We start from the raw sequence: 133,947 nt of genomic DNA, 5'->3' as shown, positions 1-133,947 counted from the left end.
TTTCCATTTGGTCAAGCTGTAATCCATATTTCATAGTGTTGCTCAAAGCTGTTAGCTGCCTTGGTACCATATGGGGGAAAGTAGGGCAGAAACGCTGAGGAACAATGGCTCTGAGAGACCTCCACTCTAGTCCCACCTTGAAGCAATTTTGTCTTGTTCCAAGGGGGAGCATGACTAGAGGTCTCTTGGGACATTTGTTTTGGAACATTTCTGCCCCACTTTCCCCTAGGTAAGCCACAGTACCTTGTCTTGGAGTGCACTCTGTCTGCATGCATCACCATGATTTTCATTGCCCATAGACAGGTTCCTTACTCTTGGGCAGACACAAACACAGACACACAGAGAGAGGGAGGGAGGGAGGCAGACAGGCCTCAGTTTACACACATTTGTCTGTACAGTCTAGTTAGCTGTTTAGCTTCCCTTAATTGTATTTCAGAGGCTATATTATTTCTCCCAGTTGCCTTTATATAATAGACCCAAAGCCCCAATTACCAATTTCCTTTCACTCCTAAAGCTTTTTCATACCCTTTCTGAGAAACCACTTAAGGAAAACAATTTGTTTTACTTGCTTGCATATTTTGTTTTACTCGATAAGAGTTTTTATTTTACTCTTTCCTTGAGGAGATGGTTTAAATGTTATGCTTATGGTTTGTGGATTTGGGGGAAAGAGTTAGGATGGCAGTCGGCAGCATTACTCATATGCCCACACAATCAAAAGATTCTTATAACGTTATAATATAGTAGTAGCCTTCTAGAGGAATTGCTTTCCCTTCTTAATAAATTCTGCTGCTTTTGGTGGGCCCAAACAAAAATCAGTATGATTAATTGTCTCTGTGTTGCAAAAGTAGCTTTCCCTGCTTTTAAAGTCGGGGAACCAGAGGAAGTTGAAACCTCACATGGACAAATGTTGCTGTTGACAAAGTGTCACAATTGCCATCCCAGTACAATTGTAGCATGGTGTGTTAATCTAGAGCAGGGCTGAGAAACCCATGGCCCTCCAAATGTAGGACTACAACTCTCATTATCCCTAGCTAGCAGAAGCAGTAGTCAGGGATTGTGGGAGTTGTAGCCTAACAACTACTGGAGACCCAAGTCTGAGAAACATTCTAGGCTACCTAGTAAACAGAACTGAACTCTTTGGGGTGCTGCTGTTGCTGCTACATTGCCACAATACCTCTATGCCTTGTGACCCATCTGTTGCTTACCAAAGATTTGGGCAGATGCAAGGTAAAACTGGGAGAATCTGACCTCCACAGCATTTTGGTGACACTCAGCTGTATATTGCCAAACTCTGGCACCCAGGTCTTTGGCCATAACCTTTTATGTGATTGCATATCAAAGCTTTTATCCCTTGCCCTCCACATTATACAGTTATGGCTAGTGACATTTGGTACCTGCAACCCCAGAGTCATTCGTGACTGGACTGGACTGTCAGGGGTCCTTTACCTTTATCTTTACCTAGCTGAATTTTTATTTTGGGGGGGAGGGGAGGATGAAATCTGTCAATATTTCCAAATCTGAAAAATCCAGATTTTGAACCCAGCATAGGAGCCAACTCCCTTTGCCCCACTAAAATATTTGAGGGGATTGCCCCCTCCAACGTTGATGGACATTGCCATTCAAATGGTGTGCATATGCCATGTCACGTAAAGTGGAACTTACCTGGGCCCACCCAATATTTTATTCAAGTTGGCACCTCTGGAACCAACTTGACCATATGCTCTATGGTTCTTATGCATATTTTATTCAAAGGTAATACACCGCTGACTTAAGCGAGCCATGCTCTTCCTTGCTTCAGCTTTAGATTTATAGGATAGCCTGTTAGTTAGATACTGTCAAAAGTTGGTTGTTCTGTCTATTTCTGATGTTCAGATTGTGAGTGCTATTGCTTATTCAGCCAAAAGCAGTGAACAGAAAGAGGGAGAAAGGAATAGGAGGCTGGGGTGTAGAAGTACAAAAAATATTGCCTGTGGGGCAGGGACTGAAGAGGAGGAACAAAAAATGACACAACTCAGTGCCAATTATGAGGGATGGTGGTAGAAAGGATAACCAGGGAGAAAGAGGGTGAAATGGGAGAGACCAGCAACTTTTGACTCCACATCACAATGGACTGTTTTCTATTCCAGCTTCTCTTTTATAAGAACCTTGTCACAAGCAACAATGCCTGTGTTCACTTTCTCCCTCCTTCGTCCCAATATGTTTTCCTTTTGTGCTGTACTCCTTTTTAGACTGTGAATATGAAAGCAAAGTCCATCTTATGAAACTGCCCTGAGAGCCTCTTTTGACTTAATAGCAGGTTGAAAATGAATTAAAGAAAATAAAGGTAAGTGTGCACAGCATTGTAGCCTTAAAGTGCAAGGTCATGCATGTCTATTCAGAAATCAAATTCAGTTCCATAATTACTCCCAGAAAAGTGTGCACAGGATTGTGGTCTCAATATATAAACATATCAGTGGGGCATTGTAGAGTTCGATAGAGGAATGTGGAAACTAGAGGAAAGGTTCATATTCTGCACTTGCTTCCCAAAGGCCTTAATTAAATCATCAAAGGGATGCATCCAGGCAAAGTTAAGCACTTTAAAGTTCCCTTCACTTCTCCTGGAAATATTTATGCAGCTACTTAACCAATGGAAATCGCTAGGGCCTGCCACCTGATCTGAACCATGCTTATAGTTTGTTCCACTGACATTAATAGTTTCCACCTCCCAAATCAGTATGCTGAGGGCTGCCGCAGGAACTTAACTATGGCTTGATTGCTCCCCAAATAAAGTTGTTGTTAAAAGATCCATCATGAAATGACTTCTGCTCAGGCAAAACACCTGACATCTTAAAAAAAAAAAAAAAGATCATGGGGATGAAATAAACAGCAACTAGGCATTCTTGATTATTGAAGGGGGGGGGGGTATACAGGTTTCTTGGGAATTGGCAAGGGCCAGCCATGAACCACATGAGTTCTAAGAATAGTGTGGCATGTACTGCAGCAATGACCTATAATAAACACCGTATTTCCAAAGGAAACTGCAGTTATTAAATGTTGTGCCAGAAGGGTCAGCTGGTATGCATAAAGATGAACTGGAGGGGGGGGGCGGAGGAATTGCTGTGAACATTCTGCTTCCTTGTTTCTTTGACACACACACAGAGAGAGACACAAACACGCACACATAACCACTTATTCTCAGAAATGTGGACATCTTCACATTAGGTTTTTGTTTTGTTTTTTGGTTGAAAATATCATTTTCCCATGACCTTAAATAGCCTTCACAGGTTTTAAACCAATTTAACTCTAACATATTTTTCCACAGACTTGAAGATCCCCCTTCAGCATCCTGCAGAGAAATAGAAACATATGAGAAAACGGTGATATCCTCTCAGAGATGAAAATTAAATCTAAGATGTCTTGTGGGACAGCTGTGGGAATCTTGTTTTTTTGGGAAGTGGAGTGAGGAAAACCACTCAAACTATAAATCTAGCAAGCAACATCATTTTGTCTAGTTGAGCCATATAAGAATATGAATCCATGCTGCAGTTCAATTGTCTCAATATTTATTCTCTAACAGGTTGTTGAAGCACATGCACCACCTGAAGCCCACCTTTTCTTGGGCTGCCTACAAAATAATCACCTTCATTAATGCCATTACTAATGGCATCCAGATGTGAAGGATTCAGATAACGGGAGAAATTAAATTCACAGGCTCCACCCTCGATATTAAATTTTCTAAATTTTAGCAAAAGCATGTCTCTCCCCACACCCCACTCCCACAGCCTTGTCGGCACAGCACGGGGGGGGGGGGGGCAGCATCACAAGGTGTCAGGATCGGGCTCCCTCTGCTGCCCCTGTAATTTGAGCATTAACTGTGAGTAGATCTGGACAGATGAACTGGGTAAACAAAGTAGTGCAGAAGTGGAGTTGGGCCAGGAACATGGTTATATAGGGCAGAGGCAGCTGCTCTTCCAGGCTACTTTTTGAGGGCCACATGCCAATGCTGGGTGGGGCCAGAGGGAAAAGTGGGCAGGCCAATTGATATAAATTTTCCCTTGTACAACAGGCTACTTTCCACACCTGCCCACCTGCCCCTCTCTAGCCTTCATCCAAGTAAGCAAGAGGCTTTATCAGAGTTGAAGGATGCATTTCAGCCAGCTGAAAACACACAAGGAGGGTGTGAAGCAAGGCTGCTGAGGCAGGGGGCCTGGGGAGAGATCCAAGGGACACACAGAGAAGCCTGAAGTGGGCAATGGTTGATCCCTGGCCCTGAGATTAGCTACCCCTGCTGTAGACAGACATGGAGGAGGGATCCAAGCAGGAAGGGCACACATGCCCTTGAATAGAGGAGAGGAGAGCCAAACCATCACTTCCCCAGAAGCTGCCTAGAACAGTAGCTTGAGGAACCATTCCTAAAGGTTGGGGACTTGCTCCTAACTGGCAGCAGTGACTGACAGCATTGCATGGTAAAAGAGGCCTTGGTACCCACTTCATGTCCCTCTGGTGCAGGATTGACATTGGTACAGAAGCCTATAATTTTAAAGAGATGTTGAAGGAACAAAGAGGAAGGATTCAAACTCTCAGTCTTTGCCACACATCCCCAAATACATTTCACACCAGGATCTTGAGGTTCCCAGCCAGCTGATTTTTCAAGGTTCCAATTAAATGTAACATACAAAGGCCCACATTTGCCTCCTGTCCCGCCATGGAATGTATGTCCTGGGGGCGGAAATAAGACATTGCCGACTCCTTGGGAAAGTACAAATTATATAAGAAGCTTTGTCTGATGGTGGCAAGATGACTGGACTTTTGAAGAACTATGATTCTTCTTTGAAAAGAGAAGAGTCGGAGGAATAGAAAGACACACAGAGCATCTGTTGGAACAGGGGGGCATTGGGGCACGAGCAAAGCCTTCATTCAAACCAAAACAAAAGGGAGGGTAAGAAACATGGAAAAGATAATACTAGGGTGCCTCTCTTTACAATCATTGTACTGTGCCTCAGATAGTTGCTGAAAAAGGCTAGCAAAGGAGTACTATATATTGTAAAATTCAAAAATATGCATTAATTTTGACTGCTACCATACAGTGCTATTCAATAATAATAATAATAATAAATTGATTCCCCACCCCCACAAGGTCATGATTCTTTGCTGTAAGATTATATGCATGATACATTTGGCACCTCAAAGCATTGGTTTCTTTAAAACACAGACACACACACAGACACAGACACACACACACACACACACACACACACAACATAACACACACGGTCTCCTCACAGCTCCTGGCAACTTACACTTGAAGGCAGGCCTTTGACCCTTCCTGAGAATCTGAATGAACAAAACCATTTTATTTGTTAGCCGAACCTCATGAAATTAGTTAAATCAACCCCTCATAAGATCAACCATAGTAAAACAAAAGCAGGGGTAGTGGGCGTAGTCTTGTTAATTCCAATATCCCCTTAAATCAATGGAGATTTAAAATGCTTAACTTTGTTAGGATTGTACCCCAGGATTCCAGCACCATTGCAAGCTGACAACTTACAGTATGTCTTTACGCCCAAATATGTATTAAAGTCCTGCTAGACCTGATACAAATAAAGCTGATCCGTTATACTACGTGGGAAGTTCCTAAGTTCTTTTTTTAATATACTAACTATGTTTCCTTTCCTGCTTTCCCTAGCTGGGGTCAATTTGCAACCCTAGGGCACCGTCCAGTCAAAGTCAAGCACTTTGAAAATAACTTTGATCAGTCGGAGAGTTAAAAGATATGTTAAACAGTGCAATCCAGGCCCATTTACTTGGGAGTACATCACATTAAGTTCCCTGGGGGAAGTTTACTTCCAAGTAACTATACATAAGATTTCAGCTTCAACCTCTTCTATTTAAACAAAGTATTCAGACCCTCTAAGTGCCCCTATTTTCCAAGGATGTTCCTGATCTGGAGAAGCCATTTCAGGTTCTGATTAGATCCCAGAATGTCCCAATTTTCCTTAGGATGTTTCTATTTTCATTGGAGAAATGTTGTAGGATATGGAGTTATCCAGCCCCTGAGCCGTCTGAAAGCAATCCTGAATAAGGAAGTTTTAAAAAAAAAGTTTAATGTTTTATTATGTTTTAATATACAGTATGGTGGAAGCTGCCCATAGTGGCTGGGGCAACCTAGTAAGATGTGTGGGGTATAAATAGTAAAATTATCACTATGGAATGGGACATCCCTATTTTCTTCAGAGAAATTTGGAGGGGTATGAGTATTTCCAGCTACTTAACTTTGATGAGGTTATGTTTCTATATTTTCTGTTATTGCGCTTGCTGCAAGAAGAAAAATAAATAATTGTAAGAGAAAATATGTTAATGAGTTGGTAGAGCATTAGAATCTTAATCTCGGGGTCATGGGTTCGAAAGGTGCCTTTAGAGCTCCCTAAATAGCTTCAGGGTGTGCTACAGAGTGCTGGATGCTAACTAGATAGCCTTGTGACATTTCGACTTAGAGCAATGCCACATCAGGTAGCGGTTCACATCTTCTTCTCGTTCTCACCTGGCTTTGCAAAAAAAAAAAAAAAAAAGGCTGGAAGGAAAAAAACACCCATCCCACTGTCAGCGGATTCTGTATGTCGCACAATAAGAAAGAATGCTTTTTGGAAGCAAAGTTTATCAGTCCTTCTCCATGCTGCAAGTTTTGGGAAGTCAACACCCAAGCCTGACCTGACCCAGTCTGCAATGAAACTGTTTCCTGCCTGGCACATGCAAGAATTGAACCACCACCACCCGAGTGATCCAAATCAAACAGCTCCGAGAGAGGAGAGTCAATAGCATTATTATTATTTGTCAATCACATCATTTCTTTATAGTCTAGAAGCCAAACATTAGTTGACTTTATTACTCATGCTGAATGTAGATGGAAATAAAAACACAACCATAGCTATAAAAACAATCAAATGAAATAATAATACTCAAGATGGGTTTGTTTTGCCAATGACAGGGGTATTTAACACGGGGGGGGGGGGAATCTGAGGACCTCCAGATGTTGCTGGACTGCAACTCCCATCATTCCTGGCCATTGGCCATGCAAGGTAACACTGATGGGAGTTGGACCAGTTGGAAATCCTAGACAGGGACTGCCAGTTAGACAGACAAAACTCAGTTAGATGGACTAATAATTTGACTCAATATATACTAAGGCATCTTCCTATGTTCCTCATATCTGGAGGGTCACAGTTTCTACCTCTGATTCTAACCTGATATGTTGTTTTACAGCATCTCCACAACAGCGTGGGCAAGGAGGGACAAAGAAATACGTGCATCTGTTTAGTGACCAAAACACCTATGGGCAAATGTGCCACAAGTCACAAATGCTAGAAAGTTCCACTCTTATCAGGGCCACCATTTCTCATTTGAGGTGTGCCCCACTCTCTGCTTATACTAACCTCATCAGGTACAGGGCTCTTCTTGGCCCTAAGAATTGAATAATACTAATCAAATAAATAATTGCTAACTTGTGTATCGAGGCCCCATGACCACCCTGTAAATAACCAGACACCACACAGGATATTGGTTTGGGATCAAATAAGGCCACAACTTTATTGGTTACAGATGGGTTTGGCCATAAGCATTGGGGTAAGCAACTGCACATATCATTCCTGCCCATCTGCTGGGAGAGTTTCTAAGGGTGAAGCCAGGGTGGGGTGGGAGATGACACACGTCCTGTGACCTATGTCAAATCTGTGTGTCCCCCAAGCAATTCCCGTTGGAGGAGTGGTATGGCCCTATTCCCTGTCTGGGCATAGGACAGGGATCATTCCTCCTGGATCCTTTTAACAGGATACCCTTACTCATGGAGGGGCAGCCAGAGGCTACAACCTTCCCTTCCAACTAGGCTTACCCAATGCTTATCCACCTTACAAAGTTGTCATGATTGCTATGAGGTAGGCGAAAACCCAAATGGCAGTGCTTATGCTAACCTCATCAGGTGCAGGGCTCTTCTTGGCCCTAAGAATCAAAAAATGCTAATCAAATAAATAAATAATTGCCAACTTGTCATAGCCTTGAAAATCCATTGCCTGAGGTAGCTGCCTCAGCTGCCTAATGGCAGAGTTGGCCTTGATTCTAGTCCTCTGACTTGGTTTTTCTGCTCATCTTGTTGATTGGGGGAGATGACAGCAACATTGGGTGAGGCAGCATAGCTAGGAGTGCAGGGCTGACTATGCCATAACTACTAGGCACACACAGTTTCCTGTTCCTGCCCAGAAGGGCCACAGATCATTGAGGCCTGTGCATAGTAGCTGACATAAAATTTGCTAGAACTATTACAAATATGGATCAAACATACTTAATACTAGTAATTTTGTTTTTCATTGGTCAGCCCAGAAAAGAGGCATCAATAGGCACCAAATATAATGGTGATAATCATTAACCTTGTTAATCACTGTTAATGCTTTTTACTGACATTTTAAAGTGGTTTCCTCACTATTTCTTTTCCAGTCCTGGAATTGCACATCTGCAAAATATCCTGTCATCCCAACACAGACAAAAGGCTGGCAGTTAACTACTGGTCAAAATCTTGCGTTTGGATAGTGACATTTTCTATAAAGATGTTTCACTCTTGATGTCGTTTCCATGGAGAGGGGCCCTTTGTGCTGACCACCCACCCTGTACTTTTCTTCTTCCTTGTGCAGGAAAAAGAAAAAAGAAAAGTCATGCTCTTTCCCCTGTTTTTGCCAGAAGAGTTCCTCTTCTGGAGGAAAGAAAGGAAAGAAAGGAAACTAAGTGTTTTACAGCAGCAGCAGCAACAAAAATTATATTCTCACAAACAAACAAGTCACAGAATTTGGAGATCCAGGACAAGACTTGATGGTTACTGTGCCAGTTCTCATCACCTAGAAAGGGATAGGCTTGTAAAACAGGGCAAAAATTGTTCTTGGCTGTTCAGAGCAGCAAGATGTCAAATTCATTACCCTTATGAGATGCCCAATCTATTCTATCACTTTTTAAAACTTTAATAAGTTTAAATCAGACTGTGTTTACATAAATTAAGGAGTTTACGCATTCTTCTTTTCTGCAGTGTTTCTCCAGATGGTTTTATTTTTTCTTCCTTTCCCAAATTCAATCAAAATTATTTAAAGTTGATAAGCTTGTTTTTGAAACAAAACGAGCCTTTGGCCCATATTCCTGGGAATCATGGAAATCCCTGGACCTACATTCATTTCTGTGGTCCCCTCCAGACAAGAAATTGAGCTGTGAGCCATGTGTTCATTGCAGATATGTTTTAAAATTCAGCAGACAAGAGTTTTCAGAAATCCTCTTTGTAAATAGCCACTCTGTCTGCCGCTGCTGCTCCCGCTGCCTCCCTGCTGCCCCTGCCCAAGCATCCCTTACCTAGGTTGAGTGATGGCAAGTTCTGGCCAGTGGCAGAAGCAGCAGGGCACGTGGCGGGGGGAGCAGGGCAGTGCTTTTGAGGACTTCTGCTGCCTGAGACAGCTGCTTCACCCTGCCTCATGGGTAGGCTGGCCCTGGCAGAAATAATTAACATGTTTCTTGTTAAACATGTGGTCACATCTGTGATGAAAAAGTTGGGTTTTCCTGGACCGGTTGGATCAAAAAGTGTTTCTTTCTTTTCTTTCTTTCTCTGCGAGCAAATGGTTAATGAACGGCAGCCTCTGATTGGTCATGGTTCCAGGAGGGAGAGTTTAAAAGGAGGGAATTTGAGAGACAGTTGTGGGTTGGTTGAGAGGGTTGGTTGAAGTGGGTTGAAATAGAGGTTGGGAGATAGGTGGGGAGACAGGTTAGAAGACAGGTTGAGGTAGAAAGAGTGAGTGTGAGAAAGCCACTTCCGGCCTGCCCAGGAGGTGGGGTTGCGGGCTTCACGCCCACCCCCACGTGAGCGGGGGCTGGTTTCAGCCCCCGCGAGAACAGGGGAATCCCGCCCGGGTTTGCCCTATTTAGGGCCGGCACAGAGGGGGCTTGCCCTCTTTTTGCCGGCTAGCCCTCACGTTTTCCCACCCTCCCTCCCTTTAGGTATGCTTTAGGTAGGTCTTTGACTTTGCTATGGACTTCGGTCTGTCGCCGCAAGGGGCATGGTAGGAATTTTTCCCAATTGGCAATTTGTAGCCTTTTGGTTTTTCGCCTACCTCGTAGCAACTCGTCACAACTTTTCGGCATTGGCGGTAGGCATTGGTAAGAAGGGGTTAAGAGGATGTGTGTGGGGGGAGGAACGCCATCACCTCCCCCCAGTGAGCGAAGGGTGGTCCGTTAAAGGACTCCGGGGGGCGTGGCCCTGTCCGAAGCCTATGGAGGTGTGGGCCAAAGGCACGCCCCAGAGCGGTGACCCGGGGGAGCTCCTAGTCAACGTGCCTTGGCAGGAGACTCCCCCGATAAAGTGTTAACCCTTCCCCGTGTCTCCAGCAAATGGGCTGGAGCCGGATAGTCGATAGGACCAATGCCTAAGCCAATGCCTCTCATTCCTGAATTCAATAAAGTTGTGGCCTAATTCGCCCAATTAACCTTAATTATAGTGTCTCGTGTCTTTATTTATCCTGGTGGGGGGCGGGAACTCACCACGCAAAGAGTTGCTTATGGGAAAATAAACAACTTCCACTCTGAGTGTATTGTGAAGGACAGAGTGTGGTGTCTTGTAGGAGGAATAGACCAGAATTTTACTGGGAGGCAGAGGTTGAGCCAGGAGAAGTAGGAGCTGGAAAGGAACAGCCTACTTGGGACTCAAATCTAGTCTGGAGGGGAGAAATTCTTCTAAGGAAAAGAAGAAACTCCCAAACTCAGTGAAAGGAGGGAGTATGGAGAGCCCTTGGGTCTATTGCTTCAGGTACTTCAGGAGCTGGATTGTTAAAGGGGGTGGATAACTGAAAGAAAATATCACCGTTTAAAGGAACCAAACCTATAACGCAAAACAGTGTAATCGTACTGTATACCTAAAGTTACCTAAGTTTAATCCATTTGTGTTATATACTATCTTGCCTTAAATAAATCTTTATTGTTTATTTAAAGAAAACCTGTCTGAGACTCCAGCTTACTAAATATCCCATCACAAAGGTCCCCCACAGGATACTCTGGGCTAGAATTTCAAGAGGAAAGGAAAAGAAATCTTCGGGTAAAGAGTTGTTCAGGGAGGTGGAGGCAATTTATCTAAGTGAGAGTGGGCTCAACGGCGTGAGAGGAAATAATGCCGCCGTGCCCATCATCACACCATCACATTTAAAGGAAGCACAGTGGTGCCTCTGCTGGAGAAAAAGCACATTCACTGAACTCTGTGCTTTTAGGTAAGCATCTGTATCAACTGAGAATTAATTTCTCCTTTCTGAGCACGGTGTTTGTGGTAGCAGCTCAACACCAAGCTTCCTTGCATGAAACTGATAGCAGGATCCTTTGGTCACTTTGGTGGGTGGCTTTTGCCAGGAAGTGGACAGTGGGCATGAGTCCCTGTTGTTTCCCCTGGAGCTGTCAACAGCTTCCAACACAATCAACCCATATGATATATATATGTCTGAAAGGATCATTTTCCAGTAACACACTAACTGATATACCATGACTTGTTTTCACTTATGATGTGGTGAGACTTTGCTGGAAACAAAAGCCTTTGATATTCATCTTCAGCTGTGGAAAACACCATGCATACAAACTACCGCAGATTTCTTTGTGGTGAAATTACATGCAAGACCACCCTAAGGCTACTTGACCTCATCCACTGGGTAAAATGAATCCTGATCACCATGTTCTGAAAACAAAATCAGAGTAGTTTACATCTGTAAACATTTTTCTCCTTCTCTGCAGTTTTCTTTTGAAGATATCATAAAATATTTACCTCAACGGGATATTTAAATCATTCATAGAGTTTTGGTTTTTTTAAAAAAATCAGTAGTCTATCATTAGCGACATTATGCAAAACAAAAACTGAACAAGATCCCAAGGTCCTGATTATCATATGCATCTCTTATATATTTAAACAAAAATGCACCAAAGCCAGACAAAGTTAAGCTTTTTAAGTGTGCCTTTCTGTTCCAGCACAAACGCTGAGTTCAGGATGTTACAATTATTCAATCTCTGCCTTAATTTAATAAATGGAAACAACTGTCTGGGACACAACAGAATGAGCTCTGGAAAAACTGGGTAGGATAATAAATTGCACGCTTCCAAGAGAGTTCATCTAGTTGATAATCACACAGCCATCTTTAATTATTATTCTTGTCTATCTGTCTTCTCCAATTTTCCATACTAATATTTCAAGGATGATTTTATAAGGGCTGTTTAAAGTTACCAGGGGTGGGGGGACATTGTAGACAGCACACTGGGGCAGGGAGGGTTAACCCTTCCTTCCCAGCTGCAATCTCAGTGAAGAACACCCAGCTATATGGGAGGTGGGCAGTGAGCCAGCAATTGAGGGGGATGGGCAGTGTTATGTACTGAAGTTCTCACCCTGGGCCAGCAGGGGGATACCGTAGATAGTTATGCAAATAAGGGATTGAAAGTGACGTTCAGTGATTGGATAGTTTTAGAAAATGGTTACAGTTGCATTGTACTGGAGCTCTATATAAGCAGTTTTGTCTGATATGTTCACCCACAACTTAACAGGCAGGGAGATTAAAAAGTTAAAGTTGAGGATGTTGCTGGGTTAATGTAAAAATAAAAAGTAAAATAACAGTGCAGACTACTGGGAATGTTTTTTTTTAAAAGTTTATGTTTGTTTCATTGAATTTCTGAAGGAAGTACAGTGGTACCTCGGGTTACAGACGCTTCAGGTTACAGACTCCGCTAACCTGGAAATAGTACCACGGGTTAAGAACTTTGCTTCAGTATGAGAACAGAAATTGTGCAGTGGCAGCGGGAGGCCCCACTAGCTAGAGTGGTACCTCAGGTTAAGAACAGTTTCAGGTTAAGAACGGACCTCCAGAACGAATTAAGTTCTTAACCCAAGGTACCACTGTAGTTACTATGTTCTTGTGGAAGCTTGTTCCAACACTATTTGAGGTGTAGACATGGAAAGCACCCAAGAAACCACACAATGTAAGGAACTCTTCACCCTAAGATGGAGAAAATGTCTTTCAGGTCCCTTTGACATCACTGTTTACAATTCCCCCCACCTAAAAAAAACCACACAGAGAGAAACCAGAATAGCTCTACATGCATCTAAGTCAGCCTTTCTCAACCTTGGGTACCCAGATTTGTTGAACTACAACTCCCATCATCCCTAGCTAGCAAGGCCAGAGCTCAGGGATGATGGGAGTTGTAGTCCAACAACAACTGGGGACCTTGTGTGATTATAAATTTGATAAAATGTTTAAGGTGCCACAAGACTTTGTTTATTTGCTTTTTGTATTCTAAAACAGAGAAAGATTGTGTTTATGTGTGTGCATTTTATGGGACCAGCTGTGATAATGTAAAATGCACTGAAGCTCCACAGAGTGTCCTCATTTTGATAAGGATTAGAGGAAAATATAATAACAGAACACAATTATGTGTGTTCATATATCTGTCTCCTTGTTTGCCTTTTAAGACAGAAATTTCTTTGGTAAGATGTAGTGGGGTAAAACTCAATTTATACCTGTGTTCTCAGAATCTAATGTCTTGCAAAGAAATCACACAAAATGTCAGCTTTCTGCGGACTGGAAAGCGCCTAATGAACAATTGCTTTAACTATTCAGCAATATCCCTCTATGCATGCAAGGAAGAAGTGATATAATAGGATGATCTTTCATTTAAAGAATGGGATTCCACACATGTCATGTGATTTAGAACCAATCAAAAAGTCTGGTGGAGTCTCCTTCTTTGGAGGTCTTTAAGCAGAGGCTTGACAACCATATGTCAGGAGTGCTCTGATGGTGTTTCCTGCTTGGCAGGGGGTTGGACTCGATGGCCCTTGTGGTCTCTTCCAACTCTATGATTCTATGATTCTATGATTCCTCTTGTTACATTTCAATCAAACACACACACAAAAACATTTTACCCAAGAACAGAAGATTGAGAGGGATAGGTCAGTAATATCTGGCCTCTCAGCCAAGGACATGAAATCAAAACAATTGTTACGTATATGGAAAACAAATAGTTCAGTCTGGCATTTATCCACATTGTACTCTAAACAAATGTATTAGGCTCTGTGGAAGTTTAGACTACAGCCAAGATGAAATACGCAATAATAGAAATCAGGCATATTTCTGTATCTATTCATACCACACTGACAATTTATTAATTGGCAATAGTGCTATTGTGTACACACTTGATGCATAGCAAATCTGAATTTCTTGCCATGTAAAACGTGGAACCACCCTAAATCTTCCTACAAACGAAGTCCTAGATTGCAACCAAGAAAGGTGCGATATATTTATTAAACAAATGCCTATCATTTAACCCTTTCGCTTCCAATTTCAAAAATTCCTTATATTCTGCTCTCCTCTAATCAAATAAGTATTTTAGTGCTGTCTTAGATTTTATATAGCAGAATATGTACATTTTAGAACATATTTCTCTTCAGCAGTAAATATGCACAGGCAGTAGAAAGCCATTTGAGAGCAATTTTCTGCAAATACTCCAAAGACCAGCTGAATGAGGATAAAGGATGGTCTGTATGAAATCTGAAGTGTTGACAGTTGATCACTGACAAAAATTAACGAAAAGGTCTAAAAAAGGAATGCTAGAATTTATGCAGTCCAGAACAACAAAATGCAATCAGAGTTTTGCTATTAATTTAGATGTGATGTGGAATGGATTCTCTCTCTGAAACCAATATGCAAGAGTATGAAATCATGACAAATGGTTCTTTAGCTTCAACGGTCAGCTCTGATACCTAAGCCTGGCCTAGCTGTCCATCTGGTGCCCTTGCAGCCTCTGATACTAGGTCTGGATTTCTGCTAGATTCTGGGTTCATAACAAACGTAAGAGGCCACATGATGGGGAATGGGAAATTAGCGAAAACGACCTCCCTCCTGATCACAACCCCCATTCCTTAAGTACGGTAGGTGAGGCCTTTCTATTTGTGGGAGGGCAAGTCTGTATCCAACCTCTTTTGTTCAAAAGAGGACAAATATTTGAAAGTTAAGATTTAGTTTTCAGAAAGTTTCTTCCTTAAATCCTGGCACCAAAATGCAAACTTTCAAACGCAGAAGTTTGCCTCCAAACCCGTAATCCTTAAAAAATAAAAATAAAAAAACTTTGAAATTCTGGAGAGAGACTCTATTACCCAATTTCTGTTTGCAAAGGAGCCATCTTATGAATCAGAGATGGAACAGCACAATTGGTGTTGTGCCTAGCTGTCTGGGACCAGTAAAAAAGCCAAAATTAGCCTTGTTTTGTGTTAATTCATATTTAGAGCATTCATAGTGGATCCAGAATTGGCCTCCACTTACGGAAGCACTGTTAAGACCATGTTCATGGAAGACAATCTTACTCAGCTATGAGTGATCGCCAAAGAAGAAGTATAAAGTAGGACTGAAGCTCTTCCTATGTCATATTCTTGACCTAGCTCGGCACTCTTTGGTTGGTGCTTTGAGCATGGTCTGTGCACAAAGGAACACAAAGGAGCAGGTGCTTGTGCATAGGAGCTTCAAGCAATTGGCACATTTGCAGAGGCTCCAAGTGTCCCTATTTTCCAGGGACAGCCCCAGATTTACAGAAGCCATCCTAGTTTCTGATTTGATCCTGGAATGTCCTACTTTTGCTTAGGATGTCTCTATAGTGGTACCTCGGGTTAAGAATTTAATTTGTTTTGGAGGTCCATTCTTAACCTGAAACTGTTTTTAACCTAAGGTACCACTTTAGCTAATGAGGCCTCCTGCTGCTGCCGCGCAGTCAACGCAAGGTACTGCTTCCAGGTTAGCGGAAGTCTGTAACCTGAAGCGTCTGTAACCCAAGGTACCACTGTATTTTCATCAGAGGGTATGGTAGGACATCCCTATTTTCATAGGAGAGATGTTTGAGAGTATGGAGTTGCTAATGTGTAGGTCCTGTTGAGGTTCCCTTGGAGAGGGAGGATCTGACGCAGTGTTGCTCACAGTGCTCACAGGCACTGCTGGGTCCTTGAGAAATAGCTTGGTGGACCAACATTCCTGGTAGAGGCAACAGGCAGCCTGAATTTGTTGACCTTACAGGGTGGGGCCTTGGTCTTCCGGAACCTACTTGGAATCTGCCAGCTTCTCAGGTGGAATCACAGGGGCAGTTGCCTCTAGACCAGAAGGTCTGCTGTTCTTCCTCACAGGGCAGGTAGAACCGATGTCCCTGTGAGGGGCAGGAGGGGTCCAGCCCATCTGAGGAGAGAGAAGCTGTGAGCAGAGTTGGCAGTTCCTGACTGTTTAGCTGCTGCATCTATTAATAATAAGCAAAGTTTCACACATGGAGATATGATCAGTTTGCTTAAGTTTCCCCACTATTATTTTATTATTTTTATGGTCTGTCTGTAAAAATAGAGAACAAGTTCTGTTGTTTAAGGGAAAAAAGGGCTTTCATCCATTCACCACATTCAACTGCTCTTTGTGAAAGCCAACACAAATATTATTATTCGCAAGGCGCACCTCTTGACTATTTCTATGGTTTTCTTTCCCTTGCTGAGCTTTGTTTCCATACATCTTGTAAGTTTGCAAAATGCGGGAAATGGCTACATACTTATAATGTGATCCCATAGCCACAGGTGCTGAGATCAGCAGATTTTGGATCAATATATCACAGAGGTGTGGGTGTGGAGGGACCAGGAGCTGTCAACTGATCCACTCTCCTACACCGAGGCAGGATTTTCCTAAGCCACAAAAACGCAAAAGTAATAAAGTGCATCCAGTGAAGAACTGGAGAGTATGAGCTGCAATCATAATTTTTCTGAAATCAATAGGGGAAACTACCATCAGTTTCAATGGATTGGAACTGCTTCATAAGATTTATTCATTCCAGTGGCATACACTGCCAACAAGGATTTACTCGGGAACCAAAACTACTTCTTTTGCCTTCAGGATGAAGCACTGTGAGTCAGAAGGCTTTGCTACACGTTGATTTTCCCCCCTATGTTAACATGTGGCATTTAGTTTCCATCTTGAATACAGTACAGAAATGTAGATTATTACTATTACTATCATCATCCCAAGTCTTTGAATCAATTGGCTGCAAATGACCTGTAATATGACTTCCTTTGTCACTTTGGGGCTTGTAGACTGTTACCAGTGTAAAAGCAAAAATATACACACAAAAATATAGCAATGAACTTCAAAGGTTTTAGAGTTTAGTTTTGGTTTGGATAGTCTTCCAAATTTGGAGATGCTCATTTAAAACTTATCCAGACTTTCCAAACTGCTCAGTCCTGCTAAACTGGGCTGAAAACACAGAACTGAGAAGACTTTTCCTCGTGAGGTTTCCAGTGCTTCAGCTAATGTACCCCTGATGGAAATATTTTGAGGTCAGCCTTCCTTGCATATTTCTAGACTTCCACATCTGTTCAGAAAATGGAAAATAAGAAAAGTCAATGCAGAAAATGAACTGCATGAACCTTTCAGTAATTCAGCTAATGCTTGGTTTTTAAAACGTGCAAAGATTGACTGGCTTTTTACCTCTTTTTCAGGCTATTTTGCACAGATTACTTGTAGAGCTTAGAAACAAAAACAATGCAAACATAATTTATTTCAGAATTCTTACAGAATCCAATGAACGTACAGGAACAAGTGTCACACTTAAGTGCTATTTCATATTTTCAGCTGGGGAGAGCAAAAACTTGGAGGACGAGAGGCACGAGCCCCTACTCTGGACTTTGCAGATAGCAACATGTACTGTGCCTGCTCTGTGAGTGCTCAAAACATGTAGAGGCAACGTTTACATGTTCACACTTCACACAATCCACATATTTATTTTTAAAGAAGAATCATGTCCACAGGGCCTCTGCTAAGCAATCTGCTGAGTAACCAGGTGGCGGGCAGAGTTCCCATTGAAGGCTATTATGCATGATTGAGAGAAGGCACTTGTGCAAATTGTATTTGATGCTGTTAGTTGAATGCATATACTGGATTTTTGTTAAACCTGGTATAACCAATCTGGTAAGAATCAAATTAATGTAGGGTGCAAGCGGGTTTCTTAACTGCATGTTAAGAACTGCATGTGCTGTACTAGTTTGTTCCTTAAGTGGTACTTGAGGGCAGTGAGTGATATTTTCTTTACAGCAATATTGTCTATTATCTCTTCCATTATCAAGGAACATTTTTACCCAAATCTATCTACAGCAGAACTCTTGTATTGCAAAGGATTCTGAAGCATATTCTAGAGCACACCCTCACTTCATGCAGGATGAGGTCCAAACCTCCAGTGTTTCACTTTTGGCTCACGTGAAAACAGAGGATGTGAAAAGCAGATGAGAAGACCAAAGGTGGATGAGGAAAGAGCACCAGGTTTTATATGGGCAGCTGTATAGGGAGAATTGTAATTCCACTAGTGCAATTAATCCATTTGGAGTAGAGAGTGGAATGTCCTCCAGTAGAAGCTAGGTAGAGAACAAGCAAGGAGAGTTGATCCAACAGCAGCAGTCCCAGAAAGCACTCTAAGATTGGGTGGCAGTTATATATTTCACAAAGCATCCACATAACCCCATGATGACACAATCACATGAATTTAAGCGTATGTTTGAATATGGGTAAAGACATGTTATTAGACCACATTTGTTTATTTGTGTGTAGAGGGCTCTAAGCAATTAAGAGGAGGCAGGGCTTCAAAGTACCTTCGGTGTATGGTGTGAATAGTATAACTTCGGAGTCACCAACTCACAGATCACAGAACTGTGAACTTCAAAAGTGTACATTGTGACACTTTGAGTTCCTGCCAGATGAACACAATCTCATGTGAATTTGTTGCCCAGGTGTTACTCTGTTGACATAAGCAGACCACTCGTATGAACAGGGAATTGGGGACTGGTCTCAGGTGCTTAGAAAGTTTGGATCTTCATATCACTGCTCTTATTCTTGCAGCAAATCAAGAAATGATCCAGAGGGATGCTGCAAACCCATCCTATGAAGATGGATGGTTGCCAACTCTTGACTCAGTGTTCCAGTTTCCAGGAACAAACACAGCATCATCTAATGCTCCGGGGGGGGGGGGGAGCACAACACACACCTTCACAAATGCATGAGATCTTTAACCACTATGTCCCACATACTGTTATGCCTAGCATTCAATGCTAGAGGAACTTTAGGTTTCTAAATCTACATCTACAGTCAGCTTTCTCTCATGGCAGCTGCAACAGATAACTGAGAGTGTGGCTTGCTTCCTGCCAGACAAGCATGACTAGTGTAGTGGTCCACAGCTTTTTATTTATCTACATAAAATAATATCCTGCTATTCCTTCCTCAGAGCAGCGTGCATTAAAAAGAGTACACAAGAATAGCAGCCAAAATATCTAGCAGGGCAAAGAAGCGCAATAAAAAAAGAAACGTTTTAATTGCATCTGTATTAATTTTGCTTCTGGAGCACTTCTTCAGGAGCATGGGGACAAAGTATTTCTCTTTTTTGAAAACTCTGTGGCAGCTAGTATATTAGTAGTCTTTAGTCTTTTCAGCACCCACCCGAAGCTCAAATGTACATTTGGCGAACCCACTTTTTAATTTTACACCATCAATTTCTTGGTATTGGTAGTGTTGTTGCTGCAACCCACTTTAGGTGAGGCTGTGACCCAACCATGGGTCTCCACTTTAAGACTAGTGCAGCACACACACAATGGTAAGGAGTGATAGGGTACTCATCTAGTGCTTTGAACTAGGATGTCACCTCTGCAATCATCATGCAATAATTAATTATAATGGTACTGGTGCTTGATTAGAGTATATAAACACTTACGTATTATTTTAAGCTGAAGGGAAAACCTCTGAAGCCGGGGTCATGTTTTTGTTTTGTTTTTTAGATGTGCAAAACCAATCCAAAATGGCAGCTAGTGAACTTGCAGCCAATGGTGGTACAGTGGTTTTAGAGTGTTGGACTAGGACCTGGGAGACCAGGGTTCTATTTCCCACTAGGCCATGAAGCTCACTGGATGACCTCAGGCCAGTCACTGCTTCTCAGCCTAACCAACCTCACAGGGTTGTTGTGGGGATTAAATGAGGAATGGAAGTATGTAAGTAAGCCACCTTGAGCTCCATTGAGAAGAAGGTGGCATATAAATGCAACAAACAAACAAAAATGTCATACTACTGAAATGCATGTGGTGTTCGTTGAAATATGCACAGGCATCCTTTTAGGGTTGGAGCTTCTCAAGGCTGCTTCCAGCAAATAATTTACAAAGCAATAATATATCAAAAACCACAAACAGTATAATAATAAAATTTATAAATAACCATAATTAGCAATAACACTAATCACTAGCAATAGCCAGTCCAATATACACTATAGATAGTGTTTGTGTGTAGATAGAGCAAACAGATTTTGGATTTACAGTTAATTTGGAGGCAGGGCAGGGGCAGGTTGGACATACTGTTAGCATGTTATGGATTTTTCTTCTCAAGTTTTTCAGTTTGGAACATTGGTCATGAAATTCTTCAGGCTCATTATCATATCCTATGCATTGCTTCTTGAATAGGGTGTCCCTCAGTGACTCAACCTGAAGTCAACCTTCTGTTCCCAGGAAGTGTGCATGCATGGGGGAGGAAATGTATTTCCCTTTGATCCTAGCAGAATGTTGATAGATCCTGAGTTAGTGCAGCTGGCACATAGCCAGTGATTGTGAAACAAATTAATCATGCTGATTCACAAATGCATGTTCATTGCTTGAGAGTTCATCACTCGGTGACTTGCAGGGGTGTGCACACGTATCTTAAATTATTTATTTTCTTCATCTATCTATATACCATTTAACACTGTAGTTCCTAAGCAGTGTACAGTAAGGTTAGATGCAATATGAAAACTCAGTGATGTTAAATTTCTGATTATCGTGTCACACATGGCAATATTCACATAACACAGCAGTTGCAAGGGGATAAACATGTATGTTTCAGTTAAACTGTCCAATGGAAGTGTATTGCACGTACCACATACGAATGAAATTGCCACTTGTTTTTCTGCCAGTAACGCTGTGCCTCCTTGAATAACTTATGAGAAACAGAAGGAAAGAGGAAAAGCTGAATCTACATGGTCCTTTGAGAGATTTACATGGAAGCCATGCAAACATACCATCAAATGATAACTCATTTCCATGCTCAGGCAAAAAAGCACAGCCCCAGTATTCTGGGGTGCCACCATAGTCCAAAAAGTGATCCTGAGTAAAAATCTCAAGGATGCGTGGGGATCCTCCCCTTGGCTCTCTGTTTTTGTGCTATGGAGCCACGGAAAAGAATGAGGTTAATGCTTTTCATTATGCAACCCATGAGCATAGCTCCGTCATTCGATGACGATTTGGGGGTCTCCCTCAAGGGTGCAGACTTGAATAAAATAGGGAGGGGCTCACACTATTGATCTCTTGACGTGGCACACCCACACTATTTCAATGGCAATACAGTACCTTTTTACTAGCGGGAGGCGGGGCGGATCCCTCAAATATATATATTTTTTTGGGGGGGTTGCAAAGGGATCTCGGCCCCTAGGAGCTGACTCCTAAGGTCTCAGTCGAATCCATTCCAGGTCCGATTTTTACCCAGGCCAAATGCAAAATGTCAACAGGTGCAGCTTTCCTCGGAAGCGTGAAAGACGCCTTCGCGTGATTTTCCTAACGCACATGTTTCAGGGCCCTTTGGAAGTCAGGCCGGGGAACCTGGGGCAGAAACTGCAGAACTCCCCCACCCCCCCAGTTTCCAGCACGTGCTTCTCATTGAAAAGGAGATTCCAACGTGTCGGCTCGTGTGTGAAGCTGCGGGGCGGCGGCGGCGGCGGCGGTGCTTGAGAAACTTTTGGGTCCCTTTCCTCCGCCCGCCGCTCTAGGGTGGGGCTGAGCGTCGTAGGCCGGCCTCCTGAGGCGAGAGGGGGCCAGCCGGAGCCCGCCCGGGAGCCCCACAGGCGAATCTTGAGGCGCGGCAGCCACCTGAGCGGCCGGCCTCTAGGTCTTGGCCCTGCGCGGGAGTCGCCCCACTGGGCGGGAACGTGGCGCAAAGGAGCCCTTTCCGCCTCGTTGTGTGTGGGGCTCCTTCGCCCTCAGAAGAGACGCAGCTGCTGCCGCCGCCGCCGCCGCCGCCGCTCAAAGTTTTCCCTGCGGTGTTTTGTGCCGCTTTTATTTTATTTTTTAGCCTGCCCCTCAGGCGGGGAAGAGGCGCGAGCCGGTATACCGCCAACTTTGCGCGTGGAGGGAAGCCCTGAGGGGGATGGAGCAGCTGCGCTCGTGAACTTGTCCACGGAGAGGTAGAAAAGCCCGAGGAGGAGGAGGAGGAAGAGTGCCAGCCAGCCCTGGGCAGGAGAGGATGGTTGCGCGCACCGAGTAATGTGAACATGTAAGTTTCGCCCTCCTTCTCGGCCCTGGGAAGGGAACGCGCTCTGCGTTTCTTCTTCTTGCCGCAGCCTCGCGAATGGCTCTCTGATGCCTTGCCAGCCCCCGGGAACCAAATAAACCGGTTTCGCGTTCGTCTGCACTTTTCTTCCGCGGCATATTTAGGCCAGACACGACAAGATCATATCTCCTCACGGCCTCCCCCGAGACTGAGGTGGTGACTCTTTTCGGGGCAGAAAGGTAGGCAGGGCCGGAAAGGAGGGACGGAGGGAGCCTTTTTTCCCCTGAAGAGCAGGTAAGAGGCTTCGCGCCAGCCCCAAAGCTCGTGATTTACCAGGATCTCTCTCTCTTCCCCTTTGTTAAAAAAAAGAGGGAAAAATTGATGACATTCCGAATAGCAGCGGTGAAAGAGTTAGTTTTAAAGATACCACAAACTCAAATTTGACGCTTGTTAGTAACTTAATTTACTTCTGCTTTAGGGTTTCCTGCTCTCGTAGATGAGGTAGGAGGGCAGTTGCGCACTTGTGGGTTTTTGTTAGAACTTCATAAAGTTAGGGTGACATACCTCTGTAGAGATTCTGTAGAGTTTTAAACCCCAAACTTTCCCCGAGTCAAAGTGGGAGCGAGATCTTGGTTCATAAAGGAGCTATTTCTAGCTGAAAAGGTGCTCTGCCAAAAAAACAAGGGGGGAGGTTCAGAGAACCGAAGGTATTGAGCTCTTTTGGACTTCCAGCCTTTCTTCCTGTCTGCTAGGCTTTTAGGTTTTTTCTTTTTCTTGGAGAGAGAATGTCATAGCGTTAGATTTGGGAGTTTATGCATTTAAGTCTTCTAGTGGCTGGCTGGACTTGCCCATTTGGCTACTACTAGTTACTGCATTCAAGCACAGTAACCAAAATCCTCTCACCTCCTTTGCTTGGCACTTGGGTAGTCTGCCTATATAATCAGAGGGAATGGGGATTTTTGCAGACTCAATTATTTTGTGAAAGGTGAAGAATAAAAGCTGTCATTTCAACATGCTCCTGAATTAATTCTCCCATTTTGGTTGTAATGCTTGGGAGTCTTGGAAGTGGTAAACAATCAATAATGTTTTGCTACCAACTTAAGCATCTTTTCCTGTGATTAATTAACTACCTGCTATAAGTTAATTATGAGAGAACACTTACATACCACCTTTCATCATACCAGATTTCAGATGCTGAAATTAATACATTTTTAAAAGGTATCAGATTTATATCAGAGCAACAATGCAATGCTTAATACAGCTATAATGACAATTTCATCAACATTTCTTTTGGTTCCAGTACAAAATAAACGAGATCCAGTTCTTTTGAAAATCCCTGTTGTCTTGGTTCTTCCCTCCCATAGTTGTTTGAAACTGGTAATTTTGGTCAATACTATAAATATAATGTCCTGGGTCTTCCTCTGCCAATGATCAATTGTTGGAGCCTTAGTGCTTCTCCAAGTTTTTGCAGTCATAATCCGCACAGCTGTTAACATTTGGATGCCAACACAATCCTATATTTCTGAACCTGCTGTTTCACATGACTTGGGAACATTGAACAGGGTCCATTTGGAGATTACATCCCACTTTCTCTTTAACATTACAGATTCTTTTACAAATAAAGACAATTCTGTGGTGGTTGGTTGGTTTAAAAAATCTCTTAGATCATTTGTTACTATCCTACCAGTTTTGGCAGTGTTCATTTCCCACTGTAGACAGGTGTAATGACGCGAACTAGGGCACCATAATGATACTCATAAGTAATATTACACTACTGCAAAATGAAGTGGAATAGAGGTGGCTGCGATATAACGGAATTAGGGACTCCTAAACAGAACGGATTTACAAGAAAAGGGGGAGGTGGTGAGGCATTGGGAGGGAATCCCACCCTGGGCTCCTTATGCAGGAAGGGTGGGATAGAGATTGAATAATAAATAAAGGTTAAACAAAAAGTTTCTATCATGTATTTTGGTCTTTCCCCCCCTTTCAGGGTTTATTTTGAAATTGTGAGCTTCCATTGGTTTCAGCAATAAAATGAGATAAAAGCTGCAATCCTATGTGCTGGGAAATGTGCCTAATTGAACAGAGAAGTATTATTGTTGCAATGCATTGTAATGGACACTGAGCCCTTGAAAAAAGTTTGGAAGCTTTTTGGAAGTGTTGCAGATATTTGCATTATAATTGATTACATTCTTGAATGTTAATGTTATAAAACTAATAATACATGGGTTGGATTAAATTATTCTTTTTATAGTTTATACAGTCGTACCTTGGGTTACATACGCTTCAGGTTACATACGCTTCAGGTTACAGACTCTGCTAACCCAGAAATAGTACCTCGGGTTAAGAACTTTGCTTCAGGATGAGAACAGAAATCCTGCTCCGGCGGCACAGCGGCAGCAGGAGGCCCCATTAGGTAAAGTGGTGCTTCAGGTTAAGAACAGTTTCACGTTAAGAACAGACCTCCAGAACAAGTTCTTAACCCGAGGTACCACTGTATATGCATTATTGTTTAGCAGTTAAAATCTCTTTTATGATCACATTATAGTCTTAATATTTGGTTTTGTTTGCCTTCACTCCAAACTACCCTTATGGAAAAGCACCTGAGACAGCAGTTTCTTCTAAATCTATTGCACAATATCAGCAAAAGTTAGTCTTCAAGAGGTAACTTATATTTGCATGCTCTCTTCTGTACATGTAACTTCATCTGAGGTCAGAACTTCACAAATGCTAGTTCTGGTAGCTAATCATGCAGGGTCACAGTTAGCTGAATGAAACCAAGGAAACCCTGTGCTCACCCTATTCATTACTCTCACCAAAGTCAGACTTTGTAACATTCAGCTTTAGAGGGCTGTACTGAGTTCTTTGTTCAATACATCATGTACATATCACAACAGTGCAATGCAGTCTTTGGCAATGCTCTTCTCTATGAATGGCTTTTCTTGTTATAATGTGCCTACTCAAGACCAACTACCTAATCCACAATTCATGTACATATGTACTTTTTAAAAAGCAGTTGGATTAAAGATTATTGATTCTTTTCAACTGTCATCATTTTTCAATCTCAAGACTAAAGGTAAAGGTACCCCTGCCCGTACGGGCCAGTCTTGACAGACTCTGGGGTTGTGCGCCCATCTCACTTAAGAGGCCAGGGGCCAGCGCTGTCCGGAGACACTTCCGGGTCACGTGGCCAGCGTGACAAAGCTGCATCTGGCGAGCCAGAGCCACACACGGAAACGCCGTTTACCTTCCCGCTGGTAAGCGGTCCCTATTTATCTACTTGCACCCGGAGGTGCTTTCGAACTGCTAGGTTGGCAGGCGCTGGGACCGAGCAGCAGGAGCGCACCCCGCCGCAGGGATTCGAACCGCCGACCTTTCGATCGGCAAGCCCTAGGCGCTGAGGCTTTAACCCACAGCGCCACCTGCGTCCCTTAAATCTCAAGACTACTTCATTTTAATTGGGCAGTGCATCAGACAACAGGGAGGTCAACATTTTGAGTAAAGACAAAATTATGGCACTTTCCTGAAAACTATGATAGACAATGTAAACCTAAATATGGTCCAGGAAGGAAATAGAATGAGGATATACAGTTATTTGTCTAAATATCTTATATGGAAATGTACTGATTTTTTTAAAAAAATATCATCATCATCATCTCTACAGTAAAAACGAATAAGAATATAATATTTCTCTTGCATTTTCCAATCACTTACATTAAAGTAGAAAGGTCTCTCTGAAGCCCACTGGTTTGCATCCACCATTGCGGAGCTATCAAAACTCTTAATGCTTATTATTCATCATTGCTTTGGGGTCCTGGAGGCCTCCATGCTTGTAATGTCTTGGAAAGAATGTCAGAATACCTTTCATAAAGGATGTGTTTTCAGTTTCAGTGCTTTAAATGTGAGTCACTGAGCTCAGGAAAGTTCTTTAAAAAAGAAAAGAAGAGTTCCCACATATAGCTTCATCTTTCATTTTCTTTTCTTGAAACTTAATAAGCCAAATGCAGCATGCTAGTCATATATTGCAATTCAGTAGGGTCTCACTGAAACGTCTGTTTTTGCTGCCTGTCTAGTATTTCAAAATTGGGGAAAGGTGTGAGGCCAGAATACACGTTTGGTGGACTGTGTTCAGCATGATCTCTTAACTGTATTGGGGCTATACATTGACACAAACATTGTTTTTCCATACCCAAGCAGGCAACAAGAACAGTTATTTGCAATTGAGGTAACTACAAATTGAGTGGCATGCAATTTAACTCAGCACAATTTTATTCTGGATTATTTGATAGATGGGTTGGCTTACAGTTAGTATCTGATTGTGGAAGTTTCCATAGCTTAGGTCAAATTGAATGGTGATTCTGGACGAGGTTGCCTGCCCATTCAGATGTGGTTTGCATCTGAATCTGCGTGAAGTTTTATTTGGCACCTTTGGATAAGTTCTGTGACACATTTGGAACTTGAGTGCCTTAGCTGATCTGTGGAGAGTTGGTAGAAGAATCGTCTGCTTTGGGCAGAATTTAGACTATATGCTGCATAGTCACTTCCGGTCTCTGACTATGCAAACTAAATCGGGAAATCAAATAATGATTCTTTTCTAGATGCCACTGTGTTTGTTGACTTTAGGTGAGTGTTTTAAAAACCGATATGTGTGTACATGTGAGGTAACATTACAAAATAGTGTCCATTGTTGGAAGCCAAAGGAAGAGAATTATGTGCAGCAGTCAGTAGGAAGGAGCAAGGGAGGATATTAGGAATATCAGTAGGCTCTCACCTTCACAAAGTAAATTTGGCAGGTCTGTTTGAGCGATGTAATGTCTCAGGCCTGCTGTAGTCAGTCTGTTCAAATTATAATGATTTTTTTTCAATCCATTTTTACAGCACATGTCATATGTTATTCCAACAGATATTTTTGCTCAGAGTGCATACTGGCCGTCCTCACTCTCTGCCACTTATACTAACATAGAAGATTATTATGTGGGTAGGTGAGAGGAAAGAAAAATAAGTGGGAAAGAAGTATTATTAATATTAGCTTTTGGTATGCCTCAGTATTTGGAGTACACATGTTGAGATTTAAATATCTATATAAAAACAAAATAAAGTAGATGTAACTTGAGTACTGGATTGAGTAGAATAATTAATTTAGGACGACCCAATCTTTCTTACCTTCAGTGGGAGGAATTTGGTGTAGCACAAGCATTTCAGCTTGTCCCCCATCTCCTCCTGTGCCAATAGGGTGGGGACAGTATTAGAAACTCAGATATATAAGCTAGGCACCAAATGGCACCTTAAACCTAGGTTACGGTCACTACAACGGAATGTCTATTTTCCAGGGAGTTGGACTAGATCACCCTTGGGGTCCCTTCCAACACTAGAGTTCTACGATTCTGTGATCTCAGTTACATTGCTTGACTGTAGCTTGCTCTTAAAACAATTCACTTGTCCCAGTATGCAAGAAGGAGAAACCCACAGAGTGGAAATGGAAATGGAATTAACTATGGACTAAGGCAGAGGTTTTTAAACTGTGGCCACCAACCTGACACCCAGAAATCACAATTGGACCTGCGCCAATGTTTGGTAAGTCATGTGTTACAGACATATTAGGATACATAGGAATCTGAATAACTTGTTGTCTCTTTCTCATTCCTCTCCCCCCCCCCAAAAAAGGTGAAAGCATAATCTTTTTTAAGGCAAACTTGACTAAATATGGAAGCTGAGATTTCACTTTGTGATATTCACGGTGCAGTCTGTATTTACCCAGTTCAGCTTAGTTCATAGTTGTATTTGTTGAAACACTGGAGTAGCTACTTGTGTTCATTTGAACAGATAAGGTAGTTTTGTGTCAGAATTATGTTCGAGGCATTAATGCTCCTTAATTCTGTTCCTACAGAAATTATGTGGAGTTTTCCCTATTATCGCAGAGAGGCAACTAAGATAAGAGAATTGAAGGCAAACTTCTAGGTCTAATAAAGAACCCAGCATATTGGTACATTTATTAACTATTTATTACACATTTCTGGCATTCCATTTTCAGGGTTTTTATTAAGGATTTAGTTGCAGTTGCACTGAGTTGCAGGACAATCATTTTGTTGTGTGCGAATCTAGTTTTAGAGTGTCTGGCTTCATCAAAGATCTTTTTATGTCTCAAAGTCCCAAGTGGTGTATGATCATCTTCAAGTGCTTTTAAGTTTATTTTTAAGTTCATAATTCTTTTAAGTTCATAATTTAGAACAACCTTCAATAAAGAAAAACCATGTTTCATAATCATAAGCTTATTTATTTAAAGAAAATAAGAAGCAGTTAGAAAATTTAACAAGAATTAGCTTGCAATCCTGTATATACTTTTCTTAGAGTAAGTCCCATTTAATTCAATAAGGCTTACTTCTCAGTAGACATGAATAGCGTTGCACTTTTAGCCTCCTACAGTTTTCATTTGAAATGCAAGCTGGTTCATTTTTAAAAGATACCTTGTGGATGTGATATAGAGAGAATTATGGAGCGATCCTATACTCTATTTATGCTGGGGGTGGAGGAAGACGTGTTACCGCTGCGCTGGTGAAATGACCCCCATATTCAGTCCGAGCTCAGGCCTGCTTTGGGCACTGAATTGACTTTGGTTACTGTGATGGATTATCTTCTCCACAGGAGAGATGCTGCTCTGTTATTCCTGATGGATCTCAGCAGCTTTTGATACCACAGATCATGGTATTCTCCTGGACCGTTTCTGTGTGTTGTGGGTTGGAGGGGAACTATGTGTCTACATTCTGGCAGCTCAGATGGAGGGTGCCACAAGGCACTATTTTAAATCCAGTGCTATTTAACATCTCTATGATGCCATTGTGAGCAGTTTGCAGTTGTTTTCGGGTACAGTGTCACAAATAACCTGGTGATACTCAGCTATATTTCTTTAAGTCTGAGTCAGGAGAGGCTGTACACAAGCTGAATCAGTGCCTGGTGGGCTGGATGAAGGCCAATAAAATGAAGATGAATCCTGTTAAGATAGATAAACTGTGGGTGAGTCATTCCCTGGTCTGTGAATTGGGCTTTTTGGCTGTTGTAGATGAGGCTGCACTTCCTCTGAAGGATTTTATTGTTTAGGGATGCTCTTAGAACCACCTTTCTCCATGGATGCCCCAGTGGCCTCACTGGCAAAGAGCGTTTGCTATCAGTGGCAGCTTGTGTGTCAGCTGTGCCCTTTCCTGCACAAGGATAGCTTGGCCACTGTGATTCACACACTGGTAATCTCACATTTAGACTGCTGTATTACACTCTTCCCCTTCATGGATCACTGCCTTGCCGTGGCGAAGGGGCTTGAAGAACTCAGAGAAGCTATGAACTATGCCGAGCAGGGCACCCAAGATGAACAGGTCATAGTGGAGAGTTTTGACCAAACGTGATCCACCTGGAGGAGGAACCGGCAAGCCACTCCAGTATCCCTGCCAAGAAAACTCCATGGACAAAGACAACAGGCATATAAAAGTTATGACGCTGGAAGATGAGCCCCTCAGGTCGGAAGGCGTCCAACATGCTACTGGGGAAGAGCGGAGGGCAAGTACAAGTAGATCCAGAGCTGATGAAGCGGCTGGGCCAAAGCCGAAAGGACGCTCAGTTGCGGATATGCCTGGAAGCGAAAGGAAAGTCCAATGCTGTAAAGAAAAATATTGCATAGGAACCTGGAATGTAAGAACCATGAACATGGGTAAGTTGGAGGTGGTCAAAAATGAGATGGCAAGAATAAATATTGACATCCTGGGCATCAGTGAACTAAAATGGACGGGAATGGGTGAATTCAGTTCGGATGACCATCATATCTACTACTGTGGGCAAGAAACCCGTAAAAGAAATGGAGTGGCCCTCATAGTCAACAAAAGAGTGGCAAAAGCTGTACTGGGATGCAATCTCAAAAATGATAGAATGATCTTGATACGAATCCAAGGCAGACCTTTTAACATCACAGTAATCCAAGTTTATGCACCAACTACTGGTGCTGAAGAAACTGAAATTGACTAATTCTATGAAGACTTACAACACCTTATAGAAGTGACACCAAAGAAGGATGTTCTTCTCATTATAGGGGATTGGAATGCTAAAGTAGGGAGTCAAGAGATAAAAGGAACAACTGGCAAGTTTGGCCTTGGAGATCAAAACGAAGCAGGGCAAAGGCTAATAGAGTTCTGTCAAGAGAACAAGCTGGTCATCACAAACACGCTTTTCCAACAACACAAGAGACGACTCTACACATGGACATCACCAGATGGGCAGCATCGAAATCAGATTGATTATATTCTCTGCAGCCAAAGATGGAGAAGCTCTATACAGTCAGCAAAAACAAGACCTGGAGCTGACTGTGGCTCAGATCATCAGCTTCTTATAGCAAAATTCAAGCTTAAACTGAAGAAAGTAGGAAAAACCACTGGGCCGGTAAGATACAATCTAAGTCAAATCCCTTATGAATACACAGTGGAAGTGAGGAACAGGTTTAAGGATTTAGATTTGGTGGACAGAGTGCCTGAAGAACTATGGATGGAGGCTCGTAACATTATACAGGAGGCAGCAACGAAAACCATCCCAATGAAAAGGAAATGCAAGAAAGCAAAGTGGCTGTCCAATGAGGCCTTACAAATAGCGGGGGAGAGAAGGCAAGCAAAATGCAAGGGAGATCGTGAAACATACAGGAAATTGAATGCAGATTTCCAAAGAATAGCAAGGAGAGACAAGAAGACCTTCTTAAACAAGCAATGCAAAGAAATAGAGGAAAGCAATAGAATGGGAAGAACCAGAGATCTGTTCAAGAAAATTGGAGATATGAAAGGAACATTTCGTACAAAGATTTCCATAATAAAGGACAAAAGTGGAAAGGACCTAACAGAAGCAGAAGACATCAAGAAGAGGTGGCAAGAATACACAGAGGAATTATACCAGAAAGAAACGGATGTCTCATATACCCCAGGTAGTGTGGTTGCTGACCTTGAGCCAGACATCCTGGAGAGTGAAGTCAAATGGGCCTTAGAAAGCACTGCAAATAACAAGGCCAGTGGAAGTGATGGTATTCCAGCTGAACTATTTAAAATTTTAAAAGATGATGCTGTTAAGGTGCTACACTCAATATGCCAGCAAGTTTGGAAAACTCAGCAGTGGCCAGAAGATTGGAGAAGATCAGTCTACATCCCAATCCCAAAGAAGGGCAGTGCCAAAGAATGCTCCAACTATCGCACAATTGCACTAATTTCTCACGCTAGCAAGGTTATGCTTAAAATTCTACAAGGAAGGCTCAAGCAGTATGTGGACCGAGAACTCCCAGAAGTGCAAGCTGGATTTAGAAGAGGCAGAGGAACCAGAGACCAAATTGCAAACATGCGCTGGATTATGGAGAAAGCTAGAGAGTTCCAGAAAGACATTTACTTCTGCTTCATTGACTATGCAAAAGCCTTTGACTGTGTCGACCATGGCAAACTATGGCAAGTTCTTAAAGAAATGGGAGTGCCTGATCACCTCATCTATCTCCTGAGAAATCTCTATGTGGGACAAGAAGCTACAGTTAGAACTGGATATGGAACAACTGACTGGTTCAAAATTGGGAAAGGAGTACGACAAGGCTGCATTTTGTCTCCCTGCTTATTTAACTTATATGCAGAATTCATCATGCGAAAGGCTGGGCTGGATGAATCCCTAGCCGGAATTAAGATTGCCGGAAGAAATATCAACAACCTCAGATATGCAGATGACACAACCTTGATGGCAGAAAGTGAGGAGGAATTAAAGAAGCTTTTATTGAGGGTGAAAGAGGAGAGTGCAAAATATGGTCTGAAGCTCAACATCAAAAAAACGAAGATCATGGCTACTGGTCCCATCACCTCCTGGCAAATAGAAGGGGAAGAAATGGAGGCAGTGAGAGATTTTACTTTCTTGGGCTCCATGATCACTGCAGATGGTGACAGCAGCCACGAAATTAAAAGACGCCTGCTTCTTGGGAGAAGGGCAATGACAGGCCTAGACAGCATCTTGAGAAGTAGAGACATCACCTTGCCAACAAAGGTCTGTATAGTTAAAGCTATGGTTTTCCCAGTAGTGATGTATGGAAGTGAGAGCTGGGCCATAAAGAAGGCTGATCGCCGAAGAATTGATGCTTTTGAATTATGGTGCTGGAGGAGACTCTTGAGAGTCCCATGGACTGCAAGAAGATCAAATCTCTCCATTCTGAAGGAAATCAGCCCTGAGTGCTCACTGGAAGGACAGATTGTGAAGCTGAGGCTCCAGTACTTTGGCCACCTCATGAGAAGAGAAGACTCCCTGGAGAAGACCCTGATGTTGGGAAAGATGGAGGGCACAAGGAGAAGGGGGCGACAGAGGACGAGATGGTTGGATAGTGTTTTCGAGGTTACCAGCATGAGTCTGACCAAGCTGCGGGGGGCAGTGGAGGACAGGAGTACCTGGCGTTCTCTGGTCCATGGGGTCACAAAGAGTCGGACACGACTAAACGACTAAACAACAACAACATTACACTCTTTGTGGAGCTTCCTTTATGGCTGGCCTGGAGGTTGCAGCTGGTGCAGAATGCTATGGCCTCTTTACCATGTTCATGTATCCTGTAGCAGTCAGCCAGTGGAACTCAAATATAAGATTGCACAATTAAGCTGAAGTCTTAACACTAATCATGTGGTAACCTCATCAGAATAAATGGAATAATTCCTGAGATAAGCATTTCAAGGTGTGTAATATAATTTCCATTAGAATTGCTGCAAAAAAATCACATTCTGTTTGTTTTCTTCCTTTCCAAATAATTGTTATTGATTTTCATGTAAATAAAAGAACCACATATAACTACAGAAACTTATCCAGTGGTACATTCTTACTAAGTTTCATATGTAGTACACAGTACACAAGCAATTTGTTTATTTATGCATTATCAGTTCAAGTATCCTCTCCAGAGATTCTTGTGTTGTGGGTGGAATAAAAATATCCAAGTCTCGCCAATTGAAGTGCCTTTAATTACCCTTCTGTGACTGATTACAGCCCAAGAAACCATGAAGCAAGCTTTGCACAACTAGCTACAGTTTTAGACTTCTCTTTCATGAACAGCAGCTTACCTCACTATGTGGCAAAATACTTTTGAAACTTGGTGCCCTTTCAAATCCATCTTGTGAAATGGCTTTGCAGAGTCTGTTGTTCCAAGAAAGTGGCAAAACATTAAAATGTTCTGGTGGGTATACATTGATAGATCTGGATAATACAGTTTTACCTGAACTTCATCCATTGTGCTGACAGATCTGGCGCTTATCTCATGGTTATGCAGTTTGACAATGTAATGTTTGTTTTATTTGTGAAAAAAATGAGAGTGAATTTATATATTGTGCAAGAAGAAGAAAAAGGGAAGATTAGGGGAAGGAAGCCCTGCTGCAGAGTGTGCAGCAGTGTGTGGGCAGTCCAGAAGTAGCTTTCATGTTCATGACCATTGTGCTTTTCAGAAAGAGGTTATGGAAGTGGTTTAGCAAACCGAAATCAGTTTCTTTTTTGGTGTTTTTTTTTTAAAAAATAACAACTAACACATTCTAGAATGGTCTGTCAGCTTCAGAGTCATGCGGTGACTGAACCTAGGAACAAAGCTAAACATGTTTTATTGGTCAGCATGCTTAAATTGAGCCTCATTGACTTAGATACAACTCAGCTCCACCGAAGTTCTAGTTCAGAGTTCATGTCTCTAACATACCTCTTATTCAGTGAAGCAAAAATCCTTTCAACTCTTTAAAGCAGGGGCAGAGAACCTTTTCTAGGTGGTGAGCCAGATTCTTATTTCGCCTCCTCAGAGGGCCAAATTTGACAGGCGGCCAAGGCCACCCACTTTTCAGACACCTGATGTCGGGTGACACTGTGCTTTAAAGCTCCAAATATGAATTCAGATTGCAGCATAGATCTGTTTTCAAAAGGGATTTTAAACAGCTCACACTACACTTTGACTACATGCCTGATTGCCGCAGGGGAATAGACATTTGCAACTGTCAGGGGCTCAGGAGCAGAGGCACAGGGGAGAGAGGAAATGGAGAGCGAAGGGGAAGAATCTGAGGGCAGCGTAGGGGAGTATGAGAGTGGCCCGAGAGATTCCATGAGCTTCTCCAGCGAATCAGAAGATTCCCAGAGGGGGGCGCCGACGGCCAGGGCAAGGGGGGTCCCAGGGGGGACACACCAGAAGCAAGGGGCCAGCGGGGACTCCCAAAGCAGCAGCGAGAGATCAGGACCAGCTCCTCCACCAGAGCGTAGTGGGGGGGAAGAGTCCCATGTATCAGGAGCAGCTTCTCCTCCAGCAGGGAGAGAAGATGAATCAGGGCTGGCCACGCCTCCATTGCAGAGTGAGGGAACGGAGGGGAGGTCAGGTCCAGCTAGCCTCTCCGAAGGGGGAAGCAGTGACAGGAGCAGTGTAACGGTCAGGAGGAAGGTTGCCGGCTGGGCGCGCGCGCCAAGTTCGAATGTACAGGCGCGCGGCACAGCAGGTAACCCGGATTGGGAACCAGGTCCTAAAGCCCGCCGGAGGGAGGGGGAAGACTCAGGGGACTCAGCGTCAGAAGAATCTAGAAAGGGCAAGACCCCAGCGGACAGGCGGACCCAGAGGAGGAAAGAGCAAAGGAAGAGGTGGAGCAAGGCTAGAGTCTTAAACTGGTGTCTGGGGGGGAGGAGATTCAGACGGAGCTTCAGCGGTCTAGGCTTTAAGACGTAGGGCTGCACGCCGTGGCTTTGAAATCGAAACTGCGTTTCAATAAAGACTTTTGTACATAACAACGGACTGGCGTTGGTCCTTTGTGAGCTGGGACCTCGGGCAGCTCTGACCTTAGCCTGGTGGAACTCTCTGCTCACCAGTTTAGTGGAGGGTTCAATCCCGCTGACTACAGTGGTGTACTTTACCAGAACATTACCCACAGGAAACATGATGGCAAAGTAGACTCCAGTAGGATTGAACCCTGCCCTCCTGCCCACTAGCTGATGTTACACAGTGAAGTTAGCTGATGGACAGGGAGGTATGGTTTTGGGAAATTGCTTTGTGGGTCAACTTGAACCCCCTGGAGGTCCAAGATTGGCCCATATCTGGATATTCTCCATCCCTGCTTAAAGGGATTTTGCATTTGTTAGTGATTACATTTGTATTAGTAATAGAAGATTGCTTGCACTAAAAAGCAAAAGCATATTTTAAATTTTCTTATTTTTTATTTTCATAGGATGTCTTATGAGAGCCAAGTGTGGTGCTACCAGTGGAAATGGAAGCTCCATTTGCTGTTCCTATTTACTCTGTATCTTATATGTGTACAGTATTCAGGTAAGAAAGATGTTTTTCTTCTCCCAGTCTGCTAAAATGGGTGAGAGTTGTAGAATAACATTATCATGCTTATTATACTTGGGTTGTCTGTGCTGGGGACAGGATGCTGGATCAATTAGACTGCTGGTTCAGTACAACAGTTAGGTTCTGCTGATTTACTACTACAGTCATACCTCATGTTACGTCTGCTTCATGTTGCGTTCTTTCAGGTTACGTCCCACAGCGACCTGGAAGTACCGGAAAGGGTTACTTCCGGGTTTCACCGCATGCGCAGATGCGCAAAATGACGTCACACGCATGCGCAGAAGCGCTGCTGTGTGTTGTGTTCCTTTCATGTTGTGAACGGGCCTTTGGAACGGATCCCGTTCACAACCAGAGGTACCACTGTACTGCATTAGGTCATTATTGAAACACTGTCTGTTAATTACAAGAAAGAAAGAAAAAACTCTACTAGGACTGTGAGGGTTCATTTAATTATTTTAAAATTTACTATCTCACTAACAACAAAATGTTCATGCTTGACTTGCAATACATTAAAAGCAATAAAAGACAGATCAGTAATAAGTTAAAAGTTAGTATGCCAGGAGAGCTAAAATTAACAGCAAGTCATGCCAAATACCTGTATGAAAAGCGAGGTCTTCGCAGAGCTGGCATCAGAGGGAGGTGGACCTCCCTGTACAGGGAATCCCAAAGCTTCCATGGAATAATTTAACACAGGATTTCAAGGACTGCATGTTACTACAGTTAATTTACTTTTATCTTTATCAAGCTGTTGTGTGGCACACAAATCTCAACAGGTGTGTGCTTTCTGGCATTCTTAAATCATGTACCTTAAGTAAAAGCCAAAGATCCTATCTGTGAGTGAGTGGCAAATAAGTAAGCGCTCGTTTTTCATCCTTGGGTTACAAAGGCAGAACAAAATCACTGCAATTCCAAATACGGTGCCAAGAAGAACGGAATGTTTATATAGCATTGTTACCAATGCTTTGTGAAAATTATCTCATCATATCATCAGGGTGTGTACGGGTATGGTTCTGATTCAGCAAGACTTGTTCCTCCATATGCCTGGTATGTCTGTCTTTAATAATGCTGACTGCCAGTTTTCTTGAAATAGACACCAAGCTAACTGGCCTGTAAATTCCAGAATATCATCAGTATCTCTTTTTAAAAACTTATGTTAACATTGCCTGCTTTCTAGTCCTCAGGTACAGAGGCAGATTTTAGAGACAGGTTACATTTTTTTGTTAGAGGATTGGTAATTTCTCGTTTGAATGCTTTACGAACTCTTGGGTTTGTACCATTGGACCCAGTGATTTGTCAGTTTTTAATGAGTCGAAACGTTCTGGGAGAGTTTCACATTTAGGGTCAAAATTATTCCAAAACCAGAATTAACAAGTACTGTTCAACATGCACTCTGCAAACACGTATAATGTATAACTGTGTCTAACTGGAAAATGTATTAAAATTTGGGTTTGAAATGTGGTTTTGTAAGTCTGTGGGGTATAATTCCTCCTAAATATTAAGAAAAGTGAGTAACATTTCTTAACACAAAATAGTGTGTTTTCACCTTGTGTGCTTCTTTCTCATGAAATGGAAAGAAATATTAATTTATTTCATAAAATTGATTTACTGCTTGATTGTAAAATAAACCTTCAAAGCAGTTTTAAAAAACCATGGTACATTGTCTTAACATTTTCTCTTGATTTCCATGTCAGCAAACCTCTTGGACTGTAATAGCCAGATTATACCTAGACTACACTTCCTTTAGATCCTTCCATTTTGGCTAGTCCACCATCTTGGTCACAGTAACATACGAATAGATTTTAAAACAACAATTCATTAAAAGTGCAGATTTTTTAGGTGTATGTTTACTTGCTACTGTCCCCCCCCCCATGGTTTTCGAAAGACAAAGGTAGGGTTTTTCAGAGAATCAGTGCTGTGATGAGAAGGAAATGGAACACAAATTTCAGTTGCTTTCTTTCCTCTCCCTATATTTGTCATATAAAGTGCTCTGACAAATAATTTTTTACAGACTGGAAACTACAGGTCTGTAGAAAGATAGGAATTCAGTTAATTTAGTAATGAACAATGGAATATGATCATAGTGTTCCTGGGGTGTTTTTCCCCTTTGTTTATTAACTCAGCTTGAGATGAGTGTTCAGGCTAGCTGCTGCAGTATTCCTTGAACAGAGTTGGTTTTGTTCAGATGCTAGCCCTGACCGTTCAGTGTTCCTATTCCCCTAATTAATGGTGCAGTGACAGGCTCATGCTATCAGACTGAAGTCATCTTTTATCATAAAGTGATTATTAGGTGCAGAAAAAGAGCTCATGGCTTAAGTTATCACAAAGGAATGTGTGGCAAATGACAAGATTCTTAGTGCTTCCTTTGTATAAGGTTATAGAAGATGGAAGGGGAGCCTGTTCCAGATGTTCCAGGGAAAGTTAGTTACTGAATTTATTTCTTTTAATGTTCAGATATAAAATTTCATCTGTAAAATGCAAGTTGATGTGCTTGTAAAGATATCCTGGTTATGATCCTAAAGGCTGTGGATTCCAAATCAAGGTTCACTCTCTCCAGTATATACCCCTCCCCTATGCATGATGTTGCCACATCACTGCCTCTTATTCAAAAGGCAAAGAACAGAAACTGCTTTGTGTTAGAATGAATTTAGGTAACCATTTCCCCCACTGTATAGCAATTTTTATGGAAATATCTCAGTCTTGAAAGTGGGTTTAACATAAGCTTGGCTGCCCCAGCACATACATCCTTCAAGACTCCAAACGAGATTTCCAGGAACATAGTGGGAAGAACACTGAGATATACATACCTGAAACTGCTATTCACAAACATGATATGTATCTCCACCAAGAAGATGCTGGGGTGTGTGTGTGTGTGTGTGTGTGTGTGTGTGTGTGTGGAAACCTTATTACAAAGTACCTGAATAAGGTCAGTAGTCATGAAATAAGAGGTGTCATCTTATGGATTGAGAACTGGTTAAGACATAGGAAGCAGAAATTAGGAATAAATGGATAGTTCTCCCTATGGAGGGATGTAAAAAGTGGAGTCATCCAATGACCAGTGTTGAGATGTGTGCTTTTTAACTTGTACACAAACTACCTAGATTTAGGGGTGAGCAGCAAGGTACCAAGTTTGCTGCTGAAACCAAATTGCTTAGGGTCACAAAAAGGGATTTGTGAGGCAATATCTCCAAATAGGATGATTTGGCAGTAAAATGGCAAATGATATTCAATGTAAGCTGTAAAGTGACACAAATGGGGCAAAAAAACCCCACAACCTAATTGCACGTGTAAACTAATGGAGTCTTGGCTGACAGTGACTGACCAGGAGCAAGACCATAGGGTCATAGTGGATAGTTCAATGAAGACACAAACTATGTGTGAGGGGCAGCTGTGAAAAATATGAATTCCATGTTGGGGATCATCAGGAAAATAAAACTCAATATCTTAATGCCTATATACCACAGTTGGAAGACAGTGTATTGTTTGTGTCACCTTTACTCAAAAATGAAAGTGCTGAGGTGGAAATGGTTCTGTCAACCAAAGCATAGTTTGAGTTAGTACAGCTATGCTTTGATAGACATTCCCAATTTACAGTTCAGAAAAGGGCAACCAAAATGGCCAAGCTCCCCTATGAGGAAAGGTTACAACATTTGGGACTTTGTAGATTAAATAAAAGATAGAGTAAGAGGGGGAAAGAAGGAGGTATGTCCAATAATTTATAGTGTAGAGAAAGTAGATGGAGAAAAGTTTTCTCGTAACACCAGAACTTGTGGACATCCAATGGAGCTGAATGTTAGAGGGTTCAGCACAGACAAAATAAAGTACAAAATAAAGTACAAAAGGATGCTGGATTAGATGGGTCTTTTGTTTGATCCAGCAATGCGCTTCTGGTGTACATGGAGGGAAGATTTCTAGGAACCCTCATGGAGCTAAATAGTTTGAGACAGATTTTAGAATTGATGTTCCAGAAATGGCTCCAGAACTTGTAGACTGTTGCTTCATTACCACAAATGCTGCAATGCAGTTAAAGCCACAAATAACTTGGGCAACAGGAAGTCAGTTTTATGCAATAATACTTGAATAGCCAAATATGTAATAATGTCTGTTTCTGAATTCACCTGTATTAGTGTTGATGTTTGTATGCGTGAGACTTGTTCTTGCTGAACTGAGCTCACTTAGTGACCAGGACTGGTCTCTCTTAAGCTCACAGGGTTGTTGTGAAAATAAAAATTGTCTGGTTCAATTTTATAACATAATGGATGTGATTTTTTTAAAAAAATACCTGGGTATTAGGTAATTGGACATAGGATTTTAATCTATGTGTATGTTCACTTTGCATAAAAGTATATAGTTAAGAGACTGATCTGCGGTGTATATAAAAGCAGCAACAACTGGAAGTACAGATTCTTGTCAGGCAGCTGGGGTTGGGGCTCTGGGATAATTTGTTCACAGAATCGTGCAATAACGCTGCTGCCCCCAGGTTGGGAACCACTGCATTGGGGCATATGCAACACAGTTTTGTTTTTCCATGAAGATAAACAACAGTGCAATCCTAAACATGCATTTTCAGAAGCAAGTCTTGTTAAATTCATTGCGGGTTTACACCTAGATAAATGGGATTAGGATTGGAGCCTAAGCAAGAAAAATAAGGTATGATGCAATCCTTATAGTGTCTATATTATTACAAAATATATACATTGCTGCTGTGCTTTTTTATGCTGCCTGACACAAACACTATAAACATTGGGGATGAAAGAAAATGTAGTATGCCCTGAATTTGTAATCTTGATTATTATTATTTTTCCCAGTTCCCAATATTTTTGAACAGGACATGGTTAGGGCATAGTATAAACAAATAAATAATGTTGGGCCAAAGCCAGGTTATATTGCAAAATAAAGTTAGTTAATACAATGGAAAGTTTGTTTCTTTTATTCTGGCACCTCCAGTGCAGCTGTTTTGCAGAAACTGATTGCTTAACTGCAGCCAGCCAGTGAACTTAGAAAAGTGGTGAAATCCTTCATACCTTCCCTCTAAAACTCTGCTCTTCCTTCTTCCTCTCTTAATCTTCAGTCCGTACCCCATTTACTTGGGAGTAAGCTCCACTGAATTCAGTAGGACTTCTGAGCAGGCTTGCTCTGTGAGGCTCTTTCACTGCCTTTCTTCAGTATTTCCTGCTTGGGATCTTCTCCTGCTTTCACTCAGCCAGTTTGACCCCTCTTTCATTTTTGCTTTACTGGTCAGTCCAGCGCAAGCAGGCTTCTGTATTGGGTCCTATGGTGCACACGCCTGACAGCCATTCTATTGCATCTGTTAGTTTGAAAGCATTTATATACTGCTTAATATCTTTCAACTCTCTGCAGCGTACAGTCTAAAAACAAACCATTTATCATTAAAACAAAATAACAGCCTTAAACCAGTAAAACAGTGTGTGTCGTCCCGTCCCCCCCCCCCCCGAAAAATAGGTGCTGGTACTCGCCATAAAGTTGTTACAGTAATTGCCACACTTTTTAACAACATTAAAAAAGAGGTGTTGGTACTGTGTACCCTTGAGTACCCCCTGGAAAAAAGCACTGGGGTCACCCCCTATGATATTCTGTAAGGTGTGGTGCCACATGAATTTTCCCACAGGCTGTTTTTCAGGTAACCTGGTCCTGAGTTGCTTAGGGCTTTATATGTTAACAACAAGGTCTTGAACATGGCCCAGTAACTGACTGGTAGCCAGTGCAGTTCCCTCAGCCCAGGTATAATATGCGTGTCTAGGTGTGTCCATATTTTTTTCATGGCTCACTCCCAGGCAGCAGTAGTCACCCAGCTGACTGTAGCTGTCCACACCAGGCCCTGGGACCAGACAGTGAGGTTGGGCTAAGGCCAGTGAGAGACCCCTCGTAGGTTCCTGAGCTCTTTTGAATGGTTGGTCACTGCTGCGGTGATAACGATAGGGTCTACTGCTGATTACATGTTTTTGTTCTTGATAGCTTTATTGGTTTTACTAGTTGTTTGTTCATTTTGTTGTACAGTATTTTATTTTTGGTTGTTTAAATATTGTTGTTACCCATGCTGGGATTGATATGAAGGGCAAGATATAAATAAATGCTGATCCAGCCAGAGGACATTTGTAGTTTATGTTGAAGTAACACGACACTACTGGGTCAAAAACGTTGGGGGACCCCCTTCCAAACCTTTAAAGGGCTTGGTTTTTTGTTTTTGTTTTACTGTTGTGTTGCTATTCAGTTTTCATACTGTGAAGGGCTTAGAGGATTTGAGAAGAAAAACTTGAGCATACTTGGCAGTGAAATGTGCTGCCTCTTCTGTCCTGCAGTTTATTGTGATCTCTTTAGTCACATTGCTTGAAAAGAGAAGGGATTTTCAAAGTCTGCTTTTCATCTGTGTAATCATCATGCCATAGGATGACAGTGAAGTTGGGTTTAGGCAATGATTTAACTCCCTTTTTGCGAAAGACGTAAAAGGACAAGTCCCATTGGGGACTTTGGTATCAAATGTTTTTATTCAGTTCTGTTAAGGCTAAATAACAGCCGTCCTAAATAAATTCCAATATTGTATTGGCCATGTTTTCTGCTGAGATCTGCATCGTCCAGTGGTTTCAGTGGGGCTGATATTGGCTTAGAAGCTCTGTTAATGAGGCCAAAAATAAGAATGGGGATTTGTTTTCTTTCTGTATTTGCTTGACAAGTGTGTTTCTTCAGCTGAATCTGGGGATGTACAAATTAACTTTCTAGTTCCTCTAATCTTTACTTCCTTCAAAGTAAACTTTAAAAGGTTCTACTGTCCCCCATTCAGTAATTCTCACAGCCAATAAAGCAATAAATTGAGTCTGGTTAACCATCCATGTTGTTACTTACCCATCCATGTATAATCTGGATGTTTTTAATCCAAGCTCAGTGAGAGAGGGAGAGAGAAATGTTTTCTTGGACATCAATTATTTTTGTTCACATTGTGGCGAAAGATTTATTGTCGCTTTACAATCAATTTACTGTGGTGTGCTGGCTCCCAGTGATAGTAGTTCTGCTGTCTAGGCCAAATTCTAATCTTGGATACATAGTGTGGAATGCTTCTTATCTTAAATAATCAGCTACTGCTTTTGTTCACTCCAGATGCATGAAATGCTCCATGAACATCTTGTACCCAGCAGGAAGCAAACCACATTACCAAATAAAATAAAAGTCTTAATGATTCATCAATTTAACTTTTTTTCATTAGCCTTGTTTATGGTATCGGTTTCAAGGAATTTGCTTTAAAGGATAGCATGAGACTGATTGTGTTTATCACTAATTCTGTCAAAAGAGAAAGTAAAATCTTGTTCAAGTAGATATTATTTTGTATTAATTGCAAGAATCACTTTCATATGGGCCTAATGCATTGCATGACAAATGGGTTCACAATAATTGATCCATTGTAGCATGTTGACATTTAGTTTGTCTCGTAAAAATTAAGTCACTCTTTCTCTCATTTGTTGCTCATTCACCATTGCTGTGTCCTCTGCTTTAGGAGAATGATTAATTTGGATTACTTTTGTTATCTGCCTGCCTGCTTTTGTTATCTGCCTGCCACAATTTACACTTATTGGGGATAGTAAATGTTATAATTTTAAATTACATTTCATTGTACCAATTTCCAAAGATGTTAGCTGTATTGAGCTGTAGCAAAAACAGTGTGTTGTGGCACCCTAAATAATTTGTTATGGCATGTTTCCCTAGACGAGAGTATATATATATATCTGATGAAATAATAAAATAATAAACCTTTATTGTCACTACACCACCCCCAATACACTCACGCTCCGTATGCTTGTTGGAAGTCAATTGCACCACTATTTTTTTCCATTCAGCAGCCCAACAGCCCACGGATAAAAACTGTTCTTTAACCATGAGGTCCATGAAAACGTGATCTGTCATATTAAATGTGTAGTCATTTTCTTGTTTTTAAATTATCTATTCTATTTTTAAATATTCTCCCCCCCCCCCATTCATCTTTTTGGATGCTACTAGATAATTCCTAAAGGGGATATTGGGAAGTAGCACCAGAAATGAAGTGATGATAGGATGGCTTTTTACACTACATTTTGATAGAAAATTGACCTCAGAAGATTGTGAACTGCATAAAGAGTTTATGCAGACTTAAGTGAATGGAAGGGGACGCAGGTGGCGCTGTGGGTTAAAGCCTCAGCGCCCAGGGCTTGCCGATCGAAAGGTCGGCTGTTCGAATCCCTGCGGCGGGGTGCGCTCCCGCTGCTCGGTCCCAGCGCCTGCCAACCTAGCAGTTTGAAAGCACCTCCGGGTGCAAGTAGATAAATAGGGACCGCTTACCAGCGGGAAGGTAAACGGCGTTTCCGTGTGCGGCTCTGGCTCTGGCTTTGGCTCTAGCTAGAGCAGCGATGTCACGCTGGCCACGTGACCCGGAAGTGTCTCCGGACAGCACTGGCCCCTGGCCTCTTAAGTGAGATGGGCGCACAACCCCAGAGTTTGTCAAGACTGGCCCGTACGGGCAGGGGTACCTTTACCTTTACCTTTTTAAGTGAATGGAAGAGGGCCTGGAGCTTATGTACAGATATTTGTTTGTTTTAGTAAGCTGCAAAATAGATAAATACTTTGCACAATATGGTACTTTTGATGTGAAGGTATTCATCCAGATGAAAGAGCCTAGTTACAAAGCTAGGATGTAATGCCAAGCTTTTCTGCTTCCTCAGCACCTTTCATTCCAACATCTTCCAAAAGAGTGAGGTTTGTAATTCCACTTCATATTTGAGGCAATAATTACCTTTAGATCTAAGGATTCTCTCTAAGCAATTGTCATGTGATTTAACACATACATAGGATGTGGTTCTCAAATACGAGGAGAACTGAGATATTAAGAATACTGTATCTTGAAAATACAAGTTACCCTCTTAATGTTACTACTTTATAAGCTATAACATTGCCTCCTGTTTGGGGATGCACAGCATTAACAGTATGCTAAGATCTGAATAAGGAGAGGCTATGACTGTTCTGAACCAGAGCTTGGATGCAGTGGGGGGTTGGCTGGGGACCAATAAACTGATGCCAAACCCTGGTAAGGTGGAAACTGAGTGAGGGGTTTCAGGGTCCATGGGTTTGGGAGTTTACCACTTCTGGACAGGGTTGTGCTCCTTCTAAAGCAGCAGCTACTTTGTCAGTGGAGACTCTGGTGAGGAGAACCTATTAACTAGTTTTGGTATGCCAACTACACCCTTCCCTGGACAGGGAGAGCTTTGCTGCTGTATCCATGCACTCATAGCCTCACAGTTGGATTACACAAGTCCTCTATATGGGGCTTCCATTGAAACTGGTCTGTAAGATGTATGATGTTACACCCAAGCCCAAACCAACTTGAGTATAAACAGTTATTTATCTATTGCATCAAAATGGTAAACCTTTTGTCTACTATATTTTGTCTGGAAGAGCAACTTGTAGAACAGGACAAACCCTCCAAGCATTCCTATTTTCCAGGGACAGCCCCAGATTCTGATTTGATCCTGGAATATCCTGCTTTTCCTTAGGATGCCCCTATTTTTATTGGAGAAATGTTGGAGAGTATGGTGTTAGGCAACCCCTGAGCTAAGGCGATACAACCTTTAGAAGACATCTGAAGGCAGCCCTGTACAGTGGTACTTCTGTTTGTGAACGCCTCTGGTTGCGCATGCTGTGAGCTCCAGTAACCCGGCAGTAGCCGCTCCTGGTTGTGAACTTTGCCCCGGGATATGAGCGGAAATCGCATGCCAGAGGCAAGCTATCGCTAATGGGTTACAAGCCTCAGCTTACAAGCAGTTTCTGGTTACAAATGGACCTCCGGAAGAGATTCCGTTTGTAACCAGAGGTACCACTGTATAGGGAAGTGGTTTTTTTAATGTTTAATGCTTTATTATGTTTTTATATATGTTGGAAACCGCCCAGAGTGGCTGGGGCAACCCAGTCAAATGGGCAGGGTATAAATCATAATATGATTACTATTATTATCATGGAATAGGATGTCCCTATTTTCATCAGAGAAATGTTGGAGGGTATACAGAGAGATACCCACTGTGCCCTGAGTGGGCTGCCAGCTAGTGCTTCTGATTGGATTTATAGGCTCTGTTACATGTGTGAATGAATGAGTTATACCTGTGGTCTCAGGGGCCATACAGAAACTGCCTCTGAATCCCAGGGGAATTCAACAGAGTTTAAGTGGCATTCATCACTCACTTATAATTAATGTACATACATTCCATATGTATGTGTCTCACTATAAAAGCAGATCAGCCAGAAATTTAAGAAATGTAATATTTCTCAAAGGTTCCTAAATAAGCTGACAAACACACTAATCAGCTGCCCAGTTTTTCAAACAGATAAGGCCTTTCATGATTGGGGGATTGTAGAAATAATGCTGGGTAGTGGCACCAGTAGTAAATTCTGATCCTGTACATTGTGTTAAAGTTCAAGATAAGGAGCATTGCAGTAAATTAAAAACATAGTCAGTTTTAAAACAATTTGTTCAGTTGGCTTCATTAACAAAAACGGCATTAAAAACGTTTTAAGTCACTTCCCAACTCTCTTCAAGAATCTCTGTTGCACTTGTCATCCGGCTTCATAAATCTTTTCAAGCCTCTTTAAAGTATGTCTCCAGAGATAACAAAATGCCATTTTCCTGTCTGTATTACTTTTAAATACATAACCATGAAAGAGATTTCCTTTTGGCTAATGTGCTTGGTTTGGTTTCAGAAATTGTAAAGCGAGTCAGTCATAAAGCCCGGGCAGTTACAGAGGGTAATTTAAAGTGCAGCAGCAGGTCATTTAAACAAGCCCATTTGTAATAGCATGTTTTTTTCCTCTGCACCTTATGTAACTTAATTGTTTGGGATTTTTGGCAATAGGAAGTTGCTTTTTCCTTTCTCTCTTTTTTTTTTTAGGAATACTAAATCCAACATGAGGTCCACTTTTTATTTCTGACTTAAAATATTACATGTGTTCAGGGAAACTTTTGTAGCGTTTCCTATTTCTTTTGTAAGGCTTTACAAATTTCCTACGTTTTCATATCACATATGATAATAATGAATGGGGTGGCTGACATGGAAGTGGAACCATCTTTCCTGGAATACTTATTGACAGGGGAAAAAAGAAGCCCTACTTGTCAAAACCAACGTTAAGGAAATCCCTTTTACAGTGGGTGCCTCACTTCCTAAATATATGCAAGGGAGATATCTATCTATCTATCTATCTGCTTGGAAGTAAATATATCCTACACACTGGCATGGAAGCTGATAACATACATGATGACTACGTAAAACATTATTGCATATTCTCATATATCATTACATTATTCTTATCACTTGTCATCCTTTTGTTGAACCCATCAGGTTGGAGATGTGGGTAAGACACACCCGGAGAAAAGACGGGGCATATCAAGGAAGTGTGCAGAGCTTTCTTCTCACCCTTGTCTCTGTTATAATGGTCTAGCTCCACTGGCCAAAAGGAGAAAGTGGAGAGGCTGAGAGCCAAGAGATAGATTCACTGAATACTATTATAATCCTGGAATTTATAGGCGTAGGATGAGGGTTGACCTGGAAGCTAGGCTAGAGGGCCAATTCCCGCACCGTCCATGCCAAATCTGGATGTCTGGAACCTCCATTGACAACTTGGATAAAGTTTGACCTTACTGTGCAATCTATTATTGTATGGAATATTTTTTCCAAGAGAAGTTGTGGAATCCCCTTTTGGTAAAATTGTTCAGAAATAGATTGGAAAAAGTTATGCTAGGGAAAATTCTACGATGGGATGGATGAAGCAATTTTAATAGCTTTCACCCTTCTTTTTTTAAATAAATGTATTAATAAAAAAAGCCTACATCCAAAAGGTTGCTAAAGCCAGTGTAGAAATTTCAGATACTTTCTGTGTATTTTGAATCAGCTAAGGGGAAGGACTGTAGTTTAGTGGGAGTGCATTTGCTTTGCATACAGTTCAATCCTCTGCCTAGCCAGGTAAATATGTGAGAAACACCTGCCTGAAACCCTGGAGACCCACTGCTGTTCAGTGTAGACAATATTGAACTTGATGGACCAATGGTCTGACTCAATATAAGGCAGTTTCCTATGTTTTTATGTTCCTAAAATGCATAGATATCCAAAATAAACCTTTTTTAAAAGAAGTCAAAACACAGTGCAGTATTCTGACCTTCAGATTCCTCCCCTTCCTCACATTCCTTAGACTCAGTCTGGTTATGAATTCTATGAGACAGTTCCATGTCCTTGTAAATTAATCTATTAATATGTGAATACAGTGGTACCTCGGGTTACAGATGCTTCAGGTTACAGATGCTTCAGGTTACTGTTATGTACTGAAGTTCTCACCCTGGGCCAGCAGGGGGATACTGTAGATAGTTTTCACTCAGGTCCATGTCAGTTATTTTAGGCGGGAAACCCTGGGTTGTTGTTGCTACAATGTTGACAGCCGGCTGCCTATAAAAGCAGGCCGGCTGAGCTGTTTGCTGTTCAGTTCTGTCCAGCTTACAAATAAAGAGCTGCTCTGGAGAAATCGCTGTGTCGTCTGCTATGTTCGCCCACAACTTAACACTGGCGACGAGGATGGGATCGATGGACATCAGAGCACAGCCAGATGCAGCCACTTCTGAGCAGAGCTGAATCACTGAGCTGAATCACTGAGCGAAATCACTGAACAGAACCAATTCAGAGCTGACTGTTCTGGCTAGAGCACGGTGTTCCATCCATCGCCCTTCACGCATCGGAATCATGGCTTCACTTGTGCCTCTACCGCCGTTTGCGCCAGCCTCTGAATCATGGGACTCCTACCTTGCTTGGTTTGACTGCTACCTCCAAGCCAACGAGCTGACGCAAGTATCACAGGAGCGTAAGTGGGGCCTATTCCTCAGCCTCTGTGGGCTTGAGGTGTTTGAGACGGCCCGAGCATTGGTTGCGCCTGAAGCAGTCCAGGCAACACCGTGGAACACGATCCAAGAGAAGCTACGCAACCACTACGCACCAAAGCCGTCCAAGATTGCTGCCCACCATGCGTTCTATCACCGGAACCAGGCAGAGGGGGAGTCAATCAACAACTACACCACTGCCCTGCGACAGGCTGCAATGCACTGCGAGTTCCGAGACTTAGACGATGCCCTGATGGATCAAATCGTCTGCGGGGTCCGGGACATCCATCTGCAACGGCGCCTCCTCGCCAAGCCAGACCTCGTGCTACAGAAAGCCATTGAGGAGGCTGTGGCCTCAGAAGCTGCTGAAGGAGATCTGCAAGTCCAGCAGCCCGCGTCTTGCTAGGAAGGCAGTTCCAGTGCATCGTGAAGAGGCCAGCAGTGATGAGGCATCCTCCAGTGAAGACGATGACGTGCACCAGACAAAGCAGGAGCGCAGGAAGTTCCAACAGAAGTCCAAAGGCCAACCGGAATGTGCCGGCTGCGGAGGGAACCATTCCCGTGCCAAGTGTCGATTCAGAGACGCCATCTGTAGGAAGTGTTCCAGAAGGGGCCACATCGCTAAGGTCTGCCGATTGGCTCCGTCTGACACCCCCCCTTCACCGACTCGCAAGTCCAAGTCTTCACTCCAGTCTGCTAAGGAAAGCTGTTTCGCTCTCACCAACTGCCGCTGCCCGTCTGGAACCACGATTGGCCAAACTGACTCACCTACGTGACACAAGCTGAACGTCACGGTGCTCATTGAAGGAGCTCCATGTGACATGGAGATCAACACCGGGTCTGCCCTGTCCATTGTGTCTTGGAGAACCATCAAAAGACTGGTACCCAGAGTGTCCAAAAGGCAACTCGACTCTCACCGCGTACACCTGAGAGACTACCAGGGAAACAACATTCCCGTGGTAGGCATTGGCTGGTTCCGGATCACCTTCAAGGATTTTTCGGGTGGTGGTACCTTGGGTTAAGAACTTTGCTTCAGGATGAGAACAGAAATCGCACAGCGGCAGCAGGAGGCCCCATTAGCTAAAGTGGTACCTCAGGTTAAGAACAGTTTCAGGTTAAGAAGGGACCTCCAGAACGAATTAAGTTCTTAACCCGAGGTACCACTGTACCTGTGTGGGTTCTGAATTTGATAATTGAGGTTCAATTTCAACTCATCATGACTGATGCCTTTCCTTTAATAATATATCTCTCTTTACTCCTGTAGGGAAAAGTGTAGTGGATTCTGCATCTATGGGCACAGATGTAGAATGGGTTTATTGGATATCTTCATACACCTCATGGTGCTGTAGAGTTGACATAGGTTTTATCATGATTGGTGGGGCAGATGGGGCTTGTTAACCTGGGAAGGTGGCCTACGTAGGAGAAGGAAAATTCTGATCCTTAATCTCTGCTGCCTTGTGGCTATACTCATTCATGAGAGAGGCTTTGGGAGTAAACCCCGAGGAAAAACCCATACCCGCTGCCTGATGGGACACCTTTGGGAGAAGAAAACCTTACACAAATCCAGAGTAAGAGCCTCTAAGATGGTTGGTTGAATGGCGTCTTGTATGCCGCCTTCCGGCAACTTCTGCAGCAAAGCTGGTGCCAAATTTATTGCAGCCCAGGACCTCCATACACATTACCCAGGCTTGCACCTTGGGGTACTCCTAACGCTGCAAAAACTACGTTGGAGGCAGCAGTTGCGAATTACCAGTCTGCAGCCACAGCAGGTGCTGTGATTCTCCAAGTGTTTGACTTCATCCCTGGAGGCACACTCCACTGTCCTTTGAAACAGAGGAATGCCAACAAATTGCTGTATTTGCTTTTCTTGTGTGCTGCTGGTCTTACAGTAAAAATATGCTGCAAGACCACATCAACATACTCCTTGAGCTATCCACAAGAGACCACACTATTCAACAGGTAATCTAAGACTGATCTATGTATTTTGCCAGAGGAGTTGGGTGTGAAGAACAGAATATTTATTTATTTATTTATTAAGTAAGTAAGTACGTACGTATGTGGGACGCAGGTGGCGCTGTGGGTTAAAGCCTTAGCGCCTAGGGCTTGCCGATCGAAAGGTCTGCGGTTCGAATCCCTGCGGCGGGGTGCGCTCCCGCTGCTCGGTCCCAGCGCCTGCCAACCTAGCAGCTCGAAAGCACCTCCGGGTGCAAGTAGATAAATAGGGACCGCTTACCAGCGGGAAGGTAAACGGCGTTTCCGTGTGCGGCTCTGGCTCTGGCTCTGGCTCTGGCCAGAGCAGCGATGTCACGCTGGCCACGTGACCCGGAAGTGTCTCCGGACAGCGCTGGCCCCTGGCCTCTTAAGTGAGATGGGCGCACAACCCCAGAGTCTGTCAAGACTGGCCCGTACGGGCAGGGGTACCTTTACCTTTACCTTTAAGTACGTATGTACGTACGTGCATACTTTGGAAGAAGTAACTGCACTACTTTGCAGTGGACTGAATTTGTGGATAAAGAGGAGCTATGAGCCAGAACTTACCATAATGTTCACTGGCCCCTATTCAGCAAAACACTGCTAGGTTGCAGCTTTTTATAATGTATTTCAGTCTACTGACTTTTAGTTATTTTATAAAAATGAAACTAAAGTCAGTGCTAGCAAGTCAGTCTTGTTACTTGTATAAGCTTCTTGCAAAATTGCCAATGAAAATATTCTAAAGTTACATTGGGCGTAGCACAGGATTTTCACACTGCCCCTTCCTCTGGGGGAAATCCACAACTTTGCTTTCAGTGTGACCTCTTCACAAATTGTGTATTGAGCCAGTCAATGTGTTTAGCTTCTACTTGAATTTTCACTGGCATGAAACCAAAGTACCAAGGGGAAACAGGCAGGGCAGGGCCCCAACCCTGGCTCTGAAAATATTTTCTCCTTTTATATCTGTTTCCTGAACTTACTAAAGGTATAACTGGTTAATTGTTAGGATTTTGAACAAGTATAGATCTTCTATAATCATGGCAAGCATTTGCAACCCTTTTATATACAGTGGTACCTCGGGTTAAGAACTTAATTCGTTCTGGAGGTCCGTTCTTAACCTGAAACTGTTCTTAACCTGAGTTACCACTTTAGCTAATGGGGCCTCCTGCTGCTGCTGCATGGCCACCACACGATTTCTGTTCTCATACTGAAGCAAAGTTCTTAACCCGAGGTACTATTTCCAGGTTAGCGGAGTCTGTAACCTGAAGCGTCTGTAACCCGAGGTACCATGGTACCCTACATAGGCTATATGTATTTTTCAAGAAACTTTGTAGGGATGTCTTTGGCGGATGCTGAACTGGTGGCTCCCTCAAATCTTTTCCAATCTCCCAGTGGTAGTAGCAGGGTGCATTACAAGGGTGCAGGGGGAGGTAAAAGAGGTAGAGGACTCTGGAGCCGGGGGGGGGGGGGACAGCAGCCCTGCTGTGAAAGCAGGGAGCAGTTGGCTCCTCCTGTCAGCCAGAGATCTCCTCATGAATAATAGTCTGCATGTGAATAAGGATCTGCTCCTGTGTAGAAGTCTACTTACAAGTAAGGCAAGGGAGGCAGCAAGCAGCCTTGGCTGGAGAGCACAAAGAAGGTGAAAGCCAATGCTGAGCTCTGTGGTTCTTCCTGGTTAGAGACAGGATTCCAAATGAACCAAAGGCCTACCCACTTTCCTCACAGTGATTATTATTGGCAGAAATACGGTCTGAATCACTAGAAATATATATATAGATATACTCTGATGATTTGTTCTCAGGTTTAGAAATAGTATTGACACCAAGTATTGGCTCTTCTGTGCAACTCCATAATACATTAAGAGCAGGCTGAAACCCTGCATAAATTCCAACTGGGCTGCAATAACAAAACATGGCATATGAAATGAAGAAGGTGTGAAAAAGTAGTGAAGAGAGGGCAAGGGCCAAGACAGGTAAGAAACAAAACTTCTAATGGTCATATCAATAATTTCCACCACAGTTTGACTCTTGCTACCATTTCAGTTCTTATTATACTTGCTGAATTATAGCCACCCAAGCCATACTCATAGTAGTTATTTAAGCTCATTGAATTCAGTGGGTCTGTTCTGGGTATGACCAACCTTGGCCACCTAGGGTGTATATAAATTTCAAGTCTCTTGTTTTTAAGGTAAGACATTTTTGTGTTTAGCTTTTTCTAATAAGGCAAAAAAGTCTGTTGCCCTATTGCAAGTAACAACATTTCTTTCTTCTATGGATCAAAGAACCTGGGCTTAATTTGAAAAATGAGAGGTTCAGTGAGTCCAGCCTTCCTGGGAGCCAAGCCCTCTGTCCTTTTTTATATTCTTTGGGTGGACAACTGGAAAGAGATGGCTGCGCTGACTGGTGATACCTAGTTTGAATTAAACTTGGCAAAATGGACAAAATGATTTGATTTGTGTGTTAGTTATCTTGAAAATTGTTATGAGTAACTCTGAAAACAAAACTTCCCAAATAGATCCGATTAAAAACTATAGCTGTGTATACACTGTATCTTTAGAGCACATTCTTTCCCACAAATAATTATGGGAGCTGTAGTTCACCCCTCACAGAGTTACAGTTCCCGGCAGCACTTAATAAACTACAGAGCCCAGAATTCTCTCTGAGTAAAATAATATGCTTCTAATGTGCTTTAAAGTTATAATGTGTACACACAGCATTAATATTCTTTCTAAATGTCACATATAACTATGTGCATATCCATTTTGAGAGCCACACCTTCTGCTGGAGAGCCTGGAAGTGTGGCTTTATGCATTTACACTGTGTCAAGTTTTGGTCTGCTAAGCACAGTTTCTTCCTAGTATTATTGGGGGGGGGGGATTGTTGATTTTAAATAGAAGCAGAACTGTCCCATTTTTGCCTCAAGTTACTTTCATGTAAAATTTATGTATTCATTTCTCACTTCTAAGTATTTAAAAATGACATGGTATTGGGACAATTAAGCTCTGTTTTTCACTGAAAATTGAGCCAGGAGATTTTAGCCGACAATTCTTTTAACACTGTAATTTGGTTTCTTCTCCCAGTCATAATTGCATTGCTAACAATAGTAGAATTTTTTTTTGTCAGCAAAGCATTTATTTTGGGTTAGCACTATACAAATCAAAATTAAGATTCATTGTGGCATCTACAATGATACTAAACATAAGAGAACGTAACTATCAATCTCTCAGGAGGTCTTTTGACTGATTCACTCACTCTTATGTGCACCAAACAGTTCAACCATAGGACGAATTCTCTCTAAGAGACAGAGTTTCAACAAATGAAGACGTAAAGCAAGCTGATAGGGCTGGAGATATAATGCTTTCTTTGTTATCTGGCATTAGTGGCCAAAACCCAGTGGTTGCGTAATTTGTATGAGAGCACAATCCTGTCTTTCATCGAATTATAAAAGATTTTGGTAGGCTTGTGCACTACTTCTGGTCTAGGATAGGAAGGCTTCATATGCTCCCTGGTTATGGGAGTATTATTTTGCAGATAAGGTGAAGGGTAGCAACTCATAATGCAACTGAAGCTTAAACGAAGGTTTAAAAGCTTCTAAAAGTGCATCTAGGGGGCTGTGTGTCCAATTGGTGCTCATGTACAAGCGGAAGGCCTTTTGATTCAGCATGAGGCATCTGCTAACAGAAGGGGAGAAGGGGCTGCAAGGTGGGCAAGGAAATGCAGCAAAAATTGCCTCCTCGTCTTGTTGGTTAGTGGGTGCCTCAACTAGCACAACAGTGCTGGTAGGACAAATTGAAATTTGCCCAAGATAAATAAATAGAAAAGTGGCAGTGTTTGGAGCTGGAATAGTACAGAGAGGTAGAAAATTATTTTCTTACTGCTCATGGCATGAGTGGACTCTTGTTTGGAACTTGTGCTTATGCGTTTATGTATTGGTAGGTTTAAGGGAAATATGGTTTTAATGGCATGGAATGATTTCATTCTTACATTGCTACTGGATTATTTATGCATGGCACAATTAAAGGAAAGGTTACCCTGTTTTAAGAAAAAAATTGTGCAGAATTTGAGGAGGGGTTAGAGAAAAGAGAAACTACCATGTGCCTTGATAACATAGTATTATCTTTAAGTGCTGTATGGAATCTCCGTCTTCCAGCTGTTTTCAGAAAAGCAGTGCCTTAGGGGCTGTCTTGTGGAAGTAACCAACCTATGTACTCTTACCAAAATAAGGACTGTTTTTACCTATTTATTGTGCATGTCTCAGATGTTGTACGTGTTCCCTGAGATCCCACTTCCGTTGAGGGGATATCTTAGAATAATAGAATTGTGGAGTTGGAAGGGACCCCAAAGGTCATTTAGTCCAACCCCTTGCAATGCAGGAATCTCAGTCTTATTTCCCTTGTACTGAAGTGATATTTGTGTCCCTGACAAAATGGGTTATATGTTACGATTGTTTTGTGAATACCTCCAAAAAGTGTTAGGAAGAGTTTTGTTTTGTTTTTTTCAAGCACTTCCCCCTGCCCAACTCATCTTATTCATGTGTCTTCAGATTTTTTCTACCATTAAGTTTTGGGAAGCTAAGCACTCGCCTGTGCTCAAATGGCTATTCACCTGCCTAAAGGTGAACTTTGGTGAGGTTGCCTTTGTCATTTCCATTGAAATGAGGCTGCATTTTAAGGTTTTAATGCTGTATTTTAATCTTGTTTTTAAGTTGTATTTCAGTCAATTTGTTTTATATTGGTTGTTAGCTGCCCTGAGCCCGGTCTTGGCTGGGGAGGGCGGGGTATAAATAAAATTTATTATTATTATTATTCTGTGGAGACAAGGCATTGCACCATAATTACTGACTGGCACACATAGGATTACTGCCCTAGAATAAAATTGGGATACATCTTTTTTTAATTAGGCCAAATGGCCATTGCATTTTCTGAAATCAGGAGGAGATTAGCACATTGCAGTCTTGCATTTTCTCTCCCACCCACAGTTCTAAAAATGAGGCAGTGATGAGGTTTGCCCTGGACTGTGTGCCTGACACACTGTAACTTCTTTTCGTGATCTCTATTTGTGTCTTATATAGAAAAAGAAGTGTTGTGTTTGTCCTGTAGTCAGTCCAGGCCACATACATCATAGTGGTTTGGCTCCTTCTCTTGTTTGTCTGCAGGTGTGTCTTCCGCTGCCCTTATTCATCCACTTGTTGGGAGTCCTAAATTTAGAAATGCATCTGACCTGTGGTTTCAGCATTTACACTGCAGAGCATATATCACCACTTAAATCTAAAAAGTTAAAGTGACATGAAATTTACTTTTAATAGCTCAACCTAATGTCTCTTGGCACCAGAATTTGCCTTAGTTTCTCTTACTGAATCCTTATGCTGGAAAGACAGATGCAAACAATTCCTTCAATTTCTCTGCAATCTCTTTTCCATCTTCAGCACACTTTTGACTCATTTGTTGTCCAAAGGTATACAGTAACCACCTGCCTAGTTGGTTTCCTGCTTCTAATGCATTTACATTTTTTTTGTTCTTTATGTTTTTAGTGATGTGTAATTTAGATTATTTTTTCATGATTCATATTTTGCGCTTGCATTAATAAAACTGCTAGCACATTTGCAAAGATACACAGGGTCCTGTATGGTTTCAAATTGGTGTTTTGAGATTCCTGCATTGACGGTGGCATTGCAGCCTAGATTGTAGCTGAGCTCCTATTATTGTGGTTTTGAACAATTTCCAGGATTATGGAAAGAATTTACCCTCTTCGTTTTCCTTTCAACTTTTTTTTTAACCAGCCCCTCATTTTTGGAAGTTTCTTCTATTGAAGTCAAATGTGACACTGTCAAACTTTCTTGGGAATTGTCCATAAGACATATGTTGCATTTTGTAGCTCAATGTTTACTGTTCTTAATCAGTTCAACAACACTTAACATCTTGCACCAGGTCTGGGCTGCCACTCTGGTTGGTTCCATGAGCAGCTGTTCAAATGAACAATTATTTAGGGTGTTGTGTACACATGCACCTAGTCTGTCTGATGGTAATTGAGACCACTCATTATTATAGCATTTCCTCCTTAAGGTGACTCTTCGATTTCTTCCTCCAACTCAACATTGATTGGGCATTTTTGGTCAGAGGGATGCTAGTACGTCCTGAGTACTGGAGGAGTCTGCCCTTTGTAGGATTTCTAACTTCCTGAACTCTATATACGCTCCTTTTAAGGAGGACAGCAGCAAAAGCAGAGCAATTTTACCTGCTCTGCACTTGTCCCAGCTGCTGCTCCTCTCCTGCCTCTGTTCAGGGTCCACTGTTTGTGATCCCAAAGCAGAAAAAGATTTCCCCCCCCCCCAGACTGAAGCATCATTTTCCCTGTTGACTTTGGAAAAGGGTCTTAAGAAAGTGAGAAATCATAGTGTTGTAATTTGCTTGTTAAACCAACTTCAAGGCAAATGTAAAATCTTTCAAAAGGAGGACAACGTGTTAGCCTTCTGCAAGCATTCAGTTTACTTAGAACAATACATTCATGCACAATTCCACCAAAATCAGTAGAATGCTCTGTGTGTGTGTGTGTGTGTGTGTGTGTGTGTAATTAGGGCCTAACTTTTAAGGTTTTCCATCTCTGGAAAATCTGGCTTAATACTAACCAGTAGTGATGGAAAAAAAGGGGGGTGGGAGTTGAAAGTCACACTCTGAAGTCTGTTCTCATATGGTTTTTTGACCATGAATGTAATGAATTTGTTCAGAATGTGTTTCCATCTCAGAAACCCTTGCAAAATTTCACTTGTTTCTTCAGTATGCAGAGCTCCAAGCTTGCTCGATCAAATAAGACTACAATCTACACATGTTTACATATTTATTCTTCACTATGGTCAAATGTTTGAAAACAGAATGTTTGCTACTTAAGGTGGAGACTATGCCAAAAAGTTAGTATGTAAAAAATAGAAAGTTCCTTGTCGAGAAATTTGAGCTAAACACTTATTCCATGAGATTGGTGCATGGGTGTGTGTGTATGTTGTAACTATTTAACATTGCACTGCAGCATATTCTATCCCTCGAGTGTGTGTGTGTGTGTGTGTGTGTGTGTCTGTCTGTGGAGAGAGAGAGAGAGAGAGTGTTAAACATTTCCACAAAATTAAACACTTTCACTCAACTTTATCTATTGGGGAAATACTATGTTGTTTAGTTGCTTGGCACTCTACTTTAAATGCATTTCCTTGGAAATACCACATAGAGGTGAATCGTGTTTTCTTTGCTACATGCTATGTAGAACATAAAATTAGACACGTGGAGTTTTCCAATACTATTGCAAAGGAAGCCATAAGACATTAAGAACATAAGGGACAACGTGCTAGATGAGGCCAAGGCCCATTTAGTCCAGAATGTTCACAGTGACCAGCCAGATGCCTGTGGGAAGCAGGGACTGAGCACAAGTGCACTTGTGATCTCCAGAAAATGGTATTCCGAGGCATACTGCTTCTGATAGTGGAAAGCAGGGACTGAGCACAAGTGCACTTGTGATCTCCAGAAAATGGTATTCCGAGGCATACTGCTTCTGATAGTGGAGGTACAACATGGTCATCTTGGTTAGCAGCCATTAAAAAACCTTTTTCTCCATGAATTTGTCTAAATCCATTTTAAAGCCACTCAAAGCCATCACTACTTCTTGTAGTAATGAATGCCATAATTTAACTATCTGCATCCAACTTGCTGGACGTTCTTCCAACAAGGAGATATGGCTCAGCTGCTGAGCTGCACCAAAATTTTAGTGAATGAGCCCCTTTGTTTTCTGTCTTGTTAATGTCAGCTTTAACTCCGGAGAGGTTTAAGCACTTAAGATCTCAAGGGTTGCTTCAGTTCACAGAAGGGACTCCCTTAGAGCAATGTCATTTTTTCATTTTGTCTTTGAGCAGTTAATCAACATGCCACAGGTCAAACCACTTTTGGAATGCCCCTTGCTTTCAAAACCAGCTTGCCATGGAGCAATTGGTGAGGGTCTTCTCTTGGAAAAGAAAAAACACACAAGTCTCTTGGGCTTGTGAAACTAGTTCCATTGTTTGCTTGAGGAACTTGCATGTGTCCAGAGACCCAAACAGAATTGATTAATTTCACAATTACTCTCTTGTCTCTAAATAGATATAATTATGTAGGCCAAAAGATATGTGGCTTGCATGACTAAAGGCTTTGGATTACGATTGCTCTATTTAGTTACAGTACTATGATGCACTCCATGCTACAGTGCTATAACACACACTGTGTGGAGCTGACTTCGAAAACCATTTGAAAACTACAATTGGTTTGAAATTCAGTTGCCTGGTTATTAGCTTGCACCTGCAGGTTAGAGCATATGAACACATACATTATCTTGCCAATCTTTGAAATCTCAGTTCAGAGTGCTGTGTTTCCCTGCCCCACCTCCCTTTAAAGCTCTAAATAGCCTAGAACTAGAATACCTCAACAGCAACCTTCTTCTCAAACCAGAGAAGAATGTTAAGATCAACATTCTGCCCTGGGCTTCTTTGGAGGAAGTACAGGATATATGTTTCATAAACACATCAAACATCAGATTCCCTGCTCTGTTCATTCTCCTGTTGGATATGTGCATATGGCGGACAAGCCCTTCTCCATTGTGACACCAAGGCTGTGCAAAGCCCTCCTCAGGGCAGTTAGTTTGGTTCGCTTCGCTAATGCATTTGTTTCAACAAGCCAGGATGAGTTGTTTTGAGATTATTGTGAGGCTATATTACATGGTGGCTGTTACCTGCATTTTTAATTTATATTGGTTTTGTTACCAATTTATATTGGTTTTGAAATCTTAAAACAAGCTTTTCTTTAACATGATGCTCTCTTTTTGTGTTGTTGGCACTTTGATGGGGCTTTTGAAATACAAAAACAGGGTATAAGAAAAGAAATGGGAACTGGTTATAAAAATGGAAATAAACCAGTTGACAAGCATGCTTTTTCTTAAAATGATTGAGGTACAAAAAAAGAATATTTTATTGAAAATGATTTAAATCAAGTTTTCTATTGATGATTCAAATCACCTTACTTTAAAATTGTCTACTCTGGTTTGTGCCATTCATGTGCAGCCGAGTAGTGTGTGGAACTGCATACATCCAAGAAGCAGCTTGTATGGATGAAGTTTTTATGTAAAGGGGACCAATTTATGTTAACAAAGTGTAGTGGAAAATGCTGCCTAGTAGTCATTCATAGGTACACACCTTAAATTCTCCTGCCCTTAAATTGTATCTTACATCTTAAATCTTTCTCTTTTGATTCTTCCATAGCTCTCGGGTGTTCTGAGTGTCGTATGGTGCTGTCCAGCCCTACAGGAATTTTTACCTCCCCCTGCTTCCCTAGTGTCTACCCTAACAGTCAAGCATGCAAGTGGACCATCAGGGCTCCTTCTGGATTCATCATTCAGATAACATTTGTTGATTTTGAGATTGAAGAAGCTCCCAACTGCATTTATGACTATTTAACAATAGGAGAGAAAAAAGTTTGCGGTGTCACTGCCAAAGGTTTATCATTTAACTCAACTGGAAATGAAATGATTGTAACTTTTACAAGTGACTTCAGTATCCAAAAAAAAGGTTTCAATGCCAGCTATACCCGAGGTAGGTGTATGTAAGACATTTTAAAATTTCTTTCTTGTCTCTGCCTGTAAACCTTCAGAATTTGTGTTGGAAGTGTGCCTTTGAGGTTTGGACTTGAAGATGCACATCTGTGCTGAAACCTAGAAGTACAATTTTGACACATTGCAGAGCACCTTATCCTAATCCCCTCCTCCTACCGAGTTTACTGCCATATAAGTGTGCATAGGGTTGCAGTGTTAGTGATTTTGCAAGCATTCTCTAATAAAAAGATTGTCCTGTTTTTATGTTAAAAGTAGCTGTGGGAAGCTAATGTATTTGTCTTTTAAAGAAGCGCCCGCCCCCCCAGTCTCTAATGCAAAACAGTAAAAACTGAAATGTTTTCCTTAAACCCCATAGGAAGGCATAATGAACTCTGGACATTCGCACAATGCTTCATTATGCAAGTTACACGTTGGTACATCTAGGTCAGTATTGGCTATGCTAGATAGGTTTCAGGCATGGTTTCCCAGCCCTGCCTGCAGATGGCAGGGATTAAACCTGGGGCCATTTCCATGCAGAACATGTGTTCTAGCACTAAGCCCATTACAGAGTTCCCCATTACATAGTACGTTAGAAGTAGTGGGAAGTTAGCATTTGGGAACAGGAGGATTGCAAACTGTTGAGAGCTAAGGGTGAAAGGCAATTGTGAGACTATTAAAGTAATTGCGTTCCTTACTTGGAAGCAAGCCCATTGAGCTCAGTGGAACTTGCTTCTGTATAGACATGCATGTTTATACTGTAAATCTCCTAATCTTGTACCTGTTAGCTTCCATTTCATTGTCCTTTGCAGCTTTTCAAGGTAAGTTGGAATATGGTCCTTTCTCAGAACATTTGAAATAAAAATACTATATTGAAATATGGGCAGAAATGCTAGTGAATAACAGAATTAACTACTTTTAAATATATATTTTTATATCTGTATAGCAATTTATATATTCTGTCTGTGCATGGTAGCCAATAGAAGAAGTACCAACAGATTAAGATACTGACATGTTAGGCGAACAAGAGGAAACCCTTCTCTTAATACTGGCCCTGGTATGCTTGCCTTTTCCTGCTTGGTGATGCAATTTTTGCCCTTTCTCTCTTGGTGAGCTATTGTTGCAACTTACTGTTAGCACCAGGTTGCCACTGTTATAGAACAGAGTTGTTCAGATTTGTTACAAATCTACTAAGTGTAGTGTTCTTTTTTCCGGACTCCTGAAACAGACATACAGACCTTGAGTGTTTAACCCAGTGGGCAACTATACTAACAAAATGCCCTTCAACATGGTAGATGAGTGAGAGGAGATTCCTTCACCTTTTCCCTTCTAGTTCTACAGCTCATAATTTAAACTGCCATCCTTGTTCACAGCGCTGAGGTCATTGTTCTGTGCTGGAAAGACATCATACAGATATAGGCAGTAGAGCTCAAACCAGTCTTGGAGAACTGGACTTTCCCTTGCCCTCATTCTGCCCAGAGTAGCAGCCTACAGACCACATGGTGAGGGATTGAATGGGTGTTTCTACTCCTCTAAGTAAAGATGCAAAGGCCTGTGAATGTAGAATACATGGCATGTTTGTTTTTAAGGAAATGTGAACAGATTTATTCAACTTAAATTCTAAAGTTTGGAAACAAAGGCCTTTTATTTCCAAATTAACTCGCTAAAAGCTCTCTGCACACTCTGAAAAAGACCTATGACATTCATTTATTCAGTGTAAAGCAGTTACTCAAAACAAACCTTCAGGAATAGTACTCAGGGAAAACAAAAACTTGTTTCATGTTACTGGTCTACTTCATTGTCTAATATAGTGGTTCCCAACCTTTTTTTGGCCCTGCCCCACCTAAGCATCTCTAAAATCCTGATGCCCCCCCCATGACATATAATTATTATTTAAAAACTGAACTCCTATTCACATGGAGGAAGCCTAAAAGGCCATTAACTTGGTCTAAACATTCTCAAATTGCCCCTCTGTGAGAACTACGGGTCTAATATAAACAGGTAAAAATACTAAGTAGTTTTGCAAATGATTGGTTTGCAATTTTGTAGGAATAGGAGCCAATTACCATGTTATATTCACAATTTAAGATATCCTAGTAGCTGATTATAGTAGCTGTTGAAATTACTTTGAATATGCTTCTAATCTGATGCATTTGCTGGTTATTTATATTAAGCGAAAATGTGTCAACATGAGCTTCAATAATATTAAATGAAGCAAATTTTCTTTTCATTTTCTAGTTGCTGTGTCTTTGAGGAATCAAAAAGTTATCATCCCACAAGCCCTGGATGTTGATTCTGTGTCTGTGGCAAATTCCATCCAAGTACCAGAACTGAATCAGTTCACACTGTGCTTTGAAGCAAAAGAGAACAGCAGTGAAAGCAGTGAATGGAAGGTTTTCTCCTATGGTGACTCTTCTACAGAATTCCTTGGTTTTGGGAGGACAAAAAATGGCCACTTCATATCTATCTCAGGCATCAAATGTATTTTAGATGATGCACTTGACACCAATCCTGATAGACACTTCTCTGCAGAAACGTTTGAGCAGCTTTGCATTATATGGGATAGCTTCTCAGGCACTGTAGGTATCAGTGTCAAACACACGTACAGAACAGTATCCTGTTCAAATACTCATGGGAAGGTCATTCCTGGCAATGGGAAGTTGGTTCTGGGCTCTAATAGAAATGATATAAATCCTCTCAATGGGGATATTTACAACTTCCGGCTTTGGAATTTTACAATGAGCTCCCAGATACTCTTTAACCTCAGCTGCGATGTCAAGGGCAACATTGTAGACTGGGAAAATGACTTTTGGAGCATCCCAACATCATCATTAAAAGCAGAGAACAACCTGAGTTGTGGTAAGCATCTTTTATTTCATTTTTCCTCTGGCATAGCTGTGAAGGTGTCACATGTCAGAAAGAAGCTGTGTTTGTGATGAAAGTGAGCTTGGCTTCCCAGAGGGAAACCTCACCTTTCCTAGGCTTGTCAACTCATCTCATAAAATATGTATTTTGCTTCTGGGTATGTTTGTTCTTTTGGTGCATTCAGAGTCACATTGTGATGTCTAGATTGAGCTCAGGCATTTTATAAGATGGCTAGCAAGATTTGCTAAATGCTAGTGTTCATTTGACTGTATTATACAAGCCAGACTGAATAAATGTATTACCTTTGGTGTGGGACATATCATGTAGTTTGTCCACCTTTGGCCCCTATCCTGCACTCATTTCTCACTTGTGGCTCCTAGAAGCTGTCAGCATATGACAGCGGCTGCACCACACGAACAGCTTCAATTGGCTGGCTAAACCAGGTGAGGGTAGCCAATGGGTCTCAAACCCTTGGTGAGTTAGGGATGCACACAAAGGCAGGGTCCAGTGGATTGAGCGGACAAGACCAATAGGTGGTCCATTTGTCCAAGAAGGCAGTTTCTGCACGTGCTGTAGGTGGAAGTGAGGGTCAGATGGGTTTCATTAACCTAGGAAGGTAGCCTATCCAGGAGAAGGAAAAGTCTGATCCTAAACCTCCACTGCCTTATGAGATATCTTTAGGAAAATAAATGGGGCAGTCTTGTCATCTGGGCAGCCCCAGATGTCCATACAAATTGCCCGGGCTTGCACCCCGGGGAGGTCACTTCAGTGCTGCTAACACAGCAGTTTGACGTCACCCTCAGAGGCACACTCCATTGTCTCTTGAGACAGAAGGATGCCAACCATTCTTTAATCTCTCTCCCTAGATGCATGTCCTTAAACTAAACAAGATATAATAAAGAAAAACGAAGTTCTGAAAGTGGGGTGTAGTGGCTAGTGTGTCGGACTAGGACCTGGGAGACCAGTATTCAAATCCCCACTCAGCTATAAAACTCACTAGATGATATTGGGCCAGTCACCACCTCTCAGACTAATTGATCTCACAAGGTTGTTCTGAGGATAACGTGGGGAGAGGGAGTACCATGTACAGCACACTGAACTCCCTGGAGGAAAGGTGGGATCTTACTATAATAACAAAAATCTTAGCAAGCATGGAGGGGAGTCATAACCAAAGCATTGTGACTTTACCCAACAGAGCAGTTGTGTGCATCTTTAACATGTACTTTCCCCATTGACATAAAGTGCATTCATGTTTAAAGTGCATACAGTTGCACCACATGTTTTGTTCAACCCTAAAGTGCAGTTTTATTTCAGTTTTAGTTACAATTGAAACTTTCTCTTCCACAATTGCACCATAAAACACAGAAGGGGCATGAAGCTTGTTCGCTCCCACCCCTGCCCAGCCCAGTCTCAAATCTTTTCTCTGTCAGTCAGATGATAAATTTCACTGTCGTTTTTATTTACAATAAAATAGCAGTATGCTTGAGCTCATACACTTGTGTTCCCTATAAACACTGCCAACTGTGTTGGATTCTGCAGGAAAAGGGATTCCTTTTTTGATATTTAGCTGTGAGATTACAAGACAGATGTGTGTACAAAGGGAAGGGGTTAAAAAGATATCTAGCTGTAGACAGATGAATGTGGGGTAAAGTATAGTATCTGTATGAGAACCTAACATTAGTGCTAAAATGCTGGAGAGTTGATCAGAACAGGGCATGGAATACTATACAATAATAGATTAGTAGAGTTGGAAGATACTCCAAGGGTAATCTAGTCCAACTTCCGTGCTATGCAGGAATAGTACAATTATTTTTTATTTTATTATTATTAATTCTATACTTGAAGATAATCATGCCCATTAATTTCAGTGGATTTATTCTGCATAGGACTAGTATTGGCTGTAACCCTTAATTCAAATATTTCTAATGTTTAATTGCAACCCTATTTCTGGCTCATAACAGAGTCTTATTTATTCATTTAAAGCTAACATTTGCCATTAAATGACTTAGCAGTGGGTTTTAATAGAGGGCGGGTGATGGTAGCATATTAAAATAGTTTTCATAATAAAGAAGAATGAGCGAAAGAATCTGAACTGGTAACACATTATTTTAGTACCTTTACTAAGGAGTAGAAAGATGATTATGAAGAATGGAGAGATGAAGATAGCAGCCAATATAAAAATATTTAAGATGTCTAAAATTGACTTAGTAGAAGTTGTAGAAGGATATCATAGGAATAGAAAAGCCAGCAACCCAATTGTATGTGAAATATATTTCTCACATAACATTTTTGGTGAATATACATTTCAGATATGCTTTGTATCTGCACTGGGTTTGAATAGATGATCAAATTGTGACATGATAAGCTGAGATATGAATCGGCTCCATATACCTGCACACAGTTCTTTTGCAAATGATTTAGAATTGATTGCGTCAGTTAGGTGTCTTCTACTCTCCGTCTAGCAGATTGTGATCAGAGTGAGCCATGGGAATCTGGTGGTGATGTAACACCCCATTCCATTTCAACCTGACACAATTTCTGTAAGAAAATACCCACATTAATACAGGAATGGCCATGATTCCATTATTGCATTTCAAAATGAATTTCCTGTGCACAGGTACTAATGAAAGGCTGAGCCTTAACTAGAGAAGATGCACAAGGGATTCCCCCTTTATCTTGTTGGGGAAATTTAATAATGTATTTTAAAAGTGCCCTTTGGGGAAAAAAATGATAACCATGGCTACTTTTCTAGAAAAAGAGGTGCTGGAACTCACCATGAACACCTCCCTTGTTCTCTTAGAATGGCAATGGTGCCCGCTTGAGAAATGCTGGAACTGAGTTCCATTGATTTTTGGCTGAAAAAAGCCCTGGTGATAACATATGTAATAGATCAGAAATTAAATATTAACAGCATTACAGTGATTATCTGTGTTGATTATTCATTTTTTTAAAAGGTTATAGAAAGACAGCCATCCCGTGCCATTCATTGCAATGATATGACATACAATAAAGGGACCTTCCTATTTGCATATAAATGTCACTGCTATTATCTCACTCATCAGCAAACAGCTTTTATTTCGTCATACAGTTGCTGATTTTCCTGGTTAATGGACTTAATGCGCATAAGCGTATTAACATATTGACAAATATATTCCTCCTGAGAGAACAATGTCTCCTCCTGGTTTAGTATGCTGTTTGAAATTGATTCCTAGTCATTTACGTAGCTTTAATTTAGCTTTTGTGGACTTACTCACTGACCTAAAAATAACTTCTTAGTACCCTACAAGTGAGAAAACTAGACATGAATTCCCCAAAACCGTGTTCCTTAGGCGTTGCCCAAGACATTTTGCTGCTTAAGGCAAAGGGCAAGAGGGGGATCCATGAGATAGAGGCTCACTGGATTGGCAGTTCAATATTATTTTGACCATGGTGATGGACAGTGTCCTCTATCACAGTTGAGTAGAGCAGCCTTGTATAGATGGTGCAGGAGTGGGCCATGTCATGCAAACAGCAGTGTTCTCCCACACCTTGCAGTTACTCTGTGCCCCTTGTCATATTCTGCCTGAGGCAGTCACTCTACCTAATGGTAGGGCCATTCAGACTGCATTCAGGTGGTGTTTAGACTCCCCCTCAAAAGAATTTCAGAGGAGTTATAATTAGCAGATTGTAATTAGTGATGATATCACGGCTCAGAGTAGGGGATTCAGAAATATGAATAGGGGACTCAAGGGCTCACTTCCCAAATCTATTCTAAAATGAGCCCAAATTTAACTGAAATTCAGGACCTTTGAAAACTCTATCTAATACCATTCAATTTCCTGCGCTATACAGACTTACTTGATAGCAGTAGTAACAATCATTGGGAGGTGTGGCATTGAGACCTCTACTAGCCTGAGATGCTGCTGATGCAGCAGCAGCAGCAGTGTTGTAGCATTAAGAGCCATGAGGAGAATAGTGCTCATGGTTCCCATTTTTTTTTAATAAGAAGCAGATTTGGGAGACACATTGGAATGGGGTTTGGTGGGTTGGGATTGGAAAAATACATATTTCCCCCGAAACCCACTCTGAACTGAGCAGAGAGAATGGTTTTCCTTCCTGTAGGCGTAGCATTAGGAGTGGTGTGTCATATGTGCCATGACGTAAAATAACTCATGCTATACAGGGAAGTTTCAGGGTGGAGAAATGGGGATGCCCTTTTCCACTATCCAGAAACTACTTCTGCTATTTCTCAATGAAGCACTTATATTAAAGGCAGTCATCTACACACCTAGGCCCTTTTGTACTATATAGCACTGAGGAGGGGGATGTTCTAGAAGGGTGAGGCTATGGAAAAATGATTTTCTATTTTTCTTTTCTTTGTTAGGATCACCCTCTCCAGGCTCTGATGGGTGACTGTATGTGACTGTTGCCTCCGCCATTATATATTCACAACAACACTGTTGAGTAAATTTGTGTCTGGTCTAAGGTCACCTACTGAGCTTGATGTCTGAGTTATGATGAACTTAGGCTAACCACTAGGACATTTTAAGCTACATTCACTTTCCAGAAATACTGTTTCCTTTTGTGTGATCTAAAATTTCTGGCGATCCTTTTCATTAAGTGAGTATTATGGGAGAGGAAGAGAAATATTTCAGTCCAATGTTTCCCGTATTCATAATTTACATTGTGGTTTAATTTGTGGTTTTATGTTCTGATTTTATTCTGTGAACCGCCCTGAGACGTGGGTATAGGGCAGTATATAATTTCACAAAATAAAATAAATCTACCTACTAACTTTTTTTCTTAATTAAATGTGCAAACACCCTCTACCTTTCTTCATAGGGAAAGTGCCACAATAACAGACAATTATTGCTTATAGTGCCTCTTTTTTCCCTTTTGAAAAAGGTTCATATCTCATTCCCCTACCTACAATTGAACCTACTAGCTGTGCAAACCTGGGAAGCCTGTGCCAAGGTAAGAACCCAACAGTATTTTGTATACTTGGAATATATCTCCATATTTTGTTTGTTTGTTTTTAATTAAACATTTATAGATTAAAAGGCTAAGGCCAAAAAGGAATGTAACCAGAGAGAAGAAACAGTCATAACAGAAAAATGACTATAAGGGACATAGGATATGTGAAAGGAATGTAACAACTCACTTGATAACACCCTTTCTATAAAATCTTTTTATTCTAAAACCTAACAGATTCTATAGAAAGGAAGGCTAGCTTCATTTCTTCCTTTATCTTCACCCCATCTCCACCTTTTTCATTTGAAGTTACTGGGTTTGAATTACTTTCAGGTACTGGATTGAGTTGATTTTTAAGAATATTCCACACACACCCCCCCCAAAAAAAAAATTCTTTAAAGTAGTACTGTCTTTAGTTGCTTTGATGAAAATGTTTCTATGTTCCAGTGTTTCAAAATGACAAGTTATTATGAATATTCTTCTTTCTGTTGGCTCAAAAATGCATCACTTTTTGAATGTTTCCTTTGTGGTAACCTTTGAATCTTTATGTGTGGTGCTTTTCTGAATGCCATTGGGAATTAGACAGCTGAAATCCCAAGCAACACTTTGAAAATGTATCCTTTTCAAATATATCCATTTACGATTTTAATTCTGTTCTTTATCCAGACCTTAGAAGATTTAATTAGATCCTTACATGGATGCCCTGTAGAGGCTATTTTTATGCTGTTTGTAAACAAGTGTTCTTGTTTAAAGGCCTTAAGAGAGGATGATTCAGAATTTGTGTACCCACAGAAGGGCTGATATTGCAGCTGTTATTTCAGCAAATGACATTTTGCAAAACACAGATCTAGTGTTCACTTGGTTATTGTGTCTGTTTACATCCTGAGTCTTAACACACTTCTAATGTAAATCTGTTTAAGACTGGGGTGTGGAATTTATAGCCACCTTAATGGCTTCATCTTATTCATCCTTACAAAACTCTTTGGGGTAGATCTATGTTACTTCCATTTTACAGGTGAGCAAATGAAAGTTGTTCAAGATTATCTGGAAAATACATGGTTGAGTTGGTAGATAAACCCAAGTCTGGCACATTAATCAGGAAACCATACTGACTCTTTAATTCATTTATACTTTAAACAAAGTGTGTGTGTGTGTGTGTATGTATGAGAGAGAGAATTGTGTAACTTATTCAATAGTTAAAGAAGCAATTCCCTTCATTCCCTGTTTGTGTTTTCATGCATTATTCCATGACCTCATTAACATTCATGTTCCATACAAGTTCACTTCTTTCTCATCTTTGTTACCAGCTACTGTAAATTCCACCACTCCATCACCCACTGTTACCACTAACATGCCTGATACTAATAGAACTGATAACCAAAACTATGGTAAGAAATTCAATGTTATGTTTCATTTCTTATGTGACTGAAGCTGCAATCCTATACCCACTTGTCTGGAGTGAGCTCCACTGAACTCAGTGGGACTTACTTTTGTATAGGATTCCACTGTAAGACATTTTATTGCCTTTTAAGTATACTTGTATATGTCAGATCTTATATAAAGGATCCTGGTTGATTCTGCTATATCAAGCACTGCTGAATTTGCTTTGTGTCAAATTAGTGAAAATGGGGGAGAAGGGAAATTAAACATATTTCCTGTATATATATATTTCCTATTTCAGACATTTATAACATGTTGTTCCCTTGATTTTCAAATGCTACATGTCAAGATCAGTGACTTGCATCTAGTGCTGCCAGTGCAAGAGTGGAATGGACTTATGCTTAAACAAGATGACTTCACATTCCTCTCTTCTCCCCTGCAGCCCTCTGTGCACCCTCAAAATCTGCTTTGGGTGGTTAGGAAACCCTAACCAGATTCTGAGGTGCACATATAGAGCTCCAGCAGAGTTAAGAGGAAGGGGAAGTCCCATGGTGTGTTGGAATCCTCTCCTACAACATTAGATTCTGCCACTTTTATACTCTGCTCATAGGGGCTTCATTTATGGTTACTGAAGGGTCGAAACAGTTCAGATCTGCTTGTGAGGTTCATTAACTCAAGCAGAAGCACTAGGAACAAAGCAAATCCCCTCGGAACCAATCATTTCTTTTCTTTTGAATCATTTCACTTGTACAACAGGCATGGAAAATGTCACATATCTTAGGATTCTAAATGCGAACTGTGGCCAAGAGTCAAGTGGCATTGGTGAACTAGGTCCTAAATCCAGAGTATGCAGCATTCTAAGATAAAGAAAGATAAACTAATACTTTTATATCATTTCATACTGCTTTGTAAGTAAAAAACAAACAATCAGCAGTAACAAAATGCAAAACAATTTAGGAATAAATATGTAAAAACAATATAATTCAACATAAAAGCAAAGGCCATTTTACAAGATGCCACACCTTTTAAAGATTAGTACGATCAGGGTTTGCCTCTTTATCATTGTTATATGCTAGAAGGGATTTCTCAGCTGTCAGCAAAGATGGGATAGAATCTAAATTTAGAGAAAGACAAGGGGTTGAAATAAGTGGAAGGCTGAGACCTAGAAGAACCAGGATAGAGCATGACCTGGAGACTGCCTGTGGGCTTTACATCTGAAATAGGCAATAAGGATCAAAACGTAGCAAAGAAAACTGGGTGAGACAGTAAAAAAGGTTGCATGACAAAAGCATGCCACCGTATTAATGCAAAGTAATAACAGATAAAAATCAACTAAAATGGGTGCTCAAACTTAATAAAGGTCAAGGATATCAAATCAGCCATGGTCATTTCATGATGAAAGACTACTAAGGGCTGCCTTTAAAATGCTACTTCTTGAGCAGTTCTGAGGAGACAAAAATTATCAGGAGATAGCAGATTAACCTGGGTTCTCTTGATAATAAATGCTTGTTGCTTTTTAATTCTAACATTTCTATCAAGTAGACTGTGATAATAAACTGTCCTGTACTTCCCCCCTCATGAAACCTCATAAACCTATGCAAAAAAAATCTGTTGTAATTTGATTTTATGTTTTTAACGAATGTATATTTGTTAGAATACAGCTATTCTTGTGCAGGTGATGGTTGTTTATAACTCACCCTTAAAAAACCATAGGGCCAAGTTATGAATGTTATTGAATGATTTAGGTCGGTGAGAATTGCTGATATTTACAGTGAGCAGAGTAACTACTCAATACCCCTTTTATGTTTTTGATGTCTCTGAATATCAGAGGAGACTCAAAGTTGGTATACATCAGTGCAGTTCCCACTAAATTAAGAGAGAGTTCCTCTGTTTATTCAGTCTCTAAGCCTGATCTGAGGGAGAGGTAATTCATTTTCATAAGTAACCCTTTTGATCTTTTAACCTTATGGCTTACTATATACAGACCTGCAGGCAATGAAAGCTCCTGCTACAGTGGTCTTCAGAGTCAAGAGAAGTTCAGCTGATTCCTCTCAGCCAATACTACAAGGGCAGGAAGATTCTAAGATCAGAGGCGTCAAAAACATAGGAATTATTTCAACTCCAATAGTATGGCCTGTGAAGCAGAGGCCTCTTCATGCCAGTAAATCTGCATCAATTGAACAAAGTCCAGAGAGAAAAAATGCACCCAATTATTTTATCCCAACAACACCAGAGGTCACATCATCTGCTCCTGAGGAGCAGTCGATATCTCAAGTGAATATCTTGGGTCCTTTTACAGAACAAGTAAACATAGACGATAATTCTTCCTTGAAGTACTCCATCTTTAATAACGTTTCAGGGCATTCTAAAAGTTTGCTAATTGAGAGTAGTAACCAAAGAGAAATACCAACTATCCCTCTTGATCATATCAGGAACATGGTACTTCCTCTTCAACAGAGTGAAAGTGTTGACAGAGAGCCAATATGGACTTGGACACCTCAGTTAGAAGATCCCAAATCAGATTCTTTATTTCCTTCTCTGAGCAAGAGTATCTTTCATCAACCCACAGAGGATACTCAGTGGTTGTTATCAACGAATAGTTACACATTCTCTTCTGCTTATAAATATGCTTACAATTTCTTACAGTCTTTGAGTGAAGTTGCAACATACAATCAAGCTGTTTCTGATATTTCAGAAGAAATGCTTCCATCTCTTTCTGTCCAGTCTTCTTATACACACCGTATGCAATTATTTCAAGAAACAAAGGTAGACTTACTAGAAAAAAGGTCACTTGGAAATGTCTACCTGGAGCCCACAAAGAGAATTCTACAAGAGGATTCTATTAGAAATGGGTTTTATATTTTTGGTGAACTACAGCCTACAAAATTTAATTACATCAAAGACTATAATTCAGTACATTTTAAAAAACAAGTTTTTAAACAGAGTGCAAATCCCTCTGGCTCCTTGCAAAACATGAAAGCCTGGTTTCCAGATGTTGTGCCCATAATTCAGCCAACAGAAGTTTTCCTGCCAGCAGAATACAGTACAGAATTGCAAAGTTTATCAGCTGTTTTACCAAAAAGAGACACACACTCAGAAATTCAGCAGACTGTTTTCGTTTCATCATTGTATCATGGAACTTTCAACACTGCTTCTTTAAAAGGTGGCTTATTTAGACCTCTAACTGAGGAGGAGGTGGTAGAGGCCTCTTCTCCAGAAGATGAATTTGAACTCCCAGATACATTTCTTGCTTATACCAACTCCATGTCTCTTTCCTTAATTTCCTTGGAAAATAAGCTTCCAGGATCTGGACATGTAGAAAACAGTGAACCTGATAAACCACATCATGACATGACTCTTCCCACAATTGATTCTAAACGGATGGATAAAATCAGTAAGTCCTGGAAGCCTGGTGACTTGAGTCGTCCAATACAATATGTAGATAATTGGATTTTGGGAAAAGATCCTCTAGTGCCTTCTGAGGACTCTACAGAAAGGTGGGAGCTCTTCTTCAGCCAGTCAGTTTCTTCCCTAACAGAAGGAGTGTTACTGCCCGCCACAGAAACAGATGACATCACCATGCAAACTACCCCTAATAATAGCACAGTGGACCATGGAACTGAACAAATAAACACTTCTACTTCTGTGTCAGAAAAGAATAGAGAGAAGCATAGTTCAGTTGTTCCAATACTCTCGTCAAGGATTTCAGAAAGTATGGAAAGAACATTTCCACTGGAAACAAAAAGAGACCTTCCTCTTAACATAAGTGTGTCCATGAAGGATGAATCTCCACTTTATTTTCCTTTGACTTCATTAGAAATACCTGTGATTCAGCCTTCCATGCATTTGCAAATAAGTACTTCTGATATGCTGTATGTCAAGTTGAAAAGTACTGCTGTGTTAGCCACACAGCAAATTTTGGATAAAACACAAGCTGGCTATATAATAAATGCATTCCCTTATCATACTGATCTATTAACACAAATTTTTATGCCTCCATGTACAGAAAGTGCCTGTACAGTTTCAGCACTGAGTCTAATAAATGTGCAATTTGGTAGCCACTCAGCAGCACTGATGGTGTCAACACCTTTAATCTCACGAAGTCTTCTAAGTGACCTTGGTCAAAAGTCTCCTGATTTGGGCTATTCATGGAATGAAGTCCTAAACGTACAAACAAGCCCACTGAATGAAAGCTATATAACTGTCAATGAAAAACAACCTTTGGAAGATTCAGAAAACAAACATACCCCTTCGCTTCAGCTAGAAAATGTTGATATAGTTGTTGGTGATGTGGATCATGAAAGTATTAAGCCTAATATAGAAGCTACCATTTCAGGAGAGGAATCAGTTTGGAAGATGCATGTCTTTAGCAAGCATACCTATAGTTCTGCAAACAAAGTATTGCCCTCCTTCAATCCTAGTAACAATTATGCTACTGATTTGTACATTTGGACAATTTCCAGATCTTTTGAAAACTTCCTGGATTATGATAAAACAACCTACCATTCCTTTTTGGAACCAACAATTTCACTGGTAAAAGATGTGATAGGAGAGTCACCTCCATTTCTTGAATCCATTATTCATTTTAATGAAAGTACCTTAAACAGCACAAATGTAACAATTGGAATGACACTCCTTCATAATTTGCAAACCCAAGGCTCGGTGGAAAAGGTGACTCATGATTTTTTTTTGTCCAATGTGACATCTAAAGCAAACCAAAGTATTGTAGCCCACACAACACTGAGTCCTAGCACCAGCTCTCCCAAATCTTTGTTGTCTTGTTTTTTATGCAACATCTTCATTGACCGGGACTGCCCATGTGGACCTGAGGTCAAGCACAGTATGTCAAAGTGTGAAAGTAGATGTAGAAAACAATCACCCATCTGTTAGATTTTGTAGAAATTGATTTAGAATAACTAGGACTAGACTAGACTCCACACATAGTATTGTAAGCCTTTAACAGTGTGATCCTATACATGTCTACTCAGAAGTAACTCCCATTGAGTTCGGTGGGGAATACTTCTAGGTAAATGTGTATAGGAATAGAGGCTAAGTGAACTTGATTAGGAGTGCATTTACACCATGTTAAAAAGATTAGTAATGATAATATAGATCTTTAGTATGTAACTCTAATCACTATCATCCCATCTACTAACTACAAAAACTTTGAGGAGACTATTATGACAATCATATATATTTGATTCACCTATTCTGCCCATGCACATTTTGGTTTGTTTCTCTGTGTATACTTGTGCATACAGGCATATATTTTATAAAGAAAATACAGTTTGATCAAATGTGGGGCTGCATGTGAGGCTTTTAATTTCCACCCACCCAGCCTTTCTTCACTAGGGTTGCCACATCCAGGGATACACAGAGCTAATTTTTGTATCTTTCTCCCTCTCACCTTGATTGGGAGAGAGGAGAGAGAGAATGGAGAATCTATGGATGCTGCTACACAAACACAGCTCTGGTCTGTGCTCCTGAAAACATTTCTGGTTTTATTTTTGTTTACCACCAGAACATTGTTGAATGTATTCAGCAAGGTAAATCAAACCCTAACAATTATACATAAATACAGTTATATTAAATTGCTTAGATTGCCCCTTGATAGTTTACAATAGTTAGAATATCTACAAAAGAAAATAAACATAATTTCAAATAATAAAATTGTATCTTAAGAATCCTTTTGATTTTGTCATTTTATAGTCTCCTGAGAGATGCTAGAGTCTTCTATACTAACCTCAATGAAACATGTTTTCACTCACCATGTGATACATCTTAAACAATTTAGTTCTACTTTATAGATGGTTTATTACAGCTTTTCTATTAAGTATGATATAATTAATCATGTATTTCTGTATCTCCACCTAACCTAATTGCAGAAGTGTTTTTCACTGAAGCAGAAGTGTGATTTTCGTATATGAGGGCTCATATAAATGTCCAAATATATGATGTGACAGAAGACCATCAGTAGTGTTTGGTTCAGCAAATGCTATTAATCCAGTCCAGTGTGATAGTGATCCATACATTGGGGGTGGGGCGTGGGATCACAAGCTCTGTCATATTCATTGTGGGGAACCTGTACATCCCATGGGTTTTCCTTCAGTTGTAGCTTCACTCACAGGTTCTAGGCTGTTCAATCACTATTATGGAACATTATACACTCCCATTCTAATAAATATGTTTAGGCTTTTTCAGTTGGTTATTAGACCCTTTCATATTATTGCTTTAGTGGGAATGGGGACCTTGTAATCCCTCGGATGTTTTAGGCCTCCATCGCACAATAGTCAGGTTTGATGGCAATTGTGGGCCACAGATTTCCCATTTAGCTTAGGCAGAGAGATAGTGATTGGCCCAAAATTGCCTAATGAGCTTCATGGCTTAGTCAGGATTTGAACCCTGGTCTCCCAGGTCCTGGGCTGACACTAACCACAATTCCACATTGGTTGTTGTCACTTTTGCCATGAAGGATCAAATTTATCTCTGTCTTGAAAGTAAACAGACTGCCACAGCTGCACTGTGTATTTTATGTTACTAGATTGGTATCTTCAAGTATATCATGTTTTGAGTCACTGACTCACCTTATCTGGCATAGAGCAATAGGCCCTATTATGCAAAACAAGATAAATTTTTACTTCAGGGATGTAAATATTTATAATAGATCATAAAAACAGCCAAAGGAGGAGTTTGCAATTTGAGTGATCATATTTTAAATTCTGATTTATTTATGTTTTACTATTGATGCAATGGCCCAATATTTGTAAAACATTATCTTTATTAGTATAATGAAAAGATAATTTAAACATCAACATATTTAATAGTTAAGGTAATTGCTAAATACTAGTTAACTGTTACCACAAAACATAAAAATAGTAGTTAATAGAACTGTTAATTATAGCAATGTTATATAAGCTTTCTGTTAACCTGAATGATGCAAAGTTTTTCTCCTTGGCTTTTATTATGAAAAGCCAGAGTAAATCTATAGTTGCAGGCAAATTTGACCTATTAGAAAACAAAACTTAGGTTTAAAAGTTGGTTGGGCTACGTGGCAGCAGTCTACTATTTCAAGCATTACCAGCATCAAGATTTAATGGCATAGTTGGCAATGTGTTTTGATTGGTTATTTTATCATTGTTCCAATTCTATCTGGTGATACAGTGGTGCCTCGCAAGACGAAATTAATCCGTTCCGTGAGGCTCTTCGTATAGCGTTTTTTTCGTCTTGCGAAGCAAGCCCATTGACAGCTTAGCGGATTAGCGCTATTAGCGGTTTAGCGGCTTTTAGCGGATCAGCTGATAAGCGGCTTAGGGCTTAGGAAACGGGGGGGGGGGGAGGGAAAAAACCCCCGCAGGAACTCGCAAGACATTTTCGTCTTGCGAAGCAAGCCCATAGGGAAATTTGTTTTGCGAAGCGCCTCCAAAACGGAAAACCCTTTCGTCTAGCGGGTTTTCCGTCTTGCGAGGTGTTCGTCTTGCGGGGCACCACTGTACTGGGTTGCAGTCTTTGCACATCTAAGCTTCATCTGCTCACGATGAAAATAATCGAAACTTGGATATAGTCTGACTAAGCTATGGGTTGCATCCAGTGAAGATGTCTTGTTCGTGCAAGGACTTGCATTTGTGTGATATAATTTCCCCCATCTCTTCCTGTGCTCACTTTCCATCTCCCCAATATGCCCCAGAGGATATGGGGAAAACGCTTAGAACAGATCAGGGGTGGGGAGAATTCTGTTGTATGAGTGGAAATCCTTTGACAAACTGGACAAGTTCATTGGATACCACCCTATATATTTCAATACATTTTCAAACAGGTTTTTGCAGGCTGCTATAAAACATGTATCATGGTTCTAACTTTTACAATGTTTTTGTAATATATAGGGGGACTGTTCTACAGAATTGCCATTACTGTCTATACTTCCAACCTTGAATCAGAGTCAAGTGTTCAGAATGCAGTTGCAGAATGGGTAAGTTAGGCTTTTCTATAAACCTCTTCCTCTGCTCATTATTATTCAAATTCAATTTAACAAATGCACAATTCAAAACAGTGCACATGTTAGAACTTAGAAACTTATTCTCCAAGGCATGCTGTAATGTAGGGATGTTTCTGGAATCCAGTACCCATAAACCCCAGCCAAAAGTGGTCATTGCTCAGAGATTATGGGAGTTGCAGTCTGGCAGCATTTAGAGGGCAACAGGTTAGCCTCCCACTGTTATGGCTGGGGTGCAAACAGTTCTCTGTTGCAAAGTAAGCCCTAACAGCTGTGATGTAAACAGTTGTTTTCATATTTTGTATCTGCTTATTTTGTATTGTTGGACTGAGAACGAATATAGAACCTAATTGACTGCCTCATATTGAAGCAGAATGGAAGGATTAAAACCATCAAATGCAAGTTCCATTAAATAATTATATGTGGAGAATCACTACAGTGCCTTCCCAGTTGCTCTGTTCATGGGCACTCTGCCTGCATCCTTGGTTAACTTGACCAAAGCAACTGCATTTGTAGGATAACAGCTGCCATAAAGTTTGTCCAAAAGTGGGGATGACAGCATACTTCTGTGACTATCACTATGCTGTAAAATCTGAGATCTCTCCTTTTCTCTAACCTAGATTCAGTATTTTATGGCTATAGTGAGGGTACAGACAGGATAAAGTTTTGTACACTAGTCTCTACGTGCAGAGTCCTTTATATGCCTGTGATTTCCTCATTGTTGTCTTGCTGTATTTGTTGAGCATGGATCTCTGCCTTATTTTTCCAGAATTTTTAAAGATGGTATTTTTGCTATTACTGACCCATTGCTCAAGACAAAAATGTGGTGTTCACTCTGAAGGTTCACACAAGGTCACACATACAAAATTGGCACAAAATTGCTTTTATCATACAACACTGTAATGCTAAAGTGAAGGCAAAGCAAGATGTACATTTCTGCCATATAGTACATGTCTTTCAACCTTTATGAGGTTGTCCTTTTGTTTTCCAGCTAAATCGCACCTTTCAGAATTGGAATTACACTGTATATGTGGTCAATATAAGGTAAATGCTTGCTACGAGTGAAACAAAAGACAAGTTACCATTCTCTTGGGTAAGGTTATTTCCCCTCAAACTCAACATTTGTGCCTCTTGTTTTTGTAGCGTTCAGCTGAGTACTGTGAAAGAAGGAGTAAGGGAAAAGAGAAGCACAAATGATCAAAGGTAAAATTACGTTGATGGGCTCCAAAATAATTCAGATAATCTTGTTAATTTCATCAGGTGCTGAAATAATTGTTTAGAATGTGACGGACAATTTACACTTACCTGGGTAGCAGTGTGAGAGATATTTTCCATACTGCCCATGATCAGAGGCATTATGCTTCTGCGTACAAGTTGCTGGAAACTACAGAAGGGGAGAGTGTTGTCCCCCCACTTCCCAGGTCCTGGTTGCAAGCTTCACATGGGCATCTGGTTGGACATTCTGAGGGCAGGATGCTGGGCTAGAGGGGCCACTGGCCTGGTCCAGCAAAGCTGTTCTTTTTTTCAAGCTGCTCTGTGTTTGATACAAGGAAATTCAGTGAATGGGGCCAGTTGTATGGGTCCTGTTTGAGAAGGTTAGAAAGCAGCATTCAGATGGTATAGAAGCATACATTTGGTCCCATCATTGTGGTTCCTGTATTCAGTGGCCTACACACCTACCCACCCACAAAGCAGCAGTAGTAGCAGCATGGAAATTCACACTCTATTCTATGGTCCCACAGCAGTGGAGAATGTCCCATCAAAATGGATGGGACAAATTATGTAGAACCATATTGATTTCAGTTGACACTCTGCAGGAAGGGCAATAGGAAAGACCCATGTGTCTCACGAAGTTGTGATATTCACATGTGCTGCTCCCAGCACCATGGGATTACACAATGAGAGAAGTTCAGTGGGTGGCATTTCATCTGAAGGGGCAAGTTGGTCCTAGACCAAGGTGAGAAGAGGCCATTTGTGAAGCAGTTCCCACACTTCTGACAGAATAATGCAAACTGAATCTATACCTTTGCTTAATTTGTAAAATTAAAGTGCCTTCAACCTTTCTACTTTTTGTTGCTGCTGCTCTATTCTCTTGCGCTTCACAGATACCTTCAAAAAAGCCCTATTCATTCATCCTCTCAGTAAGAAAACCTATATAATTAGAAACTGAACTCTTCAAACACAGGGATAGTGAAAGAAGTGACATAAAAAATTACATCCTCAGGAAGAGTAAAGGAAAATGCAATATAGAAATACTTGGTCATCTTACATCACTTAGTAATCTGCACCAAAGTGATCCAAAGTACATACTGCTCACTATGTATGAGCCAATGACAGATGCATGTTTGCCCAGTCCCAAAGTGCATGTCTTTATCAGCACCTGGTGCAGCCTAAAAATATGTCTGGACAGCAGGAGTGTGACAACACAAATTTTAGTTAATTATTAACTGAACAAGATGGTGACATTTAGCTGGTTTTTATTGTAATGTGTAATGTTTAATTTTCCTATTTCAGTATTTCTGTTTCCCAATTCAAGGGTCCAGCTAGAGAGCAGAGTTGAAATGAAGATTAATATGACGATGAGGGCATTTATTTCTGGTACAGTGGTATCTCTGGTTATGAACTTAATTCGTTTCGGAGGTGCGTTCTTTAGCTAATGGGGCCTCCTGCTGCGCCGCGCCACCGGAGCGCAATTTCTGTTTTCATACTGAGGTAAAGTTCTTAACCCGAGGTACTACATCTGGGTTAGCAGAGTCTGTAACCCGAAGTGTTTGTAACCTGAGGTGTTTGTAACCCAAGGTACCACTGTAGTTTCTTTGACTCCACACTTTCACACACAAGTATCATTTGCATGTGTATTGGTTTAATTCATTGATGCCATGCCCTTTTTGACATCACAGTAATGCCACACATTTCTGTTCCTGCTGCTGCTGCTTTTCCCTGAAAGATCCTACAGATCCTAGGTGTAGCCATATGACCAAGATTGGGTCACATGGGTAAGAAATACATCTTCCTAAGGACTCCTCTGTTTCCCTGTGTAGATTCCCCATTTTATTTTGCAAACAGCTTTGCAGTCTTTCGACTTGGTTGTTACTTATCAGCTCAATAAACATGTGCTTGCTTCAATTACCCTACTTGATATTTTAGGCCCATGGTCTATGTTTAATCTTACTACAGTGAATAGATGTTCTTACTACTGATTAACCAGCAACCCACTCATATAAAAGCACCAGTGATATTTAACAAACTGTTGAAGAACAATTCCCTAAAACTGCATATTTTACAAGAAAATACTTTTTAGAATTGTTTTAACTGTGAGCTGCTCTGAAAGTCTGGATTAATAGAGTGGGGTATAAATATCTGTAATAAGGAAATACATTCATAAATAAATAAATAAACTTCATTCCTAAGAGTAAAAGGTAAAGGTACCCCTGCCCATACGGGCCAGTCGTGTCCGACTCTAGGGTTGTGTGCTCATCTCGCTCTAGAGGTCGTGAGCCGGCGCTGTCCGAAGACACTTCCGGGTCACGTGGCCAGCGTGACGAAGCTGTAGCTGGCAAGCCAGCACCAGCACAGCACACGGAAATGCCGTTTACCTTCCCGCTATAAAGCGGTCCCTATTTATCTACTTGCACTTAAGAGTGCTTTCGAACTGCTAGGTGGGCAGGAGCTGGGACCGAACGACGGGAGCTCACCCCACCACGGGGATTCAAACCACCGACCATACGATCGGCAAGTCCTAGGCACTGAGGTTTTACCCACAGCGCCACATTCATAAATAAATTCATTTATGAATTTATTTATGAATAAATATTCATAAATAAACTTCATTCCTAAGAGTAGGTATCCTTGACTCATAGATATGATGTTGATAACAACAATGAATGTCAAAGTATTCAACTAAGAGTATTGGAAGAGATTAGGAATCTGTGAACCTCCTGTGAATCTCCTGATAAGATCTTCCAGTGGAAGCCCATACAAGGGATTCTGCTAGTGCAGATGGGCTTTCCCTCCTCCTCCTCCTCCTCCTCCTCCACCCCCTCAGATTAGCTGGGGGGGGGCACTTCGGAGAACACATGAAACTTTGCAGAGGGGAAGCAGAGGTGATAGCCTTGAATCAAGCAACCAGAAATGCTTGTGCTAACAGAGCAATATATTTAGTGCTACACTGAAGTCCTTCCTTAGTTTCACTTACAACTCATCCAGGCTTCCTTTTGTGCTGTCCAGGCACAGGTCCAGGCTTTAAAGCTCCTTGTTCAAGCGGGTTTTCTGTGGATTGCCATTTGCTCCAATTCAGAGGTAAAACACAAGTTTTATTGGGAAAAGGACAAAACAAAAGCCTCTCGGACATGGCTTAAAAAATCTGGATGAGCTCCTCACTCCTACTGAAATCAGTGCTACTTCTATTAAGTCATGACTAATTTATCACATTGATTTCAATGGAAGCACAATGAAACTAAATAGAAAAATTGCCCCTCTACTCTTCTCTCATCAGGAGCAAATGATGAGCAGATATCTGTTTACAGAAATGTAGGATTCAAGCCTTGGTATTTTGTGTCACCTGCAGCTGAGCATTTTTTTTAGGTGAGAAAGTATCAGTCTGAGTGCCAGGCATTCCCTATCTTTGCTTCAATTAAAAAAGAACTCAGTGCAATGCAAAACATATAAAACTGAGGTGTGAAGTTGACTTGTTTCTGCTAACCATAGTTAAGTTTCATCAGTTTGTCCACTTCAAATGACATGGTAAACTGTGGTTAAACCTAAAACAGAAATAAATGCTTCCAAACTCTTCCTTGCAACCACACCAGGGGGAATGTGCTGTCCCAATTCTTGCCTAGGATCCTTCTCCAAATGCTAAACTGTGCTTTAGTATTATGTCTGAGCAGCTCAACTGAACAAAATTCCCAAGGAAGTTTACTGGTTCCACTGCTGTTTTCTTTTTGGCACACAATGGAAATTTGCTGCTTTCAGCAGTCTGTTTAAGGGTTTTTTAATGCTGTTCTTTGGATGTTGACTGTTATGTATGTTGTGAATCTTACTGTGTTTTTAGTTTGATTGTATACAGTTAATTTGGGATGTGCTGGTTTTTGAAGTTTGTGTTATTTTGAACGCCTTATGTACACTTTTTTTAAAGAAAAGTTGGCTAGAAATTTGACTCCTACCATTTATCCCCTTCCTACAAATAATCCTATATAACTTTTTGGCATTTCATTTTCTTCCCTGAGGTAAGTTGGGGTTTTTTGTTTTTGTTTTTTTTGCATGACTTTTAATTCCTATTTTCCAGGAGAGTAGGTGAAATCCTAGGAATGAAGGTAGGAATTGCAAAAACGGCAGCATTTCTAACATGACAAACTGTAATGTTGTTGAATCCATGGAGGAGTTTCTTCATTATTTTTGGTGAATGATAGAATGCAGATACTATGATTAAGCTTTTCTTCCATATTTAAGATGACCTGTTGCCAGTTTTATTCTGATTCAGCAACTGGACAATTTTCTTTGCAGTTTTGATGTCCGGGCTCTTCTGGTTTACAATTCTTCCAGCAATGTAAGTTTAGAAAAGCATATGATAGAGAAGAAACTCAAAAGCAGCAATGAGACTATGGGAAATGGCTTGAAACTTGATAAAGTGGATGTTAATCCAATTGGTAAGTAAAAAAGCTTCACCTTTGTGGTTCTCTGTGTTTTGGTTGCCTAATAAAAATTATTATAATTCCAACATGTTTCTATTCACTGTGTAAGAAAAGTTTGCTTTTTAAAACATGAAAAACATTTTGAAAGTGCTGTTTCAGATTATGCTTTTATAAAAAATGTGTTTAAAGTAGTGAACTGTGATCAAACAAATTAGGTCATAGTATTAATAGCACCATTGAACCAAATCAGCTGAGTCATTAAAAAACTCTTCTTTAGCCTGAGGAAAGACAAAAAAAAATTTTTTTTTTGCATTGCTAAGATGTTTTTAACCATATATATTTTCTTAAGAGAGAGAAAATGAACAAATGCTTCAGACTTTAGCATGTTGTGTTTTATTGTATTACAGTTGGCATTCCATATAATTCAGATTGTAATACAATATAAGAAATAAATGCAGCAATAAAAGTAAAAATCAATGTGAATATTTAATGTGGGTATGCCACAGGCCACCTGAATGAAGTTCACAACCATTAGAAGCCCACAGACCACAATTTCTGTAACCTTGATGTAGATATTTATGAATTTTGGATTATGGGTGAATCCAGTTCAAAATCCATTTCAAAAGTTGGTCACATATGTGTGTCTAGGCATTTCTCCCTTGATTTTGAAGGGTAAATATTATAGGATTTTAGGCTTATCTTTATATGCACATATGTGCATGTGTACATCATGGGCATACATCATGAGGTGGTAACAGTGAACTTGAGAAGGATTGGAATGAGCAATCTCAGGAGTTCACTGTATATTCAGTTGATACAGTTTGCTATCCTTCTGAATAGGGCCTTTGTTAATTCATGAATAGCTGTGCACAACTGAGTTATACAGTCTGTCAGTCACCAGTTATTTACGTCTAAATTCATGCAGTCCAAGCATTACATTTTGAATATTGCAAAGTACCAATTCAGGAATAAGGAAACTGAAAATTATTTGAAGAATTTCAGTATTGATTTACAAAATCCAGATGAATGATTTATCAGATTATAAATTAGCTTTAAATGGGAGAATTCTGTTGTACAGTTACTTATTTTTCAAGCTCTTTGTTTTATATCACTCACCAATGGAGAAAGTGTGGAGCTTATATTCTGCAATATCTGTAAACACAGGTGTCTGTCACAATTGCTGATTCAGGTAGCTTTTGATAGGTAAAAAAAAATTGCAGTAGAAAAGAATTTCAAATGAACCTAATTTAAGACAGAGAGAGTGAGTGATTTTGTTGTTCTGCATCATTGTTTTCGTTTTATTTTGTAGAAAAATGCGAGAGGGAAGAATACCCACTAAATTACTTGTGGACAGAAACCAGACCAACAGTGACTGACTTCACACCATGCCAGGGCAGCTCTACTCAGAATGCATCAAGAACATGGTAAGAGCTCAAAAATTGCACAATGAGTAGTGGTGAAAGAAAGATGTAGTGATTTAGAATACAGTTGTACAAGCTATAAATGATGGACTGCATAAACATTACCATGGAAGAAAGCAGGGACAAAACATAGGTAGTACTTTTAAGGTCTATCATAGATATATATTTTACCTGCATCCTGTATATGATCCAGTACTGTACATTTTTGCACCATTGATTTTATGTAATGCTTATGAACAGAGTTTCTAATACATGACTTACAGTTTATTAGATTGTACACTGGTCGAGAACTGCTGTTCCCTGGGTTGGAGGCAGCCTGTATGCATCCCAATCTGGCCCACAGTCTCACCTCCTCCATAATTAGGCTAAACAGCACGGGGAGGCATTTTCAGAGAGGGAAGATTAATCTTCCCCATGTGCTGTAACCTGCCACCCACAATGGAAACCCCCCATGCATGTTTGAGGTTTGGAAACACATACCTTGAAGTCAATAAGAGACTATTTTCAAGCTTAATTCATACTCATGTAGACTACAGCTGGGGAAAGAAGAGTTAAATTTCTCCTTTCCATGTGCTATCTCACACACACACACACAGAGAGAGAGAGAGAGAGAGAGAGAGATAATCTCCCTGCATGGCAATTGGACTTTAAAACAGCCTCCTGTTGGGTCTAATCTAAGGCTGTTGGGGGGAGGGAAGGAAAGAGGGGGTTGGTCTTTGTGAAGAGTGTGGCTGGGGTAGGGAGGGTTACCCTTCCCAACAGTAGTCTACATGAATATTCCCACCACCAGCATTTAGGCTTAAAAAAGTTGAACTGTTTATATCAAGCCCATTGTGAGGAGGCGTCTATATATGAGCATGGATGGATGGATTTAAATATGTATGTACTGTCCACATGTGAACTTTGTGTGTGCTTTATACATGTACATAGTTCTGCAAATATGTTTGGACTGCGCTTGTATGCGTACTAGCTCTGACCCATCCATTTTGCCGCCACCCCCATTAGCATGCAGCCCCTGAAAGTCTTGCCACCAGGGAGTATGTCCTTCATCTTGAAAACCGTTCCCTACCCTATGGTAGAATAAATAAAGCTATTCTGTTGGAGTTAAAATTAATGCGTAACAAACCCATTTCATTAGAGCTTATATTCTTGGCTAATATAACAATTCCCAGCTCCAGAAATATGCCTTTAATTTTCATGAGCTGAGTTCATACCAATCTAATGTTTCAGAGTAATCCGTAATAATAATAATATTATCATCAGGTTTATTCCCCAAACTGGGCCCAACATTTTGAACAGCAACATATTGAACATCATTTGCTTGATGTTTTCCCAAAGTGCTGAAAAGAATCACAGAAGATAAAGGATTGAGCTAATGTTCCTTGATTGCTGTTTCCTTGAAGCACAAAGTAGTATGTGAAGTGGAACAAAACAGGAGCAACGAAGTGAGGATGCACAGGATCTGGGCACATCCAGTTTTTGAATAGCAGAACTATAAGATGCTAGAATAGAGCTTTCCAAACTGTGTGTCGCGACACGTTAGTGTGTCGGCTGCAGTGTGTAGGTGTGTCACGCAAACGCTCCCCACGCTCCTCCCAGGGCTGGAAAGGGGTTAGTTTAACCTCCGGTTCGCTAGTAAAACTGAATTACTGTGTCACAAAATGATGCAAGTCTAAAAAGTGTGTCACCAACATGAAAAGTTTGGAAGTTTGGAAAATACAACCTTTGTATCCTGTTGTTACTATGATCATGCTTGTTTTATTTTTATTTTTAGCTTTCTAAATCTAGGTAATTACACATCATATTGGGGTGCTCCTGACCTTAGAAACTGCACAGGCAAGTTTTTTGGTTTTCGTTATATAATGAATTTAATTTTGAAGCATTATTATAGACCTTGGTTACTAGACTCTCTGGCTTTTTGAAGTACTTTGCTGAAGAAGTATGAGTGCTTTCCTAAAGTCTAAGGCGGGGTGGGGGAACCTTTCTTGAACAAGGGTCACATTCCCTCTTGATCAACCTCTGGGAGGTGCTTGCCAGTGGTGGGTGGGGCCACTCCACATTGTCTCACACACATACGGCATAAACAAACTCACACGCACACCTAAATGTACAGCACTGACATATGCATGCATACACACATTTAGCACATATACAGATACTCCCCTATGCCAGGAAATAGGCTTGGAAAAAGCATTTTAGTTTTTTGTGGGGTTCCCCCCCATAAATGGAAGTCTGCTTTCAAGATCAGTTATGTATGTGAGGGGGAGGTGTTTTCAGTGGGTGATCACTGTTTGTGCAGAAGGTGCTCTAATTCCTCCCCCCCCAAAAAATACCACCCCCATGTTGCAATTAAGCTTGGGAGAACGCCTGAGACAAATTTTCAAGCCCTAAAACCTGCATGGAGGTAAGATGAGGGTGGGGTACTGCAGGCCTGAATCAGTCCATGAGCCACCAATTCCCCACCCATGGTCTAAGTCAGGCATGGGCAAACTTGGCCCTCCAGCTGTTTTGGGACTACAACTCCCAACATCCCTAGCTTACAGGACCAGTGGTCAGGGATGATGGGAATTGTAGTCCCAAAACAGCTGGAGGGCCGAGTTTGCCCATGCCTGGTCTAAGTCCATAATTCAGCACAGAGTTATGTGGCTTAAGTTAAATGTTTCCCGTGGTTTTAGTCACACTTAATTTCAACATAATCACCTACAGCTCCAGATTCACAACCTAGATCTGGATCAATACACAATGCAAAACACTTTCTTTATGTTATATTCTCTTGTAGTCTGGTACAGAATGCTTTACTTTACATTTCAGTTGAGGTTTTTTTCCCCTCTGGGACTGTTTTTTATTAAGATTTTGTTTTGTGTGTGCTTTTCAGATAATGCAGCTGATATAGCCAATCAGCTTCTGAATCTGACAGGAGAAGGGCAGCAGCTGACTTCAGACAAAGTCAATGATGTCATCCAGAAGCTAAAAAAAATTGTGAATGATGAAGAAATCAATGAATCCTTGGGTTCTACTGTGGTCACAATATTTTCTAATATCCTCACAAGTTCTGATAGTGTTTTGGCAGCATCGTCTTCTGAGTAAGTGTTCCTTGAAAGACAACAGAAAAAGAGTGGCTTTTAATAACATTTATTTGAAATATATCCCCCCCCCCGGATATTTGTCTTTCATAAATTCATAGTGTACAAGGGACACATACTGTATTCGGTGTACTCATTCATTTCGATTTTTAAAAATGACTTTCCCAAGTGAAGTGAATAAAGAACTAAAACCAAATTTCAGACATACTAACATTGGGATTCATGGGCTTGATAGTAAATCCATTATTTCAATGTTAAAAAAGCATTTGCTGGAAATGTAGCAGTTAAAAGAAACAGAAGTAATAAGAAAGACAATGTGATGTGACATTGTACTAATATTGATAAATTCTCAGGTCATAGATACAAACACAAAGGTGCTCCATTTAAACTGATTTAAATTGCTATAACTCATTAGCTAAAGCTATATCCCTGTTTAGGGAAGTTTTTAATGACTGATGTTTTAATGTATTTTTAATCTCCTGCTGGAAGCCACCCAGAGTGGCTGGGAAACCCAGCCAGGTGGGTGGGGTATAAATAAAAAAATATTTATTTATTTATTTATTTATTTATTTATTTATTTCTATATCCACTAAATAGAAACGTAGGCAAAATGAACAGATGTGACCAGGAGCCCAGTGGGAATCATAATGCAAGTAGAGAGGTGATTGCTTTCAAGAGCAGTCATGATCAGGTTACTTGGGCAACAGTAGTACATAGGGGCCCAAATGTCTCACAGGAGTTGATCAGTCTTTATTGTGTAACTACTTAGATTATTAATAAATTCCAGCATCATTACAAATGATTAAAACATATGTAACAAAATTGTACTCAAATTAAAGACAAGAAACTAAAAGAATGCACATAAACCTTTTACCTCAGGTTTTTAAAAAGGAGAAAAGGAGACAGCATTGCTTCTTTGCCTGACATTGAAGGGACTGTACAAATCTGGAGCTCTGGAGCTTTGAACTCTCTTCACTCCACATCTGAAATGTGGTGTTGAGAGACTGGCCCAAGGTGACTTCCCTAGGGTGAACCTGGGTTGTGGCTATTGGGATAGCCTGTGTTTCAGGGTTTTATTGGCATTTTGAAAAATGAATGACAGGACAATATTTACTTCCTAGTGGACCTGCTTGAACTGCAAAGACAAAAATCTTTCCTTGAGGCAGTCATGGTGTTTTTATTCTAATTGTTGTAATGATTAAAAATGATGATGATGTTCTGCTTGATTTTAGAGCTATAAAGACAATTGATGCCTTAGCACTGAAGATTCAATTTGCAGGGCCTTCCATGAGCATCTCAACACGGAACTTGGCACTTGGTGTTTCATCTTTGAATTCAACTTCGTTCAATGGCTCCTCTTTCAGTGTTGGCCCCCAAAACAATGCTTCAGACTTTCAGGTACAGGAAACATATTCAAGCGCGCAAGCGCGCGCGCACACACACACACACACACACACACACAAACTTACCTTTAATGAATTTGCATTGGCAAAAACTCCACTGACTACACTGAATGCCTTATATTGAGATTGTGAATGTAAAGCTTTTAGGCGGTGCCCTGCTTGCCAGATTTTTCCTCCTAACTCATACGACCCTGTACTGCTACTGTGAGCTTTCAACAGCACTTTAATTCAAGGTGCTGGAGTTCAAAAGCCATAACTCTATTGAAGAAAGTGATTATAGAAAGCATCCAATTCAACTTAATCCATCACAATTTAACTTCCCAGTCTAGGCTGTCTTAATTGGGGTCTGTTATGGATAAGTCTCCTTGTCAATCTTGGCCTTGTTCAGTGTTGAAAAAATGCTCTAATTTTGTTTTTCAGATTGATTTTGACAAAACTCAAGATAATTCCCTGGCTTCGGTTGCTTTACCTCCAAGCTTACTAACCCAGTTAAGTCCAGAAGAACTTGAAGCTATATCCAGAGCTCAGTTTACTTTTTTCAATAAAAATGGACTCTTCCAGGTAATCAGGAACATTAATGACTTCATTTACATAAAATCAAAAGAGCCATTTAAGAATACCATGAAACACGTTGCTGTTTATCTTGTGTGATGCCAGTGAGATATTATTGATGATATCAGGCATTATATGAACACATGGAAAGTGGGATGGCTTTCATTTGACATTCATGGAGGCTATGAGACTGGGAACTTTGAAAAACACAAAACAGCGATCATAGTTGTGTGAACAGAGTCATCCAAGCTTACAGTTGTTAAGCACAAGGATTCTTTCAGGGACAAACTAAATGTCATCTTAATTGTGCAACTGCAGTTATATGTAAGTTCTCAATAATGTAAATCACATCTGCAGATGGTTCTGGGCAACTGCAGGAGGTCCCCCCCCCCACCTTCTCTCTCCCTCCAGCAGAGGTCCAAACAAAAATCGCCGTGCAGCCTCTGTTTAGTAACTTAAATCCCATTGGTTTATGTAGGTCTACTGAAAGTTAGGGTTGCCAAACGTGCGAAATTTCCCAGACATAGTCAGAATACTGCAGTGTCTGGGAGGAAATGGCTGAAATGTCCAGGAAAATCCGGACGTATAGTAACCAATGTCGGAAGCTTAGATTTTGGCAAAAATCCTTTAAAAAAGCTCAAAAACTTGAAGGGTTTTTTGTTTGTTTTTTTGGAAATTTTGCCAAAAATGCTCAACAACCTTTTGAGATACAGGAACCCTACTGTAAGCATGACTTCTAAAAATGAAATGCTTTAAAAAAAAAAACCTATGTGTAAATTGCATTTATCTATGCAATTAGGATCACATGTATTTTGTGCCTGAGACCATATAATGAATGTGAAGTTGAGCATATATGATCTGCTTTATGCCATATAGTGATATAATGTCTAAATAGTGCATTCAACATAGACCCACTGAAATGAATGGAGTTAAGTTGGCCATGCCTATTGATTCTAGTGAGTCTGTTCAGAGTATGATATAGTTGCCTTCAGCCCTACGTATCCACTGGGAATAAAAATAATAATAACTGGTCCTGGGTTATAATGATATGGTTTTCAAAAGACCTCTGATGCCACTAAATTCAGTTTAACTATGGCAATTTGAGGGACAGAGTGTTCTTAAAATAAGTGATTTGGAAGGTTCTCTTGCCTTAAAAATGCAGATAAGAATTGCTGAGTTTTAGTAAAGTCTCAGCAAAAACGTCTTTTACATTGCAATGAAGCTCTGCTCAAGAAAGAAGCTTTGTTTTTCAATGAGCAGCTTGTTTCCTATAAATCATTTCAAATGACCTTTGCCTCCAGTGCATCCGCAGCAGAACTCTGCAGCATTGTGTTGGAATATATTATTGTGCTTTTTATTGGCACTGTGTCTAGATATTAAGCATAATCTAGCCTGGCAAATCACTATGACCCACCGCTGCCTTCCTAAATATTCCCGACAATATCTATAGAGTCTTTAGTCTCTACATTTTAAAAAGTCCTTTGTAATGACAACAAAGAAAGTTATGGTGAACAGCAAAATCAGGGTCCTATAACTGTTGGGGAAAATGTTGTTATGTCATGGTAACATAATTAATTTCGGCTGCAATCTTCCCTCTTCCCCTTTACATTCTTCTTAATTTTACAATAGGGAAATAAACTATGACACCTTCAGGGATAGTATATTTTTCTCTTTGATTTGGGGGCATGTTGGGAGACTGAGAAAGCTATGTATCCTTTGTATCTATGCTTTCTGCCAGCACACTCATGGTTGGGGGGGGGAGGGGACATTTGACAGCAAATCTCTATCTCTGATTTCTCTCCTCACCCTCAGAGACTGATATCTGATGCTTTCTATGGCCCCTTGGATGCTCTCCTAGGGATCATAGTAACTCTATACCTAGGGTCTTTGGGCGCCATGACGCTCTCAGACACAGCTCTTTGAGCATGTTACAGTTCCTTGCCCTCCTAATTTTCCCATTTTTAAAATATTGTGGTGGGTTGGAAGTGTTTTGTATGGTAGCCTGCTTTCCTTGTGTTTTATGAGGAGTTTGTGTGTTTGGGGGTGGTTCTAGCATTACCAGTTTTTCTGGAGGTTTTTTTCCCTGGTGCTCACAACAGTTTCTTTGATTTTCAAATGTGTCCCTAAGACAAAAAAATGGTTGAGTCTTCCTTCCCTAACTATAGTTAACACTACATGCATGAGCAGCAGCAGCCTCAAGATCATATACACTTTCCTTTCTTCCTGAAGCAGATCCATGCATCCCCTTCCACTTTTAATCCACCTAGTGTTCCCTGTTTAGTCCTCACTTGAAAGAACTCTGGCTAATTTCGCATATGGATTGCCCAAACTATTGCAGACCGATCCTTGGTTTATGACCTGTTAACAAACCTTAGTTTAAACTAATGGACATAATGGGAGACCCAAATTAGTTTAATAGTGGAGGTGGATAATTGCTAGCTCCCTTTGGCTACATCAGAAGACAAGAAAGGGGATCCAGCTTTCTGCTGGATGGTGTTAAATTATGACTTAGTAATGCATGTGGAACCGGGACGCAGGTGGCGCTGTGGGTTAAAGCCTCAGCGCCTAGGACTTGCCGATCGAAAGGTCGGCGGTTCGAATCCCTGCGGCGGGGTGCGCTCCCGCTGCTCGGTCCCAGCGCCTGCCAACCTAGCAGTTCGAAAGCACCTCCGGGTGCAAGTAGATAAATAGGGACCGCTTACCAGCGGGAAGGTAAACGGCGTTTCCGTGTGCGGCTCTGGCTCGCCAGAGCAGCGATGTCACGCTGGCCACGTGACCCGGAAGTGTCTCCGGACAGCGCTGGCCCCTGGCCTCTTGAGTGAGATGGGCGCACAACCCCAGAGTCTGTCAAGACTGGCCCGTACGGGCAGGGGTACCTTTACCTTTACCTTTAAACAGATGTGCATTCAGCACGCAGAGCTCATATCTCAGAAGTGTGTATAGCAGCACTATGAACATGATTCCTGACATTCAGGAAGCTATATGTGCAGTCATCCAAGTTAGCAATAATCTGTATTGGTTAATTTTTTATGTACACCACTTTGACATGCTAATGAATAAGCAGCATCTAAATAACATACATACATAAATAAATAAAAAACTACATTTTCATATCCTAGTTACATAAGGCAATTTAATATTTTCCTAATAAAATACTGCACAGAAACCACAAAAAACCTTCCCACCTGTATCTGTTGTTCTTTTGAGTGGATCTTATGTGCCACCTGTCTTCCCTGCCATAGAGTCCTAAAATTATGATGCTTATCTAAACTTCCTTGGAGGCCGTGAAGGAATAATTCATTCCCCTTAACATACATGAATGGAGCAAAAGCTGGTACTGAAGAGGTATCCCCTCAAAGTACCATTCTTTGAATTTATGAGCTTTCCTCAGAGTGGCCTGTACATTCCCTAATATGTGACTGTACAAAGGACAGTTCAAACATCAACAGATTAGGTAACTTACATATAGACACTGAACCTAGAAAAGTCTTGTGACTTTGCTTCCTTTTATATTTAGGTCTTTTTGACATTTGAGTTTTAAAAGTGTTCTTGTGTTTGGCAGGGAACCTTTTGAAACAGTGCAACTTTTTATTATGCTAGACATCGTCTCTCATCTATGTAGATGAGATATAATGGATTTATCTTTCAGTTGATGAATGGAGTTTTCTACTTGTTGACTAATAGAATTCTGGGTTTTCAGTTTATTGCTGCTTCTTTTGTAAATGCTGGTTTTGTATTGTATTATTGTTTGTGCTGTTACTGTGATTTTAATATGTCAATCACCTCAAACTATGGAGTGGATTAAAATGGATAGATAGGTAGATGTACAAGGACCCTCAAAGGGCAGTTCTGGGAAATCTTATCTCCGTTATCTAGGACATTCATTGCATGGTAGCATGTACTAATAGAAGGAATAAATGCTTTATGTTACAAGCATCTTTACTGCCAAAAAATAAAGATTACCTCTTTCCCCTGGAGACTGTTTTGTTAATAAGATAAGAAAACGATTGCGTTCTTGGTTTGGGAAGTGATCTAACTATGTCAGAATTGGATATAATCAGCATTGTTTGAGGATTAACTCTGCTTAGCCTCAGAACAAAGTGACTGAGAGAGTTTTTTATGGAAATTATGGTACAAGCTGTCCTTATAACACTATATGTTGCAATAATAAGGGAAATAGCAATGATTCTGTGAGGAAAAGCAAAAATTTAATGTTGCAAACAGGATGCTCTTATAATGAGTTACATGAAGTGTTAACATGCTGGCAACTTAAGCATTCTGGCAAAGCAAAGCAAACTCAATTACCAAGCTAATAATTCTTATTTTTATTTTTGCTTGTAAACATTTAAATTGATTTTCCAAAGGATGCAGAAGCTCACACCAACTTAACCAGTTATGTGGTGGCATGCAGTATTGGCAATAGTACCATCCGTGATCTTCAGGATTCTGTGAAGATTACAATTAAGCACACAGTTAAGCAGGATAAAATCCAGGTGAGAAAGTTGTATCATTTGTTTGCTTTTAAAAATCAGTAATGTCACCCATAAAGGTAAAGGTAAAGGTACCCCTGCCCATACGGGCCAGTCTTGACAGACTCTGGGGTTGTGCGCCCATCTCACTTAAGAGGCCAGGGGCCAGCGCTGTCCGGAGACACTTCCGGGTCACGTGGCCAGCGTGACATCGCTGCTCTGGCGAGCCAGAGCCGCACACGGAAACGCCGTTTACCTTCCCGCTGGTAAGCGGTCCCTATTTATCTACTTGCACCCGGAGGTGCTTTCGAACTGCTAGGTTGGCAGGCGCTGGGACCGAGCAGCGGGAGCGCACCCCGCCGCAGGGATTCGAACCGCCGACCTTTCGATCGGCAAGTCCTAGGCGCTGAGGCTTTAACCCACAGCGCCACCTGCGTCCCAATGTCACCCATAGCCATATGAAATTAGAGGAAAGTAGAAATGTGGATTTCACAAACACATGTTCTTCTGGCAAAGCTGTGGTAGCCATAATAAAGTCTATTAAATCTGTTAACATTCTCTTAACTTTTTTAAGAGCAACTCTGTACAGTTGTTGTGTTTGCTGTGGCAACACTAGCATTTATCTCAGGAAACTTGTAAAGTTTGAGCAAATGAGTACATGTCCTTAAGCAACTGTGTTATGGATGCACAAGCATCCCTAAGTATGCCCCTAAAAGGGGGCAGAGCTTTGCGCATTTTGCACAAATATTTCAAAAACTCTCAAGGAGAACCTGCGGTTCTCATCTGTTTCTTAATGCTATTTTTATTTTTATTTTACATGTGTAAATATCTAGAAGGCTCCTAAACCCACCTGTGTCTTTTGGGATATGAACAGAAACAGTAAGTTTTTTATTTTGGAAAATTTTCATTTATTATATTGGAAGAATAATGCAATTAATTTTTTTTTCTGCTGTTTGAAATTTCTCTAATACAATTAGCAATGTTCCAGCAACATTCTTTTCTTCAAAACCATGGTATAATAATACCTAGAGGAAACTTTCAAAACCTTAAATTCAGGTGCTCACTGTATACTGTTGTTATCTGTGTCCTTATACAACCCTAAAAAAAATCAATAAATAAAACATGACAAGCTTTGTGTTGAAATATAGAAAATGAAAACTATGCTTTAACAGAGTTAATTGTGCCATATGTAGAAGAGAGGATAAGCCAAACTACTCATCATGCCCTTCTTTTTGGACCAGTCATAAACAGATTTGAGCAGATCCCACTGATTTTTCAGCATTGGTATCACAATTATGAAGTTTCCTTCTTCTAGAAATCCAATGAGACCACCTCTCTTTTAGTCAAGCAGTTGCTAATCCCTTTTTTATTTTAGTAGGTTTTATATAGTAAATTAATAATTAATTTCTTATTCAAGTTGAGTCTCCTAATTGCTGTTCTACACTTACAATCCGGCTGTTGTTGTGTGTGTTTAAAAATCTGCTTTTATTGTTGATTTTATATTATTTGTATTTTTAACAATCCTTGTAAGATGCTGTGCATGTTGTGATTGAAACTGGAATTATTCTGGTAATAACAAATAATATAATTGTTTGTCTTTCCCGATTTATCTAGAGGGCCAAGGTGGGTGGAATCCTACAGGCTGCCTTGCGCAAGCAGAATCAAATGAAAATGAGACTGTCTGCTTATGCAATCATCTCACACACTTCGGGGTGCTGATGGTAAGTGATTGTTTACCACTCCTGCTTGTTCACTGCTGCAGGGGGAAGCAGTTGCTGCCAGCCTGAACATGATCTTGCCCCACCCCTGACTTTTAAGGTCAGCGCCAGAGACTGCGCTCATGGTCTTGAGAGACAGGCAGGCACTTGACGGAAAGTGTTTTCTTTCCCCGTAGTGGCACCACAATTATGAAATATGCTTCCCCAGGATATCCACTGGAGATTAAGAAAGTGAGGAAAAATAATAGTCCTGAAAGGGGACTGAGCTGCTTTTGAAAAAAGACTGAATCCTGTGAGCATTTTCATGTAACATTCTCCACCAAAATACGGAACGCAGCACTCAATATTCTGAATGCCTTATTGGTCATTGACCATAATCAAGGGATTGGTTGGTTGATACTGAATGCCTGGGAAAAGGAATATTTCATGTTCCACTGCCGCCGCCTCCTCTGACCTAGAGATAGGAGCAAATTCTCAAAGCTATGAGTGATTAGTATTAGTTATGGAGATGAGAGAGCATCCAGCACATTACCTCTTCCCCTCCACAAAGCAGGGAAGGTTGTTTTCCTCAAATTCTCCCTAGACTCGAATGAGGAACATGGGTCAAAGAGATCGTGGCCACTGTGAGAACAGGATGCAGGATTAGATGAGCCATTGGCGTGATCCAACAGACTCATCTTGCAATTCTCAGACAGGTTATTAAGAATAAGGTTTAAGAGAAATAAAAGGAGAAAGGCAAAGCTGTGTGTTGAAAAAACAAAGCAACATTTCAAGTTCATCGGACCCAGAGATAGCCCATTGTTTTCAACTACGACACCTGTCACACCTGGCCATTGGCCCAACAAAATTGACTACTCCTAATCTGCCTTGTGTGGCTACTTACATTTGGGCATATGTTCTCCTCACAAGTAACATAGCATCTAGATGAAATTGATAAGGAGGAATTTTGAGAAAGAAAGGAATGCTTGCAACATCCAGTTTTTAAGGGCTCTTGACCCAGGTAGGATCTGATTCACAGATGGTTGTGAGCAGCCAATCCTGGGAGTTGCACAGTGTTGAAGCATAGAGGATGAAGTAATCAAGGTGTCTGTGGCAAGGACTGTCACAAGTTTAAATTACAGTCAAAGTGGTCCAATTTCCCTTGATGACTTTTTTAAAAAAAAAAATATTGCCCCATCAAACTACCTTTAACTGAGGTAAAGAAACGGGATGGGGGGTGGGGATCATGTTAAATATTAAACTTTTCTTTTTTAAAAAAAGTCTGGCTATTTTCATAAACTGAACAAGATTTCTTAGGGTTCTTATTTTTTTTTAAATGATATTTATTAAGATTTTCCAATTACAACAAAAAGAATAAAAAAAACAAAACATCCAATTTTAAAATCTTTTTCCCAATAACATCTTTTCGGGACTTCCCCTCCCCTCCCCCTCCTGTATTCCAATTCTTACAAATATACAAAAAAAATTCAACAAGTTCTTATCCCAAATTTAAACTTATTATCATTGACTCAATTTTAAAAATATTTTCCCATCCTCTAAAATCGACCTGTTCCCTTCCGCGAGTTCCCCCCTTTAATATGCAATACAGATTAAAATAGAAGAAAAATAAAAAAAATAATTTTACACCCTTTGGATTCCAAATTTCCCTCCCCCCTTTCCCGGTTGCGTTCCCAATGGTCCTCGACGTCTGATGTCTTCCTGGAGTTCCCACATCTCTCTAAACCATAGTCCTTTCCCAGTCATCTTTAATTTCGAATGTCCAATCTTGGAAGGAGTCTGTCTCAAAAAAGGCCCATTTCTTCCATCCAGATTTTTATATCTAGGAGTAAAAGCTCCAATTTTATTTCTTTAAACCTGTCAAATCTGGATGTCCCAAATGTTCCCACTTCCAGCTTTGTCCAGTTCTTATTATTCTTGTTGTTCTTGTTGATCTCACTCCTCCTTTTTTTTTTTTTCCCCCTGCTCTCCTGCACAAATGTTCCAATTCCAAAAGCTTCTAATTCCTCTGCAGAGGCTTGTTATTCAAGGACAAAACATTACGTCAAGTCCCTTTCATTCTTCAATAGATAAATCTATTGTCTCCTTTAGTGCGTAGACCTCTGTAGACAAAATAGTGTTCCATTTCTGCAGTTTCCCAGGAGATAGAGAGTTCTGGTCAAATTCCACGCCAACAATACTTGTAATGTCCCTCGGCTCCTCTAGGTGGTTTGCAATAACTAAATTCCCTTCCAGATCACGTCCACCAGTCAAAATAACTTGTTATTCCTTGTTTGTAACAATTTGTATCCAATTTGTAACAAATGTAACCGGCAAAGTCCTCGTAACAAAGTTCTCTATTTTATTCTTCCGCTTTGACAGCTCTTTGACAGCTGTCAAAACCTCTATTTCTCTTCTCCCGGCGCTTCTCACAAATCGCTCCCAGGGTTCCGGGGGGGGGGGGTTGCTTTTTAATTCAATTCAGTTCCACCTTTCTCCTCCAGCTCAGTCTTATGATTTTCCCTCGCGAAGTTAATAACTTTGTCAAAGTAGGGTTGCACTCGATCTTAGTTGTCAAATCCTTTGCTTTAACTCTTCTACAACAGGGGGGGGCTGACTTCCTTTTTGCGCCTCCCCCGCTCGCTCCGAATTTTTTAAAAAAATTTATCCCCCTTTTTAGTCCAGGTTCCGATGACTCACGGGTTATTCTTTTAAGTCCAGATTTTCAATAGAAGAAGTCAGCGCTCTCCGTCGAATGGCATGTGGCTTCGCTTGGCAGGGGAAGCGAAGGACTCAAAGCACCCCCCCCCTGTCACCCGCTCCGCAGCCTTTAAAAAGGCTCCTTCGTGGGTCGGGGGGGCGCAAAAGGTGCCAGCCGAGTCACCATGTCCATGGGTTTCAGCGCCCATGGTTTTTAAGGGTCCCCGCGTCGCCGGCGCGGTAGGACCCAGCCCCTGCCGAGCAGGCTCCCTCCGGAGCTCGGAGGGAGTCCGCCATTCGGCGATGGCGCCAACCCGGAAGTCTGGAGATTTCTTAGGGTTCTTAATCCCTCTTCTCAATAATTATTTCACTTTAGCTGATATTAATATTCCATGCTTTCCACAGTTATTCTTCTACCTAGGAAGAAAATTAGGAAGGTACATCTGATTTGATTTAGCTGATTTAAATAGGTTTTTTAAAGAGCTATAAATATTTGAAACACCAAGAGACAAAGTGTAAGAACTGTCTTTTTCTTCCCTGCATATGATTTATGGTGCATTAGAGCCACAAGGTTCAATATCTGGCTTCCGCAGGCCTAGTAATATATTAGCTCTTTTCACATCTTTCATGAATTTAAATATGAAAAATATCACAAGCCTTTCTGTTCCCTTTTCAGGCTTCTTCTGTTCTACTTTTGCATATTTGTGGGGAAAGGGGGCATTCTTAATTTCAATGTGTCCTTTCTCCAGCTGTGAGTGCTTTTGTGGGAGAGTCCGAAGTGAGGAGAAAGTCGTCATAATCCTGGCAGTATTCCAGTTGGAGAATTATAATATTTTTCTGGCATTTTAAATTGCCAGTTCTTTTTCTCCCAGAGATCTTGTTTGGATTTACATATTATAGCACCAGCCTAGCAAGGATCATTGTGTGCAGAAACATATGCAGCTTCTCAGTCTACACCCACATATGATTAAGTTATGGAAGTTATGATGCGGTGATATATACCATCGCACCACATGAATCCATTCACCTTCCCTCTCCTGCAACAGGATGTTAGAATGGCAGGCAATGGGAAAGACCCTTTGACATACAAGTATATGTGTCATTCATTACTGTGCACAAAATCCACTGCCTTTGGTTAAACTCTGGATTAAAATAACACTTCATCAGTAAGTGATGATGCACATTCACTTGCATCTGCTTGTTGGATGTGCAGGGATCATGAAATGTCAGAGGTCATCAACACTTACTCAAAAACAATTAAACAGTGGGTTCAACTACAGTACATGATTTCTAAGATCCCCTCCAACATTCTATGAATCTCATAATGCCGTAATTTCAATTTCCCCCCTGCATTTACATAAAATGAAAAATACTGAAAGCAGAAAGATGGTCCCTTTCTTGGTTTTAAGACTTCATATCATTGTAGTTACTAGATTGTGGGTTAAGGTAAATTGTAAAGTTACAAGGCATATTTATGTTCTGAGAACATAAACAGACAATAAAGGAAAACAGGAGTATTGCCAAAGGGGAACATTTCCTCTGCGGCGGAAGTGTTAGGTGAGAATGGTGAGGATCACGCAGTTAGATAATAGAATCTTGAAGGAACTCTGGCAGGAAGCCACAATGTTTCTGAAATCTTAAGGGAAGAAGATGAAATGCTTGGTCTTTGTTGGCTTCATCCTGGTAGAACTTGTCACATTTGATTTCAAAAGAGGAATCTTCCCCAAAAGGAGAAGACTGGTAAAAGGGAAGTTGAAAGGCAAAGCCAAGAGGGTCAAATACCTCCAAATTGGTTGGGAGGTGTTAAAAAACTTGAGTGTATACCACAGATTAGAAAAGATGCCCGAAAGCCCCAGAGGACACCAGTGTGATTAATGACCAGAATCAAAGAAGATTCCTTCACAAAACTGATGTCAATAGGCAGGAAGTTCCAAAGTATGGATGTTACCTCACTGGAAGAATGACTTCTTAAAAATAGGGAACAAGTATTATGTGGCACCTGTAACTGCCTGATCCACAGATCAAAGCACTAGAGTGAACTTACATGGGGGAAGATGATCTTGCAAGTAAACTGGTTTTATATGCTAATAGTAACACATTGAACTTGGCCTGGTACCAGATCTGCAACCAGTGCATGTCTCTAAGCAGAGGTGTTTTTTGCTGACGGTCTTGCTCCTACTGTCAGTCTTGCTGCAGCATTCTGCCCTAACTGCAGCTTCTGGATGAAGTTCTGTATAGAGCAAATTGTGCTAATCCAATCCTGAAGTAGCCAGTGCATGAACTGCTATGGCCAAGCTCTCCTGATCCAGGAATAGTTATTGTTCCAAGATGGTCACAGATGCTCGAACAAATGCCCCAACCACATAACTGCTATAGTCAGTACCCTCTAAAAGAACACATCACAATTCATACCATTTAGCCAGCCTCCCTTTGTGTGAATTCCACCCTGTCTTCCACCTGCGTTTCTGCAAACATGCATCATTCCCAGTCTTACACACATGACATTTTTCCTGTACAAGGATTATTTCTATGTAGGAAACATTGGTTTCTCAATCTGTATAGATATTAATGTGGAGATAATCTTCATGTAGGAAATTGTCATGCATGAAGGGGCCATTTGACAGATTTTCTGAACATTTAAACAAACGTGATCCTGCTCACATTATTCACAAGGGAGGAAAGGCTGACTCCTAAATGTAAGGAGTTCTAAGGAAATAGGATATTGCATGTGGAAGGATTTCCCACAATATAGTTCTTGAGATCTGCATAATGACATAATATGAACAATAGAGGTTTGTATATTGATGCGGTTTCCAGCTGTTACACTACTTACCCTCTGAATTTTTTCTTCTTCTCAGGAGTTGTAGGAAGGAAGCAGAGGTGTGACAGTTATGCACTAAATATATCAAGTGCAGTGTAGCCAACATTCTCTGGAATTTACCTACATTTTTGTCACAAAAGAAAAATAGTTGTGCTTCTCAAAAAAACCTTATTTCCAACAGTTTATATCTCTTTTTGCCTTATGTGTAGGACCTGCCAGGAACCGCTCTACAAATAGATACTGAAAACACCAAAGTCCTCACTTTTATAACTTACATTGGTTGTGGAATTTCTGCCATATTTTCAGCTGCAACTCTTCTGACGTACATTGCTTTTGAGTAAGTATTTTGTCATAACAGGTCAAATAATTGTTCTTATTTCAATTGGTAGTCTGTGTCAGGAGCAGATTTAAAATTCAGATTGTGATCAGCGAACATGATAAATTGGAGCCGCTGTATGCACCATAAATTTAAAAGGTGTCTAACCTTATCTTAAAATCTGCTGTGCTAGTAATTAGAAGTTACGACAGGACACAGACATATATGTGGCATTATGCCAGTGTAGGGAAACAAAGCAGAATAAATGCCTAGAAGCAGGATGGCGAAAAGACTTTAAATCAGTTAGGAATTTAAGAACACTTAAATGTATTTATACACCATATGAAAACACAGGTTTCTGTACACAATAGGCACTTTTGGCACTCAGACATAAATCTTGACCCCCCCTTCCTTTGGATAAATAAGATCCAAGTCAAACAACAAAACAAAAAGCTAGCCGCTAAGAAACCAGAGTGATTAATTACAAATAAATAATTAGAGATGTTGTTTTCATATGGCAGTTGCAGTTCACTAATAACTTTAAACAGCAGAATAAATGGTACATATAGCGAACAGCTTTAGCAGGGGTGGCTAGTCTACAGACCACATATGACCCTTAGAGATTTTTTTTTGTCCCAACATTTGTCATTTAAACTTGTTTAATTCTGTTTTTGACTGGATGCTATGGGCTCCCTGCTGTGGTGTCATAAGATTTTTTGCAGCTCCCCAAGGCCCAAATAAGTCAATATTAAATAAAAATAAAAGTATTTTTTATTACTGACCACTCTTGTGGGTGCCCTTCTGTGATTCTGTTATACCAGAAGGTTTTGTGGTTCCCCAAACACAAACCCCATGATACAATGCCACATCCGGTCCAACATTGACTTAAGCCTATTCATTGAGCAGGTGAGCACCTACCTGCATGTTCATTCATGGACTCAGCAGTTCAGAAGTCCAAAGAAGACCAAAAGTTAACCTTAATAAATTGGAACCTACACTTCGTTCTATTATTATTTGCTGTCTATTTATCACCAGAAAATTGCGAAGAGATTATCCATCCAAAATCTTAATGAATTTAAGCACAGCCTTGCTTTGTCTCAACCTGGTCTTCCTCCTCGATGGCTGGATTGCATCATTTGATGTAGAAGCCCTTTGCATCGCTATTGCTGCCCTGTTGCATTATTTCCTTCTGGCGACCTTTACGTGGATGGGCTTGGAAGCTGTTCATATGTATATAGCTCTAGTAAAAGTATTCAATACCTACATTCGCCGATACATACTCAAATTTTGCATCATTGGGTGGGGTAAGTAATACTTTTACATCCTTTTTTTAAAGTAATCTGGTTTGATTACATTTCTCTATTGCCTACAGCTCCTATTCAAGTCAAGACTGGAACTACTAGGCGACTACAGAAAAACTAATCTTATTTTTTCTCTCCTTTTCTTTCCACCCTTCCCCTCTCTCACACACATGCTCACTTTTCTTTTTCTTTCCTTTCTTTTTGCTGCAACATGCAGCTTACCATGTTATGGCATTTAAAGGATTCTTAATTCCCCTCTCTCTTCTTTTGTGTAACTGTCACTCTGTACATTATTCCCTCAATCCCCAAATCCCAAGCAGAAGCTTTTCTTGCGAAAGGATGGTATATCATTGCTTCTAGGTGTCCTCTGGATCTGCTTCCATTTACCCACTATTGGTGAAAAGCACCAAAGTATCATTGACTTAGTACATGTAGTGGCAGCTCTTGTGGAAATATGGCTTTCTTATGCTGAGCAGTGACAGAAGCAATGGGGTAACCATTCCTTTGCTGGAGGTGTTGCTTGGTGGGAGAAGCGGTGAAAATGCAGCAGTTCAATACCATCAGTATCCGGTGTGGATACAAGCCACACTAGCAGTGGCAACAGCAATGGTTAAGGCCTGGAAGGCAAGCATGTTCCATCTTCCTCCCAGGCCTTTGATCAGATTCCCTCCAGCTGCCTGTGCGAGGTGATGCTGCATTCTTTAGGGGCTAGCATGTCTAAGGTCGGGGGGTGGGATTTTCCTTCATTTCCCCTTCAGATCTTTAAGTCACCATACCTCCTTTTTAAAAGAGTCTTATTATTATGCATTCGCTTTTCATTTATTGTCAGATGCCTTGGAGTCCTGTAGTCACATAGAAAGATAAGTTATAAATGAATGAATGAACTCATCTAAAATAGCGCAGGCAACTCCTGCACAGTACTGCTCCATTCAACCATCGTCTCCACTGCCACCAAGTGACACCTTTGGGTAAAAGTAAAAGCATGAGGCCTCTCTCCTCTTATCTTCATTTAGCAGGAACAACCATATATTTCATTCATGCCACATAGTGACTGATGGCAGATTCACACAAGTTCTTGTGTTTTGCGGTGAAACTGCTTGTTTTCAGTCCAGGCTTAAAACCTGGAAGTGTGCATGCACACAAAAGCTCATACCAAGAACTAACTTAGTTGGTCTTTAAGGTGCTACTGGAAGGAATTTTTTTATTTTGTTTTGACTATGGCAGACCGACACGGCTACCTATCTGTAATCATGTGCAGTTTGTCACCCATTACCATTTTAATTTGCACAATGTCAAGAACCTACCTAAATTGTATGAATGGTGATGTGTCAAATCATAGGGGGATACACATCAAAATTGTCTAGTCCACCTGACACATTTTGAGCCTAGAGTGAAAATTAGTCAGATTTCCAGGATTTCAATAAGCATAAGAGTTTTATGAATTGTCACTGTACTAGGAATTGTACATGACCATTTGGCACATCAAGAATTGTACATAACTATTTGACACATAAAAAATTTATATAGTTCCTGATTTTTTCAATTTATTGGAATCCTATTCCAAGCTCCATAGATGAATTCTGTAGGACATTTTTACATTGATAAAAGTGGGAATCTCTATTCATCCTTTCCATGGCAAATTACATTTGATATACAGTTGAGATTAAACCAACAATAAAAAATTAAAGATCATATTGGATTCCTGTTGGTTCAGCTAGAATAAATATGATTGCATAAAATACATATTGGTCCTGTCATTCTCCCCGGGAATGCAATTATTCATAACTTTTGGGATTGCTCCGATTCCTTTGGGCAGGGCAGATAAACACAACAGTTTGGCTTTAGATGAAGTTTGTTCTTTTACATTTATTCATGTAATTCCGATTTATTTTCACAACATGGAATTTGGGCCAGCAGCGGTGGTTGCACAGAAGTTTTCTGATTTGCTCAGCATATAATTCTAAGACATTGGAAGTTTCACTTAGTTCCAGATATTTAATGCTTGTTGGAATAGCTTGTTCTTTCAGGCTTAAAGAGAAAGTAAAGGTAAAGGTAAAGGAGCTAAAGGGACCTCTGACCATTAGGTGCAGTTGTGGCCGACTCTGGGGTTGCGGCACTCATCTCACTTTATTGGCCGAGGGAGCTGGCGTACAGCTTCCGGGTCATGTGGCCAGCATGACTAAGCTGCTTCTGGCGAACCAGAGCAGTGCATGGAAACGCCGTTTACCTTCCTGCTGGAGCGGTACCTATTTATCTACTTGCACTTCAATGTGCTTTCGAACTGCTAGGTTGGCAGGAGCAGGGACCGAGCAACTGGAGCTCACCCCGTCACAGGGATTCGAACCGCCAACCTTCTTATCGGCAAGTCCTAGGCTCTATGGTTTAACCCACAGCGCCACCGCGTCCCTTAAAGAGAAAGTAATGTACTCACAAATAAATATAAGCAATTATTGGGGGGAAACTTACAAGCACAGATCTAAATATCCTGCTACATAGGTAGAAGCCACTTCCAGGGATGGAGAGGAGTTCACCAATTTCACATGCAATCATACATACATACATAGACATATACAGTTCCCCACAAAGAGTCCACAGGTCTCAGAGGCCTGACATAGAAGGTTCGAAATGGAGGCTACCAAACTCCCACCCCCCGCAGCAGGATTTTTGGATTCATGTCATAGGCTTTTATTTTAATATGTATTTAACGTTGTGTGTATGTGAAACACCATTTGCTTGTATTGTTTAACAAATCAATTAAAACAAAACATTTTTAAAATTCACTTTAATGGGGAGCAGAGAAAGGAATTATCTAAAGCTGATATTGTAACTCAGAGAAGGAGGTAGGCATTCTGAGCTGACTGTCGTCCCCAGAGAGCAAGGGCTATGCATGAACCAGTTGCAAAGCAGTAATTTTTGTATCATGTAATTAACAACCTAGGGGCATAAGGAACACAAAACCTAAGATCCATATATATGTAACATGGTCAGTGGTAATTCTTTCATCATTAAAGTTAAAATAAAAATTACCCATGCAGCCATAAAAATGAATTCTTTCAATCTCATAAAGGAATAAACTACAAATATGACAACATTCTTTGGATCTGGAAAATATTAGCTATGCATGTGAAAAAACACCATATTATTTGAACTATTTTACATAGCTTTTGTATGCCTCTTCTTAAAAACTGTGCCTGGATTTCAAAAAGGTTTGTGAAAACACTGCAAGGGGGATACAATTTTCATTATTAAACCATCTGTTGTTGTTTAGTAGTCTTAGTTGTGTTTGACTCTCCGTGACCCCGTGAACCAGAGCATGCCTTGGAAACTCACTTTCTTCTCAAAGCTTCTCCTTTTTTATGTCCATGGAGTTTTCTTGGCAAAATACTGGAGTGGCTTGCCAGTTCCTTCTCCAGGTGGATCACATCTAGTCTAAACTCTCGGCTATGACCTGTCTGTCTTGGGTGGCCCTGCACGGCATAGCTCACAGCTTCTTGGAGTTATTCAAACCCCTTCGCCACGACAAGGCAGTGATCCATGGAGGGATATTAAACCACCTAGCAAAGGACAATTCTGATAACTTAATCTAGAGTTCATAACACAAGGTGCCTGTTCACTTTTTTCTGCATCTAGAACTTTTGGGTTCTGAAAAAAGCTGCAAAGGCCTGAATGCAACCATTGTGTGCAAAATAATGCAAAGCAACACAAGGCCATAAAGCAAATGAGTACAGCAGTAATTTGAAAGCAAATTTCACATAATTGAAATGGGCCCCATTATTGGCCCCCATTACTAAGATGCTTTCCAAAAAGATCCAGCAATCATCTGGAACAGTAGGCAACATTTTGAGATCAGTTCATTGATTCTGCATACTTGAGACGCAAGGTTCACTTGAATATAATTTTCTATAACGTAGTGCTTAAACAAGCCCTGAGGTCTTATAATTCCTTCTAATATTGAACCTGGGTGGTCTGGTATCTGTCAGTGTAACATAGAAATGGGTCCAGGGCCACCCACAGACGAAGTAGTGGTTTCTGCATATTCAGTATTCCTTTGATATTAATATCCTGAATATTTTACATACAGCTGCCAACTTTCCCCACTTTACAACAGTTACCTTTTGGTAAACACTTGTCTTTCTTTGGTGATTGCTCATGGCCGAGTAAGATTGTCTTCCATGAACACTGTCTTAATGGTGTGTCTGTAAGTGACTGTGGAGGCCAATTCTGGATCCACGTGTCTTCCACAGTGGGGACATAGGTTTATGGGCGGGAGTTGATCATGGTGAGGATTCCTGAGTTCGTGCTTCTTCAAAGTCCATGACATCTTTGGGTATACTGCATTTTTAAAATTTGCCTAGGTAGGCACTTGTCTTTCTCTAGTGAATTGCACATAGTAGTCACCGTATCTCATATAATTAGAGTAACACACTGAAGCTACCTATTGGAACAGCATGGCAAAAAAATTACGTCCTTTCATTTAGCTCATTCTCTCATATTCAATTGTACTAAGTTGGACAGAAACAATTAACTAAGATTGATTTGTACTACACTACAATGATCGCTAAGTGATGCATTACCTTTTGGTAGACTTCTGCTTACCGCTAGTGAATTAGAGTTCATATTAAGCTGTTATAGTAAAACATTGCTGTTATGATAAATGTATGAAATTGGATGAATGCCTGAAAATTTTGAGATACATCATTGAATGCTGACAGTGCTCTAAATGGGCATAAACAGAGATATAAAACAGCATTACAAATAGAATTTAATTGGTACTATGACCTAGTATGGCAGTTCTTGTATTCTTTAAAGTTATACTGTTATGTTTCCTTTTGTTACAGGCTTACCTGCGGTGGTCATAATAATTGTTCTAGCAGTCACAAACACAAATGCAAATAGTATTTACAACAAAGATCTGTATGGCAAAAATACTAAGGGGCAAGGTGGAGATGACTTGTAAGTATTTTGTATATGACTTGTAAGTATTTTACATAAAGTGGGTACAATGTAGGACTCCAATACATGCTTAGACCTCCATGTTCCCGCAGGGCTCCCTAGGCTGCGGATAGCAGCCTGCTTGCCCGGAGCGCAGGGCGTGCTGAAGCAGAGCGCCCCACGCTTCGGGCAGACATCCGCAGCCTGCTGCCCGGAACGCGGAGCGCGCTGAGCAGAGTGCCCCGCGCTTCGGGCAGATATTCGCGGCTTGGGGGGGGGAATAAATGTTTTTTCCTTTATTTCCCTCCCAAAAAACTAGGTGCGTCCTATGGGCACAAAATACGGTAATTAGATTTCTTATCTGCCCTTTAACAATGAGGTCCCAGGGCGTGTTACAGTTTAAAAATACAATATTAAAATCAGTTAAAACAAATAACAGTCAAGAGAGTAGTGTGGATGATTATATCTATATCTATATTTATATCTATATATCAGGTGATAAAGGCCAGGGTAAAGGGTTATGTCTTCAGCAGAAAACTAAAACGAAGGTGCCAGACATACGTTTGTGGGGAGGGAACTCTGCAGCTTAGTGGCTACCACAAAGGATTTCCTCTCAGGCCACCATCTGCCCCCAATCTGAATTATGAGGACAGTGGAACTGCCAGTAGGGCCTCCTCTGCCAATTTTAACGCCCAAGAGATGATGTTTGGGGCCTAAGTCATTTAGGGCTTTAGACACTGATATGACCCCCTTGAATTTAGTGCATGCGTGCGCACACACACACACGCGCGCGCACACACACACACACACACACACACAACTCCTGCAGATCAACAGATGCTTAGAAGTTCCCTTTAGGCTTCTGTACTACACTGGTGAACATCAGAAGTAGAGGGAATGGGAATGTTGCACACTCTTTCTCTCTCTCCCCCCCTCCCCCCCATGCACCTTTTTGCTCTCATGTGCACAGGCTGAACATGTGAGAAGCACTTAACATTTCACACGGGTGTTGTAATGAAGCTGGAGGTGATTTTAGCTGTAATGCTGAATTTCACTGGGCTAATTTCAAGCCATCAGAAAATGTGTGATCCTTTATTTACAATTTGATTGACCATTCCAGTGTAACTGTCCAGAACAGGCTGTTTTTCATCTCATGTCCAATTCATGTTGCCACTGCAGTGTGCTCACTGCTTCTAGGTGGTTGGGTCTCATGCTGTAGCAGTCATATCTGCATACAGAAAACACATGGAACAGGTGAATAAAGAAATTACTTCTGAAAGCTCCACCAACCTGAGGATCCAGCCATGAGGAAGCAGTGACCACACCACATGAGTGATGTATGGATCAGCCCATAGTGACAAAAGTAAAATAGACAACCAGTTTTGTAACAGCAGTATCGTAACAACAGTTTATTTCTTTACAGCTGCTGGATAAAGAACACTAGTGTGTTTTATGTGACCTGCGTTGGCTACTTTGGAATCATGTTTCTCATGAACATTGCCATGTTTGTTGTGGTGATGATGCAAATCTGCGGGAGAAATGGAAAGCGAAGCAATCGGACTATGCGGGAAGAGATTCTGAGGAACCTCCGTAGTGTGGTTAGCTTGACCTTCCTACTAGGCATGACCTGGGGCTTCGCTTTCTTTGCCTGGGGGCCATTATATCTGCCCTTCGTGTACCTCTTCTGTATTTTCAACTCCTTGCAAGGTAAGTGGAGCTCTACTTGGCAAAAACAAAACGAAATTAATAACAACCTAGAGATGGTGGATATAAAAAGCCCTCTCTGTTTGACTGCTTAGGCCACACACCACTCCCCTGACCATGTCCCCCACTGGCCTTGCTGCATGCCCTTATTAAATGCCTTTGCCCAGTTGGAATGTGTATATATAATTCCTCTTGCTTGCCTAGATGGAGGAGAGAGACTGAGGGGGTACCACAATCTCTAGTCTACTCATGAAACCAATACTAAGCTTCCTGAGGAGGTTATTTATTCAAAAAAATAATTTTCAAAATCCCACATTTCAGCTGTTTCTCCTGTTCTATCCCCATTGTATGAGCTCGCCTTTCTTGTGCTTGTTCCCTAACATGTGTAACCAAGAAACTGATTTCACTACATGTCGTTTCTTTTCTTTTTATTCAGTTTTGAATATGTACCATATTTAGTATCGAGGTTATTGTCACGCAGAAACAATTCTGATATCTGAGACAAGAGCTTACATACATCATGCATCATTTTATTGAATCATCAGGCGGTTTTTCCTCCTAAAAAGACTGATCTGCAAAACATATTGCATTCAAAGAAAGCCACAGGCCAAAAATTATTCATCAGAGCTACCCAGAGGCTTGACTTTAATGGAGGTGCTCATGGAGTGTTTATGGAGAAGGGTGACGGAATCTGGGTTCCAGTCCAAAGCTCAACAGAATTATTAGAGGATGTACACTGGAAATCCAATGGTAGCTCCAAAACAAATTCAACATTTACAGCCTTCCCAAAGAATCCAATGCTCTTAGGGAGAAATATGTTTCCAGTTTAACAGATCATCCTAGCAGTGTGTATTAGTGTATTAGTGTGTATTAGTGTATTCAGCTGGTTAGAATGACTTAAAGCAGGCATGCCCCAAGTCTGTTTTGGGGGCCTAATCTTGTCTACCGGTTGGTTTAATCCTAAAAAAAACCTCAACTTCAACCCTAAAAAAACCTCAATAACTTCAATCCTAAAAAATGTTAACAACTTTGGTTGGCCCTCACGGCCCTTCACTTCATCACATCTGGCCCTCTTTGAAAAATTTTTGGACACCACTGACTTAAAGTAAACAAGAACTGGAATTATTCATTCTTGATACTTTTTTAGTAGTGACATTTATACTGTGATATTGTTAAAAGATGCCACTATATCATAGGTATGCAACTCTTAAACAATTATGCTGCTATGCATATCTAGTAGGCTAGCACACCACCATATGCTTTTAACATTGTACTAATGTACTTGCTAATATGTCCAAACCTAACTAGGTACTAGCTCAGCAGAGTTATCTTGGCTGTTTCTCTCATAAATGCACAGGTAAGATACCTGTTAGAAAACACTCATTAATATGCTTGCATAACAATCTGAATACTGTACAAATCTTACTCTACGGTTTTGTGAGGTTGGGGCATGGCACCCTCAAATTAAGTAAACAATACAATCCTTTTTATTTCCTGTTTTTATTATGCAGTTTTCTTCCCATACTCTTTTCAGTGCTGTCATGCAAAGATAAATCAAATTATATTAATCTCCCCTTTATAAAACATATATTCTGATAATTTCACTTCCACTCCCCCGTAGAGAAATTAGGAGCCCTTTTGCCACTAAATTGCAGTTTTCCTTTTGACCAAAACAAAGCTGGTTAAGCGACGCCTGGTATTTGCCATGGCAGAAGAGACAGAAACAGGCTCCGCTGATAATTTACAGCCAAGCAGCTTCTACCTAATCTGTGAAGCTCAAGATACTGATTCTTCCCAGCCAGAGGACTCAGTGAGATACAGCCTGACAATTAATAAGGGTGAAGGGATTTCTTTACAAAATGTGTCTCTTGCAGAGGCTTTTCATAGGAGTATACAGATTATCTCTCCTCTGGTGGCATTTGTGAGCCAAGTGAGCATCCAGAGCTTTAAAAAGTCACTTCATGCAACAGGTTAAAAGCTGTAGTCCCTGTGAGACCCAATGGATCCGTTGCTCTCAATTCAGATCTGTAGTAGTGTCAAAGATGTCTGCAATGTCTCCAAGTTTTATTGCTTCTCCAAATGAGGACTTGTGTATGCAGACACCCTACATTGGACCTTTGTTGTTGCCCACCTATGCCTTTGCAGCAGTACATGGTAGATTTTTTAAATCAATAAGTTATTGAAATTTTCCACTATCTCGGCAATAATATACAAATAACAGAAATAATAGGCAAGTGTTTAAAACTTGAAATTCAGATAAGAAAGGACATTATATTTGTTGGTATCCTGAATAAAGTTATCCTGCACAAAATAAGATGCTAATTTTTTAAATTATGTGCTGCTGTGAAATGTACCCATCATTTGACCTTATTAACCAGTCTGCTCACTATGAAACCCCAGCCCATGTGTTGGATGAACCTAAAGGAAGCAAACATCTATATATTAGAACTAGAGGCTTCATGCTGCCATATTTCTTAGAAATACAGTAAAGCATTGGGAAATTATTTGTAGTGTCCAACAAAGCCTCTCCTACTCCCGGAGGTGAGGGGTTGTGAGCGGGAGACGATTCCCGCGTCATGCAGGGGGCGCTCCGCCCCCTGCTTCGACTCCAGGGCTGGCGCGCCACGCCCCTCCCCAGTTGGGCATCCAATAGGGAAGCTTGGCGGGGGCGTAGCTTGCCTATAGCTTGCCGTTCAAATGCTTGCCATTCAAATGCAGCCACGCCAGCCATCCCCGCCATTGCACACACATTTTCTTTGAGTCACCCACCCTCCACTCCCTTTAGATTAGCTTTTCCTGAGACTTTGCTTTGGACCTCTGGTTGGTCGCCCTGTTTAACCAGGGGGCCTGGTAGGAGTTTTTTCCAATTGGCTAAATTGGCCCGGCCTCTTGGTATTTCGTGGTATTTGGAGGTTAGGCATTGGAATGTGTTGTTGGTGTTTCGGGGGGCAAGGTGTGGCCATCGCCTTCCCCGACAATTTTGGGTATTCCGCTAAAGGAATCCAGCGGTCGTGGATCCTGTCCAATGCCCGTGTGGCGGGGGGCGACCCTCGGTGACATCAGGAGAGAGCCTATAGTTGCATTAGCATCAACAGGCTCCCCTCCTGGTGGTTAACCCCTCCTCAGACTCACCCCTCTTCGAGTGGGTGGAGTCTAATGTTCCGTGGTCCAATGCCTAAGCCAATACCTTGTCACATGCTGTAATCAGTGGCCTTTTCCTTACCCATTAACCTTACATACTATGTCCACGTGTCTTTATTCCCGAAGCGGGGATCGGGTCCTCAAATCACAACAGCAAAAAACAAAACAACAACAACAGAAAATCATTCTCTGTAAAGTGCTGTCTCTATCTGACAATTGTTATGAGTGTTAAATTATTTAATTCTTTTCACTCTGATTTCAGGGTTATTTATATTTATATTCCATTGTGCCATGAAAGAAAACGTCCAGAAACAGTGGAGACGGCATCTCTGTTGCGGTAGATTCAGGCTTGCAGACAACTCAGGTAAATAAGCTGCTTACAATGGTTTTTCATGAGGTCTCCCATCCTGGTAATGACCAGACACAGATATACTCAACGCTAGCAAGGCATTGTGTTAACCTCACTTAGAAGCATAAGTGGAGGCAATTGACTAATTACCCAGTATACAGTGGTACCTTGGGTTAGGAACTTAATTTGTTCTGGAGGGCTGTTCTTAACCTAAAACTGTTCTTAACCTGAAGCACCACTTTAGCTAATGGGGCCTCCCACTGCTGCCGCCGCGCCATTTCTGTTCTCATCCTGAAGCAAAGTTCTTAACCCGAGGTACTATTTCTGGGTTAGCGGAGTCTGTAACCTGAAGCGTCTGTAACCTGAAGCATCTGTAACCCGAGGTACCACTGTATATGGTGGGTTTGCTTGTTTATTACCAGCCTTTCACCATAACATCCCAGGGCAGGTTACAACCATAAAACACAACACTGAAAACAGTTTAAAAAATGTATAGTCTGATTTCCCCCTCCCCCCCCCCCAGATTTTTGGTGTTTTTTTATTGTAATCTTTCTGGGTATTGTTAGAGAGTTAAAGCTGAAAGGATCAAACACTTTGCTGATGTTGTCTTCATTGTCACTGGGTTAATTCTGAGTCTATCTTTTAAGCCTGTAACAATATTCTCATTGGGTGATTGCGTGGAAAATGCAGAAATTCCTCCTTTTGTCCAGCAGTCATCCTTTTGCTATTTAATTAAGCCCAGTTCTACTAGAACTATGTCGTAAATAATTCCTGGAATGGGTTATATTTTTTTTAGGAATAAGAAAAGTTAAAATGATCCACTGTAATAGTAGTACCAGGAGGCTCTGCATGAATCTGTGCCACTTCTTCTATATGGCCTGGACTTCCAAAAAACTGACCACGTGGCTTAGAATATGCTTTTTGTGTCCTCATACAATTCAGGGAAGTCAGTGGCTATGTTCCCAAGACTGGAAATGTTTAAATACTCTGAGCCTGCCCACTGTGCCCAAAATGAGAAACATTCATGCTTTCTATCCTGCTTGAATCTTGAGGCAGATGGAGATTTTTCTCAGACTTGCTTTTGTGTAGTTAAATAGCTTCTTTTGCATGTTTGAATGCTGGCAAAACAAAGAGTGTGGCTTATGAATCAGACACACATAAAGGATCTTGGAATAGTTCTTTGTTTTTTTTACCAAAATCTCCCATATCCTTTAGTATGGGCTTGTGTAATAAGAGTTGAAAATGTAATTTGGCTACAAAGTGTCCTTATAAAGTGAATGCATATATCTGGTTGAAGTCTACAAATATTCATCATAAACAGTAAAATACGCCCAACTATTAAGTTCACTATGAGACCTTGTGTTTGCCTTTGGCTTCTTTTTCATAAAAATAAGAATAGAAGAGGCAGAAAGATGTTGTACTGAGAACAACAGCCTTTTCCCATTTAAGATTTTCCTATCAACTAAAACTTGTTGGACATTTTTCTCCCATTAAGATTATTACTGTTCACCAAGATTGATCTTTCAGCACCTTTTTGAGGCTTTGCCACATTTATTTCTTTACTTGTTCACTTACTTAGCTGCCCAATAACACACACTCACAAAAATTAAAAGAATAAAGTACTATATTAAAAATGCAATATAAAACAGTAAAGGCAGCATTTAAATTGGTTTCTCTGGCAGGTATACAATAAACCATGAATCATAAGTTTGAGAGTCTCAGATTAAAGCACAATTTTTTTTAAGGCCTGGGTAAATAACAAGGCCTTGACCTGATGCTGAAAAAGACCATAGCAATGGTGCCAGGGGAGATAGCCTGGACAGGTTGTTCCATAACTATTATTTGCTTCCTTTGATCTTTTGGCATTGCTCCCTTTCCCTCCATTATTTTTCATAAAGCTCTGATTCTATTATCCTGCAGTAGAGTAAACTTTGCCAGTGTATTATATTAGTAATGTTATGAGTTTATGGAAGTCAGGCATCCTAAGTTTATGGACCCAGTTAGTGTTAGTTTCTTTGTGCCAGACCCATGTGTATTAAGCTATGTGCTAGACACTTCTAGGGGACATGGGTGGCACTGTGGGTTAAACTACAGAGCCTAGGACTTGCCGATAAGAAGGTCGGCGGTTCGAATCCCTGTGACGGGGTGAGCTCCCGTTACTCGGTCCCAGCTCCTGCCCACCTAGCAGTTCAAAAGCACGTCAAAGTGCAAGTAGATAAATAGGTACTGCTCCTGCGGGAAGGTAAACGGTGTTTCTGTGCACTGCTCTGGTTCGCCAGAAGCGACTTAGTCATGCTGGCCACATGACCCAGAAGCTGTACGCCGGCTCCCTAGACCAATAAAGCGAGATGAGTGCCGCAAGCCCAAAGTCGGTCATGACTGGACCTAATGGTCAGGGGTCCCTTTACCTTTACTTTAGACACTTCTAATCCCCTGGAATCAGCAAGTGTGAAAGCTAATTAAGCTAGGTCAAGATTCTGTGTTGAGGTGATAGCCTGGTTGATGAGTCATTAAGACAACAAAGGATCAAAAGGGACTCGGTGTGAGACGGCAAATAGGTGAGGTCTTTCTCCCTCAACAGATAAAGCCAGAGCTTAGAGAGGTTAGAGGTAGGAGTAATGTGACCGGAGGAGTAAAACAGCAGTCAGGGCACAAAGTTGGATGTCTGCGAAGCCCTTCATCGTAGACTGAGGTTGTATATATGTTATTTACACATATACACACATAAACCAAATATCATAAAGACACCACAGTCTGTGCTGTGCCTTATTCCCAAAAGGAAACACAAACCCTGGGTAAGTGCTTGGAACCCTTGTAATCTTGCACCGCTCTGAGGTTGGGGTGATGTGCAACAGTATGTAAGTTATGCAGGGTGTTGTATTATGGTATGTTGTATTAGTGGCATTATAAAAGTGATGATAGGGTAAGTACAGGCCACTCATGCATTCAGTGTAATGTGCAAGGCTAGGTCTTGGGCATATCCTTTCACAGGTGGAAGTTCTACATCTCATCCCATGGGAGATGCATGAGTTCCTACTTTGCATGCTACAAATAAGCACACAAGGAAGAAGTGAAAGTGACTGGTGCTTTCTTTATCTGTAGGGCCTGAATTATTTTAAGTTGAAATACTCTTACAGACAGCTTACATTTTTTTCATTTCATTTCAGACTGGAGTAAAACAGCAACTAATATAATTAAGAAGAGCTCCGATAATCTGGGGAAGTCCTTATCTTCCAGTTCCATTGGTTCTAACTCAACTTACCTGACTTCTAAATCAAAATCTACATCCAATACATACCTACAAAGGAGCAGCCATTCTGGTGAGTCATGTAAAAGGAAATGTAAGTCTTTAAACTGCAGCAATTCATTCTGAGATCCTATGATCATTTGATTTAATTTGGCATGGAGCCTTAGATAAGATAGCTTATTCCATTACCTCCTCTTTCCTCTGTAGCCCCTGAAAAGCCTGGGGGGGGGGTAGGAGCCCTCTTGAACAATGTAGGATGTGGGCTGGGGCTGCAAAGGAAAGAAAAAAATTGCCTCAAATTGGGATAATTCCCACCCCAGTGGTAGCCTTTGCCAGCCCACATTGTTCATTTACTCACATGTGTCAGAAATTATAGGCATCCACCTAAATCTTTCCGAGAACTACCTGTATAAGCAGTCTATGGACCATATTTTTCAAGAACTCTGGGACCACAGATGCTGCACAGGCCTCTTTTTGCTGCACGGGCCTCTGCAAAGTCCTCTCTTTATTTATCATTTTTTATTATTATTAAATTTCTATATCTTCCTTCATCCAAGGATCACAGGCCAGTTTACAACATAAAAAAACACAACACGGTAACAGACAAAAGAAATTACCCCTCCTACAGTTTAATGGGCCATAGATTTTTTTAATTAGCCAAAGGCTTATAAGAAGGGGAATGTTTTTGCTTGCTGCCTAAAGATGTGTAACGAAGGCACCAGGTGAGCCTCCCTGGGAGCCACAAGCAGGGAGCCATTGTAGAAAAGGCCCGTTCTCCTGGAACAATTTGATTTCATGCTCCCTATACAAAAAGTTTGTTTAAAAAAATCACAATGTGCCAGTATGTCAAGGCATTCCACACAAAGGTCTTTCCACCTGTTTTCGCATCAGGGTAGTGGCATAAAGGTAGTCTGGCCTTTGTATATGCATCGGCTCTGACTCCCGTAACAAGCACCTTCCTGGCAAGTTGAATAGCATGAATAGTAAGCTGCATAGAAGTTAGAAAGACTAGATAGTATTTACCGAGTACTTGGATACAACTATGTTAAATATTCTAGGTATTATTTGTAAGATAGAATATTGCAATATAGTTTTTTTGCAGCTAAATTCTGCCTAAAGCAGAAAATTAAGTGCCAGGGCTGGGAGTGACATCTCGCTGAAGAGGAATTGATTTCTGAAAGTGATGTGGGAAACCTACGAGTATCCTCTTGCCTTTCATTAAATTTTAGCTGGTGTTCTTCACACCATTGTAACTAAAGCACCTCTGATGCAGTCTAGCCTCAATTGTGCAAAGATGAGACCACCCAGGCCTTTTTGGTACTAATTATGTTATTTACCTTTAAGGTTTCCAAGAACTGAGGCTTAACTAAAACATAACAAAACAAGATGTGATGTCAATGGCTTCTTCAGTGGAGCATTACTAATTGCTCCTTTTACTTTCTTGCTTATCACTTTGTGTTTAATATATGAGATGTTATTTCGTTACAGAGCTCATTAGAGCTTTCTCTGCCAGAGTGCAAAAGCCACAATCATTGCCATATTACCACATAGTGGTGGTTTGTTTAAAACCATGTTTATCATTTAAGAATCACTATATCTGTCTTATCTATGGATTATCACGAATCCAAAGCTCCTAGGCACAATATACTAAATCATGTGTTAGATGTGTTCTTTGACTAGGCAGTAGGCCAGAGTGTCTAACCTTTGGCCTTCCTCATGTTGCTGGACTCCCAACTCCCATCATTCCTGACCATTAACCATGTTGACTGTGACTGATGGGAGTTGGAGCTACACAAGTTAGTCACTCTGTGGGCAACGCAGTGGCGCTGTGGTCTAAACCACAGAGCCTAGGGCTTGCCGATCAGAAGGTTGGTGGTTCGAATCCCCATGATGGGGTGAGCTCCTGTTGCTCAGTCCCTGCTCCTGCCAACCTAGCAGTCCGAAAGCACGTCAAGTGCAAGTAGATAAATAGGTACCGCTCCGGCGGGAAGGTAAACGGCGTTTCCATGCACTGCTCTGGTTCGCCAGAAGCAGCTTAGTCATTCTGGCCACATGGCATAGAAGCTGTCTGCAGACAAATGCCGGCTCCCTCGGCCAGTAAAGTGAGATGAGCGCTGCAACCCCAGAGTCATCCGCGACTGGACTTAACGGTCAGGGGTCCCATTAATGCTTAATGTCTTATGTTTCATTTTATGTGCTGCTTTTGTAATTTGCTGTTTGTTCTTATATTTATTCATCCCATCTGAACCTAGTTATTACCTCTTTGTGCAGCAGTCCAGTTTAGCGCTTTAAGCTCATCTTTGATTTCTAATGAATGTTATAGTAGATGTATATTTCCACAGCAGTTATTTATACTGGTTATTGTTCCCTGGAATTGACTCCGAAACTCATATGTTTATGGTATAGATAATGTCTTCTAAGAACATTTCTCCATCAGAGGTGGAATATTCAAGGTACAGTGTGCATCACTTTGGCTGAATGCATGATTTTCAAAAGCTGGTGTGAGGACACTTGCATGAAGTTCCAACTCATGGCACAAAAGACTTGCTAATCATACATACTGCTTCATTTTAAATTATGCAACTTCTTCTGTCATTAATTCTGATTGCCAGTGATTCAAGACACAAGAACGCTTCACATACTGGTTAGCTATCAAATGTAAATCTGCTTGTAAATGTAAATATACTTACCAGGTGGCTGAAATCAGGTTCAATACTATTTTATATTCCATATATTTTCTTTAAGCAACAACACAGCTGATGACTTATATTTGTGCCATAGATGGTACGTCACACTACACAGATTCTTTTCTCAGAAAGTTCTGCTACAGGTTTTTTAAAACTCAAAATACAAATTTTAGTAGGTTATGGAAGCCAAGAGAAAAAGGTACTATTAAACACATATATGTAATTGAAAAAGAAATTACTCTATTGTATTATCTAGTACTGAGTTTTTTCTATCCATTTTCAAGTTTTCAGTTAACTGAAGCAATTTTTGATTATAATTGGTTAAATTGTTGTGTTTAAGTAGGTTCAACAGGTATTGATTAGGTATTGATACATAATAATAAAATGATTTTAAAAGTTCCGTATGGATCATGTGGCCATTTAGTTAAATATTAAGAGATGCTCCAGTTACAAACAGTTTCTTTCTTAAACGTCCCATTTTCTCTGTTAAAGGTCATGACCAGTTTTACATTTTTTGTTGATTTTTTAAAAAAATGCTCACATAGTTATATATCATACTTGTATGTTTAATAAACAAATATATTTAACAAACACAAATAATGTGAAATGAAATGTCATCCTCAAGCCTTTTCAAAAGCAATAGAGAGAAATCCAGATCAAATCATAAGCTAGGAGACCTAGCACTATTTGAATGTTTGCAGAGGGGAAAGGTTTGTCTGCTATGCATCACTGAACATACTTGCCTGCTTTTTTAAAAAAATTCACTCTGATATGCTGTGGCATGCTTGTTCTTCTTTCTATGAGATTAAAAAAAATCTTTGCAACCTATTTTTCTTCACTTCCAGATCAAAGTAATTCCTGTCTTAAACTCCCTTCATTATAATTTGGGATCATTATATACATTCTTTTGAGAACTGCTTTTACCTTTTGTTTTATATCTAGTGACTGGTTTGCCTCATCTAGAGTATTGCTTGTCATAGCAAGCAGAACTGAAAGTGTTTTCTTGTCAATATAAAGTATGATAACCTTTTTTCATGAAGAAATTATTTCAAAAGCTGTTAATAGTAAAAAAAAAATAGCAACTGTTTCAAAAGCCTTATTCTAGGTCATATAAAGTAATTACAGTTTGGTCTTATTTGCTAATTGTTCATAAATATAATATGCTCCAAACTATGGAAATGATTGCTCATTACTTGAGCTCCACCTAATGGTCAAAGTCAGCCCAGCAAAGCTTTACCAGCATAATTTTTAGCCTGCTGTTAATGTCTGAATCATACAAATATTGTTCTAGAGTGTGTACAAGCTTCAGTGGTTGGAAGTGATTTTATTCAGTACAAACTCAGGGTGATACTGATTATGATGGAATAACAAGATTAACAACCAATTATTTATTTATTTAAAATGTTTGTTTAGTTTATTTGCAGCATTTATATACTGCTTGGTTGTATTAAAACCTCAAAGCAGTTTGCCTGTTAAAGCCATAGAAAGGGAGACACTGTGCTGCCTAAAATAGCATCCAATATTCACACAATATCATTTATCATGATTGTCATGACTTAGGATGGATAAAGCAGTCTGTTCCTGGTCTGAATCAGTTCTGCCCCTGTTCACCCATAATTTTATTCTGTCACTTTAATCTTCAGTTTAAATGAAATAGATGTAAACATGTGCATTTAAATTCCCACAAACATGTTAAAAGCATTTTGATGCATTTTCTAATTGATGACTGTGTCAGAACATTCAGGAAGCACAGAAGCCAGTGAAAAAACTAAATTCTGATCCACTCTTTATTCTGGATGGGGCAGGATCAGTTTGATTCCTGTTAGAATCCGCAAGTACTGAACAAATTCCATAAGAATCCCTAGTCATGATGTTATGACATAGGCACCTCTTTTTTAGACGTTGGTGTCTCTGAGTCTTGATGTGTGCTTTTCACTGACACCTATTAATGCATAGATTACAATAACACACATCATCACAATGTAACAACACAAGATTTATGATGCTGCAAATTTCAGCAGTGAACTTTCACACTCGGCTACAATTTTCAGTGGCAGATGCAAATCTACCTTAGCATGTAGTCTCATCCTCACCTGTAAACCTGCAGGCAGTACATGTCCACAGAGCAGCTGAAAGTCTGGAATTCATTTCAGTGGAGATGCGCAGTCTGCATTCACAAAGGAACAGAAAACAAGGATTATCCCTCCGTTCCAATTTAAATTAACAATAAGGCCCTTATACCAGACTGGGGAACCTGTGACCCACCTGCAGTTGCTGGACTACAGCACCACTGATCCCTAATTAGCTTGGTGACCAGAGCTCATGGGAGTTGGAGCCCAGTAAAGTCTGAATGTCTACCATTCCCCATCCATTAGAGTACAATCTAGAGAAAGTTAGGTTGGACTAAAAGTAATAGCATTTTCCTCTTTCTGAACTGTCTTTGTGTTGCCAAATCTAATTATGTGGCATCACTGCATTAACAATGTGAGCCCCAGCTGGCTGGGATCACAATTCCAGGAACAAGAAGAGGGGGGAATTGGGCTGAAGTAGCAGCTGAGAGGGTAGCTGGCACTACCCAATCACTTCTGTAGTAAGCTACACTTGGAATTGCAATTGACTTGCCACACTCCCAGGAATGTCGCACTTCTTGTATGTGAACTTCTCACTGTTCTGTCCACACCAGTGAGCATGACATGGCTGCTGTGGGTGGAGAAACAGGAGGGGCAGATTACCTCAGGTGCCATTTGAAGTTCAGTACACATTCACTACAGCCTTTGCAGTAGGTACCTTTTTAGCTCATATTTTGCTAATCTAGTTTTAAATGTTTTCTTGGGTATAATTTTGAAAACATTACTTCAAGAGTGTTAAAATACTTAAAACAACAACAAAACCTTCCAGTCACCACCACAATTAGTATGCATGATAGTGTTATAGCAAACAGAGTGATAAAATGCCACACACTGCAAAGGTTATAGTAAATACGAGTTGAATTGTGATAGGTTCATCTACAGTATCTGATACTGATCGCTGTGCATGTCAAAACCCTACACCGGAAAAAAGAGTAGCACCAAGTGCATCTGCTCCTATGGAGATGGAGTTACTTTGCAGTTTGAAAAATGCTGAGGTTTTCTGAGGTCTGAGAAAAGACAAAAGAATCGCAGGATGATAGTGACTGGGTGGCTGCTTTGTGTAGATGCTCTGTAAAAAGTGAGTGATTGAAGCATGGTAATTCCACACTAAATGTCTAGCGTGGAAGCACCCAGAAGTGAATGCTGGTGAGCACGTGTAAAAAAGAAGGAAAAGCATATTGGTCCCTGAATTCTCCCCTTACTCTCATTTTTGTACCATAAATGTTCACTGGAGGATATTTAGTGCAACACTCATATTAAAGCTGAGATCATGTATAAATCAGCACAGAAATAATAAGGAGCTAGGTCCAACTGAAAATTCAAGCTAGTTTTCTAGCTGTGGAAAATGAACAACAGAAGTGAATTCATACTACAATATAAACTACACAAAGGCATATTATTCACAACATTTCTTAAGAAATAAAAATATAGAAGTTAAATGTATCTATGACTGTTCATACTAAGGGATTGCCTGTGGGTGGATAACTATGCAGTTAGAAAATAACATTACTGACTAATGGATTCTCTCCCTTTTTGTTAGACAATGTTTTTCTTGACAAGCATTCACCAAAATATGTCCAAGTGGACACAGAGCAGACATCAATCATCCCGGTTCATCAGGTTATTGACAAAGTGAAGGGATACTACAGTACTCACTCAGACAACTTCTACAAAAACATCATCATGTCAGACTCCTTGAGCCACAGCACAAAGTTCTGAATTTCTGGAACAACAAAATTCAACAAAAAGCATGAAGCTTAAGAATGAATAAGGACTTGATTACAGAACGAGGAAAAAATACCAAAGTCTTTAACCAGTTATTGTTTGTCTACCAACTTCAGCGGAAAAAACAGTTGTCCTTGTTTAGGAAATACATCATCTGAATAATGTCTTCATTTACACAATAGTCACACTGACACTTCTGCATCAGGACATTTGTCAAACTTCTGTCTTTCCCCAGTGGTGTATTAGTTATATGTTACTCCATCTGTATCTTTGCAAAAATTAAGACCACCCTAAAACCCCCAAATTCGTGACTTTTAAAATTTGCTTTTATTTAAACGGAATATAGATATATATTTTTAATTCCTTCTCGGGTGTTCAGTGCATCGTGTTCTAGAGATCTTTTCCCTACGAGAAAGCCTATTATTGGTGAATTAATGAATGCTTGTGCCTAAAGGCACAAGGCCAAACTATTCAGATAAGATACCCTGAATCTTGCTTGCAAAGTCTGGGCCATATTTATAGCTTTGTGAATGGCAAAAGTGGGGAAGTGCTTCTTTGCCTTTAGCGGTGCTTAATGAAGAATTTTGCTAACTTGAAAGTTTGCATAGTCCTGGACCAAAAGGAATTTGGTCCAACAATAGATGACCTTTCCTAATCTATTATCAAATGAGAAGGTTTGCATACCATGCAGAACACTAAATGTAAATTTTTACTGTTACTACAGTGGATGAAAATGTAACATTTTCACATAGTTTGCCTTAATCTACGAGCTCCTTATATACATGAGAACTCCTGGTTGGAAAATGAATGGACACTTTCCCAAATGATTCCAACATTAAGAGAACCTCAGCCCTATCCCATCGCCTACTGAAGTAATAGAGCTGTAGAGATAGGGCAACTCTCTGTGCACAGCAGAGTATTGGAACATACGGTTGTTAATCTGTTCACATTTACACATTTTACTCATATTCACATGGAATGTAAAAGATGGATTGCACATGAGCATACTTTGTGTGCACCAAGGTGTATCAATCCACCAACACAGTTGAGGTGATCTCATTCATGTTTTTTATTTCATTGTTTCCTTCTACCAAAGCACTCAAACCATCCTCCTGATCATCACTACCATTCACATTTTTACTTCCCCACGTTTTTATAAAGTGCTTTGAAATACAACTCATGGCTGTAACAATCATGCTTAGATCCACTGGAATCAGTATGCTTAATTCTTGGAAATTATCTAGTAATATTCACTGTAAATATATACATTTCAGTTATCATTTCGATAAAATTTGGGGTTAAAAAAAGGAACTAGCCAAATGCAACAAAAATTAGAGGAAAACCCCCCAAACCCCAATGTTATCACTGTTCAGCACCAGTCCAGTTTGACTCGCTTCAGGTAAGTTTGTATAGGATCGCAGTTCCTCCAAGTGGCCAATCATAGATTTCCCCTCATATTATATGCTGCTATTATTCCTAGGTATGGAGTACAACAGCAATTTGAGTGCTTACCTTTAATATCATTTCAAATATTGTATAGTTAATTACAACACTTTTCTACTGCATCACATATATTTAAGAATAAGAATTTTGTTACAAGGAAGTCACTTGAATTGGAAACTGTTTAGGTCCTATTTAGAATTAAACAGCTAAGACAAGTGTTTCACCTCAAAATGTGAACGAAATAATTCCTGATGACAATAATCTAATGGGGTTGAATGGCTTCTCCATGGAGAAGAAAAATTTGTATCTGAGCATTGGCCAAATTTGTATATGATTATCTCCCTTTCTTAATGGCTTCCAGAAAGTAGCTTTAGTCTGAGATTTCTTTTAGAAAAAAAATTTTAAGGGAAAAATAAGAGAATAGAAATGCTTGTGAATTAAAATTAATAAATACCCTAGTTCAATAAGATGAAACAGTAGAATTTTCCTGAGTCCTAGGTATTGTCTGACCAACAGATTAATGTATGGTTTTGCCTATATTTTCACTAAATTAAGCATATCCTTTGCTTTTACTACCATGTAGTAATCTTAAACTGTCTTATTTCACTTATACATTTTCAAATACTGTTTATTTTTCCATTGTAAATCTTTGTTTATCTTGTTGACAAAGCACCACCTCTCTTGTATATAATTATTTATTTTTGAGGTTTTAAAATATGTCAGCATAGTGTTAGCTGCATACTGGCTTTGTCTGTGATTATATGCAACTGTTAAATGCATCTTTCCACAAGAGAGGGAGGGAAAAATATCATCTGAAATATGCATATATATGTATTATATTTTCTACATGAAAAGTATATTGTGTATGATATTGCTAGCAGTTTGAGGGAAGCAGTGGTGTAACTTCAAATACTAGTCATTAAGCACCAGTGAGGTGGATTTAAAGTCTGGCCAAAAGCAGAAATACTTTTTAAAGCGTTCCATTTGTTAGTACTCCAAATAATTAAAAAAATTTTAAAGCTGTGAGTGGCTTTGTTTCTTTGCAACTGAGCAGAGAAATTGTTCCATAAAACTCTGGGGAATAACCTATTTTACCGTATTTTTCGCACCATAGGGCGCACACCTAGTTTTGGGAGGCGGAAAACAAGAAAAAATTATTCTGAACCCCAGAAGCCAGAACAGCAAGAGGGATCTGGCTTCTGGGATACCGTGTGGCTGTTCTGGCTTCTGGGGTAACCGCGCCAAGCCTCTTCAGGGCAGCGGGATGAAGGCTCCCCCTGCACGAAGAGGCTGCGCAGGGCTAAAGCAGAAGCCAGGACAGACGCGTCGCTGAAGGAGCACTGCGCCTTCTCTCTCTCTGCCCAGCGCCCCTCCTTCACAGGAGAGGTGCTGCGCAGAGAGGGAGAAGGGGCATCGCCCTTCAGCGAACCTGGAGAAGGAACAGAAGGAGACCCTTCTGCCGCCCCAAGCCTCCCACCGGGCGTGCAAGGCTTGCAGACACTCGCCCAAGTACGGGGAGCCCTCCGGAGGGCTCCCTGTGCTTTGGGCAACAGGCTGCCGCCCCAAGCCTCACGCGCCTGGCGGGACCTCCTGACGGGCGCGCAAGGCTTGCAGACACTTGCCCGAAGTACGGGGAGCCCTCCGGAGGGCTCCCTGTGCTTTGGGCAACAGGCTGCCGCCCCAAGCCTCGCACGCCTGGCGGGACCTACCGCCGGGCGCGCGAGGCTTGCAGACACTCGCCCAAGTACGCCCCAAGCCTCACGCGCCCGGCGGGAGCTCCTCCCTCCGGAGGGCTCCCTGTGCTTCGGGCAACAGGCTGCCGCCCCAAGCCTTGTGCGCTCGGCGGGACCTCCCGCCAGGCGCGCAAGGCTTGTGGACACTCGCTGGGACTGCAGGCTGCTGCCCGCAAGTCTCGTGAGCTCGCGGGAACTCCCGACGGGCTTGCAAGGCTTGCGGATAGCTTCCTGAAGCCTGGAGAGCGAGAGGGGTCGGTGCGCACTGATGCCTCTCGCTCTCCAGGCTTCAGCGAAAGCCTGCATTCGCACCATAGGACGCACACACATTTCCCCTTCATTTTTGGAGGGGAAAAAGTGCGTCCTATGGAGCAAAAAATACGGTACCTATTAATCTTGAGTAATGGACGTTTATTTCTTTATTAGCATTTGTGTAACAGTGAGATGGAGAAAAGCACAATGCATAATGACATAAGATCTATGAAACACAATAATTTGTTACATTTTCCAGCTCTGATTTTTAAAAAACGAAATACTCTGAGCATGCACAGTTTCATTAGCATTGAGATTTGAAGATGGAACTACAGATTTTCCCCTGCAAGCTGTGGGATTCTGACATCACTGCAGTGGTAGATCTTAGTAATGAAAGTATTACTGATACTGAACTATGTTTCATTAGAGTATATACCTTTCAGAATGGGCTCATACCATCTGTACATTAGATAAAAGCAGGACACAGATTGCCCCACTATGAGTGAGACATGTTTGGGTAAATGAATTTCATTTTTCTCCCCAGACTCATACATCCAGTCATTTCATTTGTATGCTGCCTTTCCATAGTTAAATCCATGCTCAAGGCAGCTTACAACATGTGGGAAAATAATTAATTACAAATATAACAAAAAGAGTCATAAGCTGCAAATAAAACGCATCAAAAAGTACACAACCAAATTGAACAATTTCCACATCGTATCTTAATAAGTTCAAAAAATGAAGATACCAAAAAAAAAAAAAATCTATAGGAATATGTTGATTATTGCATTCTACCTCACTGCAAAAAAGATAAGAACAGAGAGTGATGAATGGATGTCAGATCCAAGAAGGAATTCATGTATTGCACAATGGGCAAAATTGAGATGTGGGAAAGGTACATGGATATAGGAAGTGATGAAACGATGAAGCAAAAAGGCAATGATAATTGGATTTGGGAAAGAGCTTCCTATAGGTCAGTATAGGATTCCCAAGTCATCTGAAACTCCAAGAACAGAGCCTTGGAGCTACAGGGTTTGAGACTATTTGAAACAAAGTGGCAGAGGCACACTTGGGGAATTTTGACCTTTTGGCGATCCCTCCCTTTGAAAGGAACTGAAATGGATGAAGAAGAAAAGAAGGGCATGTCCTCAGTGGTAAGGAAGACAAGTAGGACAATGATCACTTGCTCTACTCTATACCTAGTTGGCTAGAATGGGGATGCACATTGGGATAAGTGTTCAAGTGGGAATCCATTGTGCAAATGGACAACATATTCAAGTGGACACCCTAGTACAATGTTATGCACACATGCTGAATTATTTCTGATATCCATAGGCATATCCCCATCATGTTCAAGTTCAATTAGTACATATGGACTCAAACAAAAATATTGGTGGGCATGGAATTGCCAGTGCAGTGTGGGAATGCAGAAATCATTCTGGTTCATACCAGAGTCTGAAGAGCAACCAGGGAATGGTCATAACCTTAACTCCTATTTTGAGCCTTTCAGGTGCCCCTGGATGGCCACTATTGGAGCCCAGGTGAGCCCAACCACTGGAAGCCCATTCAAGGACTTAGGGTAGCACAGTGGGGGGCAATGCATCCAAATTGGCTTTGGGGAGGGTCGGAAGAAGTCCTGGAGCAGCACGCTGGGGAAGGAGAAGACAGACAGTTCCATCAGGCAAGCAGAAATGCTCACAGAACAATCTGCTTAGCACTGTGTTGAATTCCTCTCCAGGTGCTGGAATAGGTGGGACTTTGATGCATCTAGGCAATTCTTACATTGCTATTGGTTCTTACGAAACAATAATATGGATACACCTCCACTTCGGCCATGACTTGTCTGAAGAGCCCTTCATAATAAATTATGTTTTCTTTCTTCAAAAAGTCTTAAGTGTTTATTTCTTCCCAAATGGAACTAACATTTGGGGGGGTAGGGTGTTGCCTATTCAGGAAATGTTATTGGTATTTAGAAATTTATTCCTTCCTACTCCTGGTTCAGAATCACAGTGTGATTAACAATTTTTAACCATTCCTGCATTCCAATACAGTGGTGCCCCGCAAGACGAACGTCTCACAAGACGGAAAACCCGCTAGACGAAAGGGTTTTCCGTTTTGGAGGCGCTTCGCAAAACAAATTTCCCTATGGGCTTGCTTCGCAAGACGAAAATGTCTTGCGAGTTCCTGCGGGGTTTTTTCCCTCCCCCCCCCCTTTTCCTAAGCCCTAAGCCGCTTATCAGCTGATCCGCTAAAAGCCGCTAAACCGCTAATAGCGCTAATCTGCTAAGATGTCAATGGGCTTGCTTCGCAAGACGAAAAAACCGCTATACGAAGAGCCTCACGGAACGGATTAATTTCGTCTTGCGAGGCACCACTGTAGGTCCTAACATGTTCCTTTCAGGGTGGAGTGAAGGAATTGAATTGAAGCCCAGTTGGCTGTCTTGCCTGAAACTATCCATCAGAGGGCAGCACAGCACTGTTGTTTGTAAAGCATCAAAACATTTGTCAAGATTTGTTTATTTTCTTTATGTAACTGTAAGTTACATTGTTAGGAAGATTCACATACAAACTGTAAATTCGCTTATTAAATAAATGTCCACCACAACATACAGCAAATTTTAACTCTATGCATATTTGGGGATTTGTACCTACTTGTGTGAGTTTGGATATTTGAGGGTACCAGTAGAACACTTTAAATTACTTTCATGGGTACAGGTGTTAAGATAAAAATGGAAACTCCATGGGGGTTTTACTCAAGGGGTAAGCCCAGCTTCGCAGCTGACGTGACAGATAAGTATACCAGCAACTGAATACATGCTCAGCTGTTGGATCGCATCTCTCTCCACCCCCTAATGAAGGCTTTGTTATTTTTAAAAGTGCTGCATGAGTGCACATATCCATCACCTTAGTTGTTTATTTAGAGGGAACTCTATTTAGAATGCAAAACTGCTGAAGGGATGGAGAGGGAGATTTATTGGTGACATCACGGGGACCAACCAATCAGCAGCACTGTGCATAGCTATTAGGGCTGGGCAATATAACAATATGTCGTCCAAAACCAGTTTGAAGTTTACATCGTGATAATTGTTTCATATTTGAGCTGGCAATATACTGTGAATCACAATGTGTATAAGGGCTAGGCGATATCTGGTTTTCAACATTGCGATAACTCACCATGCTCACTCATTTCATGCCATATAGAACATACACCATTGAGATGATCATCGTGTCTTCATTCCTTCTACAACAGAGCCACTTCATTATCTTCCTAGTCTCCATCACATGCCAAAGCCCAAGCTAAAAACTAAAATGTGGCAATCTGGGAGAATCCAAAGAGGTAAAATGCTGGACTGGAATTATTCCCTCCTGGGCAAGAAACTAGAAACTGAGTTTATTAGGAACTTGATGGAAACATAGAAGAAAAGGGTATAAACACCTCTTAGCGTTGCTGAGAGATGTGGCTGCTGAAATTTAGACCAGCTGAGAAAGCAATTCTGGGATATTACAAAAATGTGCCCAAAATTCTCATGTTGAAAATGCAAGTATTGATACTGAATTTTTACTTCCAATTTGAAAATTTGATCAACTTTGTGTTAAGATGTCATTTGATATGATGGAGTTGAGGGCATTCTCCATGGCTGGCTGGTTGTGAAAGGGCAGGCTCAAAGGTGAGCAAAAGGAGGGGGAGATGTGAGTTAATCTGGCTCCCGAGTGGAATTGTTAAGGAGCTGTGTGCATGTTAAGATCTTTAAATGCATATCACAAATGTGTAATTCAGTGTGACTGGAGGTGGGTGTTGATTTTTCTATTTTATCCTGTTTTGATTGATTCGTTGTTCATTCATCTCATCTTTCTATGCTATTCTCTTTCGGCCCCAAAGTGCTATATAAATTTTAACGACATGTTTGGGCTTTGTAATAGAGATGCCCCAGTCCATTTTTTCCTTAGTAGCACCTAACCTTTCAGAGTGTGAAAAGTCTTGCTCCCTTTTCTAGTCTGTGCTTTTGCTTCCCTGACTCTCTTACCCCCTTAGGCAGCATTTTTTATGACTCCTGCTGCTGCTTCCTTCTTGAAATACATGTGGGGTCTACCTATTTATTTATTTATTATCAATCAGATTTGTAGACCACCCTTCATCCAAAGATCATGGGACAATTTACAACATAAGAAGACTTTTGGGGAATGTGAAAGAGAAAGAAGTCCTCAAGGCTGATTTCCCTAAAGTGTAAAGACACGTATTTCCATAAAATAATAACGAAAATACACACACACACACACACACACACACCCAATAAAATCAGAGTTGACACAATGAAGGATATGACATTACAATATACTCTAAGGTTTGGCTTTATCAGTAGGTGCGAATGAAGTCTAAGCAAAAGAAAATATTCACAGCATTCTTAAAAATCCTGAAAGACGGAACTTCACTAAATGCTTTCAAAACATAAGAAAACCTGATAGCAGTTCCTGCTCATTTTTAGAACATTGGTCTGACCCAGCACAGCTGTTCCTAAGGACTATCTAATGGCCAGCCAGGTGTCCCAGAAAAGCCCACAGGACAAGAGTGCAAATGTTGTAACCCAAAAACTGGTATGCAGAGGCGTGTTGCCTCTTATCTTCTTATAAACATCATGATTAATAGCCAGTGACAGCTTTATCCTCCATTTAAAATTTGCATTGAAAATGAAAGTCTATGCCTGGTGCCAAATATTTAAAAAACCACAGAGATGTATTTTCTTGTTTGGCTGATTCTTTAAAGGCTGAATTAATCATTACTTTCACGATCAGATTTTTAGTTAAGCTCTATCAGACTACAGGAGGCCCAACATCTGGACCACATCTTCATGGGCACAAACAAAAGCCAAGGCTTCATCTATTCTACATTCAGACAGTTGTCTGTGTCACCATAGAGCCGTTGCACTCAGATTACACTGTCTCCACTGCGTTTGATAGAGAGGCTGCTGGGGCTGACATCATCCCACAGCACACAGATAGATCTTTGCTCAGAATACGCCATCAAAACATGGCAGTTTCTCAATCTGCCAGGTTAAAAGAAAACCTGCCTGCCAGAATTCAAGGAGCACATCAGTATGCTTGTGAGAGAAAGAGCACTGGCAAAAGAGACAGGAATGAGAATGTGGCAGGTGCTTCCCATGTAGACAACTCTCTTGGAAACCGGCCATTTTGAATGAAGGGATAATAATAAAACTTGAGCATTGCATCCAGTCTGAAAGTGAGCTCCAATTTTCAAAGCGACAGTGCCTTCCTTTACGCATACAAGACATACCTAAACATATAATGCAAAGCATTTACCTCAAAGATGTTAGGCTTGCCCTCTTTCCTCTGAAGCTGTAGTCTGGATAGTCTGAACTAACATGTGGGAAGGCTTGGCAGACTCTTTTCTTCTTCTTCATTCACATCTGGAGTTGGAAAGGGATTTTCCCTGAAGTAAAAAGAAAAAAGGGAAAAAAGGCATGAGGTAATTTGTTCAGAGTCTTTGGTTATGTTTTTTCTTTCTTTCGGGGTTTTGTTTTTGTAAATCTAGTAAAGCCAGCAAGCATTCAGCAAGCATAGTTACAGTCCTGGCTGCCATTGGAAATATTCCCTCTCTCAGACCAAGGATTTTTGTCTTTAATGTGTGGAAGAGAACTCCAGTAGCATTCAGTTCTGTCACATGCACTAGTGGCGCAGAGCCACCTTACCGACACCAGTATTGCTGCAGCTTACCTAGGCAGGGATTGCAGTGTGGTGCTGAGTCGGGGCTGTGCAGACACACTGGCAGAGCTAACCCAGTCTGCATAGCCTGGCCCTCACCTCCACCTTGTCCACCCAGGTAATTGCTGGTAATCATGGGAGTGGCTCTGAAGCGGCTTGAACCAAACTTCTATCTAGCTTGCCTCACTTCTGCAAGCAGCAAGAAGTTCCAGGTGGAGCAACACCAGCATTATTTCCCACCAACTGAGAAAGCAATAGGGACTTCCATGATGCCTTTGTAATATTTGCTTTAATTACAAAGATTAGAAGAGCACAGTAGAGGCAAACCTGCCTATTCTACACACACACACCTGTCCAAGAGGTCACACCAGTTTAGCTGACCTCCAGTTAAATTTTCCACTCCTCTCCAAATTCAGTACAAAAGCTGGCTGTTTCTCACAAAATATATCCATTTGCTGAAGATTGCCCCAGGTCTGCAGGTAAACTGACTGTTCAGAAAAGCATTTGCAGTCACTGATAAGCATGAAGTAATTTTGGCAAGTTCCTGACTCCCACAAGGCAGCCTATTAGGAAAAGACCATAGTAATAGAGGCAAATTCAAAGTAATCAAGGCAGCCCAGACTCAAAATACTATGTTGTTCCTCACAGCCACCCCAAACAGAGGTTGATTCACATTTACAGATGGGAACACACACCCTGCTGCACTTTAACTTCTGGTAGTATTTTGCTGTGTTAGAACTTCATCCCATACAGGGAAATAATAAGGCAATTGATAACTCAAGTTGATATGAAACTCAGCATAAGACTCTTAATCTCAGGACTGTGAGTTTGAGCCCAAGGTTGGGCAAAAGATTCCTTCATTGCGGGGAGTTGGACTATGATGCTAAGCAGTGGCGTAGCGTGGGGGGTGCCAGGGGTGCCGGCCGCACCGGGCGCAACATCTGGGGGGGCGCGAGTCCAGAGGGAAGGGACAAGTTCCTTCCTCCGCCGGGCTCCCCGCCGCCACCGCCAGCCTTGCGCCCTAGCACGCACGCGCCCCCCGCCGCTGCCGCTGCCGCTGCCGCTGCGCTCCACTCACTGCTCGCAGGAGGAGCAGCCGCTGCAGCAGTGCCGACGCCGCCACCAACGCCCGGCCGGGCACGGGCAGCCTCCGCACCCCGACGCCGACGCCATCCCCTCGGCCCAGCCACAGGCGGCGGCTGCTTCTGCCGACTGGGAGGGAGGAGAGCTCCGAGGGGCCTCGCCGCGCCCTGCTCTCCCCAAAACCCTCCGAGAGGAAGCCGGCGGGCGGGCAAAGGTCTCCCGGCGGAAGGGGGCGCCGCTGGCTCTGGCTCTCAGCGCAAGTCTCAGCCGCGGGGGGGGGTCGGGCGAGGACGGAGCGCGACTGGAAGCTAGGCCTAGCAGGAAGTGATATAAAGAACAATGATAGTAAATTCTTTCAATATGCAACAACGGCCGCAAGGGTCCTATTGGCCCAAAATTGGAAACAACAGAACATACCGACGCTTGAGGAATGGAGAGCAAAACTACTAGAATACGCGGAGATGGACAGATTGACGGGGAAAATTAGATATTTAAAAGACCAAAGGTTCATTGAGGACTGGGGGAAATTTGTGGAATATCTGGAAAATATAAGTGAAGGTCAGATAACGCTAGTTGTGTTTAAAAAAGCTCTGTGAAAAGGTTGGAATATTGTCTAAAGAGAAAAAGAAGGAAAGAGAAAATAATGTCAATATAAGCTAGGATTTGTGTGAATTTGTTAAATTAGCGTATGGATGATTTCAGGGGAAGCTGAAGGAAGTCTTATAGAAAGAAATCTGTGATAACAAGGCCTAAATTGTTTTACTTTCTTGTTTGTTATGATTTAAAAAACAATAAAAATTATGCAGGGGAAAAAAAAGGAAGCCCCCGGACCAGGCCGGGGGGAGGAGAGGCGCTCGCCAAGCCCGGATCTGGAGCGCCTCGGAGCGCGGGCTCCACCTACAGCCCAAGGAGAGGAGGGGGTGGGGAGACGCCCGAGGGGAGGGGGCTTCGGCTGCCTCGGCCCGCGGGGGTCCGCAAATAATAAATTTAATAAATTCCTGCTGAGCCTTAAGGGGGGGTCCTTGGCTCCTTCGCTCGCCCCCAGCCCCAGTGGCGTAGCGTGGGGGGTGCAGGGGGGCGGCCGCAACATCTGGGGGGGCGCTCACACT

The 133,947-nt window shown here is 41.0% G+C and overlaps 2 protein-coding genes across 7 annotated transcripts; one reads left to right on the top strand and one right to left on the bottom strand.

Moving 5' to 3' along the window:
- Positions 1-21,910: 21,910 nt before the first annotated feature.
- On the top strand, positions 21,911-125,078 carry ADGRG6 (adhesion G protein-coupled receptor G6). 4 transcript variants are annotated; one of them, XM_079970943.1, is made up of 26 exons: positions 21,911-22,352; positions 35,552-35,649; positions 59,795-60,124; positions 62,359-62,979; positions 67,870-67,938; positions 69,243-69,323; positions 77,196-77,281; positions 78,297-78,349; positions 78,449-78,508; positions 82,808-82,950; positions 84,245-84,359; positions 86,131-86,192; positions 87,232-87,439; positions 88,672-88,837; positions 89,263-89,403; positions 93,759-93,887; positions 94,697-94,742; positions 95,478-95,584; positions 101,288-101,415; positions 102,430-102,698; positions 107,534-107,648; positions 109,051-109,334; positions 112,735-112,836; positions 115,989-116,141; positions 118,475-118,521; positions 122,425-122,563. In XM_079970943.1, coding segments are annotated over exons 1-25 (3,582 nt in total). In that variant the 5' UTR covers positions 21,911-22,350; the 3' UTR covers positions 118,489-118,521; positions 122,425-122,563. The 4 variants fall into 4 exon arrangements, with proteins under 4 accessions (XP_079827069.1, XP_079827066.1, XP_079827068.1 ...); XM_079970940.1 differs by lacking the exon at positions 118,475-118,521 and having other exon boundaries at positions 122,425-125,078; XM_079970941.1 differs by lacking the exons at positions 21,911-22,352; positions 118,475-118,521 and adding an exon at positions 22,397-22,588 and having other exon boundaries at positions 122,425-125,078.
- LOC307213223 (uncharacterized protein) lies at positions 113,346-131,824 on the bottom strand. 3 transcript variants are annotated; one of them, XM_079970989.1, is made up of 5 exons: positions 131,768-131,824; positions 131,354-131,483; positions 120,849-120,922; positions 116,258-116,337; positions 113,346-113,939 (listed from the first exon to the last, which is right to left on the bottom strand). In XM_079970989.1, the coding sequence occupies exons 2-5, from the start codon at positions 131,452-131,454 to the stop codon at positions 113,853-113,855; spliced, it is 342 nt and encodes a 113-aa protein (XP_079827115.1). In that variant the 5' UTR covers positions 131,455-131,483; positions 131,768-131,824; the 3' UTR covers positions 113,346-113,852. The 3 variants fall into 3 exon arrangements, 1 of the variants encoding a protein (XP_079827115.1); XR_013837443.1 differs by lacking the exons at positions 113,346-113,939; positions 116,258-116,337; positions 131,768-131,824 and adding an exon at positions 119,342-119,552 and having other exon boundaries at positions 131,354-131,479; XR_013837444.1 differs by lacking the exons at positions 113,346-113,939; positions 116,258-116,337; positions 131,354-131,483; positions 131,768-131,824 and adding an exon at positions 119,342-119,552 and having other exon boundaries at positions 120,849-122,418.
- Between the last annotated feature and the right edge of the window lie 2,123 nt (positions 131,825-133,947).

Source organism: Podarcis cretensis, assembly GCF_951804945.1.
Source record: "Podarcis cretensis genome assembly, chromosome: 3".
NCBI lineage: Eukaryota > Metazoa > Chordata > Lepidosauria > Squamata > Lacertidae > Podarcis > Podarcis cretensis.
Note: the sequence above shows the minus strand (reverse complement) of the source record. Positions and strands in the feature narration are given on the sequence as shown.

Excerpts from the sequence above, each read along its gene's own strand:
- LOC307213223 (XM_079970989.1), bottom strand. The coding sequence starts at position 131,454 with ATGAAGAAGAAGAAAAGAGTCTGCCAAGCCTTCCCACATGTTAGTTCA. Across the intron at positions 120,923-131,353 it reads GCAAGCCTAACATCTTTGAG|ACTGCGCATCTCCACTGAAA; the intron begins GTAAATGCTTTG and ends TTGTGAATGCAG. Across the intron at positions 113,940-116,257 it reads GGCTACAGAGGAAAGAGGAG|CATTCAAACATGCAAAAGAA; the intron begins GTAATGGAATAA and ends TTGTTTTGCCAG.
- ADGRG6 (XM_079970940.1), top strand. Across the intron at positions 94,743-95,477 it reads TTGGGATATGAACAGAAACA|AGGGCCAAGGTGGGTGGAAT; the intron begins GTAAGTTTTTTA and ends CGATTTATCTAG. Across the intron at positions 107,649-109,050 it reads GGGCAAGGTGGAGATGACTT|CTGCTGGATAAAGAACACTA; the intron begins GTAAGTATTTTG and ends ATTTCTTTACAG.